The following is a 144,179-nucleotide window of genomic DNA, read 5'->3' on the forward strand; positions in this document are numbered from 1 at the left end:
TTCTCCCATGTTCGGTATTTATTGGTTTCCGTTCTAAACCGGAGTAGCAATCAGACGAGGGGAGATTGCCTGAGAGAGTCGGTCTTTGTGACAATAGGCACACTCGTGTCTGTCTGTCTGTCTGTCTGTCTGTCTGGCTGTCTGGCTGTCTGTCTGGCTGTCTGTCTGGCTGTCTGTCTGTCTGGCTGTCTGGCTGTCTGTCTGTCTGGCTGTCTGGCTGTCTGGCTGTCTGGCTGTCTGGCTGTCTGTGTTTGTGGGGTACAAATATCTCTATAACCTTTCAAAGTGGCACTACTACAGAGTGTCCTTGTATCGCTCCTTTCAAATAATGGATGGTGTGTTCAGAACTCTATCCTGGTCCTATGAGAAGTGTGCCTCCAAGGTTCCTTTACTAGACTACTGCAGCAGGCTTCCTGTCTCCAAGGTTCCTTTACTAGACTACTGCAGCAGGCTTCCTGTCTCCAAGGTTCCTTTACTAGACTACTGCAGCAGGCGTTTCCTGTCTCCAAGGTTCCTTTACTAGACTACGAAACACACAGACACGACCCCGCCACACCTTACGGTGCATTGTCAGCGTATCATTCCCCTAGCTGCGTCCTCATTTCTTACACCACCAAAATCGGCCCTCCACTGTGTGCGTGTGTGTGTGTATGTGTGTCCTGAGAGGAGAAAAACTTCTACCCATAATGTAATTGACAGATCTTTACTGTCCATGCCTAGCAGGGACTGCGATTGGCTCTGCTGAAGAGTGGCTGCACACACACACACACAGCGTGTGTATGAACCCTTGTCTTAACGCACACACACACACACACACGCACGCCTGATGAGTGGCTATGGACACTTGTCTTAACTTTTAACCTACCACTCAACTCAGCTCGCAGGAAAAGCACCACACTGACTGACAAGATAGAGGACTGCTGGTTTTTCTGTTTCTTCAGGAGGACAACTAGCCCCATTGCAAGATGGCATCTTTCAACAGCAGCTATTAAGAGTCAACCACTAGGAGGAAATGACTGTAGTTCTGTCTCAAACAACAACAACAACAACAGCCCTAAAAGCTTCTTCTTATGGGCCCACTGGTTGTAGAAAAATGTATACAGATCTAAAATCAGGTAGAATTACATTCCTAGCATATTGTACACCGGGTTCTACCCTCTAAAGGGCAATAGTGGTGTGGATCTAGTAGCATTAGGAACAGACAGAGCGAGGAACAGTCTCCCCAGTACTCATGGGATCAGAGCTCTAAGAGGAGAGTTCTGGGTAGGTAATCCAGGACCATATGGTCTACCCAAGGCCTTGTAGTAACATAGGGTCAATAAACAGGAGGTCTGCCTGGTGCACATGGGAGTGGAGGTGTAGGAATCCCAGTAGACTGTAGTTCTGGGACTAAGGGCCCTGGCTCTGTGACATTCAGCAGGGTCGTAGGGTCACCCTGGCTCTGTGACATTCAGCAGGGTCGTAGGGTCACCCTGGCTCTAGGACATCCAGCAGGGTCGTAGGGTCACCCTGGCTCTAGGACATCCAGGAGGGTCGTAGGGTCACCCTGGCTCTAGGACATCCAGGAGGGTCGTAGGGTCACCCTGGCTCTAGGACATCCAGCAGGGTCGTAGGGTCACCCTGGCTCTAGGACATCCAGGAGGGTCACCCAGGACATCCAGGAGGGTCGTAGGGTCATCCTGGCTCTAGGACATCCAGCAGGGTCAGGGTCACCCTGGCTCTAGGACATCCAGGAGGGTCGTAGGGTCACCCTGGCTCACCCTGGCTCTAGGACATCCAGCAGGGCCGTAGGGTCACCCTGGCTCTAGGACACTCAGCAGGGCCGTAGGGTCACCCTGGCTCTAGGACATCCAGGAGGGTCGTAGGGTCACCCTGGCTCTAGGACACCCAGCAGGGTCGTAGGGTCACCCTGGCTCTAGGACATCCAGGAGGGTCGTAGGGTCACCCTGGCTCTAGGACACCCAGGAGGGTCGTAGGGTCACCCTGGCTCTAGGACACTCAGCAGGGCCGTAGGGTCACCCTGGCTCTAGGACATCCAGGAGGGTCGTAGGGTCACCCTGGCTCTAGGACACCCAGCAGGGTCGTAGGGTCACCCTGGCTCTAGGACACCCAGCAGGGTCGCTGGCTCTAGGACACCCAGCAGGGTCGTAGGGTCACCCTGGCTCTAGGACACCCAGCAGGGTCGTAGGGTCACCCTGGCTCTAGGACACCCAGCAGGGTCGTAGGGTCACCCTGGCTCTAGGACACTCAGCAGGGCCGTAGGGTCACCCTGGCTCTAGGACACCCAGCAGGGTCGTAGGGTCACCCTGGCTCTAGGACACCCAGCAGGGTCGTAGGGTCACCCTGGCTCTAGGACACCCAGCAGGGTCGTAGGGTCACCAGGATCATGTCTCCCTTGCCTGTCTGTAGTCCTCACTAGACCCACAGAGCGGAAAGAGTCTCTCTCACACACACACACACACACACCACATTTTCCCGACAGAGATCTACCTGAATAAATATGAGTCCTGTATTTTCATGTCAGACAGGTCCAGCCAGTCTCTCTCTGCATCTCGAAGCAGGGAAGTGCGAGTCATAGACAGATACCTATCTACCGATGACTTACTACTGTACATAAAGGTACGTGCGTATTGCGCGGAAAATGTAATTAGTTATCCTGTGAATCAGAGTGCTGGATTATTCTCAGCACACATTAAGCCTGCCTGCCACAGTGTGTACCTACATAGGTATTAGGACCAAAAAAAGTGTTTTAATGGTTTAGGATAAATACAGCAGGCACAATGGCCTGCAGAGAGGCAGAGAGAAGTAGAGAGAGAGAGGCAGAGAGAGAGGCAGAGAGAGAGAGAGAGAGAGCAGAGAGAGAGGCAGAGAGAGAGGCAGAGAGAGAGGCAGAGAGAGAGGCAGAGAGAGAGGCAGAGAGAGTAAGAGAGAGAACGAAAAGTAGAGACATGATGCTCCGAGTCCTCCAACCACATTATCACCCTAAAGAGTGCTCCACGTGGACTAACCCTAAAGAGCGCTCCACGTGGACTAACCCTAAAGAGCCCTCCGCATGGACTAACCCTAAAGAGTGCTCCACGTGGACTAACCCTAAAGAGAGTGCTCCACGTGGACTAACCCTAAAGAGAGTGCTCCACGTGGACTAACCCTAAAGAGAGTGCTCCACGTGGACTAACCCTAAAGAGAGTGCTCCACGTGGACTAACCCTAAAGAGGGTGCTCCGCGTGGACTAACCCTAAAGAGAGCGCTTCGCGTGGACTAACCCTAAAGAGAGCGCTCCACGTGGACTAACCCTAAAGAGAGTGCTCCACGTGGACTAACCCTAAAGAGAGCGCTCCACGTGGACGGACTAACCCTAAAGAGAGTGCTCCACGTGGACGGACTAACCCTAAAGAGAGTGCTCCACGTGGACGGACTAACCCTAAAGAGAGTGCTCCACGTGGACGGACTAACCCTAAAGAGAGTGCTCCACGTGGACGGACTAACCCTAAAGAGAGTGCTCCACGTGGACGGACTAACCCTAAAGAGAGTGCTCCGCGTGGACTAACCCTAAAGAGAGTGCTCCGCGTGGACTAACCCTAAAGAGAGTGCTCCACGTGGACTAACCCTAAAGACAGTGCTCCGCGTGGACTAACCCTAAAGAGAGTGCTCCACGTGGACTAACACTAAAGACAGTGCTCCGCGTGGACTAACCCTAAAGAGAGTGCTCCGCGTGGACTAACCCTAAAGAGAGTGCTCCACGTGGACTAACCCTAAAGACAGTGCTCCACATGGACGAACCCTAAAGAGAGTGCTCCACGTGGACTAACCCTAAAGAGAGTGCTCCACGTGGACTAACCCTAAAGACAGTGCTCCACGTGGACTAACCCTAAAGAGAGTGCTCCACGTGGACTAACCCTAAAGAGAGTGCTCCACGTGGACTAACCCTAAAGACAGTGCTCCACGTGGACGAACCCTAAAGACAGTGCTCCACGTGGACTAACCCTAAAGACAGTGCTCCACGTGGACTAACCCTAAAGAGTCGGTATGTCCAAACTGACTGGTACTGTATATATCACAAAGACCCACTACACACACCATGTGCACTTAACTTGAGAACCTTACATAGAAAGAATACCAGAGTATTTTAACCTATAGAATATACAGCGCCTTGGGAAAGTATTCCGACCCCTCGACTTGTTCCACTTTGTTAGGTTACATCCTTCATTCTAGCCTTCACCCAATAAAAACAAAGCAAAAAACTGGTTCTTAAAAATGTTTGCAAATGTATTAAAAATAAATAAAAATGTTTTCACATTTACATAAGTAAAGGGTCTGAATACTCTGTACTTTGTTGAAGCAACTTTGGCAGCGATTACAGCCTCGAGTCTTCTTGGGTAGGACGCTACAAGCTTGGCACACCTGTATTTGGAGAGTTTCTCCCATTCTTCTCTGCAGATCCTCTCAAGCTCTGTCAGGTTGGATGGGGAGCGTCGCTGCACAGCTAATTTCAGGTCTCTCCAGAGATGTTTGATCGGGTTCAAGTCTGGGTTCAATGACATTCAGGGACTCGTGCCTTAGGGATGTTTCTCAGCGGCAGGGACTGGGGGACTTGTCAGGATTGAGGGAAATATGAACGGAGCAAAGTACAGAGAGATCCTTGATGAAAACCTGTTCCAAAGCGCTCAGGACCTCATGTTCACTTTCTAACAGGACAACGACCCTAAGCACACAGCCAAGACAATGGAGAATTGGTAGACTACAGAATTGGAATAGATGATGTTGCCACCACCATGGTTCACCGTAGGGATGGGACCGGCATTTCGGCCAAAGAGTTCAATCTTGGTTTCATCAGACCAGAGAATCTTGTTTCTCATGGCTTCTATCTGACCATTCTACCATAAAAGGCCTGATTGCTGGTGCTGCAGAGATGGTTGTCCTTCTGTAGCTCAGTTGGTAGAGCATGGCGCTTGTAACGCCAGGGTAGTGGGTTTGATCCCCGGGACCACCCATACGTAGAATGTATGCACACATGACTGTAAGTCGCTTTGGATAAAAGAGTCTGCTAAATGGCATATATTATTATTATTCTGGAAGGTTCTCCCATCTCCACAGAGCTCTGTCAGAGACCATCGGGTTCTTGGTCATCTCCTTGGTCATCTCCCTGAAAAAAGCCCTTCTCCCCCCATTGCTCAGTTTGACCGGGCAGCCAGCACTAGGAAGTGGCTTGGTGGTTCCAAACTTCTTCCATTTAAGAATGATGGAGGTCACGAAGTTCTTTGGGACCTTCTATGCTGCAGAAATGTTTTGGTACCCTTCCCCAGATCTGTGTCTCAACAAAATCCTGTCTCTGAGCTCTACGGTCAATTCTTTCCACCTCATGGCTTGGTTTTCGTTCTAACATGCACTGTCAACTGTGTGACCTTATATAGACAGGTGTGTGCCTTTCCAAATCATGTGCAAATCAATTTAATTTACCACAGGTGGACTCCAATCAAGTTGTAGAAACATCGTAGAAAACAGGATGCACATGAGCTCAACTTTGAGTCTCATAGTAAAGGGTCTGATTACTAAATTGTAAGTAAGGTATCTGTTTTGTTATACATTTGAAATCATTTCTTTAAAAATAATTGCTTCGTCATTGTGGGGTGTCGTGACGTCATTGCGGGGTGTCGTGACGTCATTGCGGGGTGTCGTGACGTCATTGCGGGGTGTCGTGACGTCATTGCGGGGTGTCGTGACGTCATTGCGGGGTGTCGTGACGTCATTGCGGGGTGTCGTGACGTCATTGCGGGGTGTCGTGACGTCATTGCGGGGTGTCGTGACGACATTGCTGGGTGTCGTGACGACATTGCGGGGTGTCGTGACGACATTGCGGGGTGTCGTGACGACATTGCGGGGTATCGTGACATTGCGGGGTATCGTGACATCATTGTGGGGTATCGTGACATCATTGTGGGGTATCGTGACATCATTGTGGGGTATCGTGACATCATTGTGGGGTATCGTGACATCATTGTGGGGTATCGTGACATCATTGTGGGGTATCGTGATGTCATTGTGGGGCATTGTGGGTAGATTGCTGAGGACATTATTTTTTTGGTTTATCCATTTTTAATGTGAGAAAAAGTCAAGGGGTCTGAATTCTTTCCAAAGGCGCTGTACATGTTGTACATCATCATCGGCACACAAGAAAGAATGGAAACGTGTCAGAGTACAGCACACATCACATACACATGTGCACTTTCAGTAGTCTGCATCCATTAGAATATTTTACCTCATTTATAAGCACACCAGAAGGAAAGGAGCAATGAAATGAAGTGTAAACTATAATATCTGCTTTTACTGAGCGATCTGATCAGTCAGTCATGACAGTCCCAAGCTGTGGTGTTATAGTACAGACCCATGTTGGGGGGCTGTAATGCCCTCAGGGTAATCAGGGAAACACGCACACACACACACAAATGCACATACACACAAACGCTTGCAACGTGTGCATGCATGCACGCACACACACCATCTGTACAATAAACTGTTTGGAAAGCTCCATCTCAGACAGACTACGCAGCCGTGAGTACACAGACTACGCAGCCGTGAGTACACAGACTACGCAGCCGTGAGTACACAGACTACACAGCCGTGAGTACACAGACTACACAGCCGTGAGTACACAGACTACACAGCCGTGAGTACACAGACTACACAGCCAGTAATTAACACCTAAAAACACCTAATGGGTGTGAGCGTGTAGACGTTATAGTGCAATTACGTTAATGTTCCCTGCAGGGATGAATTTACCCCCATAATTCCTCTAGCACACACTCATGAATCTACGGATACGATTATCCGAATCATTCACACATGTCCAACAATATTATTTTATAAAAATGACATATTTTGTAGCATTTTCTTCCTTTTTTTATAGAGCTTGATAAACGAAGTGTGAAACCGGGCAATAACAAAAGTGCATAGGTTTATTTCCACTTTAAAACTCTTGGGTTGCGTCCCTATGTGAGCCCTTTGTCTAAAGTAGTACACTGAAGATGGGAAGCAGCCTTGGTATACAGACAACCTGGGTTACTTGAAAGGGGAAAGGGGATACCTAGTCAGTTGTACAACTAAATGCCTTCAACTGAAATGTGTCTTCCTGCATTTAACCCCCGACCCCTCTGAATCAGAGACATAGACATCATCGGCAGCCAGGGAACAGTGGTTTAACTGGTCTAGGAACAGTGGAACAGTGGGTTAACTGGTCTAGGAACAGTGGAACAGTGGTTTAACTGGTCTAGGAACAGTGGGTTTAACTGGTCTAGGAACAGTGGAACAGTGGGGTTAACTGGTCAAGGAACAGTGGAACAGTGGGGTTAACTGGTCTAGGAACAGTGGGTTAACTGGTCTAGGAACAGTGGAACAGTGGTTTAACTGGTCTAGGAACAGTGGAACAGTGGGTTAACTGGTCTAGGAACAGTGGGTTAACTGGTCTAGGAACAGTGGGTTAACTGGTCTAGGAACAGTGGAACAGTGGGGTTAACTGGTCTAGGAACAGTGGGGTTAACTGGTCTAGGAACAGTGGGTTAACTGGTCTAGGAACTGTGGAACAGTGGGTTAACTGGTCTAGGAACAGTGGAACAGTGGGTTAACTGGTCTAGGAACAGTGGGTTAACTGGTCTAGGAACAGTGGGTTAACTGGTCTAGGAACAGAGGAACAGTGGAACAGGGGTTAACTGGTCTAGGAACAGTGGGTTAACTGGTCTAGGAACAGTGGAACAGTGGGGTTAACTGGTCTAGGAACAGTGGGGTTAACTGGTCTAGGAACAGTGGGATTAACTGGTCTAGGAACAGTGGGTTAACTGGTCTAGGAACAGTGGGTTAACTGGTCTAGGAACAGTGGGTTAACTGGTCTAGGAACAGTGGGTTAACTGGTCTAGGAACAGTGGGTTAACTGGTCTAGGAACAGTGGGTTAACTGGTCTAGGAACAGTGGGTTAACTGGTCTAGGAACAGTGGGTTTAACTGGTCTAGGAACAGTGGGTTTAACTGGTCTAGGAACAGTGGGTTAACTGGTCTAGGAACAGTGGGTTAACTGGTCTAGGAACAGTGGAACAGTGGTTTAACTGGTCTAGGAACAGTGGGTTAACTGGTCTAGGAACAGTGGGTTAACTGGTCTAGGAACAGTGGGTTAACTGGTCTAGGAACAGTGGGTTTACCTGGTCTAGGAACAGTGGGTTTACCTGGTCTAGGAACAGTGGGTATACCTGGTCTAGGAACAGTGGGTTTAACTGGTCTAGGAACAGTGGGTTAACTGGTCTAGAAACAGTGGGTTAACTGGTCTAGGAACAGTGGGTTAACTGGTCTAGGAACAGTGGGTTAACTGGTCTAGGAACAGTGGGTTAACTGGTCTAGGAACAGTGGGTTAACTGGTCTAGGAACAGTGGGTTAACTGGTCTAGGAACAGTGGGTTAACTGGTCTAGGAACAGTGGGTTAACTGGTCTAGGAACAGTGGGTTAACTGGTCTAGGAACAGTGGGTTTAACTGGTCTAGGAACAGTGGGTTTAACTGGTCTAGGAACAGTGGGTTAACTGGTCTAGGAACAGTGGGTTAACAGTGGGTTAACTGGTTAACTGGAACAGTGGAACAGTGGTTTAACTGGTCTAGGAACAGTGGGTTTAACTGGTCTAGGAACAGTGGAACAGTGGTTAACTGGTCAACTGGTGGAACAGTGGGTTTAACTGGTCTAGGAACAGTGGGTTAACTGGTCTAGGAACAGTGGAACAGTGGGTTTAACTGGTCTAGGAACAGTGGAACAGTGGTTTAACTGGTCTAGGAACAGTGGAACAGTGGTTTAACTGGTCTAGGAACAGTGGGTTAACTGGTCTAGGAACAGAGGGTTAACTGGTCTAGGAACAGTGGGTTAACTGGTCTAGGAACAGTGGAACAGTGGGGTTAACTGGTCTAGGAACAGTGGGGTTAACTGGTCTAGGAACAGTGGGGTTAACTGGTCTAGGAACAGTGGGGTTAACTGGTCTAGGAACAGTGGGTTAACTGGTCTAGGAACAGTGGGTTAACTGGTCTAGGAACAGTGGGTTTAACTGGTCTAGGAACAGTGGGTTAACTGGTCTAGGAACAGTGGGTTAACTGGTCTAGGAACAGTGGGTTTAACTGGTCTAGGAACAGTGGGTTTAACTGGTCTAGGAACAGTGGGTTTAACTGGTCTAGGAACAGTGGGTTTAACTGGTCTAGGAACAGTGGGTTTAACTGGTCTAGGAACAGTGGGTTAACTGGTCTAGGAACAGTGGGTTTAACTGGTCTAGGAACAGTGGGTTAACTGGTCTAGGAACAGTGGGTTTAACTGGTCTAGGAACAGTGGGTTTAACTGGTCTAGGAACAGTGGGTTTAACTGGTCTAGGAACAGTGGGTTTAACTGGTCTAGGAACAGTGGGTTTAACTGGTCTAGGAACAGTGGGTTTAACTGGTCTAGGAACAGTGGGTTTAACTGGTCTAGGAACAGTGGGTTTAACTGGTCTAGGAACAGTGGGTTTAACTGGTCTAGGAACAGTGGGTTTAACTGGTCTAGGAACAGTGGGTTAACTGGTCTAGGAACAGTGGGTTAACTGGTCTAGGAACAGTGGGTTAACTGGTCTAGGAACAGTGGGTTAACTGGTCTAGGAACAGTGGGTTTAACTGGTCTAGGAACAGTGGGTTTAACTGGTCTAGGAACTGGTCTAGGAACAGTGGGTTTAACTGGTCTAGGAACAGTGGGTTAACTGGTCTAGGAACAGTGGGTTTAACTGGTCTAGGAACAGTGGGTTAACTGGTCTAGGAACAGTGGGTTTACTGGTCTAGGAACAGTGGGTTAACTGGTCTAGGAACAGTGGGTTTAACTGGTCTAGGAACAGTGGGTTAACTGGTCTAACAGGAACAGTGGAACAGTGGTTTAACTGGTCTAGGAACAGTGGGTTAACTGGTCTAGGAACAGTGGGTTAACTGGTCTAGGAACAGTGGGTTAACTGGTCTAGGAACAGTGGGTTAACTGGTCTAGGAACAGTGGGTTAACTGGTCTAGGAACAGTGGGTTAACTGGTCTAGGAACAGTGGGTTAACTGGTCTAGGAACAGTGGGTTAACTGGTCTAGGAACAGTGGGTTAACTGGTCTAGGAACAGTGGGTTAACTGGTCTAGGAACAGTGGGTTAACTGGTCTAGGAACAGTGGGTTAACTGGTCTAGGAACAGTGGGTTAACTGGTCTAGGAACAGTGGGTTAACTGGTCTAGGAACAGTGGGTTAACTGGTCTAGGAACAGTGGGTTAACTGGTCTAGGAACAGTGGGTTAACTGGTCTAGGAACAGTGGGTTAACTGGTCTAGGAACAGTGGGTTAACTGGTCTAGGAACAGTGGGTTTAACTGGTCTAGGAACAGTGGGTTTAACTGGTCTAGGAACAGTGGGGTTAACTGGTCTAGGAACAGTGGGTTAACTGGTCTAGGAACAGTGGGTTAACTGGTCTAGGAACAGTGGGTTAACTGGTCTAGGAACAGTGGGTTAACTGGTCTAGGAACAGTGGGTTAACTGGTCTAGGAACAGTGGGTTAACTGGTCTAGGAACAGTGGGTTAACTGGTCTAGGAACAGTGGGTTTAACTGGTCTAGGAACAGTGGGTTTAACTGGTCTAGGAACAGTGGGTTTAACTGGTCTAGGAACAGTGGGTTAACTGGTCTAGGAACAGTGGAACAGTGGTTTAACTGGTCTAGGAACAGTGGGTTAACTGGTCTAGGAACAGTGGGTTAACTGGTCTAGGAACAGTGGGTTAACTGGTCTAGGAACAGTGGGTTTACCTGGTCTAGGAACAGTGGGTTTACCTGGTCTAGGAACAGTGGGTATACCTGGTCTAGGAACAGTGGGTTTAACTGGTCTAGGAACAGTGGGTTAACTGGTCTAGAAACAGTGGGTTAACTGGTCTAGGAACAGTGGGTTAACTGGTCTAGGAACAGTGGGTTAACTGGTCTAGGAACAGTGGGTTTAACTGGTCTAGGAACAGTGGGTTTAACTGGTCTAGGAACAGTGGGTTAACTGGTCTAGGAACAGTGGAACAGTGGGTTAACTGGTCTAGGAACAGTGGAACAGTGGTTTAACTGGTCTAGGAACAGTGGGTTTAACTGGTCTAGGAACAGTGGGTTTAACTGGTCTAGGAACAGGGGTTAACTGGTCAAGGAACAGTGGAACAGTGGGGTTAACTGGTCTAGGAACAGTGGGTTAACTGGTCTAGGAACAGTGGAACAGTGGGTTTAACTGGTCTAGGAACAGTGGAACAGTGGTTTAACTGGTCTAGGAACAGTGGAACATTGGTTTAACTGGTCTAGGAACAGTGGGTTAACTGGTCTAGGAACAGAGGGTTAACTGGTCTAGGAACAGTGGGTTAACTGGTCTAGGAACAGTGGGTTAACTGGTCTAGGAACAGTGGGTTAACTGGTCTAGGAACAGTGGGGTTAACTGGTCTAGGAACAGTGGGGTTAACTGGTCTAGGAACAGTGGGTTAACTGGTCTAGGAACAGTGGGTTAACTGGTCTAGGAACAGTGGGTTAACTGGTCTAGGAACAGTGGGTTAACTGGTCTAGGAACAGTGGGTTAACTGGTCTAGGAACAGTGGGTTAACTGGTCTAGGAACAGTGGGTTTAACTGGTCTAGGAACAGTGGGTTTAACTGGTCTAGGAACAGTGGGTTTAACTGGTCTAGGAACAGTGGGTTTAACTGGTCTAGGAACAGTGGGTTAACTGGTCTAGGAACAGTGGGTTAACTGGTCTAGGAACAGTGGGTTAACTGGTCTAGGAACAGTGGGTTTAACTGGTCTAGGAACAGTGGGTTAACTGGTCTAGGAACAGTGGGTTTAACTGGTCTAGGAACAGTGGGTTTAACTGGTCTAGGAACAGTGGTTTTAACTGGTCTAGGAACAGTGGTTTAACTGGTCTAGGAACAGTGGGTTTAACTGGTCTAGGAACAGTGGGTTTAACTGGTCTAGGAACAGTGGGTTTAACTGGTCTAGGAACAGTGGGTTTAACTGGTCTAGGAACAGTGGGTTTAACTGGTCTAGGAACAGTGGGTTTAACTGGTCTAGGAACAGTGGGTTTAACTGGTCTAGGAACAGTGGGTTAACTGGTCTAGGAACAGTGGGTTAACTGGTCTAGGAACAGTGGGTTAACTGGTCTAGGAACAGTGGGTTAACTGGTCTAGGAACAGTGGGTTTAACTGGTCTAGGAACAGTGGGTTTAACTGGTCTAGGAACAGTGGTTTAACTGGTCTAGGAACAGTGGGTTTACTGGTCTAGGAACAGTGGGTTAACTGGTCTAGGAACAGTGGGTTTAACTGGTCTAGGAACAGTGGGTTTAACTGGTCTAGGAACAGTGGGTTAACTGGTCTAGGAACAGTGGGTTAACTGGTCTAGGAACAGTGGGTTTAACTGGTCTAGGAACAGTGGGTTAACTGGTCTAGGAACAGTGGAACAGTGGTTTAACTGGTCTAGGAACAGTGGGTTAACTGGTCTAGGAACAGTGGGTTAACTGGTCTAGGAACAGTGGGTTAACTGGTCTAGGAACAGTGGGTTAACTGGTCTAGGAACAGTGGGTTAACTGGTCTAGGAACAGTGGGTTAACTGGTCTAGGAACAGTGGGTTAACTGGTCTAGGAACAGTGGGTTAACTGGTCTAGGAACAGTGGGTTAACTGGTCTAGGAACAGTGGGTTAACTGGTCTAGGAACAGTGGGTTAACTGGTCTAGGAACAGTGGGTTAACTGGTCTAGGAACAGTGGGTTAACTGGTCTAGGAACAGTGGGTTAACTGGTCTAGGAACAGTGGGTTAACTGGTCTAGGAACAGTGGGTTAACTGGTCTAGGAACAGTGGGTTAACTGGTCTAGGAACAGTGGGTTAACTGGTCTAGGAACAGTGGGTTAACTGGTCTAGGAACAGTGGGTTAACTGGTCTAGGAACAGTGGGTTAACTGGTCTAGGAACAGTGGGTTAACTGGTCTAGGAACAGTGGGTTAACTGGTCTAGGAACAGTGGGGTTAACTGGTCTAGGAACAGTGGGTTAACTGGTCTAGGAACAGTGGGTTAACTGGTCTAGGAACAGTGGGTTAACTGGTCTAGGAACAGTGGGTTAACTGGTCTAGGAACAGTGGGTTAACTGGTCTAGGAACAGTGGGTTAACTGGTCTAGGAACAGTGGGTTAACTGGTCTAGGAACAGTGGGTTAACTGGTCTAGGAACAGTGGGTTAACTGGTCTAGGAACAGTGGGTTAACTGGTCTAGGAACAGTGGGTTAACTGGTCTAGGAACAGTGGGTTAACTGGTCTAGGAACAGTGGGTTAACTGGTCTAGGAACAGTGGGTTAACTGGTCTAGGAACAGTGGGTTAACTGGTCTAGGAACAGTGGGTTAACTGGTCTAGGAACAGTGGGTTAACTGGTCTAGGAACAGTGGGTTAACTGGTCTAGGAACAGTGGGTTAACTGGTATAGGAACAGTGGGTTAACTGGTCTAGGAACAGTGGGTTAACTGCCTTGTTCAGTGGCAGAACAACAGATGTTTAACTTGTCAGCTCTGTGATTCGATTCAGCAACTTTTCAGTTACTGGCCCAACGCTCTAACCACTAGGCTACCTGGTCCAACGCTCTAACCACTAGGCTACCTGGTCCAACGCTCTAACCACTAGGCTACCTGGCCCAACGCTGTAACCACTAGGCTACCTGGCCCAACGCTCTAACCACTAGGCTACCTGGCCCAACGCTCTAACCACTAGGCTACCTGGCCCAACGCTCTAACCACTAGGCTACCTGGCCCAACGCTCTAACCACTAGGCTACCTGGCCCAACGCTCTAACCACTAGGCTACCTGGCCCAACGCTCTAACCACTAGGCTACCTGCCACCCTGCCACCCAGTTTAGTGTGTGTGTGTGTATATATATATAAATATATAACAGAGGGGGAAGTAAATCTTATAAGATTGAGCACATGAGCTTCTAGAATCGGAATAGTATGTTTTCAATATCATTGGGATGGAGAAGTGTCTGGAGGGATAACCTGCACATTAGTTAACCTCCCTTTACTCTGTCTCGTAGCCAGGCTACCATCCTGGTTTACCACCCTCGTTTTCCACCCCCGGTCTGAAGATAACACCTTCAGACAGTCCCACCTCTTGGCTCAGATTAGAAAGTGTACACACACACACACACACACACACACACACACACACACACACACACACACACACACACACACACACACACACACACACACACACACACACACACACGTGAAGTTTTATAGCAAATCTCATGCTATTCTATACATTTTGCAATGAGGCGGATAGAATTTTGCATTTTTAAAGCTAATTTCCTGCTATTCTATACATTTTTCCATGAGGCTGGGAACAACTAATTTCATTGTTTAAAAATAATAATCATCATTTAAATTGCCATGGTTTCTTACCTGTTCATATAGTATCTTGGTTTACAGACAAGATACTGGGACTGATTACCTGTTACCAGTCTTTCCTCAACGGAATCAGTTGGGTTCCCTGCATTCCTCCGATGATAATATGTACGCAGAGGCACAAGATAAGAGGCTGGTTGAGCCTCTCCCTTTAAAATCCCACCTCTGACACCAAATGCAAACTAGCAGGAGAGTTCAGGTGACCTCCTACTGTATGCCTGGCTGGCACATAAACCCAAACACACAGTGGATACCAAAAGTTATTTCTCCAGTAAATTCAAATGTATACTCATTGTCACGTCACATGCTTTCGAAGGTAGAGCACTTGTGTGGCACATCTACTGTAGCCCATGAAGCAACAATGTTTCGGACTAAAAATCCATGGACTCCATACATGTGCATAATGACAACTTATTGTAAAGTAGCCTAATAGACAACTGAGTGAGTTGGAATTTTGCCAAGTCGAATAGACAGACACACACGACCCAGAACCAGTTGACTACGGAACCACACAATCTGTGAACCCAAGGCTAGGCTACAGAGCCAGTCATAATGAAGACATCTCGTAACAACACAGCTGTCGCAAGAGGAAAGCGGCAACTAAAATCATAAAGACACGTGCTGCGGCGCGCAGCTCTGAGCCCAGTAGCGCTTTATTCCAACCTGAGACATCAAAACTACCCCTCATTTCATTCAACACAGCTTCAAATATTGTGCCTAAATATCTCAGATCAGAAAGAAATGACAAACCTCAACATCACAAGCAACATCTTTTTTTGCTTGTTGTCATAATAAAACCCCTCGGTCTTACCTTGTTCGTTCATTCTCTGCAGACATAAAGTCCGATGTATTCTCCAGCCGGGCATGTTGGTAGAGATGAAAGCGGTCTCTGAACAGAGATAATGATGTTGTAGTAAGGCAAACGATGATGACGGAGGAGAACGGTCGTAAACTGCTACTTCTCTTCAGATTATGTGTCAGCGAGCGCCGCAGTAAGTGTCCCTTTTCGGCACTTCAGAGAGCGTGCGAGTCCCGGGAAGTGTTGGCAAAAAAAACATAACCTAAGCAGTTGGACATTGGTCATTTTTGGCAACCTGCGCTCAGGGGTAGACGTAACATAGTAAACGTAAAATCCATCTCACTCCATTTGATGATATGCTACGGTGCCTTGCAAAAGTACTCACCCCTTTGGCGTTTTTCCTATCTTGTTTCATTACAACCTGTAATTTGGATATCATGCAATGGACATACACAAAATAGTCCAAATTGGTGAAGTGAAATTTAAAAAATTACTTGTTCCCACCTTTACAGATGTATTCACCCCCTTTATAGATGTATTCACCCCCTTTACAGATGTATTCACCCCCTTTATAGATGTATTCACCCCCTTTACATATGTATTCACCCCCTTTATAGATGTATTCACCCCCTTTACAGATGTATTCACCCCCTTTACAGATGTATTCACCCCTTTACAGATGTATTCACCCCTTTACATATGTATTCACCCCCTTTACAGATGTATTCACCCTCTTTATAGATGTATTCACCCCTTTATAGATGTATTCACCCTCTTTATAGATGTATTCACCCCTTTATAGATGTATTCACCCCCTTTATAGATGTATTCACCCCCTTTACATATGTATTCACCCCCTTTCCTATGAAGCCCCTAAATAAGATCTGGTGCAACCAATTACCTTCAGAAGTCACATAATTAGTTAAATAAAGTCCACGTGTGCAATCTAAGTGTTACACATGGAATAAACAAACGTACAGTTAATAACACGGAATAAACAAACGTACAGTTAATAACACAAGGAACCAGGGACCCTCTGCACACATCAACAACAGTCACCCACGAAGCATCGTTACCCATCGCTCCACAAAAGCCGCGGCCCTTGCAGAGCAAGGGGAACTACTACTTCAAGGTCTCAGAGCAAGTGACGTCACCGATTGAAACGCTATTTAGCGCGAACCACCGCTAACTAAGCTAGCCGTTTCACATCCGTTACACGTGCACATGACGTAAGATTATGGAGGTGAGGTAAGAAATAGGCCATAGTGGCAACATAATTACAATTTAGCAATTAATCACTGGAGTGATAGGTGTGCAGAAGATGAAGTCGAGATACTGGGGTGCAAAGGAGCAACACATAAATAACAATATGGGAATGAGGTAATTGGATGGGCTATTTACAGATGGGCTATTTACAGATGGGCTATGTACAGATGGGCTATGTACAGATGGGCTGTGTACAGGTGTAGTGATCTGTGAGCTGCTCTGACAGCTGATGTTTAAAGTTAGTGAGAGAGATATGAGTCTCCAGCTTCAGTGAGTTTTGCAATTCGTTCCAGTCATTGGCAGCAGAGAACTGGAAGGAAAGGTGGCCAAATGAGGAATTGGCTTTGGGGTGACCAGTGAAATATACCTGCTGGAGTGCGTGCTACGAGTGGGTGCTGCTATGGTGACCAGTGAGCTGAGATGAGTCGGGGCTTTACCTAGCAAAGACTTATAGATGACCTGGAGCCAGTGGGTTTGGCGACGAATATGAAGCGAGGGCCAGCCAATGAGAGCATATAGGTCGCAGTGGTGGGTAGTATATGGGGTTTTGGTGACAAAACAGATGGGACTGTGATAGACTGCATCCAATTTGCTGAGTAGCGTGTTGGAGGCTATTTTGTAAATAACATCGCCGAAGTCAAGGATCGGTAGGATAGTCAGTTTTACGAGGGTATGTTTGGCAGCATGAGTGAAGGATGCTTTGGCGCAAAATAGGAAGCCGATTCTAGATTTACAGTCTAACCAGACACCTAGGTATTTGTAGTTGTCCATGTATTCTAAGTCAGAACCGTGACTTGCCTAGTTAAATAAAGGTTTAGAAAAAAGAATTAAAAGGCAGCATTTCCAGAACCTGCTCCTAGGAACCCCAAGGGGTGCACATTTTTTTTTAACACCACACGGCTGATTCAAATGATCAAAGCATGATGATTAATTGATTATTTTAAGGCAAAAACCAATATGCCTATCCCTTGGCATCCCGAGGACCGAATTTAGGATAGCCTGGGTTAAGGTTAGGGTTAGCGAACATGTTAAGTAATTGCAAATTAGCTAAAAAAAACAAAAAGGTACTAAAGTTACTAAATAGCTGAAGTTGTACGAGATGTGATTCAAACACGCAACCTTTGGCTTGGTAAAACCTTGTTTTTGGCTTAAAGGAAAGATTCACCCATTTTGAATGTTACTGTAGTTGAATGCTACCGTAGTTGAATGCTACCGTAGTTGAATGCTACCGTAGTTGAATGCTACTGTAGTTGAATGCTACCGTAGTTGAATGCTACTGTAGTTGAATGCTACCGTAGTTGAATGCTACCGTAGTTGAATGTTACTGTAGTTGAATGTTACTGTAGATGAATGTTACTGTATGTTGTATTTGTGAATCTCTGAGCAATGTTCTATTGATTCCCGGGGTAACTTCAGGGGTCACTTCAGGGGTCACTTCAGGGGTCATTGCAGGGGGTCATTGCGGGGCTGCAACTGGGTTCATCTCATTCAAGCAGGCAGAAAAACAGTATGACACGTTTTGTATCATATTTTTTGTTTGTTGTCATTGTGAAGTTTGTTATTCATGGCCACCGCTTGGGAAGCAGAGAGACAGAGAGCATCACACACCGCTTGGGAAGCAGAGAGACAGAGAGCATCACACACCGCTTGGGAAGCAGAGAGACAGAGAGCATCACACACCGCTTGGGAAGCAGAGAGACAGAGAGCATCACACACCGCTTGGGAAGCAGAGAGACAGAGAGCATCACACACCGCTTGGGAAGCAGAGAGACAGAGAGCATCACACACCGCTTGGGAAGCAGAGAGACAGAGAGCATCACACACCGCTTGGGAAGCAGAGAGACAGAGAGCATCACACACCGCTTGGGAAGCAGAGAGACAGAGAGCATCACACACCGCTTGGGAAGCAGAGAGACAGAGAGCATCACACACCGCTTGGGAAGCAGAGAGACAGAGAGAGACAGAGAGCATCACACACCGCTTGGGAAGCAGAGAGCTTGGGAAGCAGAGAGACAGAGAGCATCACACACCGAGAGCATCACACACCGCTTGGGAAGCAGAGAGACAGAGAGCATCACACACCGAAGCAGAGAGACAGAGAGCATCACACACCGCTTGGGAAGCAGAGAGACAGAGAGCATCACACACCGCTTGGGAAGCAGAGAGACAGAGAGCATCACACACCGCTTGGGAAGCAGAGAGACAGAGAGCATCACACACCGCTTGGGAAGCAGAGAGACAGAGAGCATCACACACCGCTTGGGAAGCAGAGAGACAGAGAGCATCACACACCGCTTGGGAAGCAGAGAGACAGAGAGCATCACACACCGCTTGGGAAGCAGAGAGACAGAGAGCATCACACACCGCTTGGGAAGCAGAGAGACAGAGAGCATCACACACCGCTTGGGAAGCAGAGAGACAGAGAGCATCACACACCGCAGGGAAGCAGAGAGACAGAGAGCATCACACACCGCTTGGGAAGCAGAGAGACAGAGAGCATCACACACCGCTTGGGAAGCAGAGAGACAGAGAGCATCACACACCGCTTGGGAAGCAGAGAGACAGAGAGCATCACACACCGCTTGGGAAGCAGAGAGACAGAGAGCATCACACACCGCTTGGGAAGCAGAGAGACAGAGAGCATCACACACCGCTTGGGAAGCAGAGAGACAGAGAGCATCACACACCGCTTGGGAAGCAGAGAGACAGAGAGCATCACACACCGCTTGGGAAGCAGAGAGACAGAGAGCATCACACACCGCTTGGGAAGCAGAGAGACAAGCAGAGAGACAGAGAGCATCACACACCGCTTGGGAAGCAGAGAGACAGAGAGCATCACACACCGCTTGGGAAGCAGAGAGACAGAGAGCATCACACACCGCTTGGGAAGCAGAGAGACAGAGAGCATCACACACCGCTTGGGAAGCAGAGAGACAGAGAGCATCACACACCGCTTGGGGGAAGCAGAGAGACAGAGAGCATCACACACCGCTTGGGAAGCAGAGAGACAGAGAGCATCACACACCGCTTGGGAAGCAGAGAGACAGAGAGCATCACACACCGCTTGGGAAGCAGAGAGACAGAGAGCATCACACACCGCTTGGGAAGCAGAGAGACAGAGAGCATCACACACCGCTTGGGAAGCAGAGAGACAGAGAGCATCACACACCGCTTGGGAAGCAGAGAGACAGAGAGCATCACACACCGCTTGGGAAGCAGAGAGACAGAGAGCATCACACACCGCTTGGGAAGCAGAGAGACAGAGAGCATCACACACCGCTTGGGAAGCAGAGAGACAGAGAGCATCACACACCGCTTGGGAAGCAGAGAGACAGAGAGCATCACACACCGCTTGGGAAGCAGAGAGACAGAGAGCATCACACACCGCTTGGGAAGCAGAGAGACAGAGAGCATCACACACCGCTTGGGAAGCAGAGAGACAGAGAGCATCACACACCGCAAGCAGAGAGACAGAGAGCATCACACACCGCTTGGGAAGCAGAGAGACAGAGAGCATCACACACCGCTTGGGAAGCAGAGAGACAGAGAGCATCACACACCGCTTGGGAAGCAGAGAGACAGAGAGCATCACACACCGCTTGGGAAGCAGAGAGACAGAGAGCATCACACACCGCTTGGGAAGCAGAGAGACAGAGAGCATCACACACCGCTTGGGAAGCAGAGAGACAGAGAGCATCACACACCGCTTGGGAAGCAGAGAGACAGAGAGCATCACACACCGCTTGGGAAGCAGAGAGACAGAGAGCATCACACACCGCTTGGGAAGCAGAGAGACAGAGAGCATCACACACCGCTTGGGAAGCAGAGAGACAGAGAGCATCACACACCGCTTGGGAAGCAGAGAGACAGAGAGCATCACACACCGCTTGGGAAGAGAGACAGAGAGACAGAGAGCATCACACACCGCTTGGGAAGCAGAGAGACAGAGAGCAGAGAGACAGAGAGCATCACACACCGCTTGGGAAGCAGAGAGACAGAGAGCATCACACACCGCTTGGGAAGCAGAGAGACAGAGAGCATCACACACCGCTTGGGAAGCAGAGAGACAGAGAGCATCACACACCGCTTGGGAAGCAGAGAGACAGAGAGCATCACACACCGCTTGGGAAGCAGAGAGACAGAGAGCATCACACACCGCTTGGGAAGCAGAGAGACAGAGAGCATCACACACCGCTTGGGAAGCAGAGAGACAGAGAGCATCACACACCGCTTGGGAAGCAGAGAGACAGAGAGCATCACACACCGCTTGGGAAGCAGAGAGACACACACCGCTTGGGAAGCAGAGAGACAGAGAGCATCACACACCGCTTGGGAAGCAGAGAGACAGAGAGCATCACACACCGCTTGGGAAGCAGAGAGACAGAGAGCATCACACACCGCTTGGGAAGCAGAGAGACAGAGAGCATCACACACCGCTTGGGAAGCAGAGAGACAGAGAGCATCACACACCGCTTGGGAAGCAGAGAGACAGAGAGCATCACACACCGCTTGGGAAGCAGAGAGACAGAGAGCATCACACACCGCTTGGGAAGCAGAGAGACAGAGAGCATCACACACCGCTTGGGAAGCAGAGAGACAGAGAGCATCACACACCGCTTGGGAAGCAGAGAGACAGAGAGCATCACACACCGCTTGGGAAGCAGAGAGACAGAGAGCATCACACACCGCTTGGGAAGCAGAGAGACAGAGAGCATCACACACCGCTTGGGAAGCAGAGAGACAGAGAGCATCACACACCGCTTGGGAAGCAGAGCAGAGAGACAGAGAGCATCACACACCGCTTGGGAAGCAGAGAGACAGAGAGCATCACACACCGCTTGGGAAGCAGAGAGACAGAGAGCATCACACACCGCTTGGGAAGCAGAGAGACAGAGAGCATCACACACCGCTTGGGAAGCAGAGAGACAGAGAGCATCACACACCGCTTGGGAAGCAGAGAGACAGAGAGCATCACACACAGCTTGGGAAGCAAAGAGACAGAGAGCATCACACACCGCTTGGGAAGCAGAGAGACTTGCGCCGCAGCTTGCACGTCTCAGAACAGGAGCGCTCGGGAGCGGAGAGTCTCCGCTCGGCTACTCGGTTTGACATCTCCCTGGCTTCAGTAGCCCTCAACAGCCCATCTGTCTGATCCCAACACTTATAAGCTTGTGATTTTATCAAACATGACAATGCTTATGGCATTATAAAATGGAGGAAAATGGTTAATTAGGATGCATCTATTTAGTTGAGTGTTCAATATGCTACTCTCTCTCTCTCTCTCTCTTACAGACACACACTGAGATGGCACTGCTAAACATGTTACCTGAGTTGCAGTTCCATTCCTCCTCAGAGAGCTGAATGATGATGATGGTAGTGGTGATGACAATGATGAAGATGAGGATGATGGTAGTGATGATGGTAGTGATGATGATAATGATGGTGATAGTGATGGGGATGATGGTGGTAGTGATGATGGTAGTGATGATGATGATGGTAGTGATGATGGTGATGGTGATGATGATGATGATGATGGTAGTGATGATGATGATGGAAGTGATGATGATGATGGTACAGGTGATGATGATGGTAGTGATGATGATGATGGTACAGGTGATGATGATGGTAGTGATGATGATGATGGTACAGGTGATGATGATGGTAGTGATGATGATGATGGTACAGGTGATGATGATGGTAGTGATGATGATGATAGTACAGGTGATGATGATGGTAGTGATGATGATGATGATCAAATCAAAGTTTTTTAGTCACGTGCGCCGAACACAACAGGTGTTTACAGTGAAATGCTTACTGACAAGCCCTTAACCAACAATGTAGTTTTAAGAAAATACCTAAAAAAACGTATGAGATAAGAATAACAAATTATTAAAGAAGAGCAGTAAATAACAATGTGGAGGCTATATACAGGGGGTACAGGTACAGAATCAATGTGGAGGCTATATACAGGGGGTACAGGTACAGAATCAATGTGGAGACTATATACAGGGGGTACAGGTACAGAATCAATGTGGAGGCTATATACAGGGGGTACCAGTACAGAGTCAATGTGGAGGCTATATACAGGGGGTAGGTACAGAGTCAATGTGGAGGCTATATACAAGGGGTACTGGTACAGAGTCAATGTGGGGGGTAGGCTATATACAGGGGTACTGGTACAGAGTCAATGTGGAGGCTATATACAGGGGGTACTGGTACAGAGTCAATGTGGAGTCTATATACAGGGGGTACTGGTACAGAGTCAATGTGGAGGCTATATACAGGGGGTACTGGTACAGAGTCAATGTGGAGGCTATATACAGGGGTACTGGTACAGAGTCAATGTGGAGACTATATACAGGGGTACTGGTACAGAGTCAATGTGGAGGCTATATACAGGGGGTACTAGTACAGAGTCAATGTGGAGGCTATATACAGGGGGTACTAGTACAGAGTCAATGTGGAGGCTATATACAGGGGTACCGGTACAGAGTCAATGTGGAGGCTATATACAGGGGTACTGGTACAGAGTCAATGTGGAGGCTATATACAGGGGGTACTGGTACAGAGTCAATGTGGAGGCTATATACAGGGGGTACTAGTACAGAGTCAATGTGGAGGCTATATACAGGGGGTACTGGTACAGAGTCAATGTGGAGACTATATACAGGGGGTACTAGTACAGAGTCAATGTGGAGGCTATATACAGGGGGTACTGGTACAGAGTCAATGTGGAGGCTATATACAGGGGGTACTAGTACAGAGTCAATGTGGAGGCTATATACAGGGGTACCGGTACAGGGTCAATGTGGAGGCTATATACAGGGGTACCGGTACAGAGTCAATGTGGAGGCTATATACAGGGGGTACTCAATGGTACAGAGTCAATGTGGAGGCTATATACAGGGGGTACCGGTACAGAGTCAATGTGGAGGCTATATACAGGGTGTTATGGTACAGAGTCAATGTGGAGGCTATATACAGGGGGTACCGGTACAGAGTCAATGTGGAGGCTATATGTGGACAGAGTCAATGTGGAGGCTATATACAGGGGGTACTGGTACAGAGTCAATGTGGAGGCTATATACAGGGGGTACTGGTACAGAGTCAATGTGGAGGCTATATACAGGGGTACTGGGGATCAATGTGGAGGCTATATACAGGGGTACTGGTACAGAGTCAATGTGGAGGCTATATACAGGGGGTACCGGTACAGAGTCAATGTGGAGGCTATATACAGGGGGTACCGTACAGAGTCAATGTGGAGGCAGAGTCAATGTGGAGGCTATATACAGGGGTACCGGTACAGAGTCAATGTGGAGGCTATATACAGGGGGTACACTGGTACAGAGTCAATGTGGAGGCTATATACAGGGGGTAGAGTCAATGGTACAGAGTCAATGTGGAGGCTATATACAGGGGTACCGGTACAGAGTCAATGTACAGAGTCAGAGTCAATGGAGGCTATATACAGGGGGTACTAGTCACAGAGTCAATGTGGAGGCTATATACAGGGGGTACCAGTACAGAGTCAATGTGGAGGCTATATACAGGGGGTACTAGTACAGAGTCAATGTGGAGGCTATATACAGGGGGTACCGGTACAGAGTCAATGTGGAGGCTATATACAGGGGGTACTGGTACAGAGTCAATGTGGAGGCTATATACAGGGGGTACCGGTACAGAGTCAATGTGGAGGCTATATACAGGGTGTACAGGGTGGTACAGAGTCAATGTGGAGGCTATATACAGGGGTGGTACAGAGTCAATGTGGAGGCTACAGAGTCAATGTGGAGGCTATATACAGGGTGTTATGGTACAGAGTCAGAGTCATGTGGAGGCTATATACAGGGTGTTATATATACAGGGGGTACTACAGAGTCAATGTGGAGGCTATATACAGAGGTGTTATGGTACAGAGTCAATGTGGAGGCTATATACAGGGTGTTCACGGGGTGTACAGAGTCAATGTGGAGGCTATATACAGGGTGTTATGTTACAGAGTCAATGTGGAGGCTATATACAGGGTGTTACGGTACAGAGTCAATGTGGAGGCTATATACAGGGTGTTACAGGGTGTGGTACAGAGTCAATGTGGAGGCTATATACAGGGTGTATGTTACAGGGTGGGTACAGAGTCACAGGGTGTTACGGTGGTACAGAGTCAATGTGGAGGCTATATACAGGGTGTACTGGTACAGAGTCAATGTGGAGGCTATATACAGGGTGTACTGGTACAGAGTCAATGTGGAGGCTATATACAGGGTGTACTGGTACAGAGTCAATGTGGAGGCTATATACAGGGGGTACTGGTACAGAGTCAATGTGGAGGCTATATACAGGGGGTACCGGTACAGAGTCAATGTGGAGGCTATATACAGGGGGGTACCGGGTACAGGGTCAATGTGGAGGCTATATACAGGGGGTACCGGTACAGAGTCAATGTGGAGGCTATATACAGGGGGTACCGGGTACAGGGTCAATGTGGAGGCTATATACAGGGGTACCGGTACAGAGTCAATGTGGAGGCTATATACAGGGGGTACCGGTACAGAGTCAATGTGGAGGCTATATACAGGGGGTACCGGTACAGAGTCAATGTGGAGGCTATATACAGGGTGTTATGGTACAGAGTCAATGTGGAGGCTATATACAGGGGGTACCGGTACAGAGTCAATGTGGAGGCTATATACAGGGGGTACCGGTACAGAGTCAATGTGGAGGCTATATACAGGGGTACTGGTACAGAGTCAATGTGGAGGCTATATACAGGGGGATACCGGTACAGAGTCAATGTGGAGGCTATATGCAGGGGGTACCGTACAGAGTCAATGTGGAGGCTATATACAGGGTGTTACGGTACAGAGTCAATGTGGAGGCTATATACAGAGGGTACCGGTACAGAGTCAATGTGGAGGCTATATACAGGGGACACTGGTACAGAGTCAATGTGCGGGGGCACCGGTGTCAAGGTAATTGAGGTAATATGTAAATGTAGGTAGAGTTATTAAAGTGGCTATGCATAGATAATAACTAAGAGTAAAGGGGGGGGGGCAATGCAAGTAGTCTGGGTAGCCATTTGATTAGATGTTCAGGAGTCTTATGGATGTACTGGGCCGTACGCACTACCCTCTGTAGTGCCTTGCGGTCGGAGGCCGAGCAGTTGCCATACCAGGTGGTGATGCAACCTGTCAGGATGCACTCGATGGTGCAGCTGGAAAACCTTTTGAGGATCTGAGGACCCATGCCCAATCTTTTCAGTCTCCTGAGGGGGAATAGGTGTTGTTGTGCCCTCTTCACGACTGTCTTGGTGTGTTTGGACGATGTTAGTTTGTTGTGGATGTGGACAACAAGGAGCTTGAAGCTCTCAACCTACTCCACTCCAGCCCCCTCGATTAGAATGGGGGCGTGCTCGGTCCTCCTTTTCTTGTGGTCCAGAATCATCTCCTTTGTCTTGATCACATTGAGGGAGAGGCTGTTGTCCTTGCACCACACGGTCAGGTCTCTGACCTCCTTCCTATAGGCTGTTTCATCTTTGTCGGTGATCAGGCCTACCACTGTTGTGTCATCGGCAATGATGGTGTTGGAGTCATGCCTGACCGTGCAGTCATAAGTAAACAGGGAGTACAGGAAGGGACTGTGTAGGTGTTTCTTTGGCACCTCTCTAGGTGTTTCCTTGGCACCTCTCTAGGTGTTTCTTTGGCACCTCTAGGTGTTCCTAGGTGTTTCTTTGGCACCTCTGTAGGTGTTTCTTTGGCACCTCTCTAGGTGTTTCTTTGGCACCTCTCTAGGTGTTCCCTTGGTGTTTCTTTGGCACCTCTCTAGGTGTTGCTAGGTGTTTCTTTGGCACCTCTCTAGGTGTTCCCTTGGCACCTCTCTAGGTGTTTCTTTGGCACCTCTCTAGGTGTTTCTTTGGCACCTCTCTAGGTGTTTCTTTGGCACCTCTCTAGGTGTTTCTTTGGCACCTCTCTAGGTGTTGCTATGTGTTTCTTTGGCACCTCTCTAGGTGTTCCTTGGTGTTTCTTTGGCACCTCTCTAGGTGTTCCTTGGTGTTTCTTTGGCACCTCTCTAGGTGTTACTAGGTGTTTCTTTGGCACCTCTCTAGGTGTTGCTAGGTGTTTCTTTGGCACCTCTGTAGGTGTTTCTTTGGCACCTCTGTAGGTGTTTCTTTGGCACCTCTCTAGGTGTTGCTAGGTGTTTCTTTGGCACCTCTCTAGGTGTTCCCTTGGCACCTCTCTAGGTGTATCTTTGGCACCTCTCTAGGTGTTTCTTTGGCACCTATCTTGGTGTTCCTTGGTGTTTCTTTGGCACCTCTCTAGGTGTTGCTAGGTGTTTCTTTGGCACCTCTCTAGGTGTTGCTAGGTGTTTCTTTGGCACCTCTCCAGGTGTTTCTTTGGCACCTCTCTAGGTGTTTCTTTGGCACCTCTCTAGGTGTTTCTTTGGCACCTCTCTAGGTGTATCTTTGGCACCTCTCTAGGTGTTTCTTTGGCACCTCTCTAGGTGTTTCTTTGGCACCTCTCTAGGTGTATCTTTGGCACCTCTCTAGGTGTTCCCTTGGCACCTCTCTAGGTGTTTCTTTGGCACCTCTCTAGGTGTATCTTTGGCACCTCTCTAGGTGTTTCTTTGGCACCTCTCTAGGTGTTTCTTTGGCACCTCTCTAGGTGTTTATTTGGCACCTCTCTAGGTGTTTATTTGGCACCTCTCTAGGTGTTGCTAGGTGTTTCTTTGGCACCTCTGTAGGTGTTTCTTTGGCACCTCTCTAGGTGTTCCCTTGGCACCTCTCTATGTGTTTCTTTGGCACCTCTCTAGGTGTTCCCTTGGCACCTCTCTAGGTGTTCCCTTGGCACCTCTCCAGGTGTTTCTTTGGCACCTCTCCAGGTGTTTCTTTGGTACCTTTCTAGGTGTTTCCTTGGTGCTCTCTTTTCCTTTTGCCTTTGGTTGTTTTAGCAGAGACCTTGCCTGGTGATGGTGGAGTGCCTTTCGGAGGATGTGGCCAATCTCCATCATCGGCTCCGGATCTCCTCATCCACAGAAACCTTGTTGCTGCACTCCCACAGGTCCATGTTGCTGACCTTGAGTGCGTTCCTGCCCGACTACATTGCTGACGCATCCCAGATCTTACAACGCTTGGATAGGTATTTTACACATCAGCTAACCACATCATGTTATAGCAATCTGGTGCCTGACGGCACACTCTTTAACGTGGCACGCAACCATTGGCTGATGCAATGTCATGGGACCACGACCAATGAGGGGATTCAATTAAGGTGGCCTGGTTAACCGAACAGTTTTCACCTGGCTGCCTCCCGGGTATGAGCCGTGTGCCCCACTCAAAGCTGATGGTTAAGTAGGCTCAAAACAAAGTGACGTATGTCAGGCAATGTGGAGTTATGATTTAAGATTCAGAGTTTTCACGTTTAAGGGGTTGATCTTGACAAAATCACAATATTTGCGTTACCTGCCTTGAAAATGTAAACATATTTTATGGAAATGACATGCTCCTGGACGATGCACCATGCTGCCTTGTTGAAAATCACCAGGAGGAGCAGATTACTGTTCGGTTTGTCAAGGGCTGCTCCTCCCTCACCATTCCACCCCCCCCCAGTCACGACACGGGCCATAACTCGGTGCACCTAGGTTCAGCATAATCAAACTCCCACATTCTGATTCAGGGATGGTCAACTCCAGGTCTTAGGGGCCTGATTGGTATCACAGTGGGAGTTTGATTATGGTGATACCATCTGATTCAGGGATGGTCAACTCCAGGTCTTAGGGGCCTGATTGGTATCACAGGTTCTCAGCGCTAGCGAACACACCTGACAGAACTAATTGTATTCTAAACTGGAGACCATGATTAGTTGATTACTGGAGTCAGGTGTGTATCAGCTGGGGTAATAGGTGTGTCACCAATCAAGCCCCCTGAGGACTGGAGTTTCCCATCCCTGTTAGGATCTGTTATAGACCAATATGGCCTTTGGTATGGAATAAATAGCCGAGCCTGAAGCGAGACAATCCACTCGCTGTTATTTTTCTGGTTCAATTGAAGTCAAATGAACTAAGCAGACCAAAGCTAGAGAGCCAACCCATTAAGCTGACAGGAACTGGCAATTTAATTCCCCCAATGGTAAACGTCCTGAGTGAACTATGTTCACTTATCCAACATCTTCCGCTGAGCAATACAGATTTTCCCTTTGAAGATATTTAAAAAACAAAAATCATTTTGAAAATATCAAAAATGTAACATTCTCGCTTTTCAACAATCAATTGGAAAATCTTGTACAGTTTCATATTTGACAAGCAAGTATAGTCTTTGTCTGAGCAGGTTTACCACTGTTTCCTGCCATGGTTAATATTATGATTTCACCCTCCATTTGCATAATTGTGCATAAAACTAGTATCATTAAACAAAAATAGTAAAAATAACACTTCCTAAACATCCCAAACTGCACACTATTCACTATATAAAGTGGAGTTTCATGACAACCATGGACGATATCTCAAATGGCACACTGTTCCCTATATAAAGGCCAAAACATATTTGCGAAACAGGGTCAAAAACAATGCACTATATAGGGAATAGGGTTCTGGGTCTAAAGTAGTGCACTATATAGCGAATAGGGTGCCACTTGGGACTCATTCCCTGCGTTTTTCTGAGCCAACAAACAAATTGGACCAATTTATAGAATAAGTATTTAAGCTGGATAATCGGAGACGATGACACCTTAAACGTTCTGTAAGAAAATGTCACAAAATATGGCCCGTTACAAAGAGCGAGAAGGGCTGCTCCTGAGTTTAACAGGTGGTAGTAAGCCCAGATCTGGGACTAGGCGGTAGTTAGCCCAGATCTGGGACTAGGCTAGGCGGTAGTTAGCCCAGATCTGGGACTAGGCGATATTTAGCCCAGATCTGGGACTAGGCTAGGTGGTATTTAGCCCAGATCTGGGACTAGGCTAGGTGGTATTTAGCCCAGATCTGGGACTAGGCGGTATTTAGCCCAGATCTGGGACTAGGCTAGGTGGTAGTTAGCCCAGATCTGGGACTAGGCTAGGTAGTAGTTAGCCCAGATCTGGGACTAGGCTAGGTGGTAGTTAGCCCAGATCTGGGACTAGGCTAGGTGGTAGTTAGCCCAGATCTGGGACTAGGCTAGGTAGTAGTTAGCCCAGATCTGGGACTAGGCTAGGTGGTAGTTAGCCCAGATCTGGGACTAGGCTAGGTGGTAGTTAGCCCAGATCTGGGACTAGGCTAGGTGGTAGTTAGCCCAGATCTGGGACTAGGCTAGGTGGTAGTTAGCCCAGATCTGGGACTAGGCTAGGTGGTAGTTCACTCGCTGCTCCATCTGTGATGGTTGATACGGCTCCCTGGACTTTGTTGACATCGCTGATGCAAGCCCACTGGCCGTCCGCTGACTCCTTCCACAGAGTCACCGAGAGACAGGCAACGAAAGTCACAATTAAAGACAAACAAGGGGATCATTTGTAACAGCACCGAGTCGCTGTGGATAAAAGCTTCTGCTAAGTGGGTGTGAATTATACATATAGCTGCAGATCAAAATGTTACCCATTTCTGGCATTTCACCAATAAAATCATTGCTTGAAATAAAGAGTTGCTTTCATATTTTTTTTCGCTTTCAACATTTGATAGAAAATGTAAAAAGGTTTATATAGTGAAATAGCAAACAATTCAAACCTGACCTTGGTGTGTGTGTGTGTGTGTGTGTGTGTGTGTGTGTGTGTGTGTGTGTGTGTGTGTGTGTGTGTGTGTGTGTGTGTGTGTGTGTGTGTGTGTGTGTGTGTGTGTGTGTGTGTGTGTGTGTGTGTGTGTGTGTGTGTGTGTGTGTGTGTGTGTGTGCTGACCTTGGTGGGTGTGTATGTACTGACCTTGGTGTGTGTGCGTGTGTGACCTTGTTGTCCCCTCCGGACACAGCCAGGATGTTCCCGGTGATGGACCAGCTGACACGCCACATCGTTGAACTTGTAGTTTATCCGTCCACTTGTTACCTGAAGGGTCGTCACACGTCCAGATGAAGACCCCGCCGTCCTGCAGTCAGACAGCAAGAGAGAGTTTTTTGTTATGAGATAAATGTCACTAGCAGACAAGACCACAACAAAGAACTGTTTTATTTTAAACTGCCGTTCACGAGGGTCCCAACAGACCTTACAAGATGATCGAACGTGGTTATGTGTCCAAATCCATTTAAATTCAGGAAGTGACATTTATTTAAGAGCGAAAACATCTCTATTGTAAATAAAACTGCCACTTTTTTCAAATAGTTGGAATTGACAGAATGAACTAAACTGGAATTGACCTTCGGCAGTTTGTTGGTCGTATGAGACGAGCCTGAATCAAACACAACACTGTTTATCTCTGATAGTAGTAGAGACGTACCTGGGTAGTCTCTGTGGAGGGAGCCCAACCTACATCTCTGACCCAATCACTGTGAGCCTCCAGCTTCTGGTCTTCCTTCCATTGGCCATCCTCCTCTCTAAGAAAGAAGACATACAGACCTGTCTGGTTACCATAGGAACCTATTTACCTGTCTGGTTACCATAGGAACCTATTTACCTGTCTGGTTACCATAGGAACCTATTTACCTGTCTGGTTACCATAGGAACATATTTACCTGACTGGTTACCATAGGAACCTATTTACCTGTCGGGTTACCATAGGAACCTATTTACCTGACTGGTTACCATAGGAACCTATTTACTTGTCTGGTTACCATAGGAACCTATTTACCTGTCTGGTTACCATAGGAACCTATTTACCTGTCTGGTTACCATAGGAACCTATTTACCTGTCTGGTTACCATAGGAACCTATTTACCTGTCTGGTTACCATAGGAACCTATTTACCTGTCTGTATACCATAGGAACCTATTTACCTGTCTGGTTACCATAGGAACCTATTTACCTGTCTGGTTACCATAGGAACCTATTTACCTGTCTAGTTACCATAGGAACCTATTTACCTGTCTGGTTACCATAGGAATCTATTTACCTGTCTGGTTACCATAGGAACCTATTTAGTAACACTTTCCACGAAGTGGCTCACGCTATTTCATCATGTTGCTATTGTAAGTGAATATTTTCTGTATTTTTATAGAACTATAGCGGTGCTGTGCATTTAAACATTAACAGAGAAGAACCCCTTGACTCACTTCCAGAGCTTGACCAGGTTGTCACAGCCTCCTGAGACAAACCTCTTGGTGCAGTTGGGTTTCTGACCCGATGGCTGGTCTATCAGACCACCTGGCACCACCGTTGGAGCCCAGCTCACTGCATTACAGCCAATCAGAACAGAGGGAGGACATTGGGTTGTTACAACACACAGTCACATTGACAGACTGTTTTTAAAAAATAAATAAAGCCTGTTCATACATACAACATGTCTAACAATTCAAATGTCGACTACTTTAGCCTGAAACATTCAGGTTTTATTCATACGAACACAGCATACTGTTATGAGAATAGAAAGCTGTAGGGTTTTACGTCAGACCACACAGTGATAAAGTACATTAATTTAAAACGTAAACATTGTTCTCACTGTGTTGCTGATCTTCTTAATGTCCCACTGTTGATCCCCTGGACACAGCCCTTAGCCGTGATATATTGGCCATATACCACAAACCCCCGAGGTGCCTTATTGCTATTATAAACTGGTTACCAACATAATTATACCAGTAAAAAAAAAAGAAGTTTTTTTTTGTCATACCCGTGGTATATGGTCTGTTATACCACGGCTTTCAGCCAATAATTATTCATGGCTCGAACCACCCGGTTTATAACAACCAATAACGTACAACAAAATTCACAGATCTTTAACATCAAATCAAATATATTTGTCACATACACATGGTTAGCAGATGTTAATGGTCACATACACATGGTTAGCAGATGTTAATGCGAGCGTAGCGAAATGCTTGTGCTTCTAGTTCCGACAATGCAGTAATAAACAACAAGTAATCTAACCTAACAATTCCAAAACTACTACCTTATAGACACAAGTGTAATGGGATAAAGAATATGTACATAAAGATATATGAATGAGTGATGGTACAGAACGGCATAGGCAAGATGCAGTAGATGGTATCGAGTACAGTATATACATATGAGATGAGTAATGTAGGGTATGTAAACAAAAGTGGCATAGTTTAAAGTGGCTAGTGATACATGTATTATATAAAGATGCAGTAGATGATATAGAGTACAGTATATACATATACATATGAGATGAGTAATGTAGGGTATGTAAACATTATATTAAGTAGCATTGTTTAAAGTGGCTAGTGATACATGTATTACATAAAGATGCAGTAGATGATATAGAGTACAGTATATACATATACATACTGTTATGTTTCCCAGAATACATTATTGCCCATTTTCTTTACAGTCCACAGAAATGCTTATTTTGCTTGCCTTTTAACCTAACCCCCTGAAGCACAGGGTCAGGGGTCAGGGGTCAGGGGTCAGCCAAGGTTCCGTCCCCCTGGAGCAATTAAGGGTTAAGCAATTAACAACAAATAAACATTTTTCTTTGATTGGTTTGATTTGACCAGTGGAGATATCGGCCGACTGGGCGAGTACTGCAAGGCGCTTGATCAGTTGATTTCTGAGTCCACCCATGTAGGAACCCTGGGGGGGTCACAACTTGGATGGCTGTGGGGAATAGGGTTAGAGTCAGGCTGGGCTAGGCTGGTGTAAACACATCCAGGAGAGGCTCTCTTACCTGAAGAGTCGTGTCCAGTGTACTCGTACATTTTGTCCCAAGTACCGTTCCTCCTCCTTCCAGACGATCAGCTTCCTGTCGCGGGAACACGAGGCCAGGATGTTGCCGTTACATGAGGCTGAGCCCAGGCCACCTGCCACACAGGACCCTCGTGACTGTGGCGAGAGAGAACATTATAAAACACCAACATTTATACTTCCCTCCGTGTGAGTTTGAAAATGTGAAAAAAAAGTTCCAACATCACAATCACATGTTTTCCTACAAGGTTGACACACGGCAGAAATCTATTTTTATATATAACTAGGTTAAATAACTAATAAAGGCTGACACATGGTAGAAATCTATTTATATATATAACTAGGTTAAATAACTAATAAAGGCTGACACCTGGTAGAAATCTATTTTTATATATAACTAGGTTAAATAACTAATAAAGGCTGACACCTGGTAGAAATCTTCCCCTCAAATCAAACGCTGGTGGGGGGAAAAATAAATAAATAAATATATATTTATAACTTGGTTAAATAACTAATAAAAGATAAGAAACTGTGATCAAAAAGAACAACCACAACAGATCTGAAATCATTTCGGTCACACTTACCCTCTCAAATCCGCCACAAGGATCTGTTCTCCATTTTTGACATGGAAGATTCTTGACAGACCTGTCAGAAGAGCAGGTGGCCAGTCTGGTGCCGTAGTAATCCATCTGGGCATCCTGCTTTTACACACAACAGACCACGTCAGTACAGGTCAAAGGTCGCAGTCATATCAAATCAGTCAAGGTGCAGTTAGTAATAGACGAGGCATAGCTAGATTTACAATCAATTAAGATGATAGTTTTGTTGCATAACCCTCGAGTGAGGAAAAGCTTAATAAAGACATACAGGGCAATGGAATTAACCTGATACACAACTCATTCAAAATCAAATCAATGGCACTCAGTCAACTATCTTAGCTACACTGAACAAAGAAATATAAAACGGAACATGTCATGTGTTTGTCCCATGTTTCATGAGCTGAAATAAACGATCTCAGAAATATTCCATACGAACAAAAAAAGCTTATTTCTCTAAAATGTTGTCCACAAATTTTGTTGACATCCCTGTTAATGAGCATTTATCATTTGCCAAGATAATCCTTCCACCTTTGACAAATGTGTCAAGTCAAGAAGCTGATGAAACAATGTGATCATTACACATGTGCACCTTGTGCTGGGGACAATAAAACACCACTCTAAAAAGTGCAGTTTTGTCACACAACACAATACCGCAGGGGTCTCAAGTTTTGAAAGAGCCTGCAATTGGCATGCTGACTACAGGAATGTCCACCAGAGCTGTTACCAGAGAATGAAATGTTCATTTCTCTACATCGTTTTAGAGAATTTGGCAGTACGGTCAACCGGCCTCACAACCGCAGACCACGTGTTACCATGGCAGCTCAGGACCTCCTCGTCTGGCTTCTTCACCTGCGGGTATCATCTGAGACCAGCCACCCAGACAGCTGATGAAACTGTATCTTGCTATGTTTAGTCTACTACTACTACTGATTTGATATGACTGCGACCTTTGAACTGTACTGACGTGATCTGTTATGTCTTAAGCATGATGCCCAGATGGATTCATTCCTATCACACACATAGCGTTTACTGTGGTCTTTTATTTTTGAAGGTAAAAATCTGAAAAACCCGGAAGTCTTCATGTGGATAGGATCCAGCTCAATGACAGTACAATATGAAGACAGTACAATATGAAGACAGTACAATAGGAAGACAGTACAATAGGAAGACAGTACAATATGAAGACAGTACAATAGGAAGACAGTACAATATGAAGACAGTACAATATGAAGACAGTACAATAGGAAGACAGTACAATATGAAGACAGTACAATATGAAGACAGTACAATATGAAGACAGTACAATAGGAAGACAGTACAATAGGAAGACAGTACAATATGAAGACAGTACAATATGAAGACAGTACAATATGAAGACAGTACAATAGGAAGACAGTACAATATGAAGACAGTACAATAGGAAGACAGTACAATAGGAAGACAGTACAATATGAAGACAGTACAATATGAAGACAGTACAATATGAAGACAGTACAATAGGAAGACAGTACAATATGAAGACAGTACAATAGGAAGACAGTACAATATGAAGACAGTACAATATGAAGACAGTACAATATGAAGACAGTACAATATGAAGACAGTACAATATGAAGACAGTACAATATGAAGAGAGTACAATATGAAGACAGTACAATATGAAGACAGTACAATATGAAGATAGTACAATATGAAGAAAGGCATACACTTTTCTACTTCAACTATTTGCACATTGTTATAACACTGTTCATAGCCATAATATGACATTTGAAATGTCTCTATTCTTTAGAAACTTTTTTAAACGATTGTAATGTTTACTGTTCATTTTTTAAAATTGTTTATTTCACTTTTGTTTATTATCTATTTTACTTGCTTTGGCAAATGTTAACATATGCTTCCCATGCCAATAAAGCCCATTGAATTGAACTGCTTCCACGATCACACTTGTAGGCGATGTCATGGCGCAACCCAGTCGCTCATTAATTATGTACTATATTTACAAATGAGCACAATATGTTTTTATGTACTAATAACGAGAGACTGGGTTGTATGGCGACGTTGGCTAAACTCATGCGTAGAATCATCGGGTCAAACGGACGTCTCGCTACGAACTGCACGTCTTTCGGTATAAAGTTGTTTTTTTGACGAAAATGAAAACGTGTCAGATTGTCACTTTCACGAGGTTGGAGTGATAACATGTTCAACTACCTAAGACATTGGCTCGAATATAGGTTGTGTCATTAGATTTCGAGTAAAATGTACAACTTAAGGAAGAAAAACGTTTCTGATGCGCTGAGCCTTGGTTCCTGATTGGTTCCACCAGGTGTCAGTATAAACTAGGAATTCATACTCGACTCACTCATAACACGGTCGTGCCTATTTATAACGACCCCTGAAAGTGTCATGTTTCTCAGTTTGTTCTTGTCCAAAGTTAGCTCGTCGCTATTGCCACCCTGTCTCTCGCCATGTTCTCCGGCTGAAACTTCTGCTACACTATTTTCAAAGTTATTCATTCAACTTTTATCATATATAAATTAACTGTAATTGGTAGTCAAGATGTCGAATATCTCCTACCATATCTCCAATCTGTTGGAGAAAATGACATCTACCGACAAAGACTTTCGGTAAGAAGGCCGAGTGTTTTGCGATGCATGTTTGCGTGTGGGATGACAGTAATAATGTGGGCTATCAACAATGACTGTCATTTTTTCGTGTGTGTCAGTCTGCCACTAAGTATTTTTGACTACTTTTATTACTAATGACTTTAAAACTGGCCTATAACGTATCTCACCTATTCAAATAATACGCTTAGTGTAGATTAGGCTATTTATTATTACAAATGAAATGCATAACAATAATAACGTCAACGTTATGATTAAATAAATTCTTACTCCTTTCACTAAAGTGGGTCCAACAATAATAATTATGACGTAATGCTATCTTCTAGAACCTCAAAATGACTTATCACTCACTGTACATTATGATAATTGAATGACAGGTGTGATAGGGAGAGCCATGAAAATAAGAGGTAGAATAGAATATACAGTTGAAGTCAGAAGTTTACATACACTTAGGTTGGAGTCATTAAAACTCGTTTTTCAACCACTCCACAAATTTCTTGTTAACAAACTGTAGTTTTGGCAAGTCGGTTAGGACATCTACTTTGAGCATGACACAAGTACTTTTTCCAAGACAGATTATTGTTTACAGACAGATTATTGCACTGTATCAAAATTCCAGTGGGTCAGAAGTTGACATACACTAAATTGACTGCCTTTAAACAGCTTGGAAAATTCCAGAAAATGATGTCATGGCTTTAAAAGCTTCTGATAGGCTAATAGAAATAATTTGAGTCAATTGGAGGTGTACCTGTGGATGTATTCCAAGGCCTACCGTCAAACTCAGTGCTTCTTTGCTTGATATCATGAGAAAATCAAAAGAAATTAGCCAAGAATTGTAGACCTCCACAAGTCTGGTTCATCCTTGGGAGCAATTTCCAAATGCCTGAAGGTACCACGTTCATCTGTACAAACAATAGTACACAAGCATAAACACCATGGGACCACGCAGCCATCATACCGCTCAGGAAGGAGACGCGTTCTCTCCTAGAGATGAACGTACTTTGGTGCGAAAAGTGCAAATCAATCCCAGAACAACAGCAAAGGACCATGTGAAAATGCTGGAGGAAACAGATACAAAATAATCTATATCCACAGTAAAACGAGTCCTATATCGACATATCCTGAAAGGTCGCTCAGCAAGGAAGAAGCCACTGCTCCAAACCCGCCATAAAAAAGCCAGACTACGGTTTGCAACTGCACATGGGAACACAGATCGTACTTTTTGGAGAAATGTCCTCTGGTCTGATAAAACAAAAATAGAACTGTTTGGCCATAATGACCATCGTTATTACATTTACATTTAAGTCATTTAGCAGACGCTCTTATCCAGAGCGACTTACAAATTGGTGCATTCACCTTATGACATCCAGTGGAACAGCCACTTTACAATAGTGCATCTAAATCTTTTAAGGGGGGGGTAGAAGGATTACTTTATCCTATCCTAGGTATTCCTTAAAGAGGTGGGGTTTCAGGTGTCTCCGGAAGGTGGCGATTGACTCCGCTGTCCTGGCGTCGTGAGGGAGTTTGCTCCACCATTGGGGGGCCAGAGCAGCGAACAGTTTAGACTGGGCTGAGCGGGAACTGTACTTCCTCAGTGGTAGGGAAGCGAGCAGGCCAGAGGTGGATGAACGCAGTGCCCTTGTTTGGGTGTAGGGCCTGATCAGAGCCTGGAGGTACTGAGGTGCCGTTCCCCTCACAGTTCCGTAGGCAAGCACCATGGTCTTGTAGCGGATGCGAGCTTCAACTGGAAGCCAGTGGAGAGAGCGGAGGAGCGGGGTGACGTGAGAGAACTTGGGAAGGTTGAACACCAGACGGGCTGCGGCGTTCTGGATGAGTTGTAGGGGTTTAATGGCACAGGCAGGGAGCCCAGCCAACAGCGAGTTGCAGTAATCCAGACGGGAGATGACAAGTGCCTGGATTAGGACCTGCGCCGCTTCCTGTGTGAGGCAGGGTCGTACTCTGCGGATGTTGTAGAGCATGAACCTACAGGAACGGGCCACCGCCTTGATGTTAGTTGAGAACGACAGGGTGTTGTCCAGGATCACGCCAAGGTTCTTAGCGCTCTGGGAGGAGGACACAATGGAGTTGTCAACCGTGATGGCGAGATCATGGAATGGGCAGTCCTTCCCCGGGAGGAAGAGCAGCTCCGTCTTGCCGAGGTTCAGCTTGAGGTGGTGATCCGTCATCCACACTGATATGTCTGCCAGACATGCAGAGATGCGATTCGCCACCTGGTCATCAGAAGGGGGAAAGGAGAAGATTAATTGTGTGTCGTCTGCATAGCAATGATAGGAGAGACCATGTGAGGTTATGACAGAGCCAAGTGACTTGGTGTATAGCGAGAATAGGAGAGGGCCTAGAACAGAGCCCTGGGGGACACCAGTGGTGAGAGCGCGTGGTGAGGAGACAGATTCTCGCCACGCCACCTGGTAGGAGCGACCTGTCAGGTAGGACGCAATCCAAGCGTGGGCGGCGCCGGAGATGCCCAACTCGGAGAGGGTGGAGAGGAGGATCTGATGGTTCACAGTATCGAAGGCAGCCGATAGGTCTAGAAGGATGAGAGCAGAGGAGAGAGAGTTAGCTTTAGCAGTGCGGAGCGCCTCCGTGATACAGAGAAGAGCAGTCTCAGTTGAATGACTAGTCTTGAAACCTGACTGATTTGGATCAAGAAGGTCATTCTGAGAGATAGCGGGAGAGCTGGCCAAGGACGGCACGTTCAAGAGTTTTGGAGAGAAAAGAAAGAAGGGATACTGGTCTGTAGTTGTTGACATCGGAGGGATCGAGTGTAGGTTTTTTCAGAAGGGGTGCAACTCTCGCTCTCTTGAAGACGGAAGAGACGTAGCCAGCGGTCAGGGATGAGTTGATGAGCGAGGTGAGGTAAGGGAGAAGGTCTCCGGAAATGGTCTGGAGAAGAGAGGAGGGGATAGGGTCAAACGGGCAGGTTGTTGGGCGGCCGGCCGTCACAAGACGCGAGATTCCATCTGGAGAGAGAGGGGAGAAAGAGGTCAGAGCACAGGGTAGGGCAGTGTGAGCAGAACCAGCGGTGTCGTTTGACTTAGCAAACGAGGATCGGATGTCGTCGACCTTCTTTTCAAAATGGTTGACGAAGTCATCTGCAGAGAGGGAGGGGGGGGAGGATTCAGGAGGGAGGAGAAGGTGGCAAAGAGCTTCCTAGGGTTAGAGGCAGATGCTTGGAATTTAGAGTGGTAGAAGGTGGCTTTAGCAGCAGAGACAGAGGAGGAAAATGTAGAGAGGAGGGAGTGAAAGGATGCCAGGTCCGCAGGGAGGCGAGTTTTCCTCCATTTCCGCTCGGCTGCCCGGAGCCCTGTTCTGTGAGCTCGCAATGAGTCGTCGAGCCACGGAGCGGGAGGGGAGGACCGAGCCGGCCTGGAGGGTAGGGGACATAGAGAGTCAAAGGATGCAGAAAGGGAGGAGAGGAGGGTTGAGGAGGCAGAATCAGGAGATAAGTTGGAGAAGGTTTGAGCAGAGGGAAGAGATGATAGGATGGAAGAGGAGAGAGTAGCGGGGGAGAGAGAGCGAAGGTTGGGACGGCGCGATACCATCCGAGTAGGGGCAGTGTGGGAGGTGTTGGATGAGAGCGAGAGGGAAAAGGATACAAGGTAGTGGTCGGAGACTTGGAGGGGAGTTGCAATGAGGTTAGTGGAAGAACAGCATCTAGTAAAGATGAGGTCGAGCGTATTGCCTGCCTTGTGAGTAGGGGGGAAAGGTGAGAGGGTGAGGTCAAAAGAGGAGAGGAGTGGAAAGAAGGAGGCAGAGAGGAATGAGTCAAAGGTAGACGTGGGGAGGTTAAAGTCGCCCAGAACTGTGAGAGGTGAGCCGCCCTCAGGAAAGGAGCTTATCAAGGCATCAAGCTCATTGATGAACTCTCCGAGGGAACCTGGAGGGCGATAAATGATAAGGATGTTAAGCTTGAAAGGGCTGGTAACTGTGACAGCATGGAATTCAAAGGAGGCGATAGACAGATGGGTAAGGGGAGAAAGAGAGAATGACCACTTGGGAGAGATGAGGATCCCGGTGCCACCACCCCGCTGACCAGAAGCTCTCGGGGTGTGCGAGAACACGTGGGCGGACGAAGAGAGAGCAGTAGGAGTAGCAGTGTTGTCTGTGGTGATCCATGTTTCCGTCAGTGCCAAGAAGTCGAGGGACTCGAGGGAGGCATAGGCTGAGATGAACTCTGTCTTGTTGGCCGCAGATCGGCAGTTCCAGAGGCTACCGGAGACCTGGAACTCCACGTGGGTCGTGCGCGCTGGGACCACCAGATTAGGGTGGCCGCGGCCACGCGGTGTGGAGCGTTTGTATGGTCTGTGCAGAGAGGAGAGAACAGGGATAGACAGACACATAGTTGACAGGCTACAGAAGAGGCTACGCTAATGCAAAGGAGATTGGAATGACAAGTGGACTACACGTCTCAAATGTTCAGAAAGTTAAGCTTACGTAGCAAGAATCTTATTGACTAAAATGATTAAAATGATACAGTACTGCTGAAGTAGGCTAGCTGGCAGTGGCTGCGTTGTTGACTTTGTAGGCTAGCTGGCAGTGGCTGCGTTGTTGACACTACACTAATCAAGTCGTTCCGTTGAGTGTGATAGTTTCTACAGTGCTGCTATTCGGGGGCTAGCTGGCTAGCTAGCAGTGTTGATTACGTTACGTTGCGTTAAAAGAACGACAATAGCTGGCTAGCTAACCTAGAAAGTCGCTCTAGACTACACAATTATCTTTGATACAAAGACGGCTATGTAGCTAGCTATGTAGCTAGCTACGATCAAACAAATCAAACTGTAGTACTGTAATGAAATGAAGTGAAAATGTGATACTACCTGTGGAGCGAAGCGGAATGCGACCGGGTTGTTGAGTTCTATTCGGAAGACGTTGGCTAGCTGTTGGCTAGCTAGCAGTGTCTCCTACGTTAAGGACGACAAATAGCTGGCTAGCTAACCTCGGTAAATTAAGATAATCATTCTAAGACTAAACACTCTAAACTACAAAATTATCTTGGATACGAAGACAGCAAAGACAGCTATGTAGCTAGCTAACACTACACTAATCAAGTCGTTCAGTTGAGTGTAATAGTTTCTACAGTGCTGCTAATCGGTGGACGTTTGCTAGCTGGCTAGCTGCTGGGCAGAGCAGTGAAGACTACGTTAGGACGACGAAATATGATAATTACGCAATTACCTTTGATACAAAGACGGCTATGTAGCTAGCTAAGAAGGAATTGCTAAGATTAGACAAATCAAACCGTTGTACTATAATGAAATGTAATGAAATGTAATGAAAAAGTTATACTACCTGCGGAGCGAAGTGCGGATGCGACCGCTCGCTCCAACCCAGAAGTACTGATGATGTTTGGAGCCGAAGAATACCATCCCAACCGTGAAGCACGGGGGTGGCAGCATCATGTTGTGGGGGTGCTTTGCTGCAGGAGGGTCTGGTGCACTTCACAAAGTAGATGCCATCATGAGGAAAGGAAAATTATGTGTATATATTGAAGCAACATCTCAAGACGTCAGTCAGGAAGTTAAAGCTTGGTCGCAAATGGATCTTCCAAATAGACATGGACCCCAATCATACTTCCAAAGTTGTGGCAAAATGGCTTAAGGACTACAAGGTCAAGGTATTGGAGTGGCCATCACAAAGCACTGACCTCAATCCTATAGAAAATTTGTGGGCAGAACTGAAAAGGCGCTTGCGAGCAAGGAGGCCTACAAACCTGACTCAGTTACACCAGTCAGGAGGAATGGGACAAAATTCACCCAACTTATTGTGGGAAGCTTGTGGAAGGCTACCTGACATGTTTGACCCATGTTAAACAATCTAAAGGCAATGCTACGGAATACTAATTGAGTATATGTAAACTTCTGACCCACAGGGAATGTGATGAAAGAAATAAAAGCTGACATTTCACATTATTAAAATAAAGGTGGTGATCCTAACCGGCCTAAGAAAGGGAATTGTTACTCGGATTAAATGTCAGGAATTGTGAAAAACTGAGTTAAAATGTAATTTGCTAAGGTGTATGTAAACTTCCGACTACAATCGTGTATATACACTTTATTGTTCATTTTGTGAGAACCAAAACAGATAGTGGACTCATTTCCTCCACGTTCATGGCCGTAATAAAGTAATACTGTCTAAAATACAGTAGATAACTTTGTGTTAGTGGAATAACGGTCACGTTGGACTCATCTTTTCCTCCAGCTTCATGGCCACCAATGACCTGATGATGGAGCTTCAGAAGGATTCTATCAAGTTGGATGAAGACAGCGAGAAGAAGGTGGTTACCATGCTCCTGAAGCTACTGGAAGATAAGAATGGAGAGGTGCAGAATCTGGCTGTCAAGTGGTAGGCTCATGCTGGCATGTCTCTCTTTATAATAACCATTGTGTTTGTAAAGTGTTCAAATGCACAAGGCATCACCACTCGGGCTTCTGAGTGGCACAGCGGTCTAAGTCACTGCATTCACAGGGCTAGAGGCGTCACTACAGACCCTGGTTCGATTCCAGGCTGTATCACAACCGGCCGTGATAGGCAGTCCCATAGGGCGGTTCACAATTGGCCCAGTGACGTTTGGCCAGGATAGGCTGTCATTGTAATTAAGAATTTGTACTTTAACTGACTTGCCTATCTAAATAAAGGTGAAATAAAATCTCCTGTGTGTCACAAGGTATTTCAGATTTGTTTTTAAAAGTTTAAAGTCACATGTTGATAGTTAAGTCTTTCTCAAGGAGCACTTGCAGATGTAACAACTTTATTTTGTTTTTCAATCAGTTAGTTGGGAAATGATTTGTGTCTCTCTGCTGCAGTCTGGGTCCCTTGGTGAGCAAGGTGAAAGAGTACCAGGTTGATATCATGGTGGATACACTCTGCTCTAACATGATGTCAGACAAGGAACAACTCAGAGACATCTCCAGTATGGGTCTGAAGACAGTCATCGCTGAGCTGCCCCCATGCTCCGCAGGTACGAGTCTCTGTTGTTGTTGTTGTTGTACAAGCTACACTACAGTATGGGTCTGAAGACAGTCACCGCTGAGCTGCCCCCATGCTCCGCAGGTACGAGTGTCTGTTGTTGTTGTTGTTGTTGTTGTTGTACACACTACACTACAGTATGGGTCTGAAGACAGTCACCGCTGAGCTGCCCCCATGCTCCGCAGGTACGAGTGTCTGTTGTTGTTGTTGTTGTTGTTGTTGTTGTTGTACACACTACACTACAGTATGGGTCTGAAGACAGTCACCGCTGAGCTGCCCCCATGCTCCGCAGATACGAGTGTCTGTTGTTGTTGTTGTTGTTGTTGTTGTTGTTGTTGTTGTTGTTGTACACACTACACTACAGTATGGGTCTGAAGACAGTCACCGCTGAGCTGCCCCCATGCTCCGCAGATACGAGTGTCTGTTGTTGTTGTTGTTGTTGTTGTTGTTGTTGTTGTTGTTGTTGTACACACTACACTACAGTATGGGTCTGAAGACAGTCATCGCTGAGCTGCCCCCATGCTCCGCAGATACGAGTGTCTGTTGTTGTTGTTGTTGTTGTTGTTGTTGTTGTTGTTGTTGTTGTTGTTGTACAAGCTACACTACAGTATGGGTCTGAAGACAGTCATCGCTGAGCTGCCCCCATGCTCCGCAGGTACGAGTCTCTGTTGTTGTTGTTGTTGTTGTTGTTGTACAAGCTACACTACAGTATGGGTCTGAAGACAGTCATCGCTGAGCTGCCCCCATGCTCCGCAGGTACGAGTCTCTGTTGTTGTTGTTGTTGTTGTTGTTGTACAAGCTACACTACAGTATGGGTCTGAAGACAGTCATCGCTGAGCTGCCCCCATGCTCCGCAGGTACGAGTCTCTGTTGTTGTTGTTGTTGTACAAGCTACACTACAGTATGGGTCTGAAGACAGTCATCGCTGAGCTGCCCCCATGCTCCGCAGGTACGAGTCTCTGTTGTTGTTGTTGTTGTTGTTGTTGTACAAGCTACACTACAGTATGGGTCTGAAGACAGTCACCGCTGAGCTGCCCCCATGCTCCGCAGGTACGAGTCTCTGTTGTTGTTGTTGTTGTTGTTGTTGTTGTTGTTGTACACACTACACTACAGTATGGGTCTGAAGACAGTCATCGCTGAGCTGCCCCCATGCTCCGCAGGTACGGGTCTCTGTTGTTGTTGTTGTTGTTGTTGTACAAGCTACACTACAGTATGGGTCTGAAGACAGTCATCGCTGAGCTGCCCCCATGCTCTGCAGGTACGGGTGTCTGTTGTTGTTGTTGTTGTTGTTGTTGTTGTTGTTGTTGTACACGCTACACTACAGTACGGTTCTCATTGGAGGAGCTCTGAAATGGAAACTGTCCAATGAGAGTGTTTTATATTATGACAGCTAACCATGTAGCGAATCGGATTGGTAAAAGCAATGACTGGAAGAAGTGTCCACCATTGTTAAATCCATGACAGGTGCCCAATCCCAAATGCACTCCTAAACCTTAAAGGCATAGGTTTTAGGGCTTTAGTGGTCCATTTGGGATTGGGCCAGGTAGTGTAGCCTACAAGTGCACACACTTAAGGGTAGAGAATCTGAATGCAGAAAATTATACAGTTCTAGAATTCCTCTTTTGCTTTTGAGTTACCAGGTCAGAGCCTGACTGCCAACGTGTGTAAGAAGATCACATCTCAGCTGATAGGAGCCATGGGGACACAGGAGGATGTTTCTGTCCAACTGGAGGCCTTGGACATCCTGTCGGACATGTTGGGAAGGTAAGTACTGCTGGAGGCCTTGGACATCCTGTCGGACATGTTGGGAAGGTAAGTACTACTGGAGGCCTTGGACATCCTGTCGGACATGTTGGGAAGGTAAGTACTGCTGGAGGCCTTGGACATCCTGTCGGACATGTTGGGAAGGTAAGTACTGCTGGAGGCCTTGGACATCCTGTCGGACATGTTGGGAAGGTAAGTACTGTGGAGGTCTTGGACATCCTGTCGGACATGTTGGGAAGGTAAGTACTGCTGGAGGCCTTGGACATCCTGTCGGACATGTTGGGAAGGTAAGTACTGCTGGAGGCCTTGGACATCCTGTCGGACATGTTGGGAAGGTAAGTACTGCTGGAGGCCTTGGACATCCTGTCGGACATGTTGGGAAGGTAAGTACTGCTGGAGGCCTTGGACATCCTGTCGGACATGTTGGGAAGGTAAGTACTGCTGGAGGCCTTGGACATCCTGTCGGACATGTTGGGAAGGTAAGTACTGCTGGAGGCCTTGGACATCCTGTCGGACATGTTGGGAAGGTAAGTACTGCTTTTCTAGAGTGTAATAAACATTATTTTATTTTTAGCAGAAGACTCCATGACAACCAGTATTTATCTTATACAGATCTGGGTCCTATACAGGTCAATTCTAGTATTGATGTGTTTTTAATTACATTTAGAGTTTTTGGACCATTGTACTTGGAAAATCAAGCACAGCTCAGATATTTGAAAGAATGTTACATAATGTTGTTTTTTAAAATCTGATCCTGTACCCTCTCTGTTCACCCCTATAGGTTGAGTGGTACGTTGATCAGCTTCCATGCCTCCATCCTGACCAGCCTGCTCCCCCAGCTGACCAGCCCCCGTATGGCTGTGAGGAAGAGGGCTATCATAGCCCTGGGTCACCTGGTGCCCAGCTGCAGCACGACTCTATTCACCCAGCTCACTGAGCACCTGCTGGCTGAGCTGGGCCGAGGACAGCAGACCTCCACCACACGCACCTACATCCAGTGTCTGGCCACCGTCAGCCGCCAGGGAGGGCATCGAGTCGGTGAGGCAGCTAGCTAGCCTTAGCATGGGGTGAGGTGATGTTCAACAGAGTAGAGGGTAGGGTGAGGTGCTGTTCAACAGGGTAGAGGGTAGGGTGAGGTGCTGTTCAACAGGGTAGAGGGTAGGGTGAGGTGCTGTTCAACAGGGTAGAGGGGGTAGGGTGAGGTGCTGTTCAACAGGGTAGAGGGTAGGGTGAGGTGCTGTTCAACAGGGTAGAGGGTAGGGTGAGGTGCTGTTCAACAGGGTAGAGGGTAGGGTGAGGTGCTGTTCAACAGGGTAGAGGGTAGGGTGAGGTGATGTTCAACAGGGTAGAGGGTAGGGTGAGGTGCTGTTCAACAGGGTAGAGGGTAGGGTGAGGTGCTGTTCAACAGGGTAGAGGGTAGGGTGAGGTGCTGTTCAACAGGGTAGAGGGTAGAGTGAGGTGCTGTTCAACAGGGTAGAGGGTAGGGTGAGGTGATTTTCAACAGGGTAGAGGGTAGGGTGAGGTGCTGTTCAACAGGCAGGAGAGGGTAGGGTGAGGTGATCAACAGGGTAGAGGGTAGGGTGAGGTGCTGTTCAACAGAGTAGATGGTAGGGTGAGGTGATGTTCAACAGGGTAGAGAGTAGGGTGAGGTGCTGTTCAACAGAGTAGATGGTAGGGTGAGGTGATTTTCAACAGAGTAGAGGGTAGGGTGAGGTGATTTTCAACAGGGTAGAGGGTAGGGTGAGGTGCTGTTCAACAGGCAGGAGAGGGTAGGGTGAGGTGATTTTCAACAGGGTAGTGGGTAGGGTGAGGTGCTGTTCAACAGGGTAGAGGGTAGGGTGAGGTGATTTTCAACAGGGTAGAGGGTAGGGTGAGGTGCTGTTCAACAGAGTAGATGGTAGGGTGAGGTGATGTTCAACAGGCAGGAGAGGGTAGGGTGAGGTGCTGTTCAACAGGGTAGAGGGTAGGGTGAGGTGCTGTTCAACAGGGTAGAGGGTAGAGTGAGGTGCTGTTCAACAGGCAGGAGAGGGTAGGGTGAGGTGATTTTCAACAGGGTAGAGGGTAGGGTGAGGTGATTTTCAACAGGGTAGAGGGTAGGGTGAGGTGATTTTCAACAGGGTAGAGGGTAGGGTGAGGTGATTTTCAACAGGGTAGAGGGTAGGGTGAGGTGATTTTCAACAGGGTAGAGGGTAGGGTGAGGTGCTGATCAACAGGGTAGAGGGTAGGGTGAGGTGCTGTTCAACAGGCAGGAGAGGGTAGGGTGAGGTGATTTTCAACAGGGTAGAGGGTAGGGTGAGGTGCTGTTCAACAGGGTAGAGGGTAGGCTGAGGTTGGCTGGGGATCAGTTTCTTTAAGCTTGGTTGTTGAATTTATAGTAAAAAAAAAATCTGAGTTCTGGAAATTAAATGACATCCAAGTTATAATTTTTTTCTAAAACCAACTTGATATCTGTCAAAGTGGTTGCAAATCAAAATGGACGTTGTTGAACTTTTAGTCACCAGAGAGCAGCATTGTATTGGTCGGCCTGGTAAGTGGCTGTGGTATTGCTCTTGTTCCAGGTGAGCACCTAGAGAAGATCATCCCCATGGTGATGACGTTCTGCAATGTGGAGGACGATGAACTCAGGGAGTACTGCTTCCAGGCCTTTGAAGCCTTCGTCCGCAGGTAAAAAATAAAAATAAAAAAACTCTCTAGTGAATCTCTCTCAATTCCCTCTCTACTTGAGGTTTCTCTTGTGATTTATTCCACCCATTACTAGCTGACCAGAGCACAGTGCTCACTCAAGATTAGACACAGATGAAAAAACAGACCCATAACTACTAAATAAGTTCAATAGTTGATCTGTTATTTCTATATAAGATGCCCCAAGGAGATGTCCCCTCATATATCCACGGTGATCAAGCTGTGTCTGAGGTACATCACCTATGACCCCAACTACAACTATGATGTGGATGAGGACGGGGATGAGGACGGGGATGAGTCCATGGACACAGAGGACGGAGAGGATGAGGACCAAGGTACTCAAACTATCAACAAACCTATCAACAGCAACTATGCTGATATGCAATTATCAAATCAAATCAAATTTTATTTGTCACATACACATGGTTAGCAGATGTTAATGGTCACATACACATGGTTAGCAGATGTTAATGGTCACATACACATGGTTAGCAGATGTTAATGGTCACATACACATGGTTAGCAGATGTTATTGGTCACATACACATGGTTAGCAGATGTTATTGGTCACATACACATGGTTAGCAGATGTTATTGGTCACATACACATGGTTAGCAGATGTTAATGCGAGTGTAGCGAAATGCTTGTGCTTCTAGTTCCGACAATGCAGTAATAACCAACAAGTAATCTAACTATCAATTCCAAACTACTGTCTTATACACAGTGTAAGGGGATAAAGAATATGTACATAAAGATATATGAATGAGTGATGGTACAGAGCAGCATAGGCAAGATACAGTAGATGGTATTGAGTACAGTATATACATATGAGATGAGTATGTAAACAAAGTGGCATAGTTAAAGTGGCTAGTGATACATGTATTACATAAGGATGCAGTCGATGATATAGAGTACAGTATATACGTATGCATATGAGATGAATGATGTAGGGTATGTAACATTATATAAGGTAGCATTGTTTAAAATTATTAAATAGAGTTAGGATCAGGGTCCGATTTTGGGTTAGATTTGGGGTTAGTTAGGGTTAGAGTTAGGGTTAGAGTTAGGGTCATGTTTGGGGTTAGGGTCAGGTTTGGGGTTATAGATGGGGTCAGGTTTGGGGTTAGGGTCAGGTTTGAGGTTAGAGTTAGGGTCAGTTTTGGGGTTAGGGTCAGGTTTGAGGTTAGAGTTAGGTTCAGGTTTGGGGTTAGAGTTAGTGTCGGTTTGGGGTTAGAGTTAGGGTCAGGGTCAGGTTTGGGGTTAGAGTTAGGGTCAGGGTCAGGTTTGGGGTTAGAGTTAGGGTCAGGGTCAGGTTTGGGGTTAGAGTTAGGGTCAGGGTCAGGTTTGGGGTTAGGGTCAGGGTCAGGGTCAGGTTTGGGGTTAGAGTTAGGGTCAGGTTTGGGGTTAGAGTTAGGGTCAGTTTTGGGGTTAGGGTCAGGGTAAGGGAATGTAGGGAATTTAAATGCAGTCTATTGGACATGAATTGTAATATGGTATGCATGTATGGACATGGGAACAAAGGCAACGTTATTTTCCCTTGCAGAGTCTGATGACGAGTACAGTGACGATGACGACATGAGCTGGAAGGTACGGAGGTCGTCTGTGAAGTGTCTGGAGGCTGTGATCAGCACGAGGAGAGACCTGCTAGTGGAGCTCTATGGGTCAGTAGCTCCAACCCTGCTGGCTCGGTTTAAAGAGAGGGAGGAGAACGTCAAGACGGACATCTTTGTAGCTTTTGTTGCCTTACTCAAACAGACCAGGTCTTCTCAGGGCCTCATCACCACAGCAACAGAGCCCGGAGTCCAAGAAGAGCCAGCCATCACTCTGCTCAAGAAACAGGTCATTTGTTTTGCTTTTTGTTGTTGCTTTTTGCTGTTGTTTTCTGTTGTTGTTGTTGTTTTCTGTTGTTGTTGTTTTGTTGTTTTCTGTTGTTGTTCTTGTTGTTTTTTGTTGTTGTTGTTGTTTTCTGTTGTTGTTGTTGTTGTTTTCTGTTGTTTTCTGTTGTTGTTGTTTTCTGTTGTTGTTGTTTTCTGTTGTTGTTGTTGTTGTTGTTTTTTGTTGTTGTTGTTTTCTGTTGTTGTTGTTGTTGTTTTCTAACCATTAATCAACCGGCGTTAGTCTCATGGGGCTAAAATGCCTTTTAAAGTGGGTCCTCATCCCAGACCGCAGCAGAGCATACAGTAATAGTGTATATCACAATACAGAGATGACAAGGTGAATTAGGAGAGATATTTCAGTACGTTTTTATGTGAGCTTTTCATTCGTTTGAGGTGTTTCTCAGTCGTTTATTTGTTGTTTCTCAGGTCCCCACAGTAGTGAAGGCTCTCCACAAGCAGCTGAAGGAGAAGAGTATGAAGTCTAGACAGGGCTGTTTCAGTTTGCTGACAGAGCTGGCCAACGTACTGCCAGGAGCCCTGGGAAAACACATACCAGCTCTCATCCCTGGTAACCTCACTCACACCCTCACATACCATCTCTTATCCCTGGTAACCTCACTCACACCCTCACATACCATCTCTCATCCCTGGTAATCTCACTCTCATCCCTAGTAACCTCACTCACACCCTCACATACCATCTCTAATCCCTGGTAACCTCACTCACACCCTCACATACCATCTCTCATCCCTGGTAACCTCACTCACACATTCACATACCATCTCTCATCCCTGGTAACCTCACTCTCATCCCTGGTAACCTCACTCACATCCTCACATACCATCTCTCATCCCTGGTAACCTCACTCTCATCCCTGGTAACCTCACTCACATCCTCACATACCATCTCTCATCCCTGGTAACCTCACTCTCATCCCTGGTAATCTCACTCACACCCTCACATACCATCTCTAATCCCTGGTAATCTCACTCTCATCGCTGGTAACCTCACTCTCATCCCTGGAAACTCACTCTCATCCCTGGTAACCTCACTCTCATCCCTAGTAACCTCACTCACACGTTCACCCGCAGCTTCTTATCTAAATTACTACATTCCTTTGTTCATTTCTGGGGCCAGTAGTTTTTCCATTACAAATAGGATTTCATTTGGATCCCCATTGGCTGTTGCAAAAGCAGCAGCTACTCTTCCTGGGTTCCACAATAAACAAGAATCGTGACAGAATACAGGACAATAATAGACAAGAACAGCTCAATGACAGAGCTACGTAACATTTAAAATGATCTTGACTATCTGCTGAGTGACGAGTAGGGCCTCGGAGGAGATCTTATAGAAGGGGTGCACAGGAGGACATTGAGGAAAGAGAGGGCATCGATCATGTGACCTGGCCAGGAAAAACTCAGGGCCTACTGTAGTTATAGGCTATAACAATTGTTAATTTCTTCTCTGTAGTTAGTCAAAGGACCAGGACAATTTTGCGTTCTAGCCACGTGGTCAGGAAAACTCCTGTCAATAAAAAATATAGTACTATAACTTAAAAAGGGAAAAAATGTTGGAATGGTTATTGTTACAATGTCAAACAAAAAGTCATCTTGACATTCACCTTTTCTCTGGCATCTCTCTTTTCAGGTATAGTTCACTCCCTTACAGACAAGTCTACGTCGTCCAACATGAAGATCGATGCCCTCTCTTTCCTCAATGTCCTCCTGTGCAGCCATCCTCCTGCCGTTTTCCAGCCTCACATGAGGGTTATTCTGCCTCCGGTGGTGCACTGTGTGGAGGAGCCCTTCTATAAGATCACCTCCGAAGCCCTACTGGTCACTCAGCAGATGGTCAAGATCATATGCCCGTTAGGAGGTAGGTACTGTAGCCCAGAGGTTAGAGAGGTGGATCAGTAATCATAAAGGTTGCTGGTTCAAGTCCTGGTCCACGGGGATGAAATAGTGGGGACTGAACTGGCTACTGGTGTCAGATTATTGGTTTTACTGGGGTTGGGATGAAAGGTAGAATAAGAAATTCCGTTCCAAATAAAAGTATCTATTCTACTCTAGATAAACTACCCGCCTTTGATGTCAAGCCCTACGTGAAGAATGTGTTCTCTGCCACTCTGAAGAGGCTGAAGGCTGCAGACATTGACCAGGAAGTGAAGGAGAGGGCCATTTCCTGTATGGGTCACATCGTGTGTCAACTAGGAGACCAGCTGGGCGGGGACCTCCAGCCGACACTGCAGATCTTCCTGGAGAGACTGAAGAACGAGATCACCAGGTAGGTGGCCTAGTGTTTTGCAGGTACAAATCCCTGCTCCCAACTGTAAAAAAAAACCATCTGGTGTAGGCTGGGAAGTGAGCCTGCAACAGGAGAGTTGTGGGGTGGAGACGAAAAGTGTCTCCATGACAATAATGTATGTTATCCATAGAGTTGGAGGGTTCATCGTTGTATCTCTGTGATGACATGTGGAGCGACATTGAGGGCCGTCTCTGTTTCAAACTGGTCCAATTCTTCTCCTAACAGGCTGACAGCGGTGAAGACCCTGACTCTCATCGCCACATCGCCCCTCAGGATCGACCTCCGACCTTTACTCACTGAGGGCATCCCCATCCTAGCCTCCTTCCTCAGGAAGAACCAGCGCGCCCTCAAGCTGAGCACACTGACTGCCCTCAACATGATAGTTATGAACTACAGCGACAGCCTGAAGCCGCCCATGATCGAGGCTGTGCTCAACGAACTACCTGCCCTGATCGAGGAGAACGACATGCACATATCCCAGGTGGCGGTGATGCTTCTCACCTGTATAGCTAAGGTGTGCCCCTCCTCCCTGTCCAAGATCGGGAACACTGTCCTACCTGGTGTGTTTCATCTGGTTCATTCCCCGTTGCTGCAAGGAGGGGCTCTGTCGGCCATCTTGGAGTTCTTCAAGGCCCTGGTGGTCACTAAGGCTGGGAACATGGGATACAACGACCTCTTGAAAGCTCTCACCGGTCCTTTCCACGGCTCAGGGAAGGCTACAGACCCCACACCCATGCACAGACAGTCTTACTACTCTGTGGCCAGGTAGGAGTAGTGGTTTGTTCGATTGATTGATTGATTGATTGATTGATTGATTGATTGATTGAAGTGTACAGATAGAGGATAGATATAAGTGATATACCTATAGTGTCCTGTAGAGGAGAAACACAAAATTATGTTTTTATTTTTTCTGTTTTATATTGTCTCTTGTTTTGGCCAGGTGTGTAGCTGCTCTATCCTCCGTGTGCCCTAAAGAAGCATCCGGAATGGTCACCGGCTTCATCCAGGAAGTCAAGAACCCCAAGTGTTCCGAGTCCGTCAGAATCCTGTCTTTCCTGTGTCTGGGGGAGGCGGGGCGTACCATGAACCTGGGGGGTCAGAAGGAACTAAAGACCGTGATCCTGGAGGCCTTCTCCTCTCCCAACGAGGAAGTCAAGTCAGCCGCTTCCTGTGCTCTGGGGAACATCTGTGTGGGCAACCTGGAGGAGTACCTTCCCTTTATGCTGACGGAGATAGGTAGCCAGGCTAAGAGAAGGTACCTGCTGTTACACAGCCTCAAAGAGGTGATCAGCGCCTGCTCGACGGAGAGCTTGTTGGCCCACGTCGAGGATATCTGGGCTCTGCTCTTTAAGAACCGTGAGTGTGCCGAAGAGGGGACGAGGAGTGTGGTGGCGGAGTGTCTGGGGAAACTCACCATGGTCAACCCGGCTCAGCTCTTGCCCAGGCTCAAACAACAGCTGTCCTCAGGGTCCCCTGTGGCCCGCAGTACTGTGGTCACTGCAGTTAAGTTCACCATCGTTGATCAGCCTGTACCTATAGATTCACTACTCAAAGCATGCATAGGTAAGATGTCAAAGTGACTCAACTTTTTAACTTTTTTTTAATTATTTTTTTTACACTGGTTATATGATAGCCTTATTCAACCGTAGTGCACTTCTTTTGGGTTAAAGCCACGTCTGGTTAAAAATAGTGCACTTTATGGAGAAATGGGGTGTCATTTAGAATGCACCCACAACATGCTGCAATGTCCAGGGTTGTATTCATTCAGGTAATGAAAAAATAATAATATCAATATATAATATAAATATATAATATAAAAAATAATAATATAAATATATAATATAAATATATAATATAAAAAATAATAATATTTGCAACGGGAATTTTTTTTGTGTGTGTTTGCCTCCCGGTTTCTGTTTGATTTCTCCCATTTGGTTCTTAATGAACATCACCCTGTTCTCTATGCCAGGTGACTTCCTGAAGACTCTGCAGGACAAAGACCCGAATGTACGTCGTGTGGCCTTGGTGATGTTCAACTCAGCGGCCCACAACAAACCTTCTCTGATCCGCGGTCTGCTAGTCTCAGTACTGCCTAGCCTCTACAACGAGACACAGATCAGGAAGGACCTCATCAGAGAGGTAGTGTGTGTGTGTGTGTGTGTGTGTGTGTGTGTGTGTGTGTGTGTGTGTGTGTGTGTGTGTGTGTGTGTGTGTGTGTGTGTGTGTGTGTGTGTGTGTGTGTGTGTGCGTGTGCGTGTGCGTGTGCGTGTGTGTGTGTGTGTGTGCAGCTAGCCTCAATACCACCTAAACTCTTCAAACAAGACACAAATCAAGAAGGACTAAGGCTGTTGCCTTGACCATGTTACCGCCACACCTGATGTCATGTGTCATGGCCGCAGCTGAATTCTATGTGACCGTTGAGTCACTGTAATCTCCTCTTATACACTCTGAATGAGCTTTCGTAACTCGACAACTCGATAACGATCATCGGGTCGCTAATGGCCTGGTACTTATTGCTTGTTCAATGAACCATAAACAATTAATGAACATGCACCTGTGGAACGGTCGTTAAGACACTAACAGCTTGCAGACGTTAGGCAATTAAGGTCACCGTTATGAAAACTTAGGACACGAAAGAGGCCTTTCTACTGACTCTGAAAAACACCAAAATCAAGATGCCCAGAGTCCCTGCTCATCTGCGTGAACGTGCCTTAGGCATGTTGCAAGGAGGCATGAGGACTGAAGATGTGGCCAGGACAATAAATTCCAATGTCCGTACTGTGAGATGCCCAAGACAGAGCTACAGGGAGACAGGACGGACAGCTGATCATCCTCACAGTGGCAGACCACGTTTAACACCTGCAAAGGATTGGTACATCCGAACATCACATCTGTGGGACAGGTACAGGATGGCAACAACAACTGCCCGAGTTACACCAGGAACACACAATCCCTCCATCAGTGCTCAGACTGTCTGCAATAGGCTGAGAAAGGCTAGACTGAGGCCTTGTAGGCCTGTTGTAAGGCAGGTTCTCCTCAGACATCACCGGCAACAACGTCGCCTATGAGCACAAACCCACCGTCGCTGGACCAGACAGGACTGGCAAAAAGTGCTCTTCACTGAAGAGTCACGGTTTTGTCTCACCAGGGGTGATGGTCGGATTCGCGTTTATCACGAAGGAATGAGCGTTACACCGAGGCCTGTACTCTGGAGCGGGATCGATTTGGAGGTGGCGGGTCCGTCACGGTCTGGTGCGGTGTGTCACAGCATCATCGGACTGAGCTTGTTGTCATTGCAGGAAATCTCAACGCTGTGCGTTACAGAGAAGACATCCTCCTCCCTCATGTGGTACCCTTCCTGCAGGCTCATCCTGACATGACCCTCCAGCATGACAATGCTACCAGCCATACTGCTCATTCTGTGCGTGATTTCCTGCAAGACAAGACAGGAATGTCAGTGTTCTGCCATTGCAAAAGTATTCATCCCCCTTGGCGTTTTTCCTATTTAGTTGCATTACAACCTGTAATTGAATGGGTTTGAATTTGGATTTCATGTAATGAACATACATAAAATAGTCGAAATTGGTCAAGTGAAATGAAAAAAATGACTTGTTTTATTAAATTCCACAACAACAACAAAAAACTGGAAAAGTATTTTATTATATTATAATATTATTATATTTTATTATATTATTATATTATTATATTATTATATTATATTATTATATTATTATATTATTATATTATTATATTATTATTTAATTATATTATTATATTATTATATTATATTATAATATTATTATATTATTATATTTTATTATATTATTATATTATTATATTATTATATTATTATTTTATTATTTTATTATATTATTATATTATTATATTATTATATTTTATTATATTATTATTTTATTATATTATTATATTATAATATTATTATATTATTATATTATATTTTATTATATTATTATATTTTATTATTATATTTTATTATATTATTATATTTTATTATATTATTATATTATAATATTATTATATTATATTTTATTATATTATTATATTTTATTATATTATTATATTATAATATTATTATATTATTATATTTTATTATATTATTATATTTTATTATATTATTATATTTTATTATTATATTTTATTATATTATTATATTATATTTTATTATATTATTATATAGCATATTTGCTATGAAGCCCCTAAATAAGATCTGGTGCAACCGATTACCTTCAGAAGTCACATCATTAGTTAAATAAAGTCCACCTGTGTGCAATCTAAGTGTCATATTTGGGGCAGCAGGTAGCAAAGTCGTTAGCGCATTGGGCCAGTAACCGAAAGGTTGCTAAATCGAATCCCCAAGCTGACAAGGTAAAAATCTGTCGTTCTGCCTCTGAACAAGGCAGTTTACCCACTGTTCCTAGGCCGTCATTGTAAATAAGAATTTGTTCTTGACTGACTTGCCTAGTTAAATAAAGTTTAAATAAAAAACTTAAAAACACGATCTCAGTATATATATATACACCTGTTCTGAAATGCCCCAGTGTCACGTTCATGGAGGAGATCAAGGTGCAGCGTGAGATGAATACACTCTTCTTTAATGAAGACGAAGAGACACTAAACAAATTTACAAAACAATAAACCGAACGTGACTCTATAATACAGGCAACTAGACATAGACATAGATAATCACCCACGAAATACTCAAGGAATATGGCCTCCTAAATATGGTTCCCAATCAGAGACAATGATAAACAGCTGCCTCTAATTGAGAACCAATCTAGGCAACCATAGACATACAAAAACCCCTAGACAGGACAAAAACATATAATCACCCAATAATAAAGAAAACAAAGAATACTAAGGTCAGGGCGTGACACCCAGAGTCTGCAACACCACTCAGCAAGGGGCACCACCAAGCAAGCGGCACTATGAAGACCAAGGAGCTCTCCAAACAGGTCGGGGACAAAGATGTGGAGAAGTACAGATCGGTGTTGGGTTATAACAAAATATCCGAAACTTTGAACATCCCACACAGCACCATTTAAATCCATTATTAAAAAATGGAAAGAATATGGCACCACAACAAACCTGCCAAGAGAGGGCCGCCCACCAAAACTCACAGACCAGGCAATGAGGGCATTAATCAGAGAGGCAACAAAGAGACCAAAGATAACCCTGAAGGAGCTGCACAGCATAGATTAGAGTATCTGTCCATAGGACCACTTTAAGCCATACACTCCACAGAGCTGGGCTTTATGGAAGAGTGGCCAGAAAAAAGCCATTGCTTGAAGAAAGAAATAAGCAAACACAGTTGCTGTTAGCCAAAAGGCATGTGGGAGACTAAAATTGAGCTTTTTGGACATCAAGGAAAATGCTATGTCTGGCGCAAACCCAACACCTCTCGTCACCCGAGAACACCATCCATGCTGTGAGGATGTTTTTCATCAGCAGGGACTGGGAAACTGGTCAGAATTGAAGGAATGATGGATGGCGATAAATACAGGGAAAGTCTTGAGGGAAACCTGTTTCAGTCTTCCAGAGATTTGAGACTGGGACGGAGGTTCACCTTCCAGTAGGACAATGACCCTAAGCTGCTAAAGCAACACACAAGTGGTTTAAGGGGAATATTTAAATGTCTTGGAATGGCCTAGTCAAAGCCCAGACCTCAATCCAATTGAGAATCTGTGCTATGACTTGAAAGATTGCTGTACACCAGCGGAACCCATCCAACTTGAAGGAGCTGGAGCAGTTTTGCCTTGAAGAATGGGCAAAAATCACTAGTGGCTAGATGTGTCAAGCTTATAGAGACATACCCCAAGAGACTTGCAGCTGTAGTTGCTGCAAAAGGTAACTCTACAAAGTATTGACTTTGGGGGGGGGTGAATAGTTATGCATGCTCAAGTTTCTTTGTCTTATATCTTATTTGTTTCACAAGAATATATATTTGTATCTTCAAAATGGTAGCCATGTTGTGTAAATCAAATTATACAGATCCCCCCCAAAAAATATATTTTAATTCCAGGTTGTAAGGCAACACAAAAATGCCAAGGGGGATGAATACTTTCACAAGCCACTGTGTGTGTCGAGTGGAGTCCAATGTGCCTTTTGATAAATCCCCTGTATTGACTATATGTTGAATATGTTGCAAAATGAGAGGATGGGATCACTTTAATCACAGTACAGGCAAACATTACGTCAATAACACTAAACGGATTGACAAATAACACTTAGGTGATAAAATAACAAACGGATTATCGAATAACAAGCTAGTCACCTTGCTTTTCAAACACAAACACATTCACACACTTGCTCACTCACTCGCTCACTCACTCACTCACTCACTCACTCGCTCACTCACTCACTCCCTCACTCACTCACTCACTCACTCACTCACTCACTCACTCACTCACTCACTCACTCACTCACTCACACTTAAAGGATCACCAGACCCTCCTCCTCCTCCTCTTCTTCCTCCATTACTCTGTGTATGTCAGGTGGAGATGGGTCCGTTCAAGCACACAGTGGACGATGGTCTGGACGTGAGAAAGGCAGCGTTTGAGTGCATGTATACTTTACTGGACAGCTGTCTGGACTGCTTGGACATCTTCGAGTTCCTCGACCGCGTAGAAGAAGGCCTTAAAGACCACTACGACATCAGAGTAAGACTGCACGTAAACTTTATAGGACCGCAAACTCACTTCTTCAAGGCCTTTGAAATCCCTAAAACATGGTACTAGTGTGTTGGGGCACTCCATAAACCGGACAAATGATGCTTAAAGCACACAGCCAACTTAATGGTTTTAGATGAGATCAGTGCCACGCTGTCTGTCAGAAAAATTGGGGAGGTTTTAATCTTTAAATCTAAATCTTAATTCACCCAGAACTCTTTATTTTTATTTTTACGAGAGACCAACTTTGATGCAATGAGAGATTTGTCAACCAATGCCATGAAGATGTACTGACCACAACCGCCTCATTTGCGAAGTTCTCCGTATTTTACAATGTTCTCCATTACTCTTGTTTTGTATCGGCATTAGCACTGTATATATGACCCCAATTCTAACTCCCAAGACGGTGGCAATTTGAAAACATGAACAAGTAGATTGTGCTGATTTAGAAGGCCCATTGAACCATGTTGCATGCTCCAAATTCTGTGGCTCATGCTCAAACTGAATTCCTCCATTTTTATGCACGTCCGGCATTGAAAACAGATCCCATCTTATTTCTCTAAAATGTCTTCCTGCCTGTCCCCCCCCTAGATGTTGACATTCATCATGCTGGCCAGACTCTGCTGTCTGTGTCCCAATGCTGTGGTCCAGAGACTGGACAGACTGATCGAACCTCTCAGGGTTACCTGCACCACGAAGGTAAGGAGACTTATGACATGGCAGTCCACACAAGCCTCAAATAATTAAAAGCGAGGGTCTATCCGAGTGGCGCACTGGTCTAAGGCAGTACTAGCTGTGTCACTAGAGATTCTGGGTTGGACTCCAGGCTCTGTCGCAGGCAGCTGTGACCAGGAGACCCATGGGGGGGGGTGGGGGCGCACAATTGGTCCAGCGTCGTCCGGGTTAGGGGAGGGTTTGGCCGGCAGGGAGGTCCTTGCCCCATCGCGCACTAGCGACTCCTGTGGCGGGCTGAGCACAGTGCACGCTGACACGGTTGCCAGGTGTACGCTGTTTCCTCCGACACTTTGTTGATGCTGGGTTAAGTGGGCATTGTGTCAAGAAGCAGTGCGGCTTGGTTGGGTCGTGTTTCGGGAGGACGCACGGTTCTCGACCTTCGCCTCTCCCAAGTCCGTACGGGAGTTGCAGCGATGAGACAAGACTGTAACTACCAATTGGATGCCACGAAATTGGGGGTCATTTTTATTTTATTTTTATAATTATTATTAAAAGCGTCACTTTTCTTATGTGGATGTCAACAAACTGGAACAGATCCACCTTGAGTTGTGACACATATTTGCACTTTTCGTCTGGTTTGAATTGACTAACCATCCGTAAACATCTTACCATTATTATGCTAAGCTACGCTGGTTATGAAATATAACTGTGAAAGTACACCAATCAAAACAATGTGCATTATTTCATCATCTTCGTTCCAGGGGAAGGTAGGGCTTGTGCCAGTCCACAGTCTAAGAACCTTCTATTTGGGTTGTATAATGTACTTAGACAATATGCCAAGTAGGAAATTGTGTGAACTAACGTTCACCAAAAGTATGAAGGACATTTATAGCAGAATTACAGTTCGATGTTCATCCTGCAAGAATGTTATATACAGTGAGCTCCATACGTATTGGGACAGTGACACATTTCTGGTTGTTTTGGCTCTGGACTCCGGCACTTTGGATTTGAAATGATACAGGTGACTACGAGGTTAAAGTGCAGACTGTCAGCTTTAATTCGAGGATATTTTCATCCATATCAGGTGAACCGTTTAGATAATTACAACACTTTTTGTACATAGTCTCCCTATTTTAGGGGACCAAAAGTATTGGGACAAATTCACTTACAGTGCCTTCAACAAGTATTCATATCCCTATCAACACGTATTCATATCCCTATCAACACGTATTCATATCCCTATCAACACGTATTCATGTCCCTATCAACAAGTATTCATATCCCTATCCCTATCAACAAGTATTCATATCCCTATCAACAAGTATTCATATCCCTATCAACAAGTATTCATATCCCTATCAACAAGTATTCATATCCCTATCAACAAGTATTCATATCCCTATCAACAAGTATTCATATCCCTATCTACACGTATTCATATCAACAAGTATTCATATCCCTATCAACAAGTATCCCTATCAACAAGTATTCATATCCCTATCAACAAGTATTCATATCCCTATCAACACGTATTCATATCCCTATCAACAAGTATTCATATCCCTATCAACAAGTATTCATATCCCTATCAACACGTATTCATATCAACAAGTATTCATATCCCTATCAACAAGTATTCATATCCCTATCAACACGTATTCATATCCCTATCAACACGTATTAATATCCCTATCAACACGTATTCATATCCCTATCAACACGTATTAATATCCCTATCAACAAGTATTCATATCCCTATCAACAAGTATTCATATCAACAAGTATTCATATCCCTATCAACAAGTATTCATATCCAGTCATATCCTATCAACAAGTATTCATATCCCTATCCCTATCAACACGTATTCATATCCCTATCAACAAGTATTCATATCCCTATCAACAAGTATTCATATCAACAAGTATTCATATCCCTATCAACAAGTATTCATATCCCTATCAACAAGTATTCATATCCCTATCAACAAGTATTCATATCCCTATCAACAAGTATTCATATCCCTATCAACAAGTATCCATATCCCTATCAACACGTATTAATATCCCTATCAACACGTATTCATATCCCTATCAACAAGTATTCATATCCCTATCAACAAGTATTCATATCCCTATCAACACGTATTCATATCAACAAGTATTCATATCCCTATCAACAAGTATTCATATCCCTATCAACACGTATTCATATCCCTATCAACACGTATTAATATCCCTATCAACACGTATTCATATCCCTATCAACACGTATTAATATCCCTATCAACAAGTATTCATATCCCTATCAACAAGTATTCATATCAACAAGTATTCATATCCCTATCAACAAGTATTCATATCCCTATCAACAAGTATTCATATCCCTATCCCTATCAACACGTATTCATATCCCTATCAACAAGTATTCATATCCCTATCAACAAGTATTCATATCAACAAGTATTCATATCCCTATCAACAAGTATTCATATCCCTATCAACAAGTATTCATATCCCTATCAACAAGTATTCATATCCCTATCAACAAGTATTCATATCCCTATCAACAAGTATTCATATCCCTATCAACACGTATTCATATCCCTATCAACACGTATTCATATCCCTATCAACACGTATTCATATCCCTATCAACACGTATTCATATCCCTATCAACAAGTATTCATATCAACAAGTATTCATATCAACAAGTATCCATATCCCTATCCCTATCAACAAGTATTCATATCCCTATCAACAAGTATTCATATCCCTATCAACAAGTATTCATATCCCTATCAACAAGTATTCATATCAACAAGTATCCATATCCCTATCCCTATCAACAAGTATTCATATCCCTATCAACAAGTATTCATATCCCTATCAACACGTATTCATATCCCTATCAACACGTATTAATATCCCTATCAACACGTATTCATATCCCTATCAACACGTATTAATATCCCTATCAACAAGTATTCATATCCCTATCAACAAGTATTCATATCAACAAGTATTCATATCCCTATCAACAAGTATTCATATCCCTATCAACAAGTATTCATATCCCTATCCCTATCAACACGTATTCATATCCCTATCAACAAGTATTCATATCCCTATCAACAAGTATTCATATCAACAAGTATTCATATCCCTATCAACAAGTATTCATATCCCTATCAACAAGTATTCATATCCCTATCAACAAGTATTCATATCCCTATCAACAAGTATTCATATCCCTATCAACAAGTATTCATATCCCTATCAACACGTATTCATATCCCTATCAACACGTATTCATATCCCTATCAACACGTATTCATATCCCTATCAACACGTATTCATATCCCTATCAACAAGTATTCATATCAACAAGTATTCATATCAACAAGTATCCATATCCCTATCCCTATCAACAAGTATTCATATCCCTATCAACAAGTATTCATATCCCTATCAACAAGTATTCATATCCCTATCAACAAGTATTCATATCAACAAGTATCCATATCCCTATCCCTATCAACAAGTATTCATATCCCTATCAACAAGTATTCATATCCCTATCCCTATCAACACGTATTCATATCCCTATCAACAAGTATTCATATCCCTATCAACAAGTATTCATATCCCTATCAACAAGTATTCATATCCCTATCAACACGTATTCATATCCCTATCAACAAGTATTCATATCCCTATCAACAAGTATTCATATCCCTATCAACACGTATTCATATCCCTATCAACAAGTATTCATATCCCTATCAACAAGTATTCATATCCCTATCAACAAGTATTCATATCAACAAGTATTCATATCCCTATCAACACGTATTCATATCCCTATCAACAAGTATTCATATCCATATCCCTATCAACAAGTATTCATATCCCTATCAACAAGTATCCATATCCCTATCAACAAGTATTCATATCAACAAGTATTCATATCCCTATCAACAAGTATTCATATCCCTATCAACAAGTATTCATATCCCTATCCCTATCAACACGTATTCATATCCCTATCCCTATCAACAAGTATTCATATCCCTATCCCTATCAACACGTATTCATATCCATATCCCTATCAACAAGTATTCATATCCCTATCAACAAGTATCCATATCCCTATCAACAAGTATCCCTATCAACACGTATTCATATCCCTATCAACACGTATTAATATCCCTATCAACAAGTATTCATATCCCTATCAACAAGTATTCATATCCCTATCAACACGTATTCATATCCCTATCAACACGTATTAATATCCCTATCAACAAGTATTCATATCCCTATCAACAAGTATTCATATCCCTATCAACACGTATCCATATCCCTATCAACACGTATTCATATCCCTATCAACACGTATTCATATCCCTATCAACAAGTATTCATATCCCTATCAACACGTATTCATATCCCTATCAACAAGTATTCATATCCCTATCAACAAGTATTCATATCAACACGTATTCATATCCCTATCAACAAGTATTAATATCCCTATCAACAAGTATTCATATCCCTATCAACACGTATTCATATCCCTATCAACACATATTCATATCCCTATCAACACATATTCATATCCCTATCAACACATATTCATATCCCTATCAACACATATTCATATCCCTATCAACACGTATTCATATCCCTATCAACAAGTATTCATATCCCTATCAACAAGTATTCATATCCCTATCAACAAGTATTCATATCCCTATCAACAAGTATCCATATCCCTATCAACAAGTATCCATATCCCTATCAACACGTATTCATATCCCTATCAACACGTATTCATATCCCTATCAACAAGTATTCATATCCCTATCAACAAGTATTCATATCCCTATCAACAAGTATTTATATCCCTATCAACAAGTATTCATATCCCTATCAACAAGTATTCATATCCCTATCAACAAGTATTCATATCCCTATCAACACGTATTCATATCCCTATCCCTATCAACAAGTATTCATATCCCTATCAACAAGTATTCATATCCCTATCCCTATCAACAAGTATTCATATCCCTATCAACAAGTATTCATATCCCTATCAACACGTATTCATATCCCTATCAACAAGTATTCATATCCCTATCAACAAGTATTCATATCCCTATCCCTATCAACACGTATTCATATCCCTATCAACAAGTATTCATATCCCTATCAACACGTATTCATATCCCTATCAACAAGTATTCATATCCCTATCAACAAGTATTCATATCCCTATCAACAAGTATTCATATCCCTATCAACAAGTATTCATATCCCTATCAACAAGTATTCATATCCCTATCCCTATCAAAACGTATTCATATCCCTATCCCTATCGACAAGTATTCATATCCCTATCCCTATCAACAATTATTCATATCCCTATCCCTATCAACAAGTATTCATATCCCTATCAACAAGTATTCATATCCCTATCAACAAGTATTCATATCCCTATCAACAAGTATTCATATCCCTATCAACAAGTATTCATATCCCTATCCCTATCAACACGTATTCATATCCCTATCAACAAGTATTCATATCCCTATCCCTATCAACACGTATTCATATCCCTATCAACAAGTATTCATATCCCTATCAACAAGTATTCATATCCCTATCAACAAGTATTCATATCCCTATCAACAAGTATTCATATCCCTATCAACAAGTATTCATATCCCTATCCCTATCAACACGTATTCATATCCCTATCAACAAGTATTCATATCCCTATCAACAAGTATTCATATCCCTATCAACAAGTATTCATATCCCTATCCCTATCAACACGTATTCATATCCCTATCAACAAGTATTCATATCCCTATCAACAAGTATTCATATCCCTATCAACAAGTTTTCATATCCCTATCAACAAGTATTCATATCCCTATCAACACGTATTCATATCCCTATCAACAAGTATTCATATCCCTATCAACAAGTATTCATATCCCTATCAACAAGTATTCATATCCCTATCAACAAGTATTCATATCCCTATCAACAAGTATTCATATCCCTATCAACAAGTATTCATATCCCTATCAACAAGTATTCATATCCCTATCCCTATCAACACGTATTCATATCCCTATCCCTATCGACAAGTATTCATATCCCTATCCCTATCAACAAGTATTCATATCCCTATCAACACGTATTAATATCCCTATCAACAAGTATCCCTATCCCTATCAACACATATTCATATCCCTATCAACAAATATTCATATCCCTATCAACAAATATTCATATATATATTGTCTCATATCCACTTGACTTATTCCACATGTTGTTGTGTTACAGCCTGAAATTCAAAATGAATTAAAACATTTTTTTTCTCTCTCACACATCTACACACAATACCTCATAATGACAAAGTGAAAACATGTGTATATTAGATATTTCTGTATTTCATTTTCAGTACATTTGCCAACATAAAAAAAACAAGTGTTCACACCCCTGAGTCAATACATGCTAGAATCACCTTTGGAAGTGATTACAGCTGTGAGTCTTTCTGGGTAAGTCTCTAATAAGAGCTTTGCACGCCTGGATAATTCTCCCAAGCTCTGTCCAATTGATTGTTGATCATTGCTAAGCAGCCATTTTCAAGTCTTGCCATAACTTTTCGAACTGACTGAAGTCAAAAGTGTAACTAGGCCACTCAGGAATATTCAATGTTGTCTTGATAAGCAACTCCAATGTATATTTGTCCTTGTGTTTTAGGTTATTGTCCTGCTGAAAGATGAATTTGTCTCCCAGTGTAGATTTGTCCTTGTGTTTTAGGTTATTGTCCTGCTGAAAGGTGAATTTGTCTCCCAGTGTCTGTTGGAAAGCAAAGTAAACCAGCTTTTCCTCTAGGATTGTGCTTAGGTCTATTCTGTTTATTTTTGTCCGAAAAAAACTCCCTAGTCCTTGCCAATGACAAGCATACCCATAACATGACGCAGCCATCACCATGGTTGAAGATATGAAGCGTGATACTCAGTGATGTATTGGATTTGCCCCAAACATAACGCTTTGTATTCAGGATATAAAGTTAATTTCTTTGACACATTATTTTGAAGTTTTACTTTAGTGCCTTTTATTGCGAACATGTTTGGCATATTTTGGAACATTTGAAATTCACTGCTCGACTGAGGGACCATATAGATAATTGTATGTGTGGGGTACAGACATGAGGTGGTCATTCAAAAAATATATGGTAAACACTATTTTATTGCACACAGAGTCCATGCAACTTATTATGTGACTTGTTAAGCACATTTTTACTCCTGAACTTATTTATACTTACCATAACAAAGTGGTTGAATACTTATTGACTCAAGACATTTCAGCTTTCTATGTTTAGTTCATTTGTAAAAAATGTTTTAAAAAAAACGTCATTCCACTCTGACATTATGGGGTATTTATTGTGTGTAGGCCAGTGACACAGAATCACAGTTTAATTCATTTGAAATGTAGGCTATAACACAACAAAATTAGGACAAATTCAAGAGATGTGAATACATTCTGAAGGCACTATAGCTACAACCTGTTAGTTCATTTAACCTGTTAGTTTAGAGCTGCAAACACATAGTTACAACCTGTTAGTTAATTTAACCTGTTAGTTTAGTGCTGTGAACACATAGTTACAACCTGTTAGTTAATTTAACCTGTTAGTTTAGTGCTGTGAACACATAGTTACAACCTGTTAGGTCATTTAACCTGTTAGTTTAGTGCTGTGAACACATAGCTCTGTGTGCAATAGTGTTTAACATGATTTTTGAATGACTACCTCATCTCTGTACCCCACACATAAAATTATCTATAAGGTCTGGCAACCCCCCCGTTATTGTAATGGTAAGAGGTTAGCATGTCTCGGTGGTACAATATTTGTCTGTAACTTTCTCACTCATCATTATTCACGATTACTTCAGGGTTATCCGTAACCATGGTAGCATCCGCAGGAATGTAGATGTGTTTAGAAACATTCTATTGTTATTTATATATATATTTTAAAAGTGACTCCAAAATGACACAATACTTTTGAGCTCACTGTATTTACGTTAACGTCGCCAATAAAAGATAACAGCGCTTCCATAATATTTGCTTCTTCTATCGTCGTCCCAGGTGAAGGCGGGGTCAGTGAAGCAGGAGTTTGAGAAGCAGGAGGAGCTGCGTCGTTCAGCGATGAGGGCCGTGGCAGCCTTGCTCTCCATCAGCGAGGTGGAGAAGAGCCCTGCCATGGCAGACTTTGCCAACCAGATACGCACCAACGCAGAGATGGCCTCCATCTTAGAGAGCATTCAGGGAGACACACGCTCCAGCACAATGGAAAGCATGGACACCAGTTAGAACCAAACGATAGGAGGGGAAACCCTCCCAGCATATAATATGAAGTTATTCTTTAAAATAGAACAGAAACCGAAGCCAATGCCCAGCATTGTTGGCTAGATGCAAAATTGTATGACTGTCATAGGCCGTATTCACTGCCACTGAAATGATTTATATTCTGCCTTGAAAGTTGAGTTGAAAACGTGCCATATTGGCTAGTCGGTATGTCGTAGGGCCTAATCAATGGCAATTATTCATCTGCCTTAAAAATCAACGTTTGAGATGAAAACGTGCCTTCTGATCATCGAGGTCAAAGTTTATTCAAAGGACTTTTAGGCCAGTGGTATTCAGTGCCATTTTGGTAGGGCTGTGATATTGATACAGTATTCTCCGTGAATACATTGCAAATAAACAAATGTTTTGTTCATTTAACTGTGCATCGTCTAGTGTGTAAAATGTAAGACTTGCATAATGCATTACAGCCCCCTACTAATATACAGTGCATTTGGGAAAGTATTCAGACCCCTTGACTTTTTCCACATTTTGTTACGTTACAGCCTTATTCTAAAATGGATTAAATAGTTTTTCCCTCATCAATCTACACATAATACCACATAATGACATCACAATACCCCATAATGACATCACAATACCACATGACAAGGCAAAACGTTTTTTTAAATTCATTTTTACAAAACGATTCAAAATAATCTTAAATATCACATTTCCATAAGTATTCAGACCCTTTACTCAGTACTTTGTTGAAGCACCTTTGGCAGCAATTACAACCTTGAGTCGTCTTAGGTATGACGCACCTGTATTTGGGGAGTTTCTCCCATTCTTGTCTGCAGATCCTCTCAAACTCTGTCAAGTTGGATGGGGAGCGTCACTGCACAGCCATTTTCAGGTCTCTCCAGAGATGTTCGATCGGGTTCAAGTCCGGGCTCTGACTGGGCCACTCAAGGACATTCAGACACTTGTACCGAAGCCACTCCTACGTTGTCCTGTTGGAAGGTGAACCTTTGCCCCAGTCAGAGGCCCTGAGCGCTCTGGAGCAGGTTTTCATCAAGGATCTCACACTAAAGCCATTATAAAGCATTATGACCCCCCCACCCTAATATATCACACTAAAGCCACTATAATGCATTATGACCCCCCCACCCTAATATATCACACTAAAGCCATTATAAAGCATTATGACCCCCCACCCTAATATATCACACTAAAGCCATTATAAAGCATTATGACCCCCCACACCCTAATATATCACACTAAAGCCATTATAAAGCATTATGACCCCCCCACCCTAATATATCACACTAAAGCCATTATAAAGCATTATGACCCCCCACCCTAATATATCACACTAAAGCCATAATGCATTATGACCCCCCCACCCTAATATATCACACTAAAGCCATTATAAAGCATTATGACCCCCCACCCTAATATATCACACTAAAGCCATTATAAAGCATTATGACCCCCCACCCTAATATATCACACTAAAGCCATTATAAAGCATTATGACCCCCCCACCCTAATATATCACACTAAAGCCATTATAAAGCATTATGACCCCCCACCCTAATATATCACACTAAAGCCATAATAATGCATTATGACCCCCCCCTACCCTAAAGCCATTATAATGCATTATGACCCCCCACCCTAATATATCACACTAAAGCTATTATAAAGCATTATGACCCTCCCCCTAATATATCCTAATATATCACACTAAAGCCATTATAATGCATTATGACCCCCCCACCCTAATATATCACACTAAAGCATTATGACCCCCCCCCCCACCCTAAAGCCATTATAATGCATTATGACCCCCCACCCTAAAGCCATTATAATGCATTATGCATTATGACACCTAATATATCCACCCTAAAGCCATTATAAAGCATTATGACCCCCCACCCTAAAGCCATTATAATGCATTATGACCCCCCCCACCCTAAAGCCATTATAAAGCATTATGACCCCCCCCTAATATATCACCAAAGCCAATATGACCCCCACCCTAATATATCACACTAAAGCCCTAAAGCCATTATAAAGCATTATGACCCTCCCCACCCTAAAGCCATTATAATGCATTATGACCCCCCACACTAAAGCATTATGACCTCCCCCCTACCCTAATATAATCAAACCATATCATTAAAACAGGCACATACAGTAAATACTATTGACAGGTGTATAGATCATTTATTGATCATTGAACAACAGATCATTTATAGATCATTGAACAACAGATCATTTATAGATAATTTATTGAACAACAAAGAGTCGTGGTCCCAGATCACTCGTGTTCCTCGCTGCGTAGCCTGGCGTTGGGGTTGGTGATCTTGATGGCCAGCTGAGCTGCCCTCTCCACGATCAACTTCCTGTTCTTAGACGACACGTTGTGGGCTATCTCTGCGGCATGGGTCCTATGGAGGAGGGGGAATAGTTATAGTAGCAAGACACAGGAGGGCAAAAGGGGGAGATTTAATTTCTCCGGAAACAACTGGATGTCATCAGGGTCAATTAAATTTCAATTCAGGAAGTAAACCACGAAATTCTAATTCCTCAATGCTTATTTAATTCAAATGGAATTACCCCCCAGGGTCATTACCCCCCCCAGCCATGCATACACCACTTAAAAATCTAATACATGCTATATTCCTAAACACCAAAAACGTATAGATGAAGCCCAGCCACGTTCCCGGCTGATGTTGTAACAGGTCCTGGCTACAGGGAGAGCTAAAGGTGGAATGGGCACTTCCTCTCCTTCCTCGTTTAAACGCCTGGCATGAGTACGGACGACCCAGCAGGCCACGGTGACAGGAGGAGTCAGACCCAACTAGATGTATAGGTCATTATACGCAGGACATCTACAGGACACACATGCACAAGGGTAAATCCACATAGCCTGGTCAAGCAGACAGACCGCTACCCTCCTACTTCATTTCAGAATGTGAGCTATTGTGAGATCCGGCTGTTTTTAACCAAGCTAGGACACAAACATAAGACAAAAGGAACTTGAATGAACACCTCATAACAACAAATAGGCTTCTAAGAAAAAAGATTGACAAGACTTAGACAAACCAAACCACAACATTGCACCACACGCTGAACCATCAGTCTACTTCCTATCCCTGGGCTACGTTCAGTAGGCAACCCAAAACGTTGTTCATGAACCGTCATGAATAAAGCCAACAGGACTCCTTATTATACATGTCTATTATATGAGTTGTATATAACATATTTCTCTACAGTGAATGTTCCACAAACGAGCTGAACGCAGCCCTGCTGAACGCAGCCCTGCTGAACGCAGCCCATTTACATTTAACATTTAAGTCATTTAGCAGACGCTCTTATCCAGACCTGCTGAACGATCACAGGTGGGATTCCATTTCTGAACCCTTCTTGTCATGGATTTAACAATGCTGAAAAGCTCATCCAGTCAACGCCTGCACCAATCCGACGCCTGCACCAATCCGACGCCTGCACCAATCCGACGCCTGCACCAATCCGACGCCTGCACCAATCCGACGCCTGCACCAATCCGACGCCTGCACCAATCCAACGCCTGCACCAATCCAATGCTTTTAAAGCCGTGACGGGGGAGAGCGCAAAGTGTTTTTCAGGGGAAGGAAGAAATAAATAATCGTAACATACTTGTTGCTCATCATGAGGACCTCCAGCTCTCTGATGTTGTGGACCAGGAACTTCCTGAAGCCGGAGGGCAGCATGTGTTTGGTCTTCTTGTTGCTGCCGTAGCCGATGTTGGGCATCAGCATCTGGCCCTTGAAGCGTCGCCGCACCCTGTTGTCGATACCACGGGGTTTTCGCCAGTTTTGCTACAAAAAGATAAAAACATACATTTATTTATTTATATTTCACCTTTATTTAAACCAGGTAGGCTATTTGAGAACAAGTTCTCATTTACTTTTTTCAATTGCGACCTGGCCAAGATAAAGCAAAGCAGTTCGACAGATACAACAACACAGAGTTACACATGGAGTAAAACAAACATACAGTCAATAATACTGTATAAACAAGTCTTTATACGATCTGAGCAAATCAGGTGAGAAGGGAGGTAAAGGCAAAAAAGGCCATGGTGGCAAAGTAAATACAATATAGCAAGTAAAACACTGGAATGGTAGTTTTGCAATGGAAGAATGTGCAAAGTAGAAATAAAAGTATTGGGGTGCAAAGGAGCAAAATAAATAAATAAACTAAATACAGTTGGGAAAGAGGTAGTTGTTTGGGCTAAATTATAGGTGGGCTATGTACAGGTGCAGTAATCTGTAAGATGCTCTGACAGTTGGTGCTTAAAGCTAGTGAGGGAGATAAGTGTTTCCAGTTTCAGAGATTTTTGTAGATCGTTCCAGTCATTGGCAGCAGAGAACTGGAAGGAGAGGCGGCCAAAGAAAGAATTGGTTTTGGGGGTGACTAGAGAGATATACCTGCTGGAGCGTGTGCTACAGGTGGGAGATGCTATGGTGACCAGCGAGTTGAGATAAGGGGGGACTCTACCTAGCAGGGTCTTGTAGATGACATGGAGCAGTGGGTTTGGCGACGAGTATGAAGCGAGGGCCAGCCAACGAGAGCGTACAGGTCGCAATGGTGGGTAGTATATGGGGCTTTGGTGACAAAACGGATGGCACTGTGATAGACTGCATCCAATTTGTTGAGTAGGGTATTGGAGGCTATTTTGTAAATGACATCGCCAAGTGAGGTGAGTAGTAAGGCGATATCCTGCAAATACAGTAGCCAGCTAGCGCGGTGACTAATCTGGTCAGGAAAGGGCTTAGGACAGTTAAGACAGACCGTTCACCTGCCCCCTTCCTTAAAGACGCACTCCAGGATCTTAAAACACAAATTGGATTCGTAAACTACTAAAAATTATAGAACATATCATATGAAATGGATGATGTAAACAAGATTTTTATTTTATTTTTAAAGTGCAACTTTTGGATTGTAAGCACCACTTTCAAAACTATCGGCTGAAATTACACCCCCCCCCCCAAAAAAAACAGGGTGATCTTTAGCCTCATCAGTCCCGATGAACCTCCAGACCTTATATTTAACCACACAATGAAGTCATTTGACATTTTCTGTTCAGGACAACAAGTAGGACACAAAACTATTTGACAAATCAGTTATAATTCTTGCGTCTTGACGTAATCAAAAATATGATCGAAATGAATGAATGAAATGTAATATAAATACAGTAAGTACTGAAATGGTTCTCAGTGGGAAATTAATATCAAACTAGTCAATGACAACTGTGTGGAGTTGTACGTTTGTGACAGCAACTATTTGAGCTTTGTTACAATTAATTATATAGCGGTCAACATCAACCGTACCTTGACTTTGACATAGCGGTCCGACTGATGTCTGATGAACTTCTTCACCCTTTTCTTGACGATCTTGGGCCTTTTTAGAGGCCTCAACGCTGGCATTTTGCCTGGAGGAACAGAAACAAACAGTCTTGTTAGCAGGACCCCGGGAGGAAGCAAGTCTTTTCACCATCATATTTAAAAGATCTTCTATTAGCTGCCCACAGGGGTTGTTAGCCAAGTGTCTCGTTTGAGACCAGCTACTACTCATTGAGGCATCAGGTAACCTAGCGTTTAGAGGCAAGTCGGTAAACGGAGGGTTGCCAGTTTGAATCCCAGGTCTGAAAGGAAAAATCTTGCTGGACGTGAGGTGGCAACCGGAGGGTTGCTGGTATCAAAGTCTAGATGTCATTGCCTGTCGTTGTGCCCTTGAGCATAAGACCTAACCCCCCCCACAACAACTGCTCCTCGGGAGCCCTAGCTGCGGTCGAGTCTGCAACGACCGGATGTTCCGGTTTTCAGGGGAAATGTAACGAGCCTGTGACACGACTTCAGCATTTGGACATTGACGGGATTGGTTGAACAGTGCAGAAATGAAAAAACAGCTTTTCTTCTCGTCAAGACCGGTACATAGACCTGACACGTTAGGTTAGGCCCCAGTGCAACAGGTTAGGCCCCAGTGTAACAGCCCCCCCCCCCCCCAACTCCAACCTGTATTGTGTGTGTCTTTCGTGAGGCTAGGATAAAAGCTGAAGTCAATTAGGTTAGCAAAGTAAAATAGCTTAATGTAGCCACCTCGATGCATTTAGCTAGGCTAGCAGGCTACCTTCATTGGTTGGCTGGATGAGTTTGGAATTGAACCAGGGGTCTGTAGTGACACCTCTAGCACAGAGATGCAGAGCTTTAGACCACACACACTCAGATCCCAAAATCATCATGTGTAGTATTCCTCAAAACACTGGTCACTGTGTGTGTGTGTGTGTGTGTGAAATGACTGCCAATTGTTCTCTTGAACGCAAACTCTTCCAGCCACACAATAAAAGGCATCTTGCCAGCCAAGTTGACTCGTTAATATACCCGCATCATTTGTAACAACTTGTTCATGTTGATGTGCAGTGTTTCACGCTTCAGTAGAGATATTTGCAGCGAAAGGACAAAAGCGCCGCAGACTGCTGTGATCACAGACATGATGGGACAGTCACGTCCCTTTAGTTGATAATTAGCCATATGGTCTCAGAAAACGAAACCGCCTAGTTTCCCCAACTTTTAGTTACGTGTCGTCAAACCCATAGACCGAATACACGAGCATATATCATTTGGACAACTATGGATCTACAACAACAACAACAACAACAACAACAACAACAACAAATAGACCCGTCGCTGCTTGTAGAGTTAAATAAAGTTAGCGGGTACTTTTTTTAACCATAATTTGATCGGACATTGCAGTGTCCAATGTATCCGTCTTTATAACAACCACACATCTAAAATAACGATAAAATATATAAAGTCCGAATGAATATATAATGAATATCGTTGATTTTAATGGATTAAAGTGATATACTTATAACGATGCTTTCAGATTATCACGTTCACTTACGGTTCGGTCTCGTATGCCTGCCTGGAGGCAGATGAGGGAAAGAGGGCGGAGTTCTTCCTTCCTCTTCCGTGTCTTTCTGACAAATATTTAAATAACTACACCAAGATAGATCACAACCTGTCGTTTCCAATGGAAATAAATGAGTCTTTAGTGGGCAGAGCCAAACACGAGCTAGCGAGATTCTATTGGCTCGTTCTAGTATTATTTGCATATTTCCGTTTGGGAACGCCTACTCTGTGAAGTGTGCATATGTAATAACTCAATTCGCCTTCCCACTTCTCGTAAACAACGAGATTTTTTTACAACTTTGGCAAAGGGTAAATTCTTCAAAACGTAGTCCACTCTGTTCATAACATATAGCAGGTAACATAACAGGTTTTGGAAATAAAAAACTGTGTTGAGATCAAATGTTTCATCGGTTAGAAAATGTGCAGATTGTCGGGCGAAATCCATCTGCCATCATTTTCCACTGCTGGCCACATGGCTGCCATATTTGGTAGTGGGTGGAAACGCCAAGCGGATGCTTCATATTTACACATCCAGTGAAATATCTTTCACATTGTTCTATCTGTGACTAAGCTTCTTCTTCTTCTTCTATGGGTTTTATGGCGGACTTACAATCCCGAAAGGTGTATTGCCGCCACCAACTGGACGGGTTGAGAAAAACAAGGCAAAACAAGAAAATCAATTCGTGATAGGGGAAAACTAACTTATCCTGGACCTCCTCTCCACCTTGGCAGTGCGATTAATTACCACAGCTATAAAGGCCACAATGTCCACCTTCTTAATAACCTTTAAAATATCAGGGTCCTGCTGGTGAAATGGAACTCCTGTAGCCTGCAGTGAAAGCCTATCCACTTTAACCAGTGATCACACTGCATTGGTTTTGGGATAAATCCTATGACTATGCAGTTTATATACCCCAACTGCACTTGAGTAGGGATGAGACTCCATATTTAAACAAAAACTCAGAAGAACAGATAGACTCTAGACTCTTGACTCTTCAACATCGACTTCCCATGAGACGCCAGATATCACCCCCTTGTTCCCGAAGAGACACGACACGTCAAACCTCTTAACTCAGGTGAGACGCAACACACGTTCTTTTCTGATCCGCAGCAATACAACAACAACAACAACCGAAACAAGGCCGTCTCTCGTGATCCTTACAGCCTTCTCTTAACCCAGCACTTTCTCCACCAGTTTGGGATGTCTCAAATGGAATCACTCAAGAATGGTAATCCGACCAACTGCTCCTCATTAACAAACCGTACTCCTAGAAGATACGAAGGGACATTCTCATCACTGTACACTACTTCGCTGTGTTTTCCATTCTTTTGGACAATATTCAAATTCTCCTCGATTCTACTGCCATTAGATTCCCAATCCACATCAGCGTCCACTTCCGGCCATCTTTCCTCTCACCGATCACCTCAGTCCTCATTGTAGTTGACATGGCTGAGGTTTACCGGCGGTCGGCATTCAATATGGTGCATTTACCGTCCCCAACTGAACTATAGTATCGATCCATAACACTTTGTGATACAAAATGGGGAATTGGAGAATTTAAAAAAATATAAAACAATATTTTTAATTACCCTTCCCAACTAGCCCTACACTCATTAAAAAACCCACTACTCCATGCCACTACTTTGACCCTATCTGTTCCTGCACTATGCTAACGGTCTGGGAGGACGGGACACCACCACTCAACACACCCTAGAACTCTTCTGAAGTCAAATCTCATAAACCCAAATAGTTCTCTGCAGCTGCCACCATATTGTCTTTGATTTACATTCCATTTCTGTGGTACAGTTGATAACCATTGCTATGAACGCTAAGAAGCCAACCTTACTGAAACAAATATCACTCGTTGGTCTATATCTCTGTGCTGGTACAAATGTATTACTCACAGCGATCCTCTCAGGATCCTTGACCCTTGACCCATCCTCCTCCACTTTCTTCACTGCCTCAGCATACCAACCTCTGCACTACTCTGACTACCTCAACCCACCTCTCTCGCAACAGACACTTCCGATCCCCAGCAACATGGGCACCCCTACAGTTGACAGACACAACTTTATCCACCAAAACTACACAATCCTCTGTCCCATGCCCTCCTGCACACTCCCCACATCTTGGAATCTCCCTCTTACACACGACTGCAACATGACCATCAACGTTGCACCTGAAACAGCGCGGTTGATTCTGCACAAAAGCTTTAGCAGGAAAACTGATATACTAACATGACTCTCACAGACCTGTAACTTTTTCTTTAAGAGGCTCCTCAGTGGTCTTGTATGTCTTCCATTTCCTAATAATTGCTCCCACAGTTGATTTCTTCAAACCAAGCTGCTTACCTATTGCAGATTCAGTCTTCCCAGCCTGGTGCAGGTCTACAATTTAGTTTCTGGTGTCCTTTGACAGCTCTGTGGTCTTGGCCATAGTGGTGTTTGGAGTGTGACTGTTTGAGGTTGTGGACAGGTGTCTTTTATACTGATAACAAGTTCAAACAGGTGCCATTAATACAGGTAATGAGTGGAGGACAGAGGAGCCTCTTAAAGAAGAAGTTACAGGTCTGTGAGAGCCAGAAATCTTGCTTGTTTGAAGGTGACCAAATACTTATTTTCCACCATAATTTGCAAATAAATTCATAAAAAATCCTACAATGTGATTTTCTGGATTTTTAAAAATCATTTTGTCTGTCATAGTTGAAGTGTACCTATGATGAAAATTACAGGCCTCTCTCATCTTTTTAAGTGGGAGAACTTGCACAATTGGTGGCTGACTAAATACTTTTTTTGCCCCACTGTGTACATATATATATATATATATAAATAGTTTTTGCCACCATCATTACTCGCCTCTAGCCTATCACTACAATCGTTTTTTGTGAGTAAAATCCCTGTTTTTGCACCTAAGGCCTATTCTTTGCCTTCTGAAAGCCTGCCTACTAGAACATTCTATATTCTGAATCAGGCAGTTAAAGGACAAACCACACAGACAACTGTAAGTTTACATGTAATTGTATTCAATATTCTGGCTTGTAGGGAACTTTTACACAATTATTATTATTTCTGGCATTAGTTTCAGGCTGTATGTATCAATTCATTGTGAATTACAGCCTGATTAATTAGATGAATTAGACTCCCTGCCTGACCGCAAGACACCTTTTCACATTGTGATTCCTTTTTATTCTATTCTAGTATAGTGTTTTAGTATTCTACTATTATAATTAAGAAATAAGGCCTGAGGAGGTGTGGTATATGGTCAATATACCACGGCTAAGGGCTGTTCTTATGTATGACGCAACGCTGAGTGCCTGGATACAGCCCTTAGCCATGGTATATTGGCCATATACCACAAACCCCGAGGTGCCTTATTGCTATTAGAAACTGGTTATCAACCTTCTTTTTATTTATTTTTTAAACTTTACATTAATTTAACTAGGCAAATCAGTTAAGAACAAATTCTTATGTACAATGATGGCCTACCAGAAGGCAAAATACCTCCTGCGGGGATGGGGGCTGGGATAAAAATAAATAAATAAATATAGGACAAAACACACATCACGACAAGAGAGACCTAAGACAACAACATAGCAAGGCAGCAACACATGACAACACAGCATGGTAGCAACTAGAGGTCGACTGATAATGATTTTTCAACGCCGATACCGATTATTGGAGGACCAAAAAATGCCGATACCGATTAATCGGCCGATTTCATTTTTAAAGTTTTTATATAATTATATTTGTAATAATGACAATTACAACCATACTGAATGAACACTTATTTTAACTTAATATAATACATCAATAAAATCAATTTAGCATCAAGTAAATAATGAAACATGTTCAATTTGGTTTAAATAATGCAAAAACAAAGTGTTGGAGAAGAAAGTAAAAGTGCAATATGTGCCATGTAAGAAAGCTAACGTTTCAATTCCTCAAGACATGAGAACATATGAAAGCTGGTGGTTCCTTTTAACATGAATCTTCAATATTCCCAGGTAATAAGTTTTAGGTTTTAGTTATTATATGACTATTTCCCTCTATACCATTTCTATTTCATTAACCTTTGACTATTGGATGTTCTTATAGGCACTTCTGTATTGCCAGTGTAACAGTATAGCTTCCATCCCTCTCCTCGCTCCTACCTGGGCTCGAACCAGGAACACAATGACAACAGCCACCCTCGAAGCAGCGTTACCCATGCAGAGCAAGGGGAACAACTACTAGAAGGCTCAGAGCGAGTGACGTTTGAAATGCTATTAGCGCGCACTAACTAGCTAGCCATTTCATATTGGTTACACCAGCCTCATCTCTGGAGTTGACAGGCTTGAGGTCATAAACAGCGTAATGTTTGACGCACAGGAAGAGCTGCTGGCAAAACGCACGAAAGTGCTGTTTGAATGAATGTTTACGTGCCTGCTTCTGCCTACCACCGCTCAGTCAGATACATAGATACTTGTATGCTTGTATGCTCAGCCAGATTATATTCAACGCAGGACACGCTAGATAATATCTAGTAATATCATCAACCATGTTTTTTATAAGATAAGTTTAATGCTAGCTAGCAACTTACCTTGGCTTACTGCATTCGCGTAACAGGCAGTCTCCTTGTGGAGTGCAACGAGAGAGAGGCAGGTTGTTAGAGCATTGGACTAGTTAACTGTAAGGTTGCAAGATTGGATCCCCCGAGCCGACAAGGTGAAAATCTGTCGTTCTGCCCCTGAACGAGGAAGTTAACCCACCGTTCCTAGACCGTCATTGAAAATAAGAATGTGTTCTTAACTGACTTGCCTAGTTAAAAAAATCGGCAAATCAGCTCCCAAAAATACAGATTTCCGATTGTTATGAAAACTTGAAATCGGCCATTACGATTAATCGGTCGACCTCTAGTAGCAACACAACATAAAAACAACATTGTAGCAACACAACATTGTAACAACACAAAACATGGTACAAACATTATTGGACACAGACAACAGCACAAAGGACAAGAAGGTAGAGACAACAATACATCACACAAAGCGACCCAGAAGAGCGACCCAGGGATGTACAACAGTACAAATAAATGTTTTGTCATACCCTGATATACCACGGCTTTCAGCCAATCAGCATTCAGGGCTCAAACCACCCAGTTTATAATCTAGTGTCAACTATGGTTAAAAATTACATTAAGTATTTATTACCTGTTGACGTTGTATGAAACTGAATCACTGTTCGGATAACGGCTCAGAGGCTCAATGTGTCGTGTCGACCTCCTGTGGTTGTGGATGATATACTGTATATCCTCGGTCTTATCTAGAGTACAGTACAGGAACTCCCTGTATGTGATATAGCCTCTCCTCGGTCTGATCTGGAGTACAGTACCGGAACGCCCACCACCACACTGAACATGCTCGTCCGGCGTGCGTGAGAGCACACTGCAAAGAGGATAGAATAGAGAAACCAAAACTCTTCAACTCAGAAAATGTACTCTATGGAAGATAGCAAATGTATTTTTTATGAACCCCGTCGAATGTTGGAGCAAAGTAATTATATGGCAGTTTTGTAAAAACAAAATGTATTTTTCCCCGGGCGTGGTTTGCGCTCAGCATTCCTTGATACATGTCATGTGACCGAAGATTAATTTAAACAGTACATTAAAAGGGGCTGGAATAGGGTCAGGTTTAGAGAAAGTCCGTCGTGCTTCTTATGCAGTATAGCCTGCCTAAGTGTGTTTAGATAGTTTGAAATAAACAAACCAGGGTATGGACGAGAAGGATGACGAACAGCTTGGTGAGTTTGGTTTTTTTGGGGTAATTTACTACAAGAAAGTTAAAGTGGACTTTTGGCCATCTCCTATTGCAGTGATTCCCACCCAGGGGTACTTGGCATATGGACGGGGGAGCTTGAGAAGACTCGTGAGACCATAGGCCTAATGTTAAAATGTACATGAGGGGGTACTTCTGGGGTACATCGGGCAAAGCAAATTTCAGTTGGTGGTACAGTAACCGGAAAAGTTTGGGAACCACGTTCCTAGGGCATGGTTCCCCAATAGGCAACCCTTTATTTGCCCCCCCCCCCTCAAGTTTTCTGACGCCCCCAAATTAAAAGTATGTAAAATCATCAGGAGTATCAGATCAAATATATTTTAATTCAGTATTTCGACGCATAAATAAATATTTATACTGTGTGTAGGCCGATGTATTTTCTGTCAAAGGACAGACATAACATCGATAAATCAATCAACAGAGAGGCATATGTAATCAAGGTTTGAAAAGAGGATGTTTTCTGTATCTGTTTGGGATTCTTGCGGTCAACTTTGCAGTGTAGCCTACAAAATCATTCATAACGCCACGTTTTCATCCAGAGTTTTTATGCGAGTAAATTCATACCATATAAAGAAAAATCATGACAGCCCTGATGGAAACAAGACGTTGCTGTACAATTGTATAAACAGATCATTTGTTCGTTCGTCATGGTGGGATCTTTTTGTGTCGGTAAAATGTATTATGCGCAAGTCCACGTGATGAGATGATTATTATGGATAATAGCGAGAATATTAGAATTTGTCAAACTGCAGTCAAGTGTTGATATTCACGTCACCAGAATAAGTCCCTCAATATTTATCGGAAAGCAGCGTCAGACTCAACACCCTATACTTTCACAACCATTTGAAATTCATCATAATCTATTTAATCTGTATCCTAATAAACGTCATGGTTTGCCAAGTTGTAGTGGGAGGACCACATACCATATAACCGCCTGACTCCAAATGTACTTGGTTTGTTGTTATTGTTATTATATATTTACGCGTAAAGACATTTCCACCGCCATTTCGCGCATAATTAATTTTACCGATACAAAAATCTCCCACTATGTCGAACTAACAAATTATGTCGGAATTTATACAATTGTACTGAAACTATTTGTTTCCATTACAGCTGTCGTGTTTTGTTTTTATATTCGGTATGACTTTACTCGCATAAAAACAGTGAATGGAAAGGTGGGTACCACCCGGGTTTCAATCCAAACGTTTTTATACTAGTAAAAAGTACACGTGTGATAAAACATTAGACAACATGCCTGATGGAAACGGTTAATATGTCGCTGGACGTTCCAAATGTCGACAAAACAGAATAAACTCGACAAGGTGGGATACGATGCGAATTCCCCCCTTTAAGGGTGCCCATGAGGTCTCTTAACTTCATTATGGATATCAATCAATATAACAGCCTTTTTTTTGGTGGAGTTAAATGCTTTCCTCTGGCTACACGCAAAGCCCTTCCATCCAGTTTCATGTGCGTGTAAGGTATTTTTGCCTGTGTGCGTAGTGAGTGTTGTAGACTATTATGTTTCCAAATTGAATTTCAATGACGTCTCCAAGGGCTTCTCCTCGTGTCGCCTTGCTTATCAACAGGTGCGTGGTGTTTTGTGCTGACTTTTACACGCAGACCACTTTTTTTGTTGTTTTATCATAACAGTTATTCTTATGAACTTTTATCTACAGACAGTATCCCATTTAGAGTAGTTGCTCGATCCAGCCTCGTCAATCAACTCATTTGACTATTCTTTTATTTATTTATTTTCTATTTTCCATTTGTTTGAATTGAAAGGATATGCCACACCCTCACCATGTTCTATTATGACCTTGGTATTTGTTCACCTACTATGGGACTGTGCCTTCACTGTAGGTACAGTAATCAAACAATCTTTTCTTTCCAGGACTAGCGTAGAGTCTATTTGCGTCCCGTGCCATTGTTATTGAGAAGCATTGAGCAGTGCTGTGCCATGAGGGCTGGGCAAATGAATGTAATCACTAGTAGGCCTAATGACTAGTCGAGTAGTTTTAGTAGACTAGCTATTTCTAATCATTTGTTTCTTAAACTGACTTGCCAAGTTTAAATAAAGGTAAAAAAAACAAAACAATTGTGGGTTGTAGCTAGTTCTGCCTTTTTCCTTGTATACAGTAGGCCTACGTCCTCTTGGCTTTATGCTTTCAGAAGACCCATCCATGTCCATTCTATTGGATTGTCGAAACAAGATGCAAGCCCCTCCCACCCCACACATTACCACTCTCTGTCTCTGTGATGTATTCTAGGTACATTGTCTGAATGCTAATCAAACTTTACATTCCATGCTTATCCTGCCTCCATTTATTATCAGTGTGTTCATCGAGGCCTAAAGCATGGCGTTAGCAACGCCAAGGTCACGGGTTCAACTCCCGCAGGGATCACACGTACACATACTAAATACCTATGACCATTTTGCCCTTACTGTACATTTTACATCCAATTTGTAAGTCGCTCTGGATAAGAGCGTCTGCTAAATGACTTAAATGTAAATGTAAATTTGAGTCATTTAGCAGACTCTCTGGTTCGGAGACACGTACAGTAGTGAGTCATTTAGCAGACTCTCTGGTTCGGAGACACGTACAGTAGTGAGTCATTTAGCAGACTCTCTGGTTCGGAGACACGTACAGTAGTGAGTCATTTAGCAGACTCTCTGGTTCGGAGACACGTACAGTAGTGAGTCATTTAGCAGACTCTCTGATCCACTACAGTAGGGAGTCATTTAGCAGACTCTCTGATTCACTACAGTAGTGAGTCATTTAGCAGACTCTCTGATCCACTACAGTAGTCATTTAGCAGACTCTCTGATCCACTACAGTAGTGAGTCATTTAGCAGACTCTCTGATCCACTACAGTAGTGAGTCATTTAGCAGACTCTCTGATCCACTACAGTAGGGAGTCATTTAGCAGACTCTCTGATCCACTACAGTAGGGAGTCATTTAGCAGACTCTCTGATCCACTACAGTAGGGAGTCATTTAGCAGACTCTCTGATCCACTACAGTAGGGAGTCATTTAGCAGACTCTCTGATCCACTACAGTAGGGAGTCATTTAGCAGACTCTCTGATCCACTACAGTAGTGAGTCATTTAGCAGACTCTCTGATCCACTACAGTAGTGAGTCATTTAGCAGACTCTCTGATCCACTACAGTAGTGAGTCATTTAGCAGACTCTCTGATCCACTACAGTAGTGAGTCATTTAGCAGACTCTCTGATCCACTACAGTAGGGAGTAATTTAGCAGACTCTCTGATCCAGAGACACTTACAGTAGTGAGTCATTTTCACCCTTGTTTCATACTGTACTGTAAGTTGTTTTGGATAAAGGCCTCTGCTAAGTGACATATATATATCACCTATAATCTTAAACTCCCATCTCATAACAGTGAAGGGGAAACCGCTTCTCATTGGTATTTCTATAGACTGGTGACTGTATTGTGTTCAGTGACACCAATGGCCAGCCTGTAGTATATTTAGCCCTGTACGCTGGTACATTCAAAACTAACAATTGGAAGTAATGGGAAAAGCCCACATATGAATACTTCTGTAATACACATGGACTGTAATCCCAAACGACACCCTATTCTTTACACACCTTTTTTAAAAACAGGACCCATAGAGCTCTGTTCAAAAGATAGTGCCACTACATAGGGAAAAGGTGGTGCTGTGTAGTGCACATGGTCAATGGAATGAAAAGGGCATTCTGGTGCACGATGACAAAGCCACCACTTGATCACAGGTTCCTGAGTGGCACCATGTTGTGTTGATGGTGTCTGGGCCCGACAGGTTCCTGAGTGGCACCATGTTGATGGTGTCTGGGCCCGACAGGTTCCTGAATGGCACCATGTTGTGTTGATGGTGTCTGGGCCCGACAGGTTCCTGAGTGGCACCATGTTGATGGTGTCTGGGCCCGACAGGTTCCTGAGTGGCACCATGTTGATGGTGTCTGGGCCCGACAGGTTCCTGAGTGGCACCATGTTGATGGTGTCTGGGCCCGACAGGTTCCTGAGTGGCACCATGTTGATGGTGTCTGGGCCCGACAGGTTCCTGAGTGGCACCATGTTGTGTTCATGGTGTCTGGGCCCTACAGGTTCCTGAGTGGCACCATGTTGTGTTGATGGTGTCTGGGCCCTACAGGTTCCTGAGTGGCACCATGTTGATGGTGTCTGGGTCCTACAGGTTCCTGAGTGGCACCATGTTGTGTTGATGGTGTCTGGGTCCTACAGGTTCTGAGTGGCACCATGTTGATGGTGTCTGGAGGTTCCTGAGTGGCACCATGTTGTGTTGATGGTGTCTGGGCTCTACAGGTTCCTGAGTGGCACCATGTTGTGTTGATGGTGTCTGGGCTCTACAGGTTCCTGAGTGGCACCATGTTGTGTTGATGGTGTCTGGGCCCGACAGGTTCCTGAGTGGCACCATGTTGATGGTGTCTGGGTCCTACAGGTTCCTGAGTGGCACCATGTTGTGTTGATGGTGTCTGGGCCCGACAGGTTCCTGAGTGGCACCATGTTGTGTTGATGGTGTCTGGGCCCGACAGGTTCCTGAGTGGCACCATGTTGTGTTGATGGTGTCTGGGCCCGACAGGTTCCTGAGTGGCACCATGTTGTGTTGATAGTGTCTGGGCTCTACAGGTTCCTGAGTGGCACCATGTTGTGTTGATGGTGTCTGGGCCCGACAGGTTCCTGAGTGGCATCATGTTGATGGTGTCTGGGTCCTACAGGTTCCTGAGTGGCACCATGTTGTGTTGATGGTGTCTGGGCCCGACAGGTTCCTGAGTGGCACCATGTTGTAATACCTTTGTAATACCATGTAAGGACAGTGTAATATGTAAACTATACTATATTGTTATCGTACAGAAGTTATTACACTGTAATAAGGACAACAGTGTTTTCTTGCAACTTGTTCCTTTGGTTCTCACACAGTAGTGTGATGATTGTGGTGATGATTAGCTTGTTTAGTAGGGGCTCCTGAGTGGTGATGATTAGCTTGTTGTAGTAGGGGCTCCTGAGTGGTGATGATTAGCTTGTTGTAGTAGGGGCTCCTGAGTGGTGATGAGTAGCTTGTTGTAGTAGTGGCTCCTGAGTGGTGATGAGTAGCTTGTTGTAGTAGGGGCTCCTGAGTGGTGATGAGTAGCTTGTGTAGTAGTGGCTCCTGAGTGGTGATGAGTAGCTTGTTGTAGTAGGGGCTAGGGGTTGTAGTAGGGGCTCCTGAGTGGTGATGAGTAGCTTGTTGTAGTAGGGGCTCCTGAGTGGTGATGAGTAGCTTGTTGTAGTAGGGGCTCCTGAGTGGTGATGAGTAGCTTGTTGTAGTAGGGGCTCCTGAGTGGTGATGAGTAGCTTGTTGTAGTAGGGGCTCCTGAGTGGTGATGAGTAGCTTGTTGTAGTAGGGGCTCCCGAGTGGTGATGATGATGTTATATGATGATAGGGAATAGGGTGTGGTTTGGGACATTTGCATTAAGATCCCTCATTGTAAAAACATTCCAAAACTGAGTCATCCAGAATCAGGAAGTGTCTCGGGAACATTCAGGCTGCTGCTGTGTCACACCGAGTTTACACCTACGCAGCAGAAGTGTGTGTGTGTGTGTGTGTGTGTGTGTGTGTGTGTGTGTGTGTGTGTGTGTGTGTGTGTGTGTGTGTGTGTGTGTGTGTGTGTGTGTGTGTGTGTGTGTGTGTGTGTGTGTGTGTGTGTGTGTGTGTGTGTGTGTGTGTGTGTGTGTGTGTGTGTGTGTGTGTTACAAAGATAGATCAGTAGGTGTGTCTGTGTATTACAAAGGTAGATCAGTAGGTGTGTCTGTGTATTACAAAGGTAGATCAGTAGGTGTGTCTGTGTATTACAAAGGTAGATCAGTAGGTGTGTCTGTGTATTACAAAGGTAGATCAGTAGGTGTGTCTGTGTATTACAAAGGTAGATCAGTAGGTGTGTCTGTGTATTACAAAGGTAGATCAGTAGGTGTGTCTGTGTATTACAAAGGTAGGTAAGTAGTGTGTGTGTGTGTTACAAAGGTAGATCAGTAGGTAAGTAGTCGGGTGTGTGTGTGTGTGTGTGTGGGGGGATTGGCGTTTGCAACTCATACACAATGTTGATCTATCTAGATCTAGGAGCCACTCCTTATTCCCTCAGGCTGTATTCAACCTGGGTCATGTGATGACAAAGATGTTTCCACCGACAGTGTTAACACAGCATGTGTGTAATACAATGCATGTTAAGTATACTACGTAAACCTCACATGATAGGTCTACCTACATGGACATTAGCTGCTGATAACATGACTGTAGTATAAAGTTAATATAATACACATTATGTTGCTCAGCTCGACTCTCTCCCGGCCTTTCCAGTTCTTGGAAATAAATATTGTTTGATTAAAAAGTTTGCCTGACTACTCCCTAGCCTAGACCTTTCAAATCCAACGTGATCTTTATAAGCCAGACAGAGTAGGATTGTTGGTGGATGACAATATAACATCCTGTACTCTCCCTCCCAACGAATGTCTGTTTTTCCTGTGAGAGAGAGGGAGAGAGCACTGTCCAGTCCACCCATATGCCAGTTATTATTGTTATTATTGTTATTATTCCGGTATTATACTTATGATAACATGTTTTATTCTCTTCTGCCATTTACTTTATGTTAGTATTGTTATATTTGATTATTTCTTATTGTTGTTGCATTGTCCAGAAGGAACCTGCAAGTCAGCATTTCGTTGGACGGTGTTTACCACCCTGCGTGTCCCACACATACGACTAATAACTTGTAAAACTTGGTTATTGGTATTTTATTAGGATCCCCATTAGTTGTTGCGAAAGCAGCAGCTACTCTTCCTGGGGTCCGCACAGAACACAGAACACAGAGCACAGAACACAGAACACAGAGCACAGAGCACAGAGCACAGAGCACAGAACACAGAGCACAGAGCACAGAGCACAGAGCACAGAGCACAGAGCACAGAGCACAGAGCACAGAGCACAGAGCACAGAGCACAGAGCACAGAGCACAGAGCACAGAGCACAGAGCACAGAGCACAGAACACAGAGCACAGAACACAGAGCACAGAACACAGAACACAGAGCACAGAGCACAGAATACAAAACATGACACATGACATCATACAGAACATTTAATAGACAGGAACAGCTCAAGGACAGAACTACGTAGCCTACATATTAAAACATACACACAAACTATCTAGGTCCAATAGGGGTGAGGTGTTGCTTCATCTGTTTTTTGAAACCAGGTTTGCTGTTCATTTGATCAGTATGAGATGGAAAGGAGTCCCATGCAATAATGGCTCTATATAATACTGTACACTTTCTTGAATTGGTTCTGGATTTGGGGACTGTGAAAAGACCCCTGGTGGCATGTCTGGTGGGATAAGTGTGTGTGTCAGAGCTGTGTTTAAGTTGACTATGCAAACATTTTGGAATTGTCAACACAATGTTTCTTATAAAAAGAAGAAGTGATGCAGTCAGTCTCTCCTCAACTCTTAGACAAGAGAGACTGGCAGCATAGTATTAATATCAGCCCTCTGATTAAACTGAAGAGCAAGATGTGCCACTCTGTTCTGGGCCAGCTGCAGCTTAACTAGGTATTTCTTTGCAGCACTTGACCACATGACTGTGCCATAGGCTTGGCTCTCTCACCCCTTCCAGGCTTTTGGGAGGGAGGGTGGACAATGAGCCTGTCATAGCGGATGTAAGCAATGTCCCCACACGCGCTGGTAACTTTCATTGCTGAGATAAGTTATTTTTTCTTCTTCTGGCGCACAGCTTCAGGACGGTCCTTGTTGAGGAAGATATATGTTCCTCTCAAGGTCTTGTCTCTTTCCAGATCAGCTACATTGTCTTTGAACCTCAGGAACTTGACCACTATTGACCTGTGCCTGTCACCTGGGCCTGTCACCTGGGCCTGTCACCTGGGCCTGTCACCTGGGCCTGTCACCTGCCTGTCACCTGGGTCACCTGAGCCTGTCACCTGGGCCTGTCACCTGAGCCTGTCACCTGGGCCTGTCACCTGGGCCTGTCACCTGGGCCTGTCACCTGGGCCTGGGCCTGTCAGCTGGGCCTGTCAGCTGGGCCTATCGGCCTGGGCCTGTCACCTGGGCCTGTGGCCTGGGCCTGTCACCTGGGCCTGTCACCTGGGCCTGTCACCTGGGCCTGTCACCTGGGCCTGTCAGCTGGGCCTATCGGCCTGGGCCTATCGGCCTGGGCCTGTCAGCTGGGCCTGTCGGCCTGGGCCTGTCAGCTGGGCCTGTCGGCCTGGGCCTGTCAGCTGGGCCTGTCAGCTGGGCCTGTCAGCTGGGCCTATCGGCCTGGGCCTGTCAGCTGGGCCTGTCAGCCTGGGCCTGTCAGCTGGGCCTGTCGGCCTGGGCCTGTCGGCCTGGGCCTGTCAGCTGGGCCTGTCGGCCTGGGCCTGTCGGCCTGGGCCTGTCAGCTGGGCCTATCGGCCTGGGCCTGTCAGCTGGGCCGGTGGTTGGTTTTTCTATTTCAATGGCATTTCCATGACTCAGGCCTGCCAGATACTCATGTTATGATGTAGGCTAATGTTGTTTGCCTGACTGACAGAAGTTTCTAATGATGTGACCATCCCAAATGAGGGGTGGCAGGGTAGCCTAGTGGTTAGAGTGTTGGACTAGTAACCGGAAGATTGCAAGTTCAAACCCCTGAGCTGGCAAGGTACAAATCTGTCATCCTGCCCCTGAACAGGCAGTTTACCCACTGTTCCTAGGCAGTCATTGAAAATAAGAATTTGTTCTTAACTGACTTGCCAAGTTAAATAAAAGGTCAAATAAAAATGATGACTATTTTCAATCGAGCATTTGTCTTTTTTTGTCTCTATTATTCCATTCTGTATCGAATGTTTTAATGAGACAAAACCACAGCGAGAGAGAATGTTAGCAATGATGAGAATGACCGGGGCTGTTGTTTTCCGCAATATTATATATATATATAATAATAACATTTAGAACACTACGCTTGTCGTGCAGGTGAAAGAGGACCCAAAAGCGACTTGGCGAAAACAGAGTCTTTAATCAAGTAAAGTAAATACAAACAAAAAACACAACTTTCACTCGAAATGACGAGGACAAACTGGAGACTCGATCTTGAACAGCAGGTGAACAGCAGGTTGCCTCGGGAAGGCACTTGAACCAGACAGACTCAGACACCTGCTCACCACGCAGCATCTGAGGAAAACACGACACGACAGGGCGATACACAAACACAGCACGGTGAATTCTAGACAAGGAACCGACAGGACAGGAACGGAACACAAAGGAAGAAATAGGGACTCTAATCAGGGGAAAGGATCGGGAACAGGTGTGGGAAGACTAAATGATTGATTAGGGGAATAGGAACAGCTGGGAGCAGGAACGGAACGATAGAGAGAAGAGAGAGCGAGAGAGTGAGAGAGGGAGGGGAGAGAGAGGGATAGAAAGAGGGAAAGAACCTAATAAGACCAGCAGAGGGAAACGAATAGAATGGGAAGCACAGGGACAAGACAAGATAATAAATGACAAAACATGACAGTACCCCCCACTCACCGAGCGCCTCCTGGCGCACTCGAGGAGGAATCCTGGCGGCAACGGAGGAAATCATCAATGAGTGAACGGTCCAGCACGTCCCGAGACGGAACCCAACTCCTCTCCTCAGGACCGTAACCCTCCCAATCCACTAAGTATTGGTGACCCCGTCCCGAGAACGCATGTCCATGATCTTATGTACCTTGTAAATAGGTGCGCTCTCGACAAGGACGGGAGGGGGAGGGAAGACGAACGGGGGTGCGAAGAAAGGGCTTGACACAGGAGACATGGAAGACAGGATGGACGCGACGAAGATGTCGCGGAAGAAGCAGTCGCACAGCGACAGGATTGACGACCTGGGAGACACGGAACGGACCAATGAACCGCGGAGTCAACTTACGAGAAGCTGTCGTAAGAGGAAGGTTGCGAGTGGAAAGCCACACTCTCTGGCCGCAACAATACCTTGGACTCTTAATCCTGCGTTTATTGGCGGCTCTCACAGTCTGTGCCCTGTAACGGCAAAGTGCAGACCTCACCCTCCTCCAGGTGCGCTCACAACGTTGGACAAACGCTTGAGCGGAGGGAACGCTGGACTCGGCAAGCTGGGATGAGAACAGAGGAGGCTGGTAACCCAGACTACTCTGAAACGGAGATAACCCGGTAGCAGACGAAGGAAGCGAATTGTGAGCGTATTCTGCCCAGGGGAGCTGTTCTGCCCAAGACGCAGGGTTTCTGAAAGAAAGGCTGCGTAGTATGCGACCAATCGTCTGATTGGCCCTCTCTGCTTGACCGTTAGACTGGGGATGAAACCCGGAAGAGAGACTGACGGACGCACCAATCAAACGACAGAACTCCCTCCAAAACTGTGACGTGAATTGCGGGCCTCTGTCTGAAACGGCGTCTAACGGGAGGCCATGAATTCTGAATACATTCTCGATAATGATTTGTGCCGTCTCCTTAGCGGAAGGAAGTTTAGCGAGGGGAATGAAATGTGCCGCCTTAGAGAACCTATCGACAACCGTAAGAATCACAGTCTTCCCCGCAGACAAAGGCAGACCGGTAATGAAGTCTAGGGCGATGTGAGACCATGGTCGAGAAGGAATGGGAGCGGTCTGAGACGACCGGCAGGAGGAGAGTTACCCGACTTAGTCTGCGCGCAGTCCGAACAAGCAGCCACGAAACGGCGCGTGTCACGCTCCTGAGTCGGCCACCAAAAGCGCTGGCGAATAGACGCAAGAGTGCCTCGAACACCGGGATGACCAGCTAACTTGGCAGAGTGAGCCCACTGAAGAACAGCCAGACGAGTGGAAACAGGAACGAAAAGGAGGTTACTAGGACAAGCGCGCGGCGACGCAGTGTGCGTGAGTGCTTGCTTAACCTGTCTTTCAATTCCCCAGACTGTTAACCCGACAACACGCCCATAAGGAAGAATCCCCTCGGGATCAGTAGAAGCCACAGAAGAACTAAACAGACGGGATAAGGCATCAGGCTTGGTGTTCTTGCTACCCGGACTGTAAGAAATCACAAACTCGAAACGAGCGAAAAACAACGCCCAACGAGCTTGACGGGCATTAAGTCGTTTGGCAGAACGGATGTACTCAAGGTTCTTATGGTCTGTCCAAACGACAAAAGGAACGGTCGCCCCCTCCAACCACTGTCGCCATTCGCCTAGGGCTAAGCGGATGGCGAGCAGTTCACGGTTACCCACATCATAGTTGCGCTCAGATGGCGACAGGCGATGAGAAAAATAAGCGCAAGGATGAACCTTATCGTCAGACTGGAAGCGCTGGGATAGAATGGCTCCCACGCCTACCTCTGAAGCGTCAACCTCGACAATGAATTGTCTAGTGACGTCAGGAGTAACGAGGATAGGAGCGGACGTAAAACGTTCTTTTAGAAGATCAAAAGCTCCCTGGGCGGAACCGGACCACTTAAAACACGTCTTGACAGAAGTAAGAGCTGTGAGAGGGGCAGCAACTTGACCGAAATTACGAATGAAACGCCGATAGAAATTAGCGAAACCTAAAAGCGCTGCAACTCGACACGTGACCTTGGAACGGGCCAATCACTGACAGCTTGGACCTTAGCGGAATCCATCTGAATGCCTTCAGCGGAAATAACGGAACCGAGAAAAGTAACGGAGGAGACATGAAAAGAGCACTTCTCAGACTTTACGTAGAGACAATTCTCTAAAAGGCGCTGTAGAACACGTCGAACGTGCTGAACATGAATCTCGAGTGACGGAGAAAAAATCAGGATATCGTCAAGATAGACAAAAACAAAGATGTTCAGCATGTCTCTCAGAACATCATTAACTAATGCCTGAAAAACAGCTGGCGCATTGGCGAGACCAAACGGCAGAACCCGGTACTCAAAATGCCCTAACGGAGTGTTAAACGCCGTTTTCCACTCGTCCCCCTCTCTGATGCGCACGAGATGGTAAGCGTTACGAAGGTCCAACTTAGTAAAGCACCTGGCTCCCTGCAGAATCTCGAAGGCTGATGACATAAGGGGAAGCGGATAACGATTCTTAACCGTTATGTCATTCAGCCCTCGATAATCCACGCAGGGCGCAGAGTACCGTCCTTCTTCTTAACAAAAAGAACCCCGCCCCGGCCGGAGAGGAAGAAGGCACTATGGTACCGGCGTCAAGAGACACAGACAAATAATCCTCGAGAGCCTTACGTTCGGGAGCCGACAGAGAGTATAGTCTACCCCGAGGAGGAGTGGTCCCCGGAAGGAGATCAATACTACAATCATACGACCGGTGAGGAGGAAGGGAGTTGGCTCGGGACCGACTGAAGACCGTGCGCAGATCATGATATTCCTCCGGCACTCCTGTCAAATCGCCAGGTTCCTCCTGAGAAGTAGGGACAGAAGAAACGGGAGGGATGGCAGACATTAAACACTTCACATGACAAGAAACGTTCCAGGATAGGATAGAATTACTAGACCAATTAATAGAAGGATTATGACATACTAGCCAGGGATGACCCAAAACAACAGGTGTAAACGGTGAACGAAAAATCAAAAAAGAAATAGTCTCACTGTGGTTACCAGATACTGTGAGGGTTAAAGGTAGTGTCTCAAATCTGATACTGGGAAGATGACTACCATCTAAGGCGAACATGGGCGTAGGCTTCTCTAACTCTCTGAAAGGAATGTCATGTTTCCGAACCCATGCTTCGTCCATGAAACAACCCTCAGCCCCAGAGTCTATCAAGGCACTACATGTAGCACCCGAACCGGTCCAGCGTAGATGGACCGACAAAGTAGTACAGGATCTTGATGGAGAGACTTGAGTAGTTGCGCTCACCTGTAGCCCTCCGCTTACAGATGAGCTCTGGCTTTTACTGGACATGAATTAACAAAATGTCCAGCAACTCCGCAATAGAGGCACAGGCGGTTGGTGATCCTCCGTTCCCTCTCCTTAGTCGAGATGCGAATCCCTCCCAGCTGCATGGGCTCAGACTCTGAGCCAGAGGAGGGAGATGGTTGCGATGCGGAGCAGGGAAACACCGTTGATGCGAGCTCTCTTCCACGAGCCCGGTGACGAAGATCTACCCGTCGTTCTATGCGGATGGCGAGAGCAATCAAAGAGTCCACATCTGAAGGAACCTCCCGGGAGAGAATCTCATCCTTAACCACTGCGTGGAGTCCCTCCAGAAAACGAGCGAGCAGCGCCGGCTCGTTCCACTCACTAGAGGCAGCAAGAGTGCGAAACTCAATAGAATAATCCGTTATGGACCGTTCACCTTGGCATAAGGAAGCCAGGGCCCTAGAAGCCTCCCTACCAAAAACTGAACGGTCAAAAACCCGAATCATCTCCTCTTTAAAGTTCTGGAACTTGTTAGAGCAATCAGCCCTTGCCTCCCAGATAGCTGTGCCCCATTCTCGAGCCCGGCCAGTAAGGAGTGAAATGACGTAAGCAACCCGAGCTCTCTCTCTAGAGTATGTGTTGGGTTGGAGAGAGAACACAATCTCACACTGCGTGAGAAAGGAGCGGCACTCAGTGGGCTGCCCGGAGTAGCAAGGTGGGTTATTAACCCTAGGTTCTGGAGGCTCGGCAGGCCAGGAAGTAACAGGTGGCACGAGACGTAGACTCTGGAACTGTCCAGAGAGGTCGGAAACCTGAGCGGCCAGGTTCTCCACGGCATGGCGAGCAGCAGACAATTCCTGCTCGTGTCTGCCGAGCATGGCTCCTTGGATCTCGACGGCAGTGTAACGAGCGTCTGAAGTCGCTGGGTCCATTCCTTGGTCGGTTCCTTCTGTCGTGCAGGTGAAAGAGGACCCAAAAGCGACTTGGCGAAAACAGAGTCTTTAATCAAGTAAAGTAAATACAAACAAAAAACACAACTTTCACTCGAAATGACGAGGACAAACTGGAGACTCGATCTTGAACAGCAGGTGAACAGCAGGTTGCCTCGGGAAGGCACTTGAACCAGACAGACTCAGACACCTGCTCACCACGCAGCATCTGAGGAAAACACGACACGACAGGGCGATACACAAACACAGCACGGTGAATTCTAGACAAGGAACCGACAGGACAGGAACGGAACACAAAGGAAGAAATAGGGACTCTAATCAGGGGAAAGGATCGGGAACAGGTGTGGGAAGACTAAATGATTGATTAGGGGAATAGGAACAGCTGGGAGCAGGAACGGAACGATAGAGAGAAGAGAGAGCGAGAGAGTGAGAGAGGGAGGGGGAGAGAGAGGGATAGAAAGAGGGAAAGAACCTAATAAGACCAGCAGAGGGAAACGAATAGAATGGGAAGCACAGGGACAAGACAAGATAATAAATGACAAAACATGACAACGCTGTCCTTCAGAACACTACACTGTCCTTTGGCCCCAGTTATTACAGTCAGGAAAGACTCCTGCCCTGGTTATTAGAGTCAGGCTAGACTCCTGGCTCTGGTTATTACAGTCAGGAAAGACTCCTGGCCCCGGTTATTACAGTCAGGAAAGACTCCTGGCCCCGGTTATTACAGTCAGGAAAGACTCCTGGCCCTGGTTATTAGCGTCGGGAAAGACTCCTGGCCCCGGTTATTACAGTCAGGAAAGACTCCTGGCCCCGGTTATTACAGTCAGGAAAGACTCCTGGCCCCGGTTATTACAGTCAGGAAAGACTCCTGGCCCTGGTTATTAGCGTCGGGAAAGACTCCTGGCCCCGGTTATTACAGTCAGGAAAGACTCCTGGCCCCGGTTATTACAGTCAGGAAAGACTCCTGGCCCCAGTTATTAGAGTCAGGAAACAATCCTGGACTCGGATATTAGTCAGGAATGACTCCTGGCCCCGGTTATTACAGTCAGGAATGACTCCTGTTCCTACTCCTATCAGGGTCATGTTCATTAGGCACCAAAAGGAAACCGTCTGAAACAGAGTGAAATGGGGAGGTCCTATTGGAATGAGTTGTTTTCTGTTGCGTGGTCTAATGGATAGTTGGGACATGAACCAGATGTTTCCCTGACATCAACAGGGGCGTTTGATCCCAACATTCCAGAGGAGGGTCCATCGGCGCCCCCTCCTGGCTGGCTGGACTGTGTGACAGGGTACGACGAGCCCAAAGGGGGAGGTGAGAGACACACACATACACACTGAACTGTGACGAAGTACGATGAGCCCAAAGGAGGGGATTAGTCTCAGTCAGTTTGTCTCCTCCTTTTTCAGCTCATTCAGCTGTCTGTGTGACTCACTTTAGAACACTACACTGTCATTTAGAACACTACGCTGTCCTTCAGAACACGACACTGTCATTTAGAACACTACGCTGTCCTTCAGAACACTACACTGTCATTTAGAACACGACACTGTCCTTCAGAACACGACACTGTTCTTTAGAAAACTACGCTGTCCTTTAGAACACCACGCTGTCCTTTAGAACACTACACTGTCCTTTAGAACACTACACTGTCATTTAGAACACTACGCTGTCCTTTAGAACACTACGCTGTCCTTTAGAACACGACACTGTCCTTCAGAACACGACACTGTCCTTCAGAACACGACACTGTCCTTCAGAACACGACACTGTCCTTTAGAACACTACGCTATCCTTTAGAACACTACGCTGTCCTTCAGAACACTACACTGTCATTTAGAACACTACGATGTCCTTTAGAACACTATGCTGTCCTTCAGAACACTACACTGTCATTTAGAACACTACGCTGTCATTTAGAACACTACGCTACTACGCTCTCCTTTAGAACACCACGCTGTCATTTAGAACACGATGCGGTCCTTTAGAACACTACACTGTCCTTTAGAACACTACGCTGTCCTTTAGAACACTACGCTGTCCTTTATAACACTACGCTGTCCTTCAGAACACTACACTGTCATTTAGAACATGACACTGTCATTTAGAACACGCCACTGTCATTTAGAACACGACACTGTCATTTAGAACACTACGCTGTCCTTCAGAACACTACACTGTCATTTAGAACACTACGCTGTCATTTAGAACACGACACTGTCATTTAGAACACTACGCTGTCATTTAGAACACTACGCTGTCCTTCAGAACACTACACTGTCATTTAGAACACTACGCTGTCCTTCAGAACATGACGCTGTCCTTTAGAACACGACGCTGTCCTTCAGAACACTACGCTGTCCTTTAGAATACGACGCTGTCCTTTAGAACACGACGCTGTCCTTCAGAACACGACGCTGTCCTTCAGAACACGACACTGTCCTTTAGAACACTACACTGTCCTTGAGAACACTACGCTGTCCTTTAGAACACTACGCTGTCATTTAGAACACTACACTGTCATTTAGAACACTACGCTGTCCTTCAGAACACTACACTGTCATTTAGAACACTACGCTGTCCTTTAGAACACGACGCGGTCCTTTAGAACACTACACTGTCCTTTAGAACACTACACTGTCCTTTAGAACACTACACTGTCCTTTAGAACACTACACTGTCCTTGAGAACACTACGCTGTCCTTTAGAACACTACGCTGTCATTTAGAACACTACGCTGTCATTTAGAACACGACACTGTCATTCAGAACACGACACTGTCATTTAGAACACTACGCTGTCCTTCAGAACACTACACTGTCATTTAGAACACTACGCTGTCATTTAGAACACTACGCTGTCCTTTAGAACACTACGCTGTCCTTTAGAACACTACGCTGTCCTTTAGAACACTACGCTGTCATTTCGAACACTACGCTGTCATTTCGAACACTACGCTGTCATTTAGAACACCACGCTGTCATTTAGAACACGACGCTGTCCTTCAGAACACGACACTGTAATTTAGAACACTACGCTGTCCTTCAGAACACGACATTTTAATTTAAAGCACGACCCTGTCCTTTAGAACACGACGCTGTCCTTTAGAACACGACGCTGTCCTTTAGAACACTACGCTGTCATTTAGAACTCTACGCTGTCCTTTAGAACACTACGCTGTCATTGAGAACAGGATGTTGTCCTTTAGAACACTACACTGTCCTTTAGAACACTACACTGTCCTTTAGAACACTACGCTGTCATTTAGAACACGACGCTGTCATTTAGAACACGACGCTCTCCTTTAGAACACCACGCTGTCCTTCAGAACACTACGCTGTCCTTTAGAACACTACACTGTCATTTAGAACACTACACTGTCCTCTAGAACACTACGCTGTCCTTTAGAATACTACGCTGTCCTTTAGAACACTACACTGTCCTTTAGAACACTACGCTGTCCTTTAGAACACGATACTGTCCTTTAGAACACTACACTGTCCTTTAGAACACCACACTGTCATTTATAACACTACGCTGTCCTTCTGAACAAGACACTGTCCTTTAGAACACTATGCTGTCCTTTAGAACACTACGCTGTCATTTAGAACACCACACTGTCCTTCAGAACACGACACTGTCCTTTAGAACACTACGCTGTCCTTTAGAACACTACGCTGTCCTTTAGAACACTACGCTGTCCTTTAGAACACTACGCTGTCCTTTACAACACTACGCTGTCATTTAGAACACTACGCTGTCATTTAGAACACGACACTGTCATTTAGAACACGACACTGTCATTTAGAACACTGCGCTGTCCTTCAGAACACGACACTGTCATTTAGAACACTGCGCTGTCCTTCAGAACACGACACTGTCATTTAGAACACTACGCTGTCCTTCAGAACACTACACTGTCATTTAGAACACTACACTGTCATTTAGAACACTACGCTGTCCTTTAGAACACTATGCTGTCCTTTAGAACACTACGCTGTCATTTCGAACACTATGCTGTCATTTAGAACACCACACTGTCCTTCAGAACACGGCACTGTCCTTTAGAACACTACGCTGTCCTTTAGAACACTACGCTGTCCTTTAGAACACTACGCTGTCCTTTAGAACACTACGCTGTCCTTTAGAACACTACGCTGTCATTTAGAACACTACACTGTCCTTTAGAACACTACACTGTCCTTTCGAACACCACGCTGTCATTTAGAACACTACGCTGTCCTTCTGAACACGACACTGTCCTTTAGAACACTACGCTGTCATTTAGAACACTACGCTGTCCTTTAGAACACTACGCTGTCCTTTAGAACACTACGCTGTCCTTTAGAACATGACGCTGTCCTTTAGAACACTACGCTGTCCTTTAGAACACGACACTGTCCTTCAGAACACGACACTGTCCTTCAGAACACGACACTGTCCTTCAGAACACGACACTGTCCTTTAGAACACTACGCTGTCCTTTAGAACACTACGCTGTCCTTCAGAACACTACACTGTCATTTAGAACACTACGATGTCCTTTAGAACACTATGCTGTCCTTCAGAACACTACACTGTCATTTAGAACACTACGCTGTCATTTAGAACACTACGCTACTACGCTCTCCTTTAGAACACCACGCTGTCATTTAGAACACGATGCGGTCCTTTAGAACACTACACTGTCCTTTAGAACACTACGCTGTCCTTTAGAACACTACGCTGTCCTTTATAACACTACGCTGTCCTTCAGAACACTACACTGTCATTTAGAACATGACACTGTCATTTAGAACACGCCACTGTCATTTAGAACACGACACTGTCATTTAGAACACTACGCTGTCCTTCAGAACACTACACTGTCATTTAGAACACTACGCTGTCATTTAGAACACGACACTGTCATTTAGAACACTACGCTGTCATTTAGAACACTACGCTGTCCTTCAGAACACTACACTGTCATTTAGAACACTACGCTGTCCTTCAGAACATGACGCTGTCCTTTAGAACACGACGCTGTCCTTCAGAACACTACGCTGTCCTTTAGAATACGACGCTGTCCTTTAGAACACGACGCTGTCCTTCAGAACACGACGCTGTCCTTCAGAACACGACACTGTCCTTTAGAACACTACACTGTCCTTGAGAACACTACGCTGTCCTTTAGAACACTACGCTGTCATTTAGAACACTACACTGTCATTTAGAACACTACGCTGTCCTTCAGAACACTACACTGTCATTTAGAACACTACGCTGTCCTTTAGAACACGACGCGGTCCTTTAGAACACTACACTGTCCTTTAGAACACTACACTGTCCTTTAGAACACTACACTGTCCTTTAGAACACTACACTGTCCTTGAGAACACTACGCTGTCCTTTAGAACACTACGCTGTCATTTAGAACACTACGCTGTCATTTAGAACACGACACTGTCATTCAGAACACGACACTGTCATTTAGAACACTACGCTGTCCTTCAGAACACTACACTGTCATTTAGAACACTACGCTGTCATTTAGAACACTACGCTGTCCTTTAGAACACTACGCTGTCCTTTAGAACACTACGCTGTCCTTTAGAACACTACGCTGTCCTTTAGAACACTACGCTGTCATTTCGAACACTACGCTGTCATTTCGAACACTACGCTGTCATTTAGAACACCACGCTGTCATTTAGAACACGACGCTGTCCTTCAGAACACGACACTGTAATTTAGAACACTACGCTGTCCTTCAGAACACGACATTTTAATTTAAAGCACGACCCTGTCCTTTAGAACACGACGCTGTCCTTTAGAACACGACGCTGTCCTTTAGAACACTACGCTGTCATTTAGAACTCTACGCTGTCCTTTAGAACACTACGCTGTCATTGAGAACAGGATGTTGTCCTTTAGAACACTACACTGTCCTTTAGAACACTACACTGTCCTTTAGAACACTACGCTGTCATTTAGAACACGACGCTGTCATTTAGAACACGACGCTCTCCTTTAGAACACCACGCTGTCCTTCAGAACACTACGCTGTCCTTTAGAACACTACACTGTCATTTAGAACACTACACTGTCCTCTAGAACACTACGCTGTCCTTTAGAATACTACGCTGTCCTTTAGAACACTACACTGTCCTTTAGAACACTACGCTGTCCTTTAGAACACGATACTGTCCTTTAGAACACTACACTGTCCTTTAGAACACCACACTGTCATTTATAACACTACGCTGTCCTTCTGAACAAGACACTGTCCTTTAGAACACTATGCTGTCCTTTAGAACACTACGCTGTCATTTAGAACACCACACTGTCCTTCAGAACACGACACTGTCCTTTAGAACACTACGCTGTCCTTTAGAACACTACGCTGTCCTTTAGAACACTACGCTGTCCTTTAGAACACTACGCTGTCCTTTACAACACTACGCTGTCATTTAGAACACTACGCTGTCATTTAGAACACGACACTGTCATTTAGAACACGACACTGTCATTTAGAACACTGCGCTGTCCTTCAGAACACGACACTGTCATTTAGAACACTGCGCTGTCCTTCAGAACACGACACTGTCATTTAGAACACTACGCTGTCCTTCAGAACACTACACTGTCATTTAGAACACTACACTGTCATTTAGAACACTACGCTGTCCTTTAGAACACTATGCTGTCCTTTAGAACACTACGCTGTCATTTAGAACACTATGCTGTCATTTAGAACACCACACTGTCCTTCAGAACACGGCACTGTCCTTTAGAACACTACGCTGTCCTTTAGAACACTACGCTGTCCTTTAGAACACTACGCTGTCCTTTAGAACACTACGCTGTCCTTTAGAACACTACGCTGTCATTTAGAACACTACACTGTCCTTTAGAACACTACACTGTCCTTTCGAACACCACGCTGTCATTTAGAACACTACGCTGTCCTTCTGAACACGACACTGTCCTTTAGAACACTACGCTGTCATTTAGAACACTACGCTGTCCTTTAGAACACTACGCTGTCCTTTAGAACACTACGCTGTCCTTTAGAACATGACGCTGTCCTTTAGAACACCACGCTGTCCTTTAGAACACCACACTGTCATTTAGAACACTACGCTGTCCTTTAGAAAACTACGCTGTCCTTTAGAACACTACGCTGTCCTTCAGACCACGACACTGTCATTTAGAAAACGACGCTGTCCTTTAGAACATGACGCTGCCCTTTAGAACACGACGCTGTCCTTTAGAACACTACTCTGTCATTTAGAACACTACGCTGTCCTTTAGAACACTACGCTGTCATTTAGAACACGATGCTGTCCTTTAGAACAACTACACTGTCCTTTAGAACACTACACTGTCCTTTAGAACATTACACTGTCCTTTAGAACACTACGCTGTCCTTTAGAACACTACGCTGTCCTTTAGAACACCACGCTACCATTTAGAACACGACGCTGTCCTTTAGAACACTACGCTGTCCTTGAGAACACTAAACTGTCCTTTAGAACATTACACTGTCCTTTAGAACACTACTCTGTCCTTTAGAACACTACGCTGTCCTTTAGAACACTACGCTGTCCTTTAGAACACTACGCTGTCCTTTAGAACACTACGCTGTCCTTTAGAACACTGCGCTGTCCTTTAGAACACTACGCTGTCCTTTAGAACACTACGCTGTCATTTAGAACACTACGCTGTCCTTTAGAACACTACGCTGTCCTTTTGAACACTACACTGTCATTTAGAACACGACGCTGTCATTTAGAACACGACACTGTCATTTAGAACACGCCACTGTCATTTAGAACACGACACTGTCATTTAGAACACTACGCTGTCCTTTAGAACACGACGCTGCCCTTTAGAACACAACGCTGTCATTTAGAACACGCCGCTGTCATTTAGAACACGCCGCTGTCATTTAGAACACTACGCTGTCCTTTAGAACACGACGCTGCCCTTTAGAACACGACGCTGTCATTTAGAACACGACACTGTCATTTAGAACACGACACTGTCATTTAGAACACGACGCTGTCCTTTAGAACACTACGCTGTCCTTTAGAACACCACGCTGTCATTTAGAACACTACGCTGTCCTTTAGAACACCACGCTGTCCTTTAGAACACGACGCTGCCCTTTAGAACACCACGCTGTCCTTTAGAACACGACGCTGCCCTTTAGAACACCACGCTGTCCTTTAGAACACGACGCTGCCCTTTAGAACACTACGCTGTCCTTTAGAACACGACGCTGTCCTTTAGAACACGACGCTGCCCTTTAGAACACTACGCTGTCCTTTAGAACACGACGCTGCCCTTTAGAACACCACGCTGCCCTTTAGAACACGACGCTGCCCTTTAGAACACTACGCTGTCCTTTAGAACACGACGCTGTCCTTTAGAACACTACGCTGTCCTTTGGAACACGACGCTGTCCTTTAGAACACCACGCTGTCCTTTAGAACACGACGCTGCCCTTTAGAACACCACGCTGTCCTTTAGAACACGACGCTGCCCTTTAGAACACCACGCTGTCCTTTAGAACACCACGCTGCCCTTTAGAACACTACGCTGTCCTTTAGAACACGACGCTGTCCTTTAGAACACGACGCTGTCCTTTAGAACATGACGCTGCCCTTTAGAACACGACGCTGCCCTTTAGAACACGACGCTGCCCTTTAGAACACTACGCTGCCCTTTAGAACACGACGCTGTCATTTAGAACACGACGCTGCCCTTTAGAACACGACGCTGCCCTTTAGAACACTACGCTGCCCTTTAGAACACGACGCTGTCATTTAGAACACTACGCTGTCATTTAGAACACTACGCTGTCATTTAGAACACGACGCTGTCCTTTAGAACACGACGCTGCCCTTTAGAACACGACGCTGCCCTTTAGAACACGACGCTGCCCTTTAGAACACTACGCTGCCCTTTAGAACACGACGCTGTCATTTAGAACACGACGCTGCCCTTTAGAACACGACGCTGCCCTTTAGAACACTACGCTGCCCTTTAGAACACGACGCTGTCATTTAGAACACTACGCTGTCATTTAGAACACTACGCTGTCATTTAGAACACGACGCTGTCCTTTAGAACACGACGCTGTCCTTTAGAACACGACGCTGTCCTTTAGAACACGACGCTGTCCTTTAGAACACGACGCTGTCATTTAGAACACTACGCTGCCCTTTAGAACACGACGCTGAATGTTATCGTAACTGTCTCAAACGGCACCCCATTCCCTACATAGTGCACTACAATTTACCAGATGTCTATGTGGCACTGGCCAAAAGTAACGCACTGTGTTGGGAATAGGGTGCCCATTTCTGAAGCAGACAAGGTGATTGACTTGGCTGTAGATTCCAGTGTTTACCCCGTCTGTGTTGAAGTTTAATTACCGAAATAACTTCATGATTGCCTTCATATGAATGACTGAAATGCTTGTATTTCCCTCAGACACGGGAGACCAGCTGTACCCTCCTCCCCCTGCCTACAACCCTCAACCTGAGAATGACAGGAATGCATCTGTCCCGAACGTCAGGTGAGACTAGATACAGTACTGTGCTATTTAATATAGAAGTGTTTACTATGTTTATTGGATAAAGAGAATTCTGAAAGAACAGTGGGCTGGATTTGAAACCATGCTGTGAGCTGTACATCGTACATGTGCTCCAGAGTCAGCAGCTGAAGAGCGTTAAACCACTCACATTACAGTACTACTACACCCCCAGACTACAGTACTACTACACCCCCAGACTACAGTACTACTACACCCCCAGACTACAGTACTACTACAGTACTACTACACCCCCAGACTACAGTACTACTACAGTACTACTACACCCCCAGACTACAGTACTACTACACCCCCAGACTACAGTACTACTACACCCCCAGACTACAGTACTACTACACCCCAGACTACAGTACTACTACACCCCCAGACTACAGTACTACTACACCCCCAGACTACAGTACTACTACAGTACTACTACACCCCCAGACTACAGTACTACTACAGTACTACTACACCCCAGACTACAGTACTACTACACCCCCAGACTACAGTACTACTACACCCCCAGACTACAGTACTACTACAGTACTACTACACCCCCAGACTACAGTACTACTACACCCCCAGACTACAGTACTACTACACCCCAGACTACAGTACTACTACACCCCAGACTACAGTACTACTACACCCCCAGACTACAGTACTACTACACCCCCAGACTACAGTACTACTACACCCCAGACTACAGTACTACTACACCTCACACTACAGTACTACTACACCTCACACTACAGTACTACTACACCTCAGAGTACAGTACTACTACACCTCACACTACAGTACTATACTGCTACTACCCCCCATACTACAGTACTACTACAGTACTACTACACCCCAGACTACAGTACTACTGCACCCCAGACTACAGTACTACTACACCCAGACTGCAGTACTATACTGCTACTACACTCCAGACTACCTTGATAAAGATGAGCTAAAAAGACTGTATTAAGTAAATAATACAAATATTGAGTTATTGTATGCAACCTTTTTGGGGGGAAATTATTTGATTCTAATACTCGGAGAAAGAGATTTTCTGTTTTCAGTACTTCCCTTTCGAGGATAACGCCACATCCCTTTTCTAAAATGTTTTACGAGATTGGAGAACACATTGCGAGGGATCGAAGCCCATTCCTCCATACAGAATCTTTCCAGATCCTTGATGTCCTTCGACATCAACAGGTTTTTAATGGTGTTCAAGTCCGGAGACTAAGATGGCCATTGCAAAATGTTAATTTCGTGGGTCAATTAACCATTTCTTTGCGGATTTTGATGTGTGTTCGTGGTTATGGTTTTTCTGGAAGATCCACTTGCAGCCAAGTTTCAGCCTCCTGGCAGAGGCATCCAAGTTTTGGCCTAAAATGTCCTGGTACGTTGACCTTAACAAGGGCCACAGGACCAGTGAAAGCAAAATAGTCCAGTAACATCAAATATCCACCACCATATTTTACAGTAAGGATGAGGTTATTCACTAAATATGCATCCTACTTTCGACACCAAACCCACCACTGGTGTGCTTGGCCACAGAGCTCTATTATAGTGTCATATAGTGTTTTCTATTATAGTGTCATCTATTATAGTGTCATCTATTATAGTGTCATCTATTATAGTGTCATCTATTATAGTGTCATCTATTATTGTGTCATCTATTATTGTATCTGACCATGGCAATCCAAGAGCTAATGTTGTTTAGCAAACTCCAGGCATTTACAGTAGATTGCGAAAGTATTCACCCCCCCTTGGCATTTTTTCTATTTTGTTGCATTTCAACCTGTAATTTTAAATAGATTTTTATTTGGCTCTCGTGTAATGAACATACACAAAATAGTCCAAATTAGTGAAGTGAAAAAAATAAAAATACTTGTTTCAAAAAACCACAAAAAAAAATAAAAACAGAAGTGGTGTGTGCATATGTATTCACCCCCTTTGCTATGAAGCCCCTCCCCTTTGCTATGAAGCCCATCCCCTTTGCTGTGAAGCCCCTCCCCTTTCCATGAAGCCCATCCCCTTTGCTATGAAGCCCCTAAATAAGATCTGGTGCAACCAATTACCTTCAGAAGTTTAAAAATTTGTTTAAAAAAGTGCACCTGTGTGCAATCTAAGTGTCACATGATCTGTCACATGATCTCAGTATATGTTCTGAAAGGACCCAGAGTCTGCAACACCACTAATCAACGGACACCACCAAGCAAGGGGCACCATGAAGACCAAGGAGCTCTCCAAACAGATCCGGAACAAAGTTGTGGAGAAGTACCAATTTGTAAGTCGCTCTGGATAAGAGCGTCTGCTAAATGACTTAAATGTAAATGTAAGTACCGATCAGGGTTGGGTTAAGAATAAAATCATAAACTTTGAACATCCCACCACAACAAACCTGCCAAGAGAGTTGTGTCACCACAACAAACCTGCCAAGAGAGGGCCGCCCACCAAAACTCACGGAACAGGCAAGGGCATTCAAACTTATTGACGCACCCATCCCGTTAGCGGGATCATTTTCGTCAACATCCGCTGAATTGCAGAGCACCAAATTCAAATTAAATTACTAAAATATTTAAATTTCATGAAATCACAAGTGCAATATAGCAAAACACAGCTTAGCTTGTTGTTAATCCACCTGGCGTGTCAGATTTAAAAAGCTTTACAGCAAACGCTTTCCAAGTGTTTATGTTAGGACATCTCTCTCAGCAGACAAAACAATTACAAACAGCTAGCAGTCAAGTAGATTGGTCACGAAAGTCAGAAAAACATTAATATGAATCGCTTACCTTTGATGATCTTCGGATGTTTGCACTCAAGAGACTCCCAGTTACATAATAAATGTTCCTTTTGTTCCATAAAGATGATTTTATATCCAAAATACCTCCATTTGGTTTGCGCGTTATGTTCAGAAATCCACAGGCTCTAGCGGTCACGACATCGCAGACTAAAATTCCAAATAGTATCTGTAAAGTTCGTAGAAACATGTCAAACATTTTTTATAATCAATCCTCAGGTTGTTTTTACAATATATAATCGATAATATTTAAACTGTAGCTTCTTCAATGGGAAAGAGAGAGAAAATGTCTGCTCCAAGCTGTTGCGCATGCAAAACGCTGCTGGCACCCAGCCATTCAATGACGCTATGTGATCTTTCTCGCTCATTTTTCAAAATAAAAGCCTGAAACTATTTCTAAAGACTGTTCACAACATCTGGAAGCCATAGGAAAAGGAATCTGGTTGATATCCCTTTAAATGGAGCGAAGGTAGGCTATGGAACATGGAGCTTTCAGTAAAAACAGCACTTCCGGGTTGGATTTTCCTCAGGTTTTCGCCTGCAATATCAGTTCTGTTATACTCACAGACAATATTTTGACAGTTTATGAAATGTTAGAGGGCTTTCTATCTTAATCTGAAAATTATATGCATATTCGAGATTCTGGGCATGAGAAATAGGCAGTTTCATTTTGGTATGTTTTTCATCCAAGCATCAAAATACTGCCCCCTACACTCAACGGTTTCAGAGAGGCAACAAAGAGACCAAAGATAACTATGAAGGAGCTGCAAAGCTCCACAGCGGAGATTGGAGTATCTGTCCATAGGACCACTTTAAGCCTTACACTCCACAGAGCTGGGCTTTACAGAAGAGTGGACAGAAAAAAGCCATTGTTAAAGAAAAAATAAGAAAACACATTTGTTTGCCAGAAGGCATGTGGGAGACTCCCCAAACATATGGAAGAAGGTACTCTGGTCAGATGAGAATAAAATTGTGCTTTTTGGCCATCAAGGAAAACACTATGTCTGGCGCAAACTCAACACCTCACATCACCCCGAGAACACCATCCCCACAGTGAAGCATGGTGGTGGCAGCATCATGCCGTGGGTATGTTTTTCATCGGCAGGGACTGGGAATCTGGTAAGAATTAAAGGAATGATGGATGGTGCTAAATACTGGGAAATTCTTGAGGGAAACCTAGAGATTTGAGACTGGGACGGAGGTTCACCTTCTAGCAGGACATTTAAATGTCTTGGAATGGCCTAGTCAAAGCCCAGACATCAATCTAATTGAGAATCTGTGCTATGACTTAAAGATCGCTGTACACCAGCGGAACCCATCCAACTTGAAGGAGCTGTAGCAGTTGCCTTGAAGGAATGGGCAAAAATCCCAGTGGCTAGATGTGCCAAGCTTATAGAGACATACCCCAAGAGACTTGCAGCTGTAATTGAAGCAAAGTTGGGTCTACAAAGTATTGACTTTGTGAATAGTTATGCAAGTGTTTTTTGTTTATTGGTATTATTTCTTGTTTGTTTCACAAGGAAAATCATTTGGATCTTCAAAGTGGTAGACATGTTGTGTAAATCAATTTTAATTCCAGGTTGTAAGGCAACAAAATAGGAAAAATGCCAAGGGGGGTGAATACTTTCGCAATCCACCGTATGTTGGAGAGGCTTCCATTAAAGAACACCCTCTGTGTTCTGTTAGACAGGTAACTCTTTATCCACAATATAGCATGGTGTGTAAAGCCATAACACGTTTTTCCAGCAGCAGACTATGATCCATAATGTCAAAAGCCGCATGGAAGTCTAACAAAACAGCCCCCACATTATTTTTTATCATCTCAGTCTGATCTGATTATTCTAACCAATGACTCGTCATCTTTTATTTGCATATGTATCCTCCTACTTCCTACAGTAGGAGGATACAATCCTATCCGCCAATCAGGGTTGTGTATGTAAATATAGAAACATTTGTAACAACACGCCCACGCGATCAGACTGAGCATTTCAACGGCAAGAGGCGGTCCAGGGAAATAAACACACAGTGATGATTTATAATAATATACATTTAGAAAGACTGCATGGGGGCTTTAAGCTGAGACACATTTAAAAAAAAATATTTTTTAAAAAGTAGAATTCCAGTACAAGGTTCTTGGCTAATCTATTTATTTGAGCAATTGTATATTATATATACTTTTTAATTTGTTTGAGCATACAATATATCTCCGTATTTGTATTCTTTATTTTATACAGTATTTTCTTTCTCATCTTTATCAAGGGTGTATCAATACTTTATCAATACTTTTATCAATAATTCTACAGGGTACCTCAAGTGTCAGAGAGTGTGGCTAGGGAAGCTCTCCTGAAGTTTGTGGGCTCCAAGTGGTCCAAAAGCAGCAAGCCTGCCAGAAACCTGACCTTCAAGGAGCTACAACCTATCACCATGTATCGGGTAAGTCTGCTAACTAGCCCTTCATAGTAGACCTCTCCTTAGTAATATCTCTAATGAAACCTCTTGTTGGTAATATCTCTAATGAAACCTCTCGTTGGCAGTATCTCTAATGAAACCTCTCGTTGGCAGTATCTCTAATGAAACCTCTCGTTGGCAGTATCTCTAATGAAACCTCTCGTTGGCAGTATCTCTAATGAAACCTCTTGTTGGCAGTATCTCTAATGAAACCTCTAGTTGGTAGTATCTCTAATGACACCTCTAGTTGGTAATATCTCTAATGACACCTCTAGTTGGTAATATCTCTAATGACACCTCTAGTTGGTAATATCTCTAATGAAACCTCTAGTTGGTAATATCTCTAATGAAACCTCTAGTTGGTAATATCTCTAATGTCACCTCTAGTTGGTAATATCTCTAATGAAACCTCTCGTTGATAATATCTCTTATGAAACCTCTTGTTGGCAGTATCTCTTATGAAACCTCTTACATTTACATTTACATTTAAGTCATTTAGCAGACGCTCTTATCCAGAGCGACTTTTGTTGGCAGTATCTCTAATGAAACCTCTTGTTGGCAGTATCTCTAATGAAACCTTTAGTTGGTATTATCTCTTATGAAACCTTTTGTTGGCAGTATCTCTAATGAAACCTCTTGTTGGCAGTATCTCTAATGAAACCTTTAGTTGGTATTATCTCTTATGAAACCTTTTGTTGGCAGTATCTCTAATGAAACCTCTTGTTGGCAGTATCTCTAATGAAACCTCTCGTTGGCAGTATCTCTAATGAAACCTCTTGTTGGCAGTATCTCTAATGAAACCTCTCGTTGGCAGTATCTCTAATGAAACCTCTCGTTGGCAGTATCTCTAATGAAACCTCTCGTTGGCAGTATCTCTAATGAAACCTCTCGTTGGCAGTATCTCTAATGAAACCTCTCGTTGGCAGTATCTCTAATGAAACCTCTCGTTGGCAGTATCTCTAATGAAACCTCTCGTTGGCAGAATCTCTAATGAAACCTCTCGTTGGCAGAATCTCTAATGAAACCTCTCGTTGGCAGAATCTCTAATGAAACCTCTCGTTGGCAGTATCTCTAATGAAACCTCTCGTTGGCAGTATCGTTTGGAGACATACACTGAGTCCAGATCCAGTGCCTGGGAGATGGAGCCATTTACTGGTAATTTCATACTGTCTCAGGACAGCTTTTTGTCTGTTTTAAAGAACTAGACAAGGTGTTTTGTCAGAAACTGACATATTTGCTGTCCGTTACAAAATACACACATATCTGAGAAGTTCCCGTTTGTACCCATACATTATGCGTATGGGACAACAACGCATGCCAACGGAGTTGGCTTAACTAGAGCACACACACAGATGTGCAACTAGGCGAGGTATCCCATGGCGTTTCTTCCTCCAATCTCTCAGGCCAGGTGGTAGACGGACCTCAGTACGGAATGAGCCCACCTCCGTGGGACGTCCCGGTGCAACAGCCGCAGAAATACATCGATGTGATCCTGAAAGTGCGTGTCCCTCACTCCTCCTTTGTAAAGGTATGTCTACGTTATTACCTCCTGAAAGGAAAGAGTCTTACGTCCTTCACATCAACTCTGCTTTTCAGTAAATACATCATCTCTGCTTTTCAGTAAATACATCATCTCTGCTTTTCAGTAAATACATCATCTCTGCTTTTCAGTCAAATATACATCAACTCTGCTTTTCAGTAAAATATACATCATCTCTGCTTTTCGGTAATTTAGGCATTTTTCTGAGTCCAAAATTCTGTAAAGGTTGTGTGTGACACGTGTGTGTGTGTTATACATTTGTTTGTCCTTCTATGTTGTGTGTGTATGTGTGTGTGCGTGTGTGTGTGTGTGCGTGCGTGCGTGTGTGCGTGTGTGTGTGTGTGTGCGTGCTTGTGTGTGTGTGGGTGTGCGTGTGTGCGTGTGTGTGTGCGTGCGTGCGTGCGTGCGTGTGTGTGTGTGTGCATGTGTGTGTGTGTGTGTGCGTGTGTGTTCCGCTCCTCACCACTGCTGTGTTTGTTTCAGACGTGCCACCGATGCCATGGCTGTGGTAGGACGCGCTGCACACACTGTGCAGGGAGGGGAAATGTAAGTAGCAACTCCTCCCTCCTTATTTACATCCCCTCTTTCTCACTTCTCTTTAGACATTTTAGTCTAGGAGGCCCAGGAGTTGTTTTCCTGAGCGACGTGACCTGACCAGCAAGTTATAGGGGTGGTTTTCCGTCCATAAATTAAAGCCTATTCCGACTTAAAAAGCCTTCTCAATGCAGATTCTCTCTATGTCCGAGAATCACCCCCCGTAGGTTATAACTACCAGGGTGCAGAGTTGTTTTTTGGGTCCGGACATGTTGCCAGGGAAACCTCTTGGCCCTGTTTCAGAGGTATTGATAAACTGTCCCCTGTTTCAGAGGCGGTGTCCGTTCTGCCACGGACATGGTCGCAGGACAACAGGACATGGACGTAACAACAGGGCCGGAAACAACAGATGTTCCAGCTGCCAAGGAAGGGGGAGGAAGAGGTGCAGGACACCTACATTTACTGTATATTTTTACAGTATTTACACCTACATTTACTGTATATTTTTACAGTATTTACACCTACATTTACTGTATATTTTTACAGTATTTACACCTACATTTACTGTATATTTTTACAGTATTTACACCTACATTTATTGTATATTTGTACAGTATTTACACCTACATTTACTGTATATTTTTACAGTATTTACACCTACATTTATTGTATATTTGTACAGTATTTACACCTACATTTACTGTATATTTTTACAGTATTTACACCTACATTTACTGTATATTTTTACAGTATTTACACCTACATTTATTGTATATTTGTACAGTATTTACAACTACATTTACTGTATATTTGTACAGTATTTACACCTACATTTATTGTATATATTTACAGTATTTACACCTACATTTACTGTATATTTTGCATTGAGCAGAAGCTCTCATCCAGAGCGACTTACAGTTAATGCATTCATCTTAAGATAGCTAGGTGAAAACAGCCACATATCACATTCATATTAAGTACATTTCTCTTCAATAGACTGGCTCTATGTAGTCCGTGCTAGTTCCACCATTGCAGTGCCAGGACAAGAGAAGAGCTTCCTCATCACAATGATATACTGATATACTCACAATCTCTCTGTTCATGATATCAAAAACGAGTTAAGATGTCTTAAGATAATGTCTACTGCAACTAGGCATTTTATTTCATGTTAAGTCAAACTGGCGGCAGGTTAGCCTAGTGGTTAGAGCGTTGGACTAGTAACCAGAAGGTTGCAAGTTCAAACCCCGAGCTGGCATGGTACAAATCTGTCATTTTGCCCCTGAACAGGCAGTTAACCCATTGTTCCTAGGCCGTCATTGAAAATAAGAATTTGTTCTTAACTGACTTGCCTAGTTAAATAAAGGTAAAAATAAAAATGTTTTTAAAGGACAGCACCAGTATATGAGCTGCAAATTGCATTGTATCAATAATGATTAAGTGATTTATTTAGTGATTGATTGATTATATCCCCTTGAGTTTCGATGATTAAAACTCTCCTTTGTTCCAGTTTTCTCCTCCAGATGTACTTTCTGTTGATTGGTTGGCTAATTGATTTATTAATGTCTTTTATTCAGGTGTATGTTCTACCATGGACGTCATTTATTCATTTGTTGATTGATTGATTGATTGGCTAATTGATTGATTGATGTCTCTCCTCTAGATGCACGTTCTGCCATGGACACGGACACAAGACCTGCCCCACCTGTCAGGGCAACAGAAACCTGATGCACTTCATTCAGCTCACCATCACATGGTACTGAACTGGGCCCGGTTTCCCCGATGGAACCTAAGCCTACAAAGTGTTTTTAACAATGTGTCGGTACTTTAACGGCTCGAAGATGTCACAGTGCGTCGGTCCTTTAACGGCCCGAAGATGTCACAGTGCGTCGGTCCTTTAACGGCCCAAAGATGTCACAGTGCGTCGGTCCTTTAACGGCCCGAAGATGTCACAGTGCGTCGGTCCTTTAAACGGCCCGAAGATGTCACAGTGCGTCGGTCCTTTAAACGGCCCGAAGATGTCACAGTGCGTCGGTCCTTTAACGGCCCGAAGATGTCACAATGGGTCGGTCCTTTAAATGGCTCGAAGATGTCACAGTGCGTCGGTCCTTTAAACGGCCCGAAGATGTCACAGTGCGTCGGTCCTTTAAACGGCCCGAAGATGTCACAATGCGTCGGCTGTCCGTGTGCGCCATCTTGCCCCATCATGCATACATTTATTTTGTCCCCGCACACCAAACGCAATCGCGACATGCAGGTTAAAATATCAAAACAAACTCTTAACCAATTACATTAATTTGGGGACAGGTCGAAAAACATTAAACTGTTATGGCTATTTAGCTAGCTTACACTTGCTAGCTAATTTGTCCTATTTAGCTAGCTTACACTTGCTAGCTAATTTGTCCTATTTAGCTAGCTTACACTTGCTAGCTAATTTGTCCTATTTAGCTAGCTTACACTTGCTAGCTAATTTGTCCTATTTAGCTAGCTTACACTTGCTAGCTAATTTGTCCTATTTAGCTAGCGTTCTGGTGCTAGCTAATTTGTCCTGGGACATAAACATTGAGTTGTTATTTAACCTGAGATGCACAAGGTCCTCTACTCCGACAATTAATCCACACATAAAACGGTCAACCGAATCGATTCTAGTCATCTCTGCTCCTTCCAGGCCTTTTCTTCTCTGGGCTTTATATTGCGATTGTCAACTTTCATAAGTTAGGTGCCTTACCGCCACCAACCTCGTTCGTCTTTCTATCACCCACGTGGGTATAACCAATGAGGAGATGGAACGTGGGCACCTGTTTCTGTGAACCTATGAGGAGATGGAAGAGGCAAGACTTGCAGACGCTCGTTGGCGCGCGTGAGCAGTGTGGGGGAAATAATTGACTAATATAGATTTCTACATTTATTTTGCAACGTGAGCGGTGTAGTCAGGGTATTATGATGTTCTTAACGCCACAAAGAGTCGTAATACAAGCTGAACGAACTGTTCATGTTATTGTCCTACTGAACTGAACAGAAGAGTCGTAATACAAGCTGAACAAACAGTTCATGTTATTGTCCTGCTGAACTGAAGAGTCGTATTACAAGCTGAACGAACTGTTCATGTTATTGTCCTACTGAACTGAAGAGTCGTATTACAAGCTGAACGAACTGTTCATGTTATTGTCCTACTGAACTGAAGAGTGGTAATACAAGCTGAATGAACTGTTCATGTTATTGTCCTGCTGAACTGAACAGAAGAGTCGTAATACAAGCTGAACAAACAGTTCATGTTATTGTCCTACTGAACTGAAGAGTCGTATTACAAGCTGAACAAACAGTTCATGTTATTGTCCTACTGAACAGAAGAGTCGTAATACCAGCTGAACAAACAGTTCATGTTATTGTCCTACTGAACAGAAGAGTCGTAATACCAGCTGAACAAACAGTTCATGTTATTGTCCTGCTGAACTGAACAGAAGAGTTGTAATACAAGCTGAACAAACAGTTCATGTTATTGTCCTGCTGAACTGAACTGAAGAGTCATATTATAAGCTGAACAAACAGTTCATGTTATTGTCCTGCTGAACTGAACTGAAGAGTCATATTACAAGCTGAACAAACAGTTCATGTTATTGTCCTGCTGAACTGAACTGAAGAGTCGTAATACAAGCTGAACAAACAGTTCATGTTATTGTCCTACTGAACAGAAGAGTCGTAATACAAGCTGAAAAAACAGTTCATGTTATTGTCCTGCTGAACTGAACAGAAGAGTCGTAATACAAGCTGAACAAACAGTTCATGTTATTGTCCTGCTGAACTGAACTGAAGAGTCATATTATAAGCTGAACAAACAGTTCATGTTATTGTCCTGCTGAACTGAACTGAAGAGTCATATTACAAGCTGAACAAACAGTTCATGTTATTGTCCTGCTGAACTGAAGAGTCATATTACAAGCTGAACAAACAGTTCATGTTATTGTCCTGCTGAACTGAGGAGTCATATTACAAGCTGAACAAACAGTTCATGTTATTGTCCTACTGAACAGAAGAGTCATATTACAAGCTGAACAAACAGTTCATGTTATTGTCCTGCTGAACTGAAGAGTCATATTACAAGCTGAACAAACAGTTCATGTTATTGTCCTGCTGAACTGAAGAGTCATATTACAAGCTGAACAAACAGTTCATGTTATTGTCCTGCTGAACTGAAGAGTCATATTACAAGCTGAACAAACAGTTCATGTTATTGTCCTGCTGAACTGAAGAGTCATATTACAAGCTGAACAAACAGTTCATGTTATTGTCCTGCTGAACTGAAGAGTCATATTACAAGCTGAACAAACAGTTCATGTTATTGTCCTGCTGAACTGAAGAGTCATATTACAAGCTGAACAAACAGTTCATGTTATTGTCCTACTGAACTGAAGAGTCATATTACAAGCTGAACAAACAGTTCATGTTATTGTCCTGCTGAACTGAAGAGTCATATTACAAGCTGAACAAACAGTTCATGTTATTGTCCTGCTGAACTGAACTGAAATGTCATATTACAAGCTGAACAAACAGTTCATGTCATTGTAACCTGTAATATTGTGTAAACTCTTAAGTCAACAGAATCAAGGATTTCCCCTAGTATTTATATCAGCAGTGGTGGCAATGGATTAGCGCAGTTACATGCTAGCTATTCCCATAGACTCCAGTCGTTGAGCTAACGACTGTCCATTTAAGAGCGTCTCAGCCCAAAAAATATAGACTCAAATGATTCCATCATATTACATTGTGGCAGCTGGTAAATGAATATAGGGGAAACACTGAAACAGAAGCATCCCGTTGGTCCATTTTCCTGCAGGAAGAACCACGTGTTTGAGTTCGTACCGGACCGGCTGCCTGAGTTCCCTCTCAAGAAGTTTGAGAAGGTGTCTGGGGACGCCTTCTTCGTTGATGAAAGTATTCTGGTAAGGATCTATTTTATTTTCCCAGAGTAGAAGGGCTGTAAAGATGTGTTAACCTGATCCCAGATCTCTATGTGACCATGATAGAGAGGTTGGCTAGAACTCCCATCAGGCTACATGCCTGTCACTGTGGTGTTATGTTATCATACTCTAACCTTACCGGGCTCATTCCCCCAGGTGTACCCCATCGTGGGTTTTCCTGACCAGGAGATCTGTGACGCCTCCAGGAAGGCGTCTCAGGAACACCACAGCAAGTTCTCACCACAGCAAGTTCCCTGTCGCATCCTACAACAGGTGAGTTATCTCTGGGCTTATAGCTGGTGTTCTGGTCCAATTCTCATCCTACAACAGGTGAGTTATCTCTGGGCCTATAGCTGGTGTTCCGGTCCAATTCTCATCCTACAACAGGTAAGTTATCTCTGGGCCTATAGCTGGTGTCCTGGTCCAATACTCATCCTACAGCAGGTGAGTTATCTCTGGGCCTATAGCTGGTGTTCTGGTCCAATTCTCATCCTACAACAGGTAAGTTATCTCTGGGCCTATAGCTGGTGTTCTGGTCCAATTCTCATCCTACAACAGGTAAGTTATCTCTGGGCCTATAGCTGGTGTTCTGGTCCAATTCTCATCCTACAACAGGTGAGTTATCTCTGGGCCTATAGCTGGTGTTCTGGTCCAATTCTCATCCTACAACAGCTAAGTTATCTCTGGGCCTATAGCTGGTGTTCTGGTCCAATTCTCATCCTACAACAGGTGAGTTATCTCTGGGCCTATAGCTGGTGTTCTGGTCCAATTCTCATCCTACAACAGGTGAGTTATCTCTGGGCCTATAGCTGGTGTCCTGGTCCAATACTCATCCTACAACAGGTGAGTTATCTCTGGGCCTATAGCTGGTGTCCTGGTCCAATACTCATCTTACAACAGGTGAGTTATCTCTGGGTCTATAGCTGGTGTCCTGGTCCAATACTCATCTTACATCAGGTGAGTTATCTCTGGGCCTATAGCTGGTGTCCTGGTCCAATACTCATCTTATAACAGGTGAGTTATCTCTGGGTCTATAGCTGGTGTCCTGGTCCAATACTCATCTTACAACAGGTGAGTTATCGCTGGGCCTATAGCTGGTGTTCTGGTCCACTTCTCATCCTACAGCAGGTGAGTTATCTCTGGGCCTATAGCTGGTGTCCTGGTCCACTTCTCATCCTACAGCAGGTGAGTTATCTCTGGGCCTATAGCTGGTGTCCTGGTCCACTTCTCATCCTACAGCAGGTGAGTTATCTCTGGGCCTATAGCTAGTGTCCTGGTCCAATACTCGTGATTTTCTCTCTCTCTCTCTCTCTCTCTCTCTCTCTCTCTCTCTCTCTCTCTCTCTCTCTCTCTCTCTCTCTCTCTCTCTCTCTCTCTCTCTCTCTCTCTCTCTCTCTCTCTCTCTCTCTCGTCAGTTGTATCCTACAACAGGTGTTTTTCTAGTCTTTCAGCCCTGTTAGGGACCTTTCCTAATAATCCTGCTTTCTTCCATCTTTCCTTTCCTTCCTTCCTCCTCTGTCAGTAGAATCCTGCATTTACATTACATTTACATTTAAGTCATTTAGCAGACGCTCTTATCCAGAGCGACTTACAAATGAGTTACACCTGTAAGGGTTCTGTCCCAATACTACTCAACTGCATTCTTTCTTACTTCCTTCGTCCTCTCCTCTGTCAGTCGCATCCTGCAGCCAGTGAGTCTGCTCTAGGGCTTTTCACAATACCGAACCTAACCAAGCCGAGTCAGACCAAGCCGTACTGAGCTAGCCTGATTACTTTTCGAGCAGAGTTTTTGGAGTCAACCCAGTTTGATTTGGGTCAGGATGATAGTGTGGAAAGGGTATCTCAGCCTGTAATACTCCTGAATGGACTTCTCCCCTCCTGCCGTGCCCCACCTGAGGCCAGTTTCTTTACTGTTCAACTACAACCTTTCTTCCTTAAAAAAACTAAAATGTTATTCCTGTTAACGGCCACTAGAGGGCAGCACTGACATAAATATAACAGATCATTCCTGGGATAGAGGCTCTGTTGATCATGTGTAGTAATATCTACTCAAATGTTTCTGTTTTGTTCACAGCGTCAAACCATCGAGTTGGTTCCCATCACTCACGCCTTCTATTCCTACAGTGGAAAAGACTACGACTACTTTGTTTACGGTCTCGAGAATAAGGTTTTCACTCCTAAATATCCTTCCGCCTGTGTTATATTATAAAAGGAAACATCTCATGATAATGTTAATGTTAGTCTTGTCCTTTTGTTTTTTTTTGAATGAATATTTTACAGTCATAGTCATTACAATATACTTTACTTATTGTTGTCGTATAACCAAGGAGATAAGGAATGTCTACAGTGTTCTAGGAAAGTGTGACTACCGTCTTATTGATTGTGTATAGACAAAAGTCTATCCTGACATTTTTACATTTGTAATTATTATCTTCTTTTTTTTTTACTCAAAAGGGTGCTAGCCATGTTGAAACTCAATGTAAAACCAGTGCCTGTTCATTCCAGCCATTCCAACCACTGATTTTTCCATCACACCATTGAATTGAAAGTATATGCTATACTATAACAATAATATACACAGTTTATGAAGTTGGATAATGGAATATTTTATTCTGAATTCTGTTACGTTTGTCTGTACCGCCGAGGCCTCTCCAGTTTTGATCATAGAGATGGAACTGTAGAACATAGAATGAGAAGCGGAATCCTTTTAATTCTATGGAGAATCTGTTTCCATGGTTCTGGATCATCCACTGAGATCTAAGCTCAGAATAAGAGAGGTGTGTTGCCTGTTTGTTTCTAGTTGTAATCATCTAAATGTTTTTTTATATATATAAATCTGAATTTTAATAAATGCACCTTACCGCCTATATGCAAAATAAAACAACTTTTATATACCCTGTATTTTTATCATCAAAAATAATATGATTTTGAATATTTGTATTTTTCATCATTTGGAACTGGAAGGGTGTAATTACTTGTTGAATAAAACAAACGACTTGTCTCTGCCCGTTGTTAAATTACCAAACCAATACTGTAGTGGAATAGATACACCTGCACAAACACTTTATTCCCACCCGGTGTGCGTCATGAGTGAAATAAGCAGATATTTTCTTGGCGAGAGAGCTGGAGGGGCTGGGAAGCGCAGCGCAGGAACATGGAGTGTAATTGACTATTGGAGGAGTGGCCTTCCCAGACCAGCATGCGGACTTTGTTTATAACGTGAGGAAGGAGGACAATGTGGAGACATCTCACCTCACTTCGCTTTTTCAAGGCTCGCAGCAGTCGGTTTCTCTCGCTCTGTATCATTAGGCTGTCTGCGGTAAATTAGGAGTGGAATAACTCATCTTCAGGAATCACTATCAACAAAAGAGTGTCTGGTGAGTTTACTGAAACGTTTGTGTTATAACTGTTGACAACTTTGCTGTGTTTACTGTGTGACAACTGGATATGTTTGCTGGGTGCTCTGAGGCAGGCTCTGAGCATATTGTGTGAAGGTCAATTATATAAAGTGAGAATTGAGAATTATTTTGTGCAGTTTATCAGTTCGACCATTAAAAAAAAACATGAACACATAAAACTTGTTCAATTTCTAGATCAATCAATATTATACCCACATTATTTTTGGCAAACGTTTGTGCCTCTGTATATAACCATTTGGGGAAACAGGTTGCCTAGTGGTTAAAGCGTCGGATCGAATCCCCGAGCAGACAAGGTAAAAATATGCACTGATTTGATGCGTTTTAACCTTTTAAACACAATATCAAAAGATGGGGAAAGATACTTTAACCTACTTGGGGAGAGAGGTGGTGAAATTAGGTAGAGAAAGAAAGAAACAGAGAAGCAGAGAGACAGATGCTTGGAGAGTTTGAGTAGGCTGTCGTTGACACGTTCACAGTGCTGCCCGCTCTACACTGTAGAGATCCTGCAAGCTGCGTCCTACACTCTCTGTGGGACTCAGGGGCAGTGTTCACACCTCACAGTGCTTTAACGGTTTGATACCTTGCTCCGCTGGTAACTGAGATCAATGGCGACCCGTCATTCTGGACAGGTGGGGCAGAGCCACACTTGTTATGAGCCCCACTTTTTTTCCTTCTTTTTTTCGGCTTGCCTGTTTTGCATGTTATTTTGGGATTTATGTGTCATATCAGTTTGCAAACAATGTAAAAATGTTTATTTTTATTTTGATTGAGTTAATTAAGCCACATACAAAGGCAACTCCAAAAATGCAGGTCTTTCAGCACAGCTCAGTGTTTTCTGTGGTGGTTGGGCAGCCAAGTGGAAAATACAGGGTGTAGGTGTCGGTAATGTTCTCTGGTTGTGCTGTGATTGGCTCAGTGTTCTGTCACTCATGGGGACACTACTTCAACGCCAAGTCTAAGGGTAGAGCTCGAAAATTCAAGCCCCTTGGGTGCTGACATAGAGTTACATTAGGAGTGCCCATCCAAGAAGGCTCAAGGTTATTGGCCTTGTCAAATCACGTTATATTTACAGTAGCTTTGATCATGTCAACATCATGCTTTCAAAATCTTAGGTAGCAGTCATCACCATGAATCAAATCGATATTCTATTGGCAAACCCTTTTTAATCCTTGACATATGAGGATAAATAATGAAGAGTAATTATAGAGAAAACTTATCGGTGCTCATCGGCCATTGGACATAAACATTACACAACAAGTTGAAAATTGCAAATTCAACAATGAGTTGTTTGGAAGGAATCCTTGTCTATCACAAGCATTTCGCTACACTCACATTAACATCTGCTAACCATGTGTATGTGACCAATAAAATGTGATTTGATTTGAGCAATCACTAGCCTGCTATTAAGTAACTAAAGAAAATATAAAAAATAATTAAATACCAACAATAAAATAACAGTAACGAGGCTATATACAGGGTATTACAGTACAGAGTCAATGTGGAGGCTATATACAGGGTATTACGGTACAGAGTCAATGTGGAGGCTATATACAGGGTGTTACGGTACAGAGTCAATGTGGAGGCTATATACAGGGTATTACGGTACAGAGTCCATGTGGAGGCTATATACAGGGTATTACGGTACAGAGTCAATGTGGAGGCTATATACAGGGTATTACGGTACAGAGTCAATGTGGAGGCTATATGCGGGGTATTACGGTACAGAGTCAATGTGGAGGCTATATACAGGGTATTACGGTACAGAGTCAACGTGGAGGCTATATAGAGGGTGTTACGGTACAGAGTCAATGTGAAGGCTATATACAGGGGGTACCAGTACAGAGTCAATGTGGAGGCTATATACAGGTGGTACCGGTACAGAGTCAATGTGGAGGCTATATACAGGGGATACTGGTACAGAGTCAATGTGGAGGCTATATACAGGGGGTACCGGTACAGAGTCAATGTGGAGGCTATATACAGGGTGTTACGGTACAGAGTCAATGTGCGGGGGCACCGGTTTGTCGAGGTAATTAAGGTAATAACCTCTGCAAAAAAAGAAACGTCCTCTCACTGTCAACTGTGTTTATTTTCAGCAAACTTAAACATGTGTAAATATTTGGATGAACATAACAAGATGCAACAACTGAGAAATAAACTGAACAAGTTCCACAGACATGTGACTAACAGAAATGGAATAATGTGTCCCTGAACAAAGGAGGGATCAAATCAAAAGTAACAGTCAGTATCTGGTGTGGCCACCAGCTGCATTAAGTACTGCAGTGCATCTCCTCCTCATGAACTGCACCATATTTTCCAGTTCTTGCTGTGAGATGTTACCTCACTCTTCCACCAAGGCACCTGCAAGTTTCTGGGGGGAATGGCCCTAGCCCTGACCCTCCCATTCAACAGGTCCCAGATGTGCTCAAAGGGATTGAGATCCAGGCTCTTCGCTGGCCATGGCAGAACACTGACATTCCTGTCTTGCAGGAAATCACGCACAGAACAAGCAGTATGGCTGGTGGCATTGTCATGCTGGAGGGTCATGTCAGGATGAGCCTGCAGGAAGCAGGATACCCTGCGCAAATCCGACCATTACCCCTGGTATGACAATATCGCTGGTCCAGCGACGGTGGGTTTATGCCCATAGGCGACGTTGTTGCCGGTGATGTCTGGTGAGGACCTGCCTTACAACAGGCCTACAAGCCCTCAGTCCAGCCTCTTTCTGCCTATTGCGGACAGTCTGATGGAGGGATTGTGTGTTCCTGGTGTAACTCGGGCAGTTGTTTCCATTCTGTACCTGTCCCGCAGGTGTGATGTTCAGATTTTCCGATCCTGTGCAGGTCTTGTTACACGTGGTCTGCCACTGTGAGGACGATCAGCTGTCCGTCCTGTCTCCCTGTAGCGCTGTCTAAGGCAGTACGGACTTTGCAATTTATTGCCCTGGCCACATCTGCAGTCCTCATGCCTCCACGCAGATGAGCAGGGACCCTGGGCATCTTTCTTTAGGTGTTTTTCAGAGTCAGTAGAAAGGCCTCTTTAGTGTCCTAAGTTTTCATAACTGTGACCTTAGTTTCCTACCGGCTGTAAGCTGTTAGTGTCTTAACGACCGTTCTACAGGTGCATGTTCATTCATTGTTTATGGTTCATTGAACAAGCATGGGAAACAGTGTTTCAACCCTTTATAATGAAGATCTGTGAAGTTATTTGGATTTTTACAAATTATCTTTGAAAGACAGGGTCCTGAAAAAGGGGCATTTCTATTTTTGCTGAGTTTATGTAAATGTAGGTAAAGTGACTATGTATAGATAATAAACAGAGAGACGCATCACTTTAAAAATGGGGGTGAGGGTGAGAGGGGGTCAATGCAAATAGGCCAAAAGTATATGACTATATAACGCCCTGCCATAGATCATCAATATATATATATAACGCCTTGCCATATATCATCAATATATATATATATAACTATATAACGCCCTGCCATATATCATCAATATATATATATATAACTATATAACGCCCTGCCATATATCATCAATATATATATATATAACACCCTGCCATATATCATCAATATATATAACTATATAACGCCCTGCCATATATCATCAATATATATATATATAACACCCTGCCATATATCATCAATATATATAACTATATAACGCCCTGCCATATATCATCAATATATATATATATAACTATATAACGCCCTGCCATATATCATCAATATATATATATAACGCCCTGCCATATATCATCAATATATATATATATATATATATAACTATATAACGCCCTGCCATATATCATCAATATATATATATATAACTATATAACGCCCTGCCATATATCATCAATATATATATATAACACCCTGCCATATATCATCAATATATATATATATAACTATATAACGCCCTGCCATATATCATCAATATATATAACTATATAACACCCTGCCATATATCATCAATATATATAACTATATAATGCCCTGCCATATATCATCAATATATATAATATAACTATATATCATCAATATATATATATATAACCCCTGCCATATATCATCAATATATATATATAACTATATAACACCCTGCCATATATCATCAATATATATATATATAACACCCTGTCATATATCATCAATATATATATATATAACTATATAACACCCTGCCATATATCATCAATATATATATATAACTATATAACACACCCTGCCATATATCATCAATATATATAACTATATAACGCCCTGCCATATATCATCAATATATATATACCCTATAACATATGTCATATATCAATATATATATATAACTCAATATATATATATATAACTATATAACACCCCCTGCCATATATCATCAATATATATATATATAACGCCCTGCCATATATCATCAATATTTATATATATAACACCCTGCCATATATCATCAATATATATATATATAACGCCCTGCCATATATCATCAATATATATATATAATAACACCCTGCCATATATCATCAATATATATATATAACACCCTGCCATATATCATCAATATATATAACTATATAACGCCCTGCCATATATCATCAATATATATAACTATATAACACCCTGCCATATATCATCAATATATATAACTATATAACGCCCTGCCATATATCATCAATATATATATATAACACCCTGCCATATATCATCAATATATATATATATAACACCCTGCCATATATCATCAATATATATATATAAAACACCCTGCCATATATCATCAATATATATATATATAACACCCTGCCATATATCATCAATATATATATATATATCTATATAACACCCTGCCATATATCATCAATATATATATATATATCTATATAACACCCTGCCATATATCATCAATATATATATATATAACACCCTGTCATATATCATCAATATATATATATATAACACTCTGCCATATATCATCAATATATATAACTATATAACACCCTGTCATATATCATCAATATATATATATATATAACACCCTGTCATATATCATCAATATATATATATATAACACCCTGTATATCATCAATATATATATATATATAACACCCTGTCATATATCATCAATATATATATATATAACTATATAACACCCTGCCATATATCATCAATATATATATATAACACCCTGCCATATATCATCAATATATATATATAACGCCCTATATATCATCAATATATATAACTATATAACCCCTGCCATATATCATCAATATATATATATAACTATATAACGCCCTGCCATATATCATCAATATATATATATAACTATATAACACCCCGCCATATATCATCAATATATATATATAACTATATAACGCCCTGCCATATATCATCAATATATCATAATATATATATATATAACACCCTGCCATATATCATCAATATATATATATAACACCCTGCCATATATCATCAATATATATAATAACACCCTGCCATATATCATCAATATATATATATATAACACCCTGCCATATATCATCAATATATATATATAACATATCATCAATATATATATATAACTGCCATATATCATCAATATATATAACTATATAACACCCCGCCATATATCATCAATATATATATATAACTATATAACGCCCTGCCATATATCATCAATATATATATATAACTATATAACGCCCTGCCATATATCATCAATATATATATATAACTATATAACACCCCGCCATATATCATCAATATATATATATAACTATATAACACCCCGCCATATATCATCAATATATATATATAACTATATAACGCCCTGCCATATATCATCAATATATCATCAATATATATATATATATAACACCCTGCCATATATCATCAATATATATAACTATATAACACCCTGCCATATATCAATATATATATATAACTATATAACACCCTGCCATATATCATCAATATATATAACTATATAACACCCTGCCATATATCATCAATATATATATATATAACGCCCTGCCATATATCATCAATATATATAACTATATAACACCCTGCCATATATCATCAATATATATATATAACTATATAACACCCTGCCATATATCATCAATATATATATATAACTATATAACACCCTGCCATATATCATCAATATATATATATAACTATATAACACCCTGCCATATATCATCAATATATATATATAACTATATAACACCCTGCCATATATCATCAATATATATATATAACTATATAACACCCTGCCATATATCATCAATATATATATATATAACACCCTGCCATATATCATCAATATATATATATATAACACCCTGCCATATATCATCAATATATATATATAACACCCTGCCATATATCATCAATATATATAACTATATAACGCCCTGCCATATATCATCAATATATATAACTATATAACACCCTGCCATATATCATCAATATATATAACTATATAACGCCCTGCCATATATCATCAATATATATATATAACACCCTGCCATATATCATCAATATATATATATATAACACCCTATATATATCATCAATATATATATATAAAACACCCTCATATATCATAATATATATATATATAACACCCTGCCATATATCATCAATATATATATATATATCTATATAACACCCTGCCATATATCATCAATATATATATATATATCTATATAACACCCTGCCATATATCATCAATATATATATATATAACACCCTGTCATATATCATCAATATATATATATATAACACTCTGCCATATATCATCAATATATATATCTATATAACACCCTGTCATATATCATCAATATATATATATATATAACACCCTGTCATATATCATCAATATATATATATATAACACCCTGCCATATATCATCAATATATATATATATATAACACCCTGTCATATATCATCAATATATATATATATAACTATATAACACCCTGCCATATATCATCAATATATATATATATAACGCCCTGCCATATATCATCAATATATATAACTATATAACACCCTGCCATATATCATCAATATATATATATAACTATATAACACCCTGCCATATATCATCAATATATATATATAACTATATAACACCCTGCCATATATCATCAATATATATATATAACTATATAACACCCTGCCATATATCATCAATATATATATATAACTATATAACACCCTGCCATATATCATCAATATATATATATAACTATATAACACCCTGCCATATATCATCAATATATATATATATAACACCCTGCCATATATCATCAATATATATATATATAACACCCTGCCATATATCATCAATATATATATATAACACCCTGCCATATATCATCAATATATATAACTATATAACGCCCTGCCATATATCATCAATATATATAACTATATAACACCCTGCCATATATCATCAATATATATAACTATATAACGCCCTGCCATATATCATCAATATATATATATAACACCCTGCCATATATCATCAATATATATAACACCCTGCCATATATCATCAATATATATATATAAAACACCCTGCCATATATCATCAATATATATATATATAACACCCTGCCATATATCATCAATATATATATATATATCTATATAACACCCTGCCATATATCATCAATATATATATATATATCTATATAACACCCTGCCATATATCATCAATATATATATATATAACACCCTGTCATATATCATCAATATATATATATATAACACTCTGCCATATATCATCAATATATATAACTATATAACACCCTGTCATATATCATCAATATATATATATATATAACACCCTGTCATATATCATCAATATATATATATATAACACCCTGCCATATATCATCAATATATATATATATATAACACCCTGTCATATATCATCAATATATATATATATAACTATATAACACCCTGCCATATATCATCAATATATATATATAACACCCTGCCATATATCATCAATATATATATATAACGCCCTGCCATATATCATCAATATATATAACTATATAACGCCCTGCCATATATCATCAATATATATATATAACTATATAACACCCTGCCATATATCATCAATATATATATATAACTATATAACGCCCTGCCATATATCATCAATATATCATCAATATATATATATATAACACCCTGCCATATATCATCAATATATATATATAACACCCTGCCATATATCATCAATATATATATATAACACCCTGCCATATATCATCAATATATATATATATAACACCCTGCCATATATCATCAATATATATATATAACACCCTGCCATATATCATCAATATATATATATAACGCCCTGCCATATATCATCAATATATATAACTATATAACACCCCGCCATATATCATCAATATATATATATAACTATATAACGCCCTGCCATATATCATCAATATATATATATAACTATATAACACCCTGCCATATATCATCAATATATCATCAATATATATATATATATAACACCCTGCCATATATCATCAATATATATAACTATATAACACCCTGCCATATATCAATATATATATATAACTATATAACACCCTGCCATATATCATCAATATATATAACTATATAACACCCTGCCATATATCATCAATATATATATATATAACGCCCTGCCATATATCATCAATATATATAACTATATAACACCCTGCCATATATCATCAATATATATATATAACTATATAACACCCTGCCATATATCATCAATATATATATATAACTATATAACACCCTGCCATATATCATCAATATATATATATAACTATATAACACCCTGCCATATATCATCAATATATATATATAACTATATAACACCCTGCCATATATCATCAATATATATATATAACTATATAACACCCTGCCATATATCATCAATATATATATATATAACACCCTGCCATATATCATCAATATATATATATATATAACACCCTGCCATATATCATCAATATATATATAACTAACTAATCAATCAATCAGATTCCAAACTCTCCACCATGGCCAAGACCAAAGAGCTCTCCAAGGATGTCAAACGTACCAAGATTGAACTCTTTGGCCTGAGTGCCAAGCATCACATCTGAAAGAAACTTCATGAAAAGGGTTTCCATGGCCTAGCAGCCGAGATATATATCCTGCCATATATCCATCAAGTCGTGCAATTCACATGAGTTACACGCCCTTCATTCTGTTTGAACACAGTGTGCTTTGTATTTACCATTTACACGCAGAGGACTTGAGAGCATCCCAATCTCACGCTGGTAACGCCATGGTTCAAATCCCACGGTCTGTTTTGTCATTCCGCAGGCGAACGTTACGCATCTGAGATCTGTTATGTGGCTTTATGATCTTTCTCTCTGTGTTCATCATTGTGTTTATTTAACTCACGTTAAAGCTATTACGTATGACTAACGTCATGTACTGAATGTAATCATGTTTTAGAGACAGGAGTTATTCTTGACTGTGTGATGTCTGGGCTGAGGGGGGAGGGGAGGGGGGGGGTGAGGCTGGGTTCTGGTGCTGGGCCTTTTCGATGGTTTTAGATGGTTTATTATCAGAGTTAACCTGTTTTATGGTCAGCCAGGCACTGTGGGCGGCAGCCAGGGTTTGGACCTCTCATGGGCCTCTCATGGGCCTCTCATGGACCTCTCATGGGCCTCTCATGCACCTCTCATGGACATCTCATGGACCTCTCATGGACCTCTCATGGACCTCTCATGGACATCTCATGGACCTCTCATGGAACTCTCATGGACCTCTCATGGGCCTCTCATGGACCTCTCATGTACCTCTCATGGGCCTCTCATGGACCTCTCATGGACATCTCATGGACCTCTCATGGACCTCTCATGGACCTCTCATGGACCTCTCATGGACCTCTCATGGACCTCTCATGGACCTCTCATGGGCCTCTCATGGGCCTCTCATGGACCTCTCATGGACCTCTCATGGGACCTCTCATGGACCTCTCATGGGCCTCTCATGGACCTCTCATGGGCCTCTCATGGGTCTTTCATGGACCTCTCATGGACCTCTCATGGGCCTCTCATGGACATCTCATGGACCTCTCATGGACCTCTCATGGGATGAGGTTTCTGATCTTGGGAGAGAGAATACAGTATTTACATAAGTATTCAGACCCTTTGCTATGAGACTCGAAATTGAGCTCAGGTGCATCCTGTTTCCATTGATCATCCTTGAGATGTTTCTACAACTTCATTGGAGTCCACCTGTGGTAAATTCAATTGATCAGACATTATTTGGAAAGGCACACACCTGTCTATATAAGGTCCCACAAGTTGACAGTGCATGTCAGAGAAAAAAATCAAGCCATGAGGTCGAAGGAATTGTCCGTAGAGGTCCGAGACAGGATTGTGTCAAGGCACAGATCTGGGGATGGGTACCAAAACATTTCTGCAGCATTGAAGATCCCCAAGAACACAGTGGCCTCCATCATTCTTAAATGGAAAAAGTTTGGAACCACCAAGACTCTTCCTAGAGCTGGCCGCATGGCCAAACTGAGCAAAAGGGTGATAGAAGGGCCTTAGTCAGGGAGGTGACCAAGAACCCGATAGTCACTCTGACAGAACTCTAGAGTTCCTCTGTGGAGATGGCAGAACCTTCCAGAAGGACAACCATCTCTGCAGCACTCCACCAATCAGACCTTTATGGTAGAGTGGCCAGACGGAAGCCACTCCTCAGTAAAATGCACATGACAGCCTTCTTGGAGTTTGCCAAAAGGCACCTAAAGACTCTCAGACCATAAGAAGCAAGATTCTCTAGTCTGATGAAACCAAGATTCAACTCTTTGGCCTGAATGCCCAGCATCACATCTGGAGGAAACCAGGCACCATCACTAGCATGGTGGTTGTAGCACCATGCTGTGGGGATGTTTTTCAGCAGCAGGGACATGGAGACTAGTCAGAATCAAGGAAAGACCACCCTAAGCACACAGCAACGCAGGAGCTTCGGGACAAGTCTCTGAATGTCCTTGAGTGGCCCAGCCAGAGCCTGGACTTGAACCCGGTCGAACAGGATTTGCATGGGAGAAACTCACCACATACGTGTGTGCCAAGCTTGTAGCGTCATACCAAAGAAGACTCGAGGCTGTAATCGCTGCCAAAGGTGCTTCAACAAAGTACTGAGTAAAGGGTCTGAATAAATGTGATATTTCAGTTTTTATATTTTATAATTTTGCAAACATTAAAAAAAAAATGTTTTAAGGGGTTTTGTGTGCAGATTGATGAGGGACATTTTAGAATAAGGTTGCAACCTTTTACTCCGAATTCACGGTAACTGCCAAAATAAAGGAAACACCAACATAAAGTGCTTTAATAGAGCATTGAGCGCAGCGCCAGAATATTCCATAAGTGTTCAATTGGGTTGAGATCTGGCGACTGAGATGGCCATGGCATATGGTTTACATAGTTTTCCTGCTCATCAAAGCATTCAGTGACCACTCGTGCTCTGTGGATGGGGCATTGTCATCCTATGGGGGCATAGCCATGGTAGCCAAAATAATGTCCTGCCCAGCATTTTTATACGTGACCCTAAGCATGATGGAATGTGTTCATTGCTTAATTAACTTATGAACCACACCTGTGTGGAAGCACCTGCTTTCAATACACTTAGGATCCTCAAGTGTTTCCATTATTTTGGCAGTTAGCTGCTGTATGTTGTGCTCACTGACCCTCTGTAGCTCAGGTCCTACAATAAGAGTGCAACATTGTCTATAGAACGTATCGTATGACCTCTGTGGAAACATCAAGATGGCTCTGTGGACTGAGAGAGAAGACCGATACTGTTAAAACACTGCAGGACCATGGCTCTGTGGACTGAGAGAGAAGACCGATACTGTTAAAACACTGCAGGACCATGGCTCTGTGGACCGAGAGAGAAGACCGATACTGTGAAACACTGCAGGACCATGGCTCTGTGGACTGAAAACACTGCAGGACCGAGAGAGAAGACCGATACTGTGAAAACACTGCAGGACCGAGAGAGAAGACCAATACTGTGAAAACACTGCAGGACCGAGAGAGAAGACCGATACTGTGAAAACACTGCAGGACCGAGAAAGAAGACCGATACTGTTAAAACACTGCAGGACCACGGCTCTGTGGACCGAGAGAGAAGACCGATACTGTGAAACACTGCAGGACCATGGCTCTGTGGACCGAGAGAGAAGACCGATACTGTGAAACACTGCAGGACCATGGCTCTGTGGACTAAGAGAGAAGACCGATACTGTGAAACACTGCAGGACCATGGCTCTGTGGACTGAGAGAGAAGAGAGAGCAGGACCAGAGAGAGAGAGAGAGAGAGAGAGAGAGAGAGAGAGAGAGAGAGAGAGAGAGAGAGAGAGAGAGAGAGAGAGAAGTGGAGTCTGTGTGTGTATCTTTCCTAAATATCTCAGCCATACATCTTGATTTAGAACAAGCCATTGTAACATCATTAAACAATTTTCTCCTGTGATGTACTTTGGTTTTCCCTAATGATTATTTTCTAGGATCTCTCCCCCGGACTATAAACCAGCCGTGACAAGATGGCGCCGTACTGGATGGCGTTTTGCCAGCTCCGCCCATTCTTTGCCATTTTGTGATTAGTTTGTCATTTATTTAAGTTTATTTTGTCAATGTATCCGCTATAATTTCTTACAATTGACAATCAGATCGGAAGATACTTACCTCATTTCCCGAATTCAACTTCGACTCATCTGCCCTGGGCTCTTTCTGTAATGCTGACCCAATTTTCTGGCTACCCAAGAGGAAAAGCCGAAGTTACAGAGGCAAGAGAGGGGGGATCCTGGCAAGATTAAGGTGAAGGGAGAACCGTCCAGCTTTTCTCTCCTTTCTACTGGCCAATATCTAGTTGAAGTCAGAAGTTTACATACACCTTTAGCCAAATACATTTAAACTCAGTTTTTCACAATTCCTGACATTTAATCTGAGTAAATATTCCCTGTTTTAGGTCAGTTAGGATCACCACTTTATTTTAAGAATGTGAAATGTCAGAATAATAGTAGAGAGAATGATTTATTTCAGCTTTTATTTCCTTCATCACATTCCCGGTGGGTCAGAAGTTTACATACACTCAAATAGTATTTGGTAGATTTGCCTTTAAATTGTTTAACTTGGGTCAAACGTTTCGGGTGGCCTTCCACAAGCTTCCCACAATAAGTTGGGTGAATTTTGGCCCATTCCTCCTGACAGAGCTGATGTAACCGAGTCAGGTTTGTAGGCCTCCTTGCTCGCACACGCTTTTTCAGTTCTGCCCACACATTTTCTATTGGATTGAGGTCAGGGCTTTGTGATGGCCACTCCAATACCTTGACTCTGTTGTCCTTAAGCCATTTTACCACAACTTTGGAAGTATGCTTGGGGTCATTGTCCATTTGGAAGACCCATATGCAACCAAGCTTTAACTTCATGACTGATGTCTTGAGATGTTGCTTCAATATATCCACATAATTTTCCTTTCCTCACAATGCCATCTATTTTGTGAAGTGCACCAGCCCCCTGCAGCAAAGCACCTCGACAACATGATGCTGCCACCCCCGTGCTTCACATTTGGGATGGTGTTCTTCGGCTTGCAAGCCTCCCCCTTTTTCCTCCAAACATAATGATGGTCATTATGGCCAAACAGTTCTATTTTTTGTTTCATCAGACCATAGGACATTTCTCCAAAAAGTATGATCTTTGTCCCAATGTGCAGTTGCAAACCGTAGTCTGGCTTTTTTATGCCGGTTTTGGAACAGTGGCTTCTTCCTTGCTTAGTGGCCTTTCAAGTTATGTCGATATAGGACTCGTTTTACTGTGGATGTAGATACTTTTGTACCTGTTTCCTCCAGCATCTTCACAAGGTCCTTTGCTGTTGTTCTGGGATTCATTTGCACTTTTCGGACCGAAGTACGTTCATCTCTAGGAGACAGAACGCGTCTCCTTCCTGAGCGGTATGACGGCTGCGTGGTCCCATGGTGTTTATACTTGCGTACTATTGCTTGTACAGATAAACGTGGTACCTTCAGGCGTTTGGAAATTGCTCCCAAGGAGAAACCTGACTTGTGGAGGTCTACAATTTTCTTCTGAGGTTTTGGCCGTTTTCTTTAGATTTTCCCATGATGTCAAGCAAAGGTGCACTGAGTTTGAAGGTAGGCCTTGAAATACATCCACAGGTACACCTCCAATTGACTTAACTGATGTCAATTAGCCTATCAGAAGCGTGACATCATTATCTGGAATTTTCTAAGCTGTTTAAAGGCACAGTCAACGTAGTGTATGTAAACTTCTGACCCAATGGAATTGTGATACAGTGAATTATAAGTGAAATAATCTGTCTCTAAACAATTGTTGGAAAAATGACTTGTGTCATGCACAAAGTAGATGTCCTAACCGACTTGCCAAAACTATAGCTAGTTACCAAGACATTTGTGGAGTGATTGAAAAAATGAAGTTTTAATGATTCCAACCTAAGTGTGTGTAAACTAGTTTTAATGATTCCAACCTAAGTGTATGTAAACTAGTTTTAATGACTCCAACCTAAGTGTATGTAAACTAGTTTTAATGACTCCAACCTTAGTGTATGTAAACTAGTTTTAATGACTCCAACCTTAGTGTATGTAAACTAGTTTTAATGACTCCAACCTAAGTGTATGTAAACTTCCCACTTCAACTGTATAGTCACCTCATAGTAAAATGGATGACCTGCGAGGACCCTGGAAACGACAATATTCTCAATATTTTCTCCAGTGGAAGTGTCGACCCCGTCGTTCACCCATCTTGGACCTGAGGGTCGAAACCCTTTTCACCTCTCGGGGGAGTTTACAGGTGTTATAGTCACTTAGGTTAAGTTTAATAGAGGAAGGTACAATTTATAGTCCAATGTGTACATGTGTATTGGTGAAGGGGGGTGATGGGGCAGTGTATAAACTGTATAATAACAGTCTGGTAGCAGCAGTTGTGATCTATGTGTAGCATGGATGTACTGTATATGTATCTGTGTGTGTGTGTGTGTGTGTGTGTGTGTGTGTGTGTGTGTGTGTGTGTGTGTGTGTGTGTGTGTGTGTGTGTGTGTGTGTGTGTGTGTGTGTGTGTGTGTGTGTGTGTGTGTGTGTGTGTGTGTGTGTGTGTGTGTGTGTGTGTGTGTTTGTCTGTGTGTGTGTGTGTTTGTCTGTGTGCAACCACACACACACACACTGGTAGCCGTCAGTCTGACTCCACTGAACTAAATAAGGAGCAGCCAAACTGGGCACCGAGGAACAATGGCTAACAAAAATAAATGCATTCGTGTCAACCACATTGTCCTGCTACAATTCCAACAAATGTCTCCGGATGGGGAATCATAACGGAGTATTTTTGGAGCTCTCCAACCAAAACATGGCAGGATCAGACAGTCCTCAGCAGCATGTTGTAAATGTGGCAGCAAACGGGACAGTAGTACAGGGAGCAGCTGCTGTCTGTGTTGTCCTGTTGTGGTGTTGTGGTGTTATTGTGTAGTGTTGTAGTGTTCTGGTGTAGTGGTGTTGTATTGTAATGTTGTGGTTTAGTGTTGTAGTGTAGTGTTTTGGTGCTGTGTTGTGGTATTTTGCTATTTCTGGTATTTTATTAGGATCCCTATTAGTTGTTGCAAAAGCAGCAGCTACTCTTCCTGGGGTCCACACAGAACATGACACATAATACAGAACACAGAACACAGAACATGAAACATAATACAGAACACAGAACACAGAACATGAAACATAATATAGAACACAGAACATGAAACATAATACAGAACACAGAACATGAAACATAATACAGAACACAGAACACAGAACATGAAACATAATATAGAACACAGAAAACAGAACACAGAACATGAAACATAATACAGAACACAGAACATGAAACATAATACAGAATTACACAATAGAGAACATTAATAGACAAGAACAGCTCAAGGACAGAACTACATACATTTAAAAAAAGTCACATGTAGCCTACATATCAATGATACACAGAACATCTAAACCTAATACAATGAACACAGAACTATCTAGGTCCAAACATAAACACATACAGAATCTGGGTCCAGTAGCACAATCAGCATAACATACTAATAGACAATATCAATGCATACACACATACTATCTAGGACAGAGCCTACTATTAAAGCATACATTCTAAAAAATTAAAACATCACACAAACTATCTAGTCCAGCCTACATATCAAAACATACACACAAACTACCTAGGTCCAATAGGGGAGAGGCTTTGCTTTATCTGTTTTTTGAAACCAGGTTTGCTGTTCATTTAAGCAATATGAGATGGAAGGAGGTCCCATGCAATAATGGCTCTATATAATACTGTATTTTTTCTTGAATTTGTTCTGGATTTGGGGACTGTGAAAAGACCCCTGGTGGCATGTCTGGTGGGATAAGTGTGTGTGTCAGAGCTGTGTGTAAGTTGACTATGCAAACAATTTGGGATGTTCAACACATTAATGTTTCTTATAAAAAGAAGCAGTGATGCAGTCAGTCTCTCTTCAACTCTTAGACAAGAGAGACTGGCAGCACAGTATTAATATCAGTCCTCTAATTATAATTAAGAGCAAGACGTGCAGCTCTGTTCTGGGTCAGCTGCAGCTGAACTATGTGTTTCCTTGTAGCCCTCAACCACACGGCTGGACAGTAATCAAGATAAGATAAAACTAGAGGCTGCAGGACTTGCTGTGTGGAGTCAAAAAAGCAGAGCATCTCTTTATTAAGGACAGGCCTCTCCTCATCTTTACAACCATTGAATCTATATGTTTTTACCATAACAGTTTACAATCTGAGGTAACGCCAAGTAATTTAGTCTCCTCAACTTGTTCAACAGCCACACCACTCAAATGGCACCCTATTCCCTGCATAGTGCAGTACTTCAGACCAGGACTGGCACCCTATTCCCCTCATAGTGCAGTACTTCAGACCAGGGCTGGCACCCTATTCCCCTCATAGTGCAGTACTTCAGACCAGGACTGGCACCCTATTCCCCTCATAGTGCAGTACTTCAGACCAGGACTGGCACCCTATTCCCTGCATAGTGTAGTACTTCAGACCAGGACTGGCACCCTATTCCCTGCATAGTGCAGTACTTCAGACCAGGACTGGCACCCTATTCCCTGCATAGTGCAGTACTTTAGACCAGGGCTGGCACCCTATTCCCTGCATTGTGCAGTACTTCAGACCAGGGCTGGCACCTTATTCCCTGCATAGTGCAGTACTTTAGACCAGGGCTGGCACCTTATTCCCTGCATAGTGCAGTACTTTAGACCAGGGCTGGCACCTTATTCCCTGCATAGTGCAGTACTTTAGACCAGGGCTGGCACCCTATTCCCTGCATAGTGCAGTACTTTAGACCAGGGCTGGCACCTTATTCCCTGCATAGTGCAGTACTTTAGACCAGGGCTGGCACCCTATTCCCTGCATAGTGCAGTACTTTAGACCAGGGCTGGCACCCTATTCCCTGCATAGTGCAGTACTTTAGACCAGGGCTGGCACCCTATTCCCTGCATAGTGCAGTACTTTAGACCAGGGCTGGCACCCTATTCCCTGCATAGTGCAGTACTTTAGACCAGGGCTGGCACCCTATTCCCTGCATAGTGCAGTACTTTAGACCAGGGCTGGCACCCTATTCCCTGCATAGTGCAGTACTTTAGACCAGGGCTGGCACCCTATTCCCTGCATAGTGCAGTACTTGCATTCATATGCATTACCAGATTCAGCTGAGGTTGAGAACTTAAGGAATGATTTGTACCTAATCTAGCTCTTAGTTTTAGAGATGTTCAAGGACCAGTTTATTACTGGCCACCCATTCCAAAACAGACTGCAACTCTTCGTTAAGGGTTTCAGTGACTTCATTGGCTGTGGTTGTTGATGCGTATATGGTTCAATCATCAACATACATGGACACACATGCTTAGTTTAATGCCAGTGGCAGGTCATTGGAAAAAATAGAAAAGAGTATAGGGCCTAGGGAGCTGCCCTGCGGTACACCACACTTTACATGTTTGACATTAGAGACGCTTCCATTAAAGAAAACCCTTTGAGTTTTATTAGAAAGATGGCTTTGAATCCGCAATATGGCAGAGGTTGAAAAGCCATAACACATACTTTTTTTTCAACAACAGGTTATGGTTAATAATATCAAAGGCTGCACTGAAATCTAACAGGTACAGCTCCCACAATCATCTTATTATCAATTTCTTTCAACCAATCATCAGTCATTTGTGTCAGTGCAGTACATGTTGAGTGCCCTTCTCTATAAGCATGCTGGAAGTCTGTTGTTATTTTTTTTTACAGAGAAATAACATTGTATTTGGTCAAACACAATTTTTTCCAACAGTCTGCTAAGAGCTGCAGCAAGCTGATAGGTCTGCTCTTAGAACTAGTAAAGGCCGCTTTACCACTCTTGGGTAGCGGAATGACTTTGTCTTCCCTCCAGGCCTGAGGACAAAGACTTTCCTCTAGGCTCAGATTAAAAATATGACAGATAGGAGTGGCTATAGAGTTAGCTACCATCCTCAGTAGGAGTGGCTATAGAGTCAGCTACCGTCCTCAGTAGGAGTGGCTATAGAGTCAGTTACCATCCTCAGTAGCTTTCCATCTTGGTTGTCAATGCCAGGAGGTTTGCCATTATTGATCATTGACAATCATTTTCCCACCTCTCCCACACTAACTTTACAAAAATCAAACTTGTACTGCTTTTCTTTCATTATTTGTTTTTTTTATACATTAATATAGTCCAATATTGTCTTGGGCATTTCCTGCCTAAGTTTGCCCACTTTGCCAATGAAATAATCATTGAAATATTTGGCAACATCAAATGGTTTTGTGATGAATAAACCATCTGATTCCATGAAAGATGGAGTTGAATTAGTCTTTCTGCCTTTCATTTAATTTAAATTACTCCAAAGTTTTTTTCCATCATTCTTTATATCATTGATCTTGGCTTCATAACGGGAAGGGGAGCCACCTTCGGTCGGAGTCGTGACAGAACCAGATTACAGACACTGGTTACAGTAAGAAGCTTTCTCTTGAGCAGACAGCTTGATGAAAACCAGTCAATATTCAGGTTGCCAAGAAAGTAGATCTCTCTGTTTACATTGTGGCGAAATCTGCTCGGAGCCTTCACCGTGCGCTGCCACTTTAAGAGCGCATGAGCAGTAAGGAAGGAGGAAATAAAGAGAGCTTGTTCAGCTGTTTGGGGAGGAGCTCTTGGGAGGCGCGACAGTTTGATTGTGTGTGCTGCAGAAGTTTTGTTTGTTTTCAGCGTTTGAAGTTTATAAAGTATTTAACTCGATCATCGGTGTGATCGCTTTAGATCGTGGTTGTTTTTGTTTGGGACCGCGCCCGTTATGGATCGCATGGATTAGCAGCAACATTGTTGCGAAGCTTAAACCAACAAACCATCGGACAGTCAGACACCGGCAGGCCTGAAGACCACAGCTAAGATTGATCTTTTTCTCTCTCTTTCTCTTCGCTCTCATTCCAGTGCTTTACCCTGCAACAGACTCTCTATTTGTTAAATGCACTGCCCATTGAAGTTCATTAGAGCTGGACTATTATTTCCCTGCCAGAAGTATTTGGATGGACATTTTAGTAGGTTACTTGCAAGCTGTATATTATGTGAACTGTTGAGGTGGGGTGTACTAATGACATGTGGCCGTGAAGACTGTGGACATTTTTAAGGCCTTTGTTGTGTCGATGAACACCCCCACATTCATACCCTCTGCACTCACCCACTAGAAAATAATACAGATTATTGCAAATCCTATATTGATGACTGGGTTCGTTCTTGTATGAAGTTGCTGTTGAATTGCTCTGCCATTATTAGTATTAGTATTATTGTATGAGGTATTCTTGTTTGGGTTACCCCTGTGCTGTGATGTGGGTTTTATATGGTGTGTATTCTTTTTTCTCTCCACTGGCTATCTGGTAAACAGGCTACACTCTAGGCAGTCTCTTCTGCTGATGTGTGTGGGTCTGGTAGTGGTACTCTCTCTATTCTACTCTTTTCCTTTTGGCAGGGTTAATACCTGCCTGGCGCCCGAACAAAATCTTTCTTTACCCCTCTCTTAAGAAATACCGCTACAGAATTGGTGCCCGAACAGGGACTTGAAGAGAAACACCCATGACACCATCCACACAAGGTTGAATCATGTCTTTTGTTGGAACCCCATACTGTGTCAATGTGGACACACCTGATGGTAATCATGTTCGGGATTCTTTCATTGTGGAAGGACTCGATGAACTAATGGAGTTGGATAGCACTGCCCCTAATCCCCAGGCTTCTGGCTCACCTATAACATCTCCACCATTACCCTCCCCTCAAACCCTTCCGGTTACCCTGTCCAGAGAGACTGGGAGAGGTGTCTCTGTGATCACTGGACAACTGGAACATCAATGGACACACACCAATCATAGTTTGACAATGCAGGAGAATGCCATTCGCAAACTCAGTGAATGTGTGGAGGCTCATCAGACAGATGTGCAGAGGAGGTTGGATTACCTTCCCTGTCAAATGGAGAAAAACCAACAACAAATTGTTCAGAGACAGAAATATTTGCAAGATTCTCTGAAGCAGGATATTCAAGGAAAACTGCATCGGTTCAAAACACAAATGGAAACTAACCATCATCAAGTCATAATCTTTCTTGAGGAGGAACAAAAACGGAGAGAAGAGGAGTCGGCCTCTGTTGTGAAGGGAGTGTGTTCTTATCTGAAGGAAGTTCTGGAGGACATGAAGAACTCTCTCACAGGGGAACTACGATGTTTGATTGAACAGACTCAAAAGGACACCGTTAATGAGATGGAAAAAGCACAGAAGGCCACAGACCTTCAACTGGAAGGGCTGCACCAGGAGGTAATGCAGTGCTTTTCCCTTCTGGACAAATCTTCTGCACCTCCCTCAAGTTTTACCTCTGCCACTGGCTTGGCCAGTAAGGGAATAGGAACAGGTAGCACTACAAAACCCCCTCTGAAGATATTGTTAAACAGAACTCCCTCTGCCACTGTCATGCCTCCTATAGAGCGCTCCCTCCCTATAAAACTACTTTTCCCCACTTTTGGAAGTCCAGAAGATGATGTTGATCCACTGTTTTTCTTATCTAAGTGTAATGATTTTCTTTCTATCCGGCCCCTTACTGACTTGGAGGTTCTTGCCACCCTCCGCAGTGTTCTCCATGGTACAGCAAGAGACTGGTGGGAGATAGCCCGTGAACATGTGTCAACCTGGGAGGAGTTTCAAAAAATATTCCTCTTAGCCTTCCTTTCAGAGGACTATGGGGATGAACTGGCGGAACGTGTTCGTAACAGAGTCCAGGGTGAAGCAGAGCCAATACGGGACTTTGCCTTCTCCTATCGAGTTCTATGTAGGAGATGGAAGGCTGACATTACTGAGCAGGAGATGGTCAAACTCCTTCTTAAGAACATGGTTCCCCGCCTTGCTAGTCAACTTCGAGAACGTGTGCAGAATGTGGATGATCTGGTGCGTCTTGGGACTCAGTTTGAGAAGGACTGGAAGCACCACCTCCAAACTAAAAACACCGTTCCCTCATCCCAGTATACCCAGAACTCTCCTGGGGCTAAACCGTCTCAGATATTTGTACCCAAGAACCAGGACAAAATTCCAGTTATGTGTTGGAGGTGTAAAGTCCAACATCCTCCAGATTCTTGCCCGCTCTATGTCCAGCATCAGGATTCAGGAAAAGGTCAGAAAGGACAGAAGACTGAAAGTCTACACAGGTGTGGTGGCTTGCATACAATTGGGTCAGCCTTAATGCCCACCATGAAGCCTTTAGACAGCACAGCTAGCGGTCTTATTCCTATTCCGCAACAACTATTGGTTCCTCTGACTGTTAGGAACTGGAGAGGGAAGGCCATAATCGACACAGGGGCATCTTACACCCTGATGCAAGAGGCCCTGTGGCAGAACATGGCATTACCTCATGAGGAGCTACGAACATGGGAGGAGGGACCATTGTCCTTGGCCAATGGAGAACCTACCACCCCCTTGGGCTGGATTAGTATAATAATAAAACTGCATGTTGAGACTATTAACCTTCCTGTGGCAATACTTGCAGATTCAAGCCTTGCATTTGCAGTAGTCCTTGGCCTAGACTTCCTGTTCTTCAGTGGACTGACCATCTCTATGTCCGAACCCTCCTATCGGCTACACTCTGACTATTCCCAGCCTCATCCATTTCAACCTGGTAATGCACTGATTTCAGGTTGGAGCCTGCTACATTATGCAGAGTCCGGACAAGCTCAAGTCAGAGACAGAGAAACTATAAAGAGACAAAGACAAAAACATGTTCCACCAGTGAAGTCTGAGAACCCAACTATCACCCTGATTACCGCCGTACCCCCCCTTCTATCCGAGAGCAAAAACAAACCTGATGCGGATTTCTACATCAAACAAGCAGTGGAACAGGCATATCTGTCGGATGATGAAAGGTGGCAGCTCTCCCAGATGTTGGACGTGAACAGTGAGGTCTGTACTCTTACACTTGGCCGTACAACCGTCTTCAAACACAAAATCTATACCCGGCATGAGGTCCCCATTAAGCAGCGTCCCTACAGGCTGTCCCCCGCCAAACTGGCAATTCTCAATGAACAGCTTAAAAGCATGTTGGAGAATGGAATTGTGGAACCTTCTTTTTCCGGATGGGCTTCTCCGGTTGTCCTGATTCCTAAGAAAGATGGTGGATATCGATTCTGTGTGGACTACAGGAAGCCAAATGCCATAACAGAAAGCGATGCCTACCCTCTACCAAACATAAATGACATACTGGAATCTCTGGCAGGAGTATCCATCTTTAGTAATCTGGATCTGAACAGTGGCTATTGGCAGGTGTCAATGGATCCCGCTAGTCAGGACAAGACTGCCTTTGTCACCCCTTCTGGTTTGTACTCCTTCAAAGTCATGCCTTTTGGTTTGAAGAATGCTCCAGCAACCTTCCAACGGTTGATGGAGACTGTCCTGGGAGATCTGAGGGGTAGAAATTGTCTCGTGTATCTGGATGACATCATAATCTACTCCTCCTCTGTTGCGGATCATCTGCAAGACATTCAGTCCGTCTTCGACAGACTAAAGGCTGCAGGTTTGACCTTGAACTTGAAGAAGTGTCGTTTCTGTCTGCCAGAACTCAAGTTCCTTGGTCATGTGGTTAATGCTGAAGGCATCCATGCAGATCCAGCCAAAGTTGCAGCCGTGCAGGAATTCCCCATTCCCACATCCCTCAAGGCTGTTCAGCGGTTTCTGGGTATGGCTGGATGGTACCACAGGTTTGTGCCTGATTTTTCAAAGGTAGCTGAACCTCTCAACCACCTTAAGAAGAAAGGTGTGAAATTCCAATGGACCCCTGCATGCCAAGGTGCATTTGAAGCACTCAAAAACAGTCTAATTACTCCTCCAGTGCTTGGACATCCTAACCTGAATGCTCATTTCATTGTGTACACGGATGCAAGTCAAACAGGACTTGGAGCAGTCTTGGCTCAACAAACAGGACTTGGAACAGAAGAAGTTCTTGCCTATGCAAGTCGCACCCTTAATTCAGCCGAAAGGAATTATTCAACGACTGAAAGGGAGTGCCTCGCTGTGGTCTGGGCTTTGGAGAAATGGAGCTACTACTTGGAGGCAAAGATCTTCACCGTTGTCACAGACCATGCTGCTCTGCAGTGGGTTCTGGCATCAGGCAAGACCAACAGCCGTCTTATTCGCTGGTCTATCAGACTGCAGAAGTTTGACTTCATCATTGAGTATCGCAAAGGAAAACTGAACGTTGTACCAGATGCCCTTTCTCGGATTACAGAGACTGCCAATGTTTGTCCTCCCTTGTGCAGTACTTATACTACCGCTAAATGTCTGGATGATTCCTTTCCTCTGGATGATGAGAGTGTATGGAGAGCACAGCAGAAGGATGCTGCCATCATGGCGATCCACAAGAGTCTGTCTGAAGAAGACTCCAAGAGTCACTTCAATGATAAGTATAGCATAATTCAGGATAAAGTGTATCGAAAAACTCCAAGAGGAGATGGAATACACAGCACGCATTATCGCGTCTTCATTCCCTCTACATTGTGTGACCAGATAATCCAAGCTTATCATGACAATCCCATGAGTGGCCATCTTGGAGTTTTTAAAACTTATCGAAGACTACAAGAGGTGGTTTACTGGCCAGGCATGTGGGTTGATACCCGGAAGTTTGTACAGCAGTGTGAAGTCTGCCAGAAATACAAACCAGACATTGGCAGACCTGCCGGGAAAATGCAGCAGACTGTGGTGAACCATCCAAATGAAATGTTGGGAATTGACCTCATGGGACCTTTTCCTCCCAGCCGGGGGACACGGAATGAATTTTTATTGGTGGTAGTGGACTACTACACACAC

At 43.7% G+C, this 144,179-nt stretch overlaps 4 protein-coding genes and 1 pseudogene across 7 annotated transcripts in view; 3 read left to right on the forward strand and 2 right to left on the reverse strand.

Annotated features, from left to right (window-relative positions):
- Window positions 1-28,613: 28,613 nt before the first annotated feature.
- LOC124004211 lies at window positions 28,614-35,820 on the reverse strand (annotated as a pseudogene).
- Window positions 35,821-36,289: 469 nt separating this feature from the next.
- Window positions 36,290-68,265, forward strand: cand2 (cullin-associated and neddylation-dissociated 2 (putative)). Of its 4 annotated transcripts, XM_046312630.1 has the most exons (17): window positions 36,290-36,484; window positions 42,701-42,844; window positions 43,306-43,460; window positions 45,109-45,232; window positions 46,014-46,270; window positions 47,791-47,896; window positions 48,092-48,249; window positions 49,459-49,754; window positions 50,219-50,360; window positions 51,440-51,667; window positions 51,862-52,075; window positions 52,322-52,861; window positions 53,037-53,659; window positions 54,066-54,235; window positions 58,609-58,773; window positions 59,374-59,481; window positions 67,625-68,265. In XM_046312630.1, exons 1-17 carry the CDS (start codon window positions 36,417-36,419, stop codon window positions 67,847-67,849), a joined length of 3,723 nt encoding a protein of 1,240 aa, XP_046168586.1. In that variant the 5' UTR covers window positions 36,290-36,416; the 3' UTR covers window positions 67,850-68,265. The 4 variants fall into 4 exon arrangements, with proteins under 4 accessions (XP_046168586.1, XP_046168587.1, XP_046168589.1 ...); XM_046312631.1 differs by lacking the exons at window positions 36,290-36,484; window positions 42,701-42,844; window positions 43,306-43,460 and adding an exon at window positions 44,558-44,628; XM_046312633.1 differs by lacking the exons at window positions 36,290-36,484; window positions 42,701-42,844; window positions 43,306-43,460; window positions 45,109-45,232 and adding an exon at window positions 45,441-45,663.
- Window positions 68,266-70,099: 1,834 nt separating this feature from the next.
- LOC124004374 (60S ribosomal protein L32-like) lies at window positions 70,100-74,896 on the reverse strand. Its single transcript, XM_046313227.1, has 4 exons — window positions 74,774-74,896; window positions 73,201-73,301; window positions 71,507-71,688; window positions 70,100-70,275 (listed from the first exon to the last, which is right to left on the reverse strand). Exons 2-4 carry the CDS (start codon window positions 73,294-73,296, stop codon window positions 70,146-70,148), a joined length of 408 nt encoding a protein of 135 aa, XP_046169183.1. The 5' UTR covers window positions 73,297-73,301; window positions 74,774-74,896; the 3' UTR covers window positions 70,100-70,145.
- A 5,247-nt stretch (window positions 74,897-80,143) lies between these two features.
- On the forward strand, window positions 80,144-119,247 carry ssuh2.1 (ssu-2 homolog, tandem duplicate 1). Its single transcript, XM_046313226.1, has 12 exons — window positions 80,144-80,559; window positions 95,611-95,706; window positions 103,873-103,957; window positions 109,073-109,202; window positions 110,312-110,372; window positions 110,621-110,745; window positions 111,241-111,303; window positions 111,624-111,733; window positions 112,952-113,044; window positions 116,123-116,228; window positions 116,403-116,519; window positions 118,321-119,247. Exons 1-12 carry the CDS (start codon window positions 80,532-80,534, stop codon window positions 118,453-118,455), a joined length of 1,149 nt encoding a protein of 382 aa, XP_046169182.1. The 5' UTR covers window positions 80,144-80,531; the 3' UTR covers window positions 118,456-119,247.
- Window positions 119,248-119,401: 154 nt separating this feature from the next.
- Window positions 119,402-144,179, forward strand: part of LOC124004372 (semaphorin-3D-like) — a 138,847-nt gene continuing 114,069 nt past the window's right edge. Inside the window, exon 1 of the mRNA XM_046313225.1 lies at window positions 119,402-119,623. The gene's annotated coding sequence lies outside the window, so the exon portion shown is untranslated. The remainder of the gene's footprint in view (window positions 119,624-144,179) is intronic.

Source organism: Oncorhynchus gorbuscha, linkage group LG18 (genome assembly GCF_021184085.1).
Source record: "Oncorhynchus gorbuscha isolate QuinsamMale2020 ecotype Even-year linkage group LG18, OgorEven_v1.0, whole genome shotgun sequence".
NCBI lineage: Eukaryota > Metazoa > Chordata > Actinopteri > Salmoniformes > Salmonidae > Oncorhynchus > Oncorhynchus gorbuscha.

Excerpts from the sequence above, each read along its gene's own strand:
- cand2 (XM_046312630.1), top strand. The coding sequence starts at position 36,417 with ATGTCGAATATCTCCTACCATATCTCCAATCTGTTGGAGAAAATGACA. Across the intron at positions 42,845-43,305 it reads CAGAATCTGGCTGTCAAGTG|TCTGGGTCCCTTGGTGAGCA; the intron begins GTAGGCTCATGC and ends TCTCTGCTGCAG. Across the intron at positions 43,461-45,108 it reads GCTGCCCCCATGCTCCGCAG|GTCAGAGCCTGACTGCCAAC; the intron begins GTACGAGTCTCT and ends TTGAGTTACCAG.
- ssuh2.1 (XM_046313226.1), top strand. The coding sequence starts at position 80,532 with ATGGACGAGAAGGATGACGAACAGCTTG. Across the intron at positions 110,373-110,620 it reads GGAGATGGAGCCATTTACTG|GCCAGGTGGTAGACGGACCT; the intron begins GTAATTTCATAC and ends CCAATCTCTCAG. Across the intron at positions 113,045-116,122 it reads ATTCAGCTCACCATCACATG|GAAGAACCACGTGTTTGAGT; the intron begins GTACTGAACTGG and ends ATTTTCCTGCAG.
- LOC124004374 (XM_046313227.1), bottom strand. The coding sequence starts at position 73,296 with ATGCCAGCGTTGAGGCCTCTAAAAAGGCCCAAGATCGTCAAGAAAAGG. Across the intron at positions 71,689-73,200 it reads ACCGCTATGTCAAAGTCAAG|CAAAACTGGCGAAAACCCCG; the intron begins GTACGGTTGATG and ends ATCTTTTTGTAG. Across the intron at positions 70,276-71,506 it reads GTCCTCATGATGAGCAACAA|GACCCATGCCGCAGAGATAG; the intron begins GTATGTTACGAT and ends CCTCCTCCATAG.